Source organism: Oncorhynchus mykiss, chromosome 3 (assembly GCF_013265735.2).
Source record: "Oncorhynchus mykiss isolate Arlee chromosome 3, USDA_OmykA_1.1, whole genome shotgun sequence".
Taxonomy (NCBI): domain Eukaryota; kingdom Metazoa; phylum Chordata; class Actinopteri; order Salmoniformes; family Salmonidae; genus Oncorhynchus; species Oncorhynchus mykiss.
The window spans coordinates 61,430,272-61,552,167 of NC_048567.1; the positions used below are offsets into that span (position 1 = coordinate 61,430,272).

Sequence of the window (121,896 nt, forward strand, 5' to 3'; positions counted from 1 at the left end):
CATGAGCACGCCGGGCAAAACGTAAGTACACACTCCCCTTCTCCCAGGATGCAGGCATGCATAACAAATCAACACAACATATTGATATATGAACCTGGTGAAATTCACATAGTACTTTAACAACTGTTACATGTGCATGCAGGTGTGTATGTTTGTGTGTGTGCACATGTGGGTATGTGCCTAGCCCGTGTCTAATGTTTCACAGAAGTGCTCTGTGTTCAGCCCTCATCAATAGCCCTGTATGTCTAGCTGTGCTCTACCACATGTAGGTCTCCTGCTTATACCTCTCCTGGCTAGCTTTCTACATTATTACTACCACTGCTGAGCAGACCTGTGTTCAAATACTATTTGAAATAATTTCAAATACTTTATCTGGGATAGATTGCACTTAACTGGTGCAATGAAACCAATAGAATAGTCACAAAAGTGCAAATCCACCTATCTGGCAATTTAGGCAGAGTAGAGCAAATGCTCAAAGTATTTGAAAGATTTAAAATAGTATTTCAACCCATGTTTGCTGCTGTGCTGACATCCAGCAAGCTTATTTATTGAGGTGACTTCATGGGTAGCCTACAGTAAGAAAACCAACATAGCACTCCTTCAATCACTTTCCAGACATTGTGGTTCAAAAGCTCCTGGCTAATATTGAGTTATTGGATGATGTGGGTTGTTACTAACCAAGAGCTCCATGACTATGTTTGCGTCTCAAATGGCACCCTTTTCACCCTTTACATAGTCCACTACTTTTGACAAGAGCGCTATGGGGTGCCATTTGGGACACAGATTCCTTCTTGTCATTAGAGCGAAACATATATGGTTTAATTACTGAATATAAGCAGAAACAGAAGACGTTAGATGTTCCATAATAGTGCCATGGGAGGCTATCTTGGCTTAACACAAGTCAACTACTGAGTCAGGGAGATAACCACACCCATACAGTACTGCAGACCTGGGATCAACATACTATTTGAAATCATTCCAATACTTTGAGCGCTTACTTTAGCTTGTCTACACCGCCAAATGGGCGGGATTTGCCATTTTGGGACAATTCAACGGGTTCCATTTTGCCATGCAAGCTCAATAAAACAAAGAGCAGAAGTATTTGAAATCATTTGAAATAGCATTTGAACCCACGTCTACGGTACTGTACTGTAGCTGTGTTTAGTCATGTAAGTAGAACTAGGGTTGCAAAATTCAGGCAACTTCCACCAAATTCCCAGGTTTTCCAGAAATCCTGGCTGGGGAATTCCAGATATATTCTAGATTCGTACCTATTCCCTCCTGATTACAGGAGTCTTCCAACCGGGTTCTCTGGACAACATTGGTAATTTCGGAAAGATACCAGAACTTTGCAACCCAAGTAGAACAGTAGGTCAGTTGGTGGTTGTAAACTTCCTGGACAAAAGTAGTCAATTTGAAGAACAAAGCAACAAGTCAACAAAGTAAACGGCTGAGACATCCATTCATGACGCCCCCCTGAATCACAGTAGCTACATGAGGATTTGTTTGATCTGTGCTTCCGAGTTCTTGATTTTCCTATTTTATTTCCATTGTTGAAGTTTTATTGAAGTTTTACAATAGACATCAAGCATTGTCCATCTCAGATAACTGTTGCCCTAATGACTGAGCCATACAAGGCATGCCAAGGCAGTTTCAGATTGTCATCAGAGATCATTTGTGTAATTGCTGTGTATATGTGTGTGATTGCTGAGTTATTCCCTATCTAGACGATACGATTCCGTTTGAAAATGGGACAGCTTTTCTCATAGGAAGGAGCTGTTGTGGAGAATCTCTTTGATGTTCAGCTTGTCATTGAAATGTGTGAGTTGTCTGTGATTAGTGCAGTTTGTGTGTAGTTTGTGTGTGTCTGTGGGGGGAGGTGCGTGTGTTTGTGTGTGTGTGATTGTGCTGTTCTGACTAACGTCACAGGCACAGCGACATGCCTGGCTAGCCTAGAAAGGGACCACCATCAAGCTGTAGCAGCAACAGTCTCTTTTTTTGTCTTTGATTGTTTTACATGATTTAGTTAACAGTATTGTGACATTTTCGTTTAAACAAACTTAACTGTATGATTTGTGTTAGTGAGAACATGGTATTCTGCTGGACCAGTTCTTTATAGGTTTTGATGATGAATCAAACATGGTGTTTAATTAAGCAACTAACATTTGTGGCCTTCAGATGTGCTCTGCATATGCAGGATACTGGAGTTGTGATTCAGTGGTTTGCTATGTGCCATCTGTTTTCAGATGCAAAAATAACAGTACTATATGTATTATAGATGAATTTGCCTTCTAGACCAAAGCTGTTTCTCAATACACAACACAAATAGAGAGTTCATTGATTTGTTAGTGTGCTCTACTTTACTAGGGAGATGTCTAGCACCTTAGAATGAGCAGCAGCAGTAGCAGCAACAGCAGTAGTAGTAGCAGTAGTAGAACAGTAGTAGAGGCAGTAGTACCAGTAGCAGTAGCAGTAGCATCAGTAGCAGTAGTAGAAGAAGTAGCAGCAGAAGCAGCAGCAGCAGTAGCAGTAGTCGAAGCAGTAGTACCAGTAGCAGTAGTAGTAGCAGTAGTAGAAGAAGTAGCAGCAGCAGCAGCAGTAGCAGTAGTCGAAGCAGTAGTACCAGTAGCAGTAGTAGTAGCAGTAGTAGAAGAAGTAGCAGCAGAAGCAGCAGCAGCAGTAGTCGAAGCAGTAGTAGCAGTAGTAGTAGAAGTAGCAGTAGCAGTAGTCGAAGCAGTAGTAGCAGTAGCAGTAGTAGTAGCAGTAGTAGAAGAAGTAGCAGCAGCAGCAGCAGTAGCAGTAGTAGTAGAAGCAGTAGTAGCAGTAGCAGTAGTAGAAGTAGCAGCAGCAGTAGAAGCAGTAGTAGCAGCAGTAGCAGTAGCAGTAGTCGAAGCAGTAGTAGCAGTAGTAGTAGAAGAAGTAGCAGTAGCAGTAGTCGAAGCAGTAGTAGCAGTAGCAGTAGCAGTAGTAGAAGAAGTAGCAGCAGCAGCAGCAGCAGCAGTAGCAGTAGTAGTAGAAGCAGTAGTAGCAGTAGCAGAAGTAGCAGCAGCAGTAGAAGCAGTAGTAGCAGCAGTAGCAGTATCAGCAGTAGTAGAAGTAGCAGCAGCAGTAGCAGCAGTAGAAGAAGTAGCAGCAGAAGCAGCAGCAGCAGTAGCAGTAGTCGAAGCAGTAGTAGCAGTAGCAGTAGTAGTAGCAGTAGTAGAAGAAGTAGCAGCAGCAGCAGCAGTAGAAGAAGTAGCAGCAGAAGCAGCAGCAGCAGTAGCAGTAGTCAAAGCAGTAGTAGCAGTAGTAGTAGAAGAAGTAGCAGTAGCAGTAGTTGAAGCAGTAGTAGCAGTAGCAGTAGTAGTAGCAGTAGTAGAAGAAGTAGCAGAATCAGCAGCAGTAGCAGTAGTAGTAGAAGCAGTAGTAGCAGTAGCAGTAGTAGAAGTAGCAGCAGCAGTAGAAGCAGTAGTAGCAGCAGTAGCAGTATCAGCAGCAGTAGAAGCAGTAGCAGCAGGTTGAGCTGTGATCAAGGACACTATTGTCCAGTGTTATCCTCATCAAGAGTGAACTAGTCAGCTGAATACTAGGCCCTTTATCTGTGGTGAACTCCAGTCTCATTTCACTGAGTACTCTCTTTCTCCTCTGTTTCTCCTCAATAGCTCCATGGCGTTGTGTGGCTTGGCTTAGAAAGACAGCGGCGTCTTTAGCCATGCAAATACTAATCTTTCAGAACCTGATTGAATCATACACTGGTTTGGGTTGTAGTCTCTGGGCTGACTCTATGGGCTGACTGCAGTGCTACTCTAGTAATGGAATTTTCTCTGGCTAAAAATACTATGACACATGAACAGAAAATATTAGTGAGATGCCAAGTAGACTTGCGGTGTCAACACCTTGTTTGTCTATCAGTATAACTTCATAGCGTGAATTTAATGGAGAATCAATCAAATGTAATTGTTCCCTCTTTTCCTGTTTTTACCATCAACAGTCGATAGGTTTCCATCCAATTGGCAACAGATTTTGATGTGAATATTCTAGAATTCGCATTAAGAAATGTTTTGTATTTTCCCACCACTAACCAGGTTTCCATCTAATAATTTAATGCAGAAGAATGATCAGAATAACACCCTGGATATTTATTGGAAAGGAGCATCAAGCACATCACCATGCACTTTCACCACCCTGTGAAGTTCGTCGCAATTTATTTAATTTGTAGCCGAATACACTGCATGGTTTCCAGAGTCATAGTGGGAGGACCACACAACATATCATCGTGTAACTCAATATTTACTTCCATAGGATGGTTATTATATCAATATTTGTGCATAAAGTCATTTCCACCGCCATTTCCCACAAAAGATCCCATCATATCGAAGGAACAAATAATTTTTAGGCATTTACAAAATTATTTATATCACAGCTGTGGTGATTATTATTATTTTTATAGATATGACTTCACTCGCATAAAAAAAACAGTGTACTGTCAGCATTACTCACTGAGATAAGAAATAAGTCCTTGTAGTGGGGAAGCAGAATCATTATTTTCACTTCCCGTTTAGGAGATCATAAATAGCTTTGAAATGGTTTTCACAGATGGCATAAGATGGTATCTGAGAGGAAGAAAGAGAATGATGTGCTACCACAACAGATTACTGCTGGGCTACTGCACCCAAAGACTAATTTACATCATTCAAAGAATGAATTTTAACAAGAGTTGAACACGTCTTGTTGTGCATTTTGTATTACCAAGGCAGGAACCCCAATTCAATAAAAACCTGGTATTTTTTATACTGTAGTATCTTTACTCTGTTCAGACAACTAAGGCCTCGATGGAGGGCATTAGTATCTGGTATGTACCGTTCCAATAATTGACACATTTTGACAAGGTGCTTTATTGAATGAGCTGTGTTATGATACACATGGTAAAGCTGGCTTTCAGGGGAGTCAGGTGGAAATGCTATCATTTGTAGACTTGTTGAAAGGAGCTTCCCCAGTTGCTGTAAATAAAACGATCTCTGTAAAAATAGAGACCTTCAAAATGTGGTGATATCCACGATTCTATGTCAGGGCGGGAGTTGTTGTTGGTTATGTGAGGCCCGTCCAATGTGACAGGGTTCCGACTGCATGTTGTGTTGTGTTCTCCATGCGTTACGAGAGTTGACTCACAGAGACAGGGGGCATGGCGGCCAGGAGTAGAGAAAATAGCGAAACTGAGAGAAAGAAAAGGAACAAGGATCTGAATCAGCAAACATCTGTCGCGAGGTGATGGGTTCACCATGAATGATGACTGAAGAACACTGATACAAATCTGTTGTGACATAAAAAGGGGAAAGTGCTGTTGTTGCCAAGACAGCGGGAATATTTACTAGATATATATGTCCTGTTAACTCATTTGATCTGTGGGTTCATATCTGATGGTTGTGGCAGCATTTTACATTGATATCATTTTAAAAAGCCCTTATTGTTTGACATGGGATATATGGTACAATAACTTAAGTGAGTGTAAATAGGTGATCTGCCGGAGTGAAAGGACTTGAGGAAAGCAGAGTACTGTAAAGGCCCACACTGACCCACTTATGGGGGGGGGGTTATGGAGACTGTTCCGATGACAAAACAATCACATGCTACAGCTTCAGGACAAACTTGGGGGTGATAGTTTGAGCCAGAATGTGTATAATTGAACATTGGCACTGTTTTCTAAGCAGAAGCAAGACTAATGGGAACGCAAAGAAGTAATAAACGAAACCCCTTAGGGTCCTTTGGGACGCAGAACACTCAGGTCTGTACATTACTGGGCCCTGTGAAAATACCACTCAAAACTATCTTTTGGTATTTATTTCATTAGTCCACTGTTGATGCAGTCCCAAGATGTTTTGCATGTCAGCAATCAAGTTTTCAAGATATAGAACTTTCTAAATACAGAAAGTATCACAGTATTTGTCCCCCATTAGCTGCTGGCAAGGCAGCATCTACTCTTCCTGGGGTCCAGCAAAATGAAGTCAGTTATACATTTAAAAAAAAAACATTACAATACATTCATAGCAGATTTCACAACATATTAAGTGTGTGCCTTCAGGCCCCTACTCTACTACCACATATCTACAACACAAAACCCATGTGTGTGTGTGTTTATAGTGTGTATGTTATCGTGTGTTTGTATGCATGTGTCAGTATTATACTTTCTGTATTTGTTCCTTTATTGGTGCTTCTGGTCTACTGACAACAAGCTGGTGGTTGATCTGTGGGCTGTGAACAGTGTATGTTTATTTCACATGTTGTTGACTAAATACAGTATAAAGACAGCATATACCTACACTGCTGCTACTCTCTGTTCATTATCTATGCATAGTCACTTTAACTCTACCTACACGTACATATTACCTCAATTACCTCGACTAACTGGTTCCCCCACACATTGACTCTGTACCGGTAACCCCTGTATATAGCCTCGCTATTGTTATTTTACTGCTGCTCTTTAATTATTTGTTACTTTTTTTTTATTATATATTTTTTACTTAACCAACAATGCAATTTTAAGAAAATGAAGTGTTAAGGGCTTGCAAGTAAACATTTCACTGTATGTTTCCTTTTCACTACAATGATTTGGTTTTGACCTGCAACCAGATTCAGAGGAGTCTCAATCCTCCTCAACCCTTTATGTCACCAGCTGACACCACTGACCAAACGATTGTCTTGTCTACACCCCTGTCACAGAATGTTGACTTGAATTGGAACATCTATTTCTATGTGATGGCCATCACATAGAAATGACTGGCTGTTCTCCTGCAACCAAATGGTAGTCTAGTGTCTAGTCTACAATCTCTTTGACTTAACAAACTGAATTGGATTCCCACCCTAATACTACTTTAACGATGTCCCACTCGAACTCTAATTCTCATTAGATAATGGAGCATCTGCTCCAAAGTTCCTGATGTCTTTGAAGAGTGATGTGATGAGGAGTGGGGTCTCCTGCAGGCATTGGGCCGATCGACTAACCACAGAGAAGTGTCAACCATACTATCATTGCTAATTGGATTTCAATCTGCCTCTCAGCAATTAGCTCATTCTCAACGACACATGTTTGCTGTTCAAATCCAGAAATAGAGAGAAAGAGAGCGAGAGAGTAAGAGAGAGACGGTGAAAGAGAGGGAGAGAGAGAGGTAAGAAAAGTGGTGGAGGTTGTGAAATCATCTTTCACAAAAATAATAAAGCGTTAATGAATAATCATCAGTTGGAAGCCAATTTAATTATGTTCAAAGGCATTTTGTGAAGATGAACCGAGGTGTTAGCCTAGCTGGGATCTGTGTGTGGCTGTTCACCACCACGAGTTGCCTTACTGTCTGAATAATCACAACCTTTAACTCCTACATCATTTTCCATTAGAAACGGAGAGTAGGGAGAGGAAGGGAGGAGTGATGTCGGCGTGTATTGCCTGCTCAGTTTCTAGGTAATAGGAGGCTGCATACTGGGGGAGTGTTAATTGGGAGGTGTGAGCATGAATAGCTGGCGGGGGGGGGGGGGGGGGGGGGGGGGGGGTTAGCTATGTTTAGACTGTCTTCATTTGAACCAGAACTACACCACCATGGAGACAGCGTGAATGTGTGTGTGTGGAGTTGGAGATGGTGTGCATCTTCAATCTGTCCCCCTCTACTTTGACTGTCTTTGGTTCCTTTGTTTCAAAGAAAACTCTCCACTTCAAACTCATGCTCACCATGTAGGACTCAGGCATCTTTCAAATGAGAGATATATTATATACATTTTCAGCATCTCTCTGTCTCTACCACTGACTGACTTTCTCTCGTTGGACCCAGCTGCACCCATGGGCACTTCTCTCTTCATTTCCTGTGAGAACTTATTCTGCTCACATCCCTTATGAATAGGATGTATGCCTTATTCAGAGCTGAATATGCAAAAACAATTATAGACTGATGACTAAATATTGGAGTCCAAAAGAGAGAACCTACAGTATAATTGTCTACTGGTAGTTGTAGCTCAGGTTTGTTACTAGAAAAGCATGGGCTCTCAGTGAGCTCTTGTCACAACAGTGACATCACCACCATACAGCATGGATCAGGATGTTTTATCATTTCAATTGTTCCATTAAACTTTTACCACAGAGAACTTGTTGGCACTAAATTTGTTTAGTTTTGCCCCCCACCTTCCTCCTCCCCTGCTTCCCTCCACCTTCTCCTCTTTCATACTCCTTCCCTCCACCTTCTCCTCTTTCCTTCCTCTTCCCCTCTTTTCTTACTCCTTCCCTCCACCTTCTCCTCTTTCATACTCCTTCCCTCCACCATCTCCTCTTTCATACTCCTTCCCCCCACCTTCTCCTCTTTCATACTGCTTCCCTCCACCTTCTCCTCTTTCATACTCCTTCCCTCCACCTTCTCCTCTTTCCTTCCTCTTCCCCTCTTTTCTTACTCCTTCCCTCCACCTTCTCCTCTTTCATACTCCTTCCCTCCACCTTCTCCTCTTTCATACTGCTTCCCTCCACCTTCTCCTCTTTCATACTGCTTCCCTCCACCTTCTCCTCTTTCATACTCCTTCCCTCCACCTTCTCCTCTTTCCTTCCTCTTCCCCTCTTTTCTTACTCCTTCCCTCCACCTTCTCCTCTTTCATACTCCTTCCCTCCACCTTCTCCTCTTTCATACTGCTTCCCTCCACCTTCTCCTCTTTCATACTGCTTCCCTCCACCTTCTCCTCTTTCATACAGCTTCCCTCCACCTTCTCCTCTTTCATACTCCTTCCCTCCACCTTCTCCTCTTTCCTTCCTCTTCCCCTCTTTTCTTACTCCTTCCCTCCACCTTCTCCTCTTTCATACTGCTTCCCTCCACCTTCTCCTCTTTCATACTCCTTCCCTCCACCTTCTCCTCTTTCATACTCCTTCCCTCCACCTTCTCCTCTTTCATACTGCTTCCCTCCACCATCTCCTCTTTCATACTCCTTCCCTCCACCATCTCCTCTTTCATACTCCTTCCCCCCACCTTCTCCTCTTTCATACTGCTTCCCTCCACCTTCTCCTCTTTCATACTCCTTCCCTCCACCTTCTCCTCTTTCATACTGCTTCCCTCCACCTTCTCCTCTTTCATACAGCTTCCCTCCACCTTCTCCTCTTTCATACTCCTTCCCTCCACCTTCTCCTCTTTCCTTCCTCTTCCCCTCTTTTCTTACTCCTTCCCTCCACCTTCTCCTCTTTCATACTGCTTCCCTCCACCTTCTCCTCTTTCATACTCCTTCCCTCCACCTTCTCCTCTTTCATACTCCTTCCCTCCACCTTCTCCTCTTTCATACTGCTTCCCTCCACCATCTCCTCTTTCATACTCCTTCCCTCCACCATCTCCTCTTTCATACTCCTTCCCCCCACCTTCTCCTCTTTCATACTCCTTCCCTCCACCTTCTCCTCTTTCCTTCCTCTTCCCCTTTTTCTTTCTCCTCTTCACCTTCTCCTCTTTCCTTCTTCTCCTCCACCTTCCTCTTCCCCTTCACCTTCTCCTCTTTTCTTACTCCTTCCCTCCAACTTCTCCTCTTTCCTTCCTTTTCCCCTCTACATTCTCTTTTCTTTCTCCTCACGTTTATCTTCTCCACTTTCTTTTCTCCTCTCCTACATCTTCTTTCGTTCCTCTTCCCATCTACCTTCTCCTCTTTCCTTCCTCCTCCCCTACACCTTCTCCTCTTTCCTTCCTCCTCCCCTCCACCTTCTCTTTTCTTTCTCCTCTCCTTCTCCTCTTTCCTTCCTCTTCTCCTCTGCCTTCTCTTCTTTCTTTCTTTCCTCCTCCACTCCACCTTCTCATCTTTTCTTACTTCTCCCCTCCACCTTTTCCTCTTTCCACCCACTTCCCCTTCCCCTTTTCCTCTTTCCTTCCCCTTCCCCTTCCCTCTTTCCATCCACTTCCCCTTCCCCTTTTCCTCTTTCCATCCACTTCCCCTTCACCTTTTCCTCTTTCCATCCACTTCCCCTTCCCCTTTTCCTCTTTCCTTCCACTTCCACTTCCCCTTCCCCTTTTCCTCTTTCCATCCACTTCCCCTTCACCTTTCCTCTTTCCATCCACTTCCCCTTCACCTTTTCTCTTTCCTTCCACTTCCCCTCCACCTTCTCCTCTTTCCTTCATCTTACCCTGCATCTTCTCCACTTTCCTTCCTCTTCCCCTCCACCTTCTCCTCTTTCCTTCATCTTACCCTGCATCTTCTCCACTTTCCTTCCTCTTCCCCTCCACCTTCTCCTCTTTTATTTCCCCTCCCTCCTCTCCATCAGTTCCTATCTCCCCCTCTTCTCCTCCCCCTCCTCACCACCTCTTCTCCTCCCCATCCTCCCCCTCCTCTCCCCTCTTTCTCTACCTCTGCATGGGATTAATAGATACCATTTAAACATGGCCAAGTCACAGAAACACATTTTGCCCCAGAGAAGTTTACCATTTTTTAACAGACTACCATTCAACCAACGCAGGCGGCTTCTTTTCATTAAGGCTTTGTAATTTGGCCGCCTTCCAAATCACCCCTCTATTCTTTCAGGGGCGAGAAGTGTGTTTAGTATACTAGGGCCATCTGAGGATGAAAACACATTTACACATCTTCCTTCTGGTGCCTTGGAGAGAATCGGAAGAGAAGAGAGAGGAAAGGATAGGAGAGGAGAGGAGGGCAAGGGAGGGGAGGGGATAAGAGGAGAGGTTTTTAGGTCAGGAGGACCCAGAGTCATTTCATCACACTGAAACCACAGCATTCACTATCCGCATGGCTAATGTTTTAATCATAATAATTAATACGGCTTTGCTAATTATACACCATCACGTCATATAACAGGCGGAACTCATTATACGGACCAGGTTTCTCCTAAAGCCTGTTTTTAACAATACACCACGGACTAACTAAGGAGTTAAATACATTCAAATATTAATTCATTCAAAATGTTTCTGCAGCGAATCAGACTGTTTGCTTTCCATTTTGTATGGCTGTATTGTCACTTCTACATACACAAAGAGACTAGAGGACCCGGGATATTCCAGTAGAGTCACTGAATCATTGACTTCTCTGCCATGGTCACACAGAGTCATCTGTTGACTGCTATTGTCCCAGCTGTGTCCTGTGTTTTCCTCCCTGACTGCTTCCAGGTGGATGCACCAAGGCTCTCTGTCTGACATGGACACAGAGATACAGAACACCGAGGTCAGAGTGGACACAGATGGAGATGCAGGTCAGGAAGATGGTGGAGGGTGGGAAGACTTAAAGACGTCCATTAGCGTGGTGGGATCCTATGGAGAGATAGGCCCCCAATCAGGAGTCCAGACCCACACCGTAACCTGTCTGTCCTGTCCTGTCTCTCACTCTTGAACACTCCACCCAATCAGGAGAGATATAGGGCCAGGTTCCAAGTTAGTTAGTCCAAACCCCAAGAAGAGTAGCTGCTGCTTTAGCAACAGCTAATGTGGAGGCCAATAAAATGCTAATACTAAACCCACACTGTAACCTCTTTTTCCTGTCTTTGTTAAGATTAGCAGCAGGGGTAGAGGGATGGAAAGAAGCCTTGATGCTGTCCTTCAACAGGACAGCAGGGTCAAGAGATTGACAGCCAATAGAGAGGCAGCTTCATTTACAGTCACAAAAATTGTAGGGTTTCCATCATTAACAACTTCCCTCCTCTGCCCTAAACCAACGCCAGGATTCATTCCAATGCCGGTTAATGACCTGCGAACAGTGCTAGACTTTTAAAGGTAATTTCCCTGGCGTATGCAGACATCACACTCTCTAGAGTAATGTAGAGTGTTACTCTCTAGTACCAACTGTCTAGAGCAATGTAGAGAGTGTTCATCTCTACACTGAGTGTACAAAACATTAAGAACACCTTCCTAATATTGAGTTGCACCCCCACTTTTGCCCTCAGAACTGCCTCAATTAGTTGGGGCATGGACTCTATAAGGTGTCCAAAGCGGTCCACAGGGATGCTGGCCAATGTTGACTCTAATGCTTCCCACAGTTGTGTCAAGTTGGCTGGATGTCCTTTGGGTGGTGGACCATTCTTGATAAATACTGCACTGACTAAGATCTCCTCTGCAAAAAAATCTAAATGAATGACAGATTCATTGAGTTATCTTAGATTCATTCTGACTATTTTTAAGAAGGGTATACTGGCTACAGCGTCTCAATATGGACAAACAGTATGATTGCCTCAAAGTTATTTTAAGGGAGGATGCGAGCACACTTGTTTGGTTCGCATACAGCCGAACCAAAGCACGTGGAAGCCTATACCCTCTAGTACCAACTGCCAACCTTCAAACTCAACTCTGGACCTCCAAGCCAGTTCCACTGCATTTTGTCATTGTTCCCTTCTAATCAGGGACTGATATAGACCTGAGACACCAGGTGTGTGCAATTAATTATAAGGTAGAACAGAAAAGCAGCAGGTTCCATACTTTGTAGGGTAAGAGTTGAATACCCCTGGTCTAGAGTAGTGTTACTCTCTTGTGCCAACTGCCTATAGAAATGTTCACAATTATTTGGCTGTAAAGGCTAATCTACAATTTCCCTGGCTTTCTTCACTCCCTCAACAACCTCTAACCTTAACCTCTAACGGTCTAAACTACTTTCATGTGGTGTATGACGCAGGTTTCTAAACCTGAGATAAAGCCAGGCAAGTAGTTTTAAAGGGTTTCATCCCCTCATTACACAGGGCAGCGTCTCCCCAGACTTCAGACCTTATCTGGAGAGGAGAGGTCAGATGATGGTCACTGAGATACTAACCATCACCTGGACCCTGTTGTTCTATTACAACCCTCCTTCTACGGTACACTCTTCCACTGACTTGTTGAAGCCAACTTCCTGACAGAAAGACACTATCAAAGATTACATCTTAGTGTAACTGCTTTATAAATTAAACATAGAGGAAATGTAGGCTACATTATTATTCATCTGGATCATTTTGTATTATGTGCTACGCTGCAAATGTCATTTACACTTGTAATAGTTTCATGTTAAATTGACTGGAGAACTGCTAGCTACACACACTGTGATAGTCTACTACAAACACTGCATTTAATGCACCTACAGTATCTACCCAATTAAATCGTGTCACAGCCATGTAGTTCATTAACATGCAAATGGTGTTTTAGAAAGAGATTAGTTAATTGCAACTCATTTGCATAATTAATTAATGCTGGAATAAATAATGCTTTCACAGATTTGTACTGTGCTGTTAGGAAATAAATTATACAAGACACACAGAGTGTTCGGAGCAATCGTTCTGCATTGTGTAGAAATGAATAAGCAGGTGTGAGATGCATGGTTTCTATAGTAATAGCATACTTATTAGTGAAGCGTGAAGTAAATGTATCTCTATATATTGGCAACGCAAATGTGAGCAACTTGGGAATTGTCATAACGTGTGTTTGTGTGTGTGTGTTCACATGCTAGTATGCCTGCAAGCGTGTGTGTATGTGTCTTTTTCCCCTGCCAAGGGTTCTCTCTGAGCTCACATTATGTATTGTGAATACTAATCTACGTGGTCCTCATCACGTATGTAAGGGATGAGGTATTCACAGAACACCTCCCAGGCTGCGAACTCACTTCCCCACCACACACCCCTCCCACATTACCCCACGTCTGCATGCTCACTCTTACTTCCCCAAAATCCCTCACCACCGCTCTCCCCATCTTCTCTCTTCAGTTCTCCTCTCCACTGTAAAGCCCTCTGGCCACAGCAGCGACATCAGCTAATGAATCAGAAAAGAAGCTGGTTACCAGATGTCCTGATCTCACACAGCATAGAGGCCTGTAGTGGCATTCCATGGGTAAGAGTAAGAAAGAGAGAATGAGAGAGAGCGAGAGGAGCAAGAGAGCGAGAGAGAGCGAGAGCGAGTGGAGTGCGAGAGAGAGAGCGAGAGACGGAGAGAGCGAGAGTGGAGTGCGAGAAAGAGAGCAAGTGGAGGGAGAGAGGGAGAGAGCGAGAGAGGGAGCGAGGGAGAGAGCGAGAACAACAGACAGAACAACAAACAGCAAGCAAGAAAGAAAGCGAGAGAGAGAAAGAGAGAGAACGACACCATCTCCACTCCTCCCTTATTCAGCTGCAGCTCTGTCTGTGTCACATGTACCTCCATTGATCAGCTTAAAACCAGAATCCTGGCGCAGATGTTTGGCTGAATAACACAGAGGCAAAGAGAGAGAGAGAGAGAGAGAGAGAGAGAGAGAGAGAGAGAGAGAGAGAGAGAGAGAGAAGTTGTCATGAAGGCAAAGGGTGGCTACTTTGAATAATATAAAATATATTTTGATTTGTTTAACACTTTTTTGGTTACTACATGATTCCATATGTATAATGTATATATGTAATATGTATATATTATTATGCAATATGGATCTATATAGAGATATTCAGATCCACTAAACATTGCTACATGCTTGTCGAACACATATCGTCGCTGTCTGATGAAAACCTCATCTCCAAAACAGGAACTTTTTAGGAAATGGTCAAAATGACCACATTTTCCCATTAACAAACATACAATTATGAAACTTCAGAAGCTACTGTATCTTGAATACATTTTCTTGGTCAGTCATGAAATTAACTGACTTGTCTAGTTAAATAAAGCTTCAATAAAATATAAGTGTTCATCTCTGTGAATCATCACCAAACAGATTTGAAAAGAAATAAACATGAATTGAAATGTAGTTCCACTCAGTCAGATTGATTAAATTGGATGCTAATCCCTTAAAGAAATCTAATGTGACAGAGCAGAGAAAGATTAAAGTCAAGTGAATCAAACTTAATCTTTTACTGACTGGTTGACTCTACTAAAGGCTGAATAATGATGTTTGAGTTCAATTTTAGAAATTGCTTCTTTGTATATTCCTTTTGATACACATAACATTTTGTTCGGTGGATGGACAGATGGATGGATAAGGGTGAAAATAATGCTTTGCCATTTTCATATAAGAGTCTTTGTCCATTGTTGATGGCATCAGTCCTCTATTTCTAAATCTGCAATAAGAAGAATACACTATAGTTAACTTACTCTTACATTTTCTAATTGAGTTAATTGTACAATATGTTGGGTAATGTTGTCATAGTTGTTTTGGTGTTACACTGTGTTTTACTGTAAGCTTGGGATGGGTGTATGCTCTGCCAGAGGAATCTTCTCCTATTTAAGCGTCCATCCAGCACACTAACAGTGAACACACAGAGGAACAGTCTGTGATTGCTTGATGAACACAATGCCTATATGACACACACACACACACACAGGGACTCATGCAGGAATGCAAGAACGCATGCATACACTCACGCACCCAGACAAACAAAGCGGCCCCCACACAATCTCTACTGATGGTGATTGAGCAGGAGAGGTGACTTAATGGCACATTGAGGGATGAAATGGACAATGAAGATTCCATATGTTGTTTTTACACAGTAATTAGAATCTGTCACACACTGAGTCTCTCTCTCTCTTTCTCTCTCACTCTTCCCATCTCTCTCTCGCTCTCTCTTTCTCCCATCTCCCCCTCTCTCCTTACCTTCCTCTCCCTCTCTCTCACACATGCACACAATCTGGTAGATGTGTATGGATTATACTTCCCAGGATGGTTTCCCTCACCATCTAGCCTAGAGGCAAATCATTGGCTCCTGTTCCCTATGAAGTCTCCAGTGACATATATAACCACATTATCCAGGTCAACTCCTTTGATGGCTATCTCAGATATCTCTCCATCTCTCAGCGTCTCTCTCTCTCTCAGCGTCTCTCTCTCTCTCAGCATCTCTCTCTCTCTCAGCATCTCTCTCTCTCCCTCTCTCTCTGTCTGTCTGTCTGTCTGTCTGTCTGTCTGTCTGTCTGTCTGTCTGTCTGTCTGTCTGTCTGTCTGTCTGTCTGTCTGTCTGTCTGTCTGTCTGTCTGTCTGTCTGTCTGTCTGTCTGTCTGTCTGTCTGTCTGTCTGTCTGTCTGTCTGTCTGTCTGTCTGTCTGTCTGTCTGTCTGTCTGTCTGTCTGTCTGTCTGTCTGTCTGTCTGATAGGGCTTTCTAGATCCAGGCAATTTCCAGCTTGTGACCACATGCCTGCTGCCCTGCTTTGAACTCTAACCTTGCGGAAGGTTACAGCAGAGATACTGCAAAGAATGACAAGATAATCTTGTCTCCGCCCTAACAATGGGAGTCTTTGTCCCAAAGGCGGGAAGGTAGGAGGTCTGCTTATCGGTCTGCTTATCGCTGTATTCCCATGACAGATTTTGACAGGATTGGAACCACTTGCTTCTTCTCTTCCTCTCTGGTTACAGGTCAACTCTCTGACAGTGACCGCATCTCCACGTCTCTCCGCCCCAGCAGGACTCTTCATCCCTGGGCATCTGCAGTATAATAGGATTATATCCTTGGTGGTCCTCAACATGAGAGGGGATATCTGATGTCTTCAGTTACCTGCTGGTCACCCTGTTTACTCATGATTTACTGACTCTGAGCTGGTTTTAATTAATTGGCCTTGGGAGAAATTTTAAATAAAATAAATAAAACATAAACTGCCTAATTTATTGTGTGTGAGAGAAGAGAGACAGCCATTCATTCATTCATCTGTCACCATGGCAACCTCTGAGAGTGCTGTGATGCGTTGCACTCACAGATGTGACCAGTTTGTGTTTCATTTGATATGCAAATTTGTTTTGGATATGCACGTTTGTTGCACCATGCTTATTGTTATTCACTGCCCCAGAGACAAACAAGGCTGGTGCTTCATTGCTGATTCAATCTTGTTTATCTAGATTTGATTTATAAAAAAACACATTATGGCATATACCCAGATATATACAGTGCTTTCAGAAAGTATTCATACCCCTTGACTTATTCCACAGTTTGGTGTGTTACAGCCTGAATTCAAAATGGGTGAAATGAATAAAAAATCTAACCCATCTACACTGTCACGCCCTGATCTGTTTTACCTGTTGTTGTGATTGTCTCCCCCCTCCAGGTTTCGCCCATCTTCCCCATTATCTCCTGTGTATTTATACCTGTGTTCTCTGTTTGTCTGTTGCCAATTCGTCTTGTTTGTCAAGCTTATCAGCGTTTGTCCTGTCAGCTCCTGTCTTTTCCCAGCCTCTCTTTTTCCTCGCCCTCCTGGTTTTTGACCCTTGGCTGTCCTGATCCTGAACCAGCCCAACGACCACTCTGCCTGCCCCTGACCCTGAGCCTGGCTGCTGTCCTGTACCTTTGACCCATCTGGATTTCCGACCTCTGCCTAACCTGACCCTGAGCCTGCCTGCCGTCCTGTACCATTGACTCTGTTGCTGTAATAAACATTGTTACTTCGACACGGTCTGCATCTGGGTCTTACCTTATCTTGACAGTCCGAACTGGTCATGACTGTCCCAGCAGACCCGGGGGTCATCGCAAAGTCATCTCCTCCCAACGAGCCACCATCGGGAGTACGAGGAACTGCTTCATGGCCTTATGGAGGTGGTCCAAACGTTGGCTGAACGCCATGACCAGGCATTGGACGGTTTGCTGGAGCAATTACGCTGGTTGTCTGGGAGGCAGCATACCACGGTGGTAACCCCACAGCCCTTCAGTAACCTAGCTGCTAGCGGAGAGTTCTTGGAACCTGGAAGCACTGTTCGATATGTTCCTGCACTGCGTCTCGGAGGTCAAGGACGAGCTTACTGCTCAGGAGTTACCTCCGGCTCTCGATTCCCTCATCGCTTTGACCATTCACCTCGATGGTCAAATGGTCATTAACTGGTCTACTGGTGCCGTCATGGGCTGGAGCCCGTTCTGCCATGCCCATTGCCTGAAGTCAGCACAACCTGCCCCGGGACGTCTTCCTGGGGGCTCGGAAGGTGCCCAGGACCTCTCCGCCATTCCCGCGGAATACCAGGACCTGTTCAGCAATGGCCCGGGCAACTTCGCTTCTGCTGCACCGACCATATGACTGCGGGATTGACCTTCTCCCTAGCACCATGCCGCCCCAGGGACGTCTGTACTCTCTGTCGGGACCGGAGACCAAGGTTATGGATACCTACATTGGGGACTCCCTAGATGCTGGATTTATCTGTACCCCTTTTTCGCCCACTGGCGCAGGCTTCTTCTTCGTGGAGAAGGCCCGTGCATTGACTACTGGGGACTCAATGACAATAAGGTTAAGAACCGCTACCACTCATCTCCTGGGCTTTCGAGCCACTCCAGGGGGCCACTGTGTTTTCCAAGCTGAATCTACGGAACGCCTACCACCTGGTGCGGATACGAAAGGGGGATGGGTGGAAGACCACCTTCAACATGGCCAGTGGCCACTACGAGTATCTGGTCATGCCCTTTGGCCTCACCAACGCCCCTGCTGTGTTCCAGGCTCCACAACATGTTGAACCGGTTCGTCTTTGTCTACATTGATGACATCCTCATCTTCTCCCGCTCCTCTCAAGAACAAGTGCTCCATGTCCGGCAGGTCCTTCAACACCTTCTGGAGAATCAGCTGTTTGTGAAGATGGAGAAGTGCGAGTTCCATTGCTCCACCATCCCCTTACTGAGTTACATCATCTCTGCTGGGAGTGTCTAGATGGATCCCGGGAAAGTGATAGCAGTGATGGATTGGCCTCAGTCCCAGTCCAGGATGCAGCTGCAACGTTTCCTGTTGTTTGGAAATTTCTATAGCCGCTGTCAGCACTCACCTCGCTCAAGGTTCCGTTCACGTGGTACCCAGATGCTAACCGGGCGTTTCGGGACCTCAAACATCACTTCACGACAGCTCCCATCCTGGTTCATCCGGCCGGACGTCGGAGTGGGGGCTGTCCTATACCAGCGTTCTGCCATTGACCTCAATCTACATCCATGCGCCTTCTTCTCCCATCACCTCAATGCCACGGAAAGGCACTACGATGTGGGGAATCGGGAGCTTCTTGAGGTGAAAATGGTGTCGGAGGAATGGAGGCACTGGCTGGAGGGGGCAGAACATCCGTTCATCGTGTGGACTGACCACAAGATCCTGGAATATCTCAGCACCGCCAAGTGCCTCAACTCCAGGCAAGCCAGACGGTCCCTGCTGTTCACACGGTTAAACTTCTCCCTCTCGTACCGGCCGGGATCCAAGAATGTCAATCCGGATGCAGTCGTCAAGTTGTGTCCTCATTCGTTGTTTGTGCACAGAACAAGACTCATCGGAAAGCTCCGGCTGGTCTCCTCCAAACTTTGCCTGTCCCCCACCTTCTCACGGGTCTTCCCCCGTCTGATGGCAACATCGTCATCCTGACCGTGGTGGATTGGTTGTCCAAAGACACACTTCATTCCTCTCCCCAAACTACCCTCTGCCAAAGAGACCCAGCTCATGGTGCAGCACATCTTCCGGATCTATGGACTGCTCGTGGACATGGTCTCCGACCGGGGTCCTCAGTTCTCGTCCTTGTTCTGGAAGGCGTTCTGCACTCTCATTGGGTTGTCATCCAGCCTGTCCTGTGGATTCCAACCCCAGTCCAACGGCCAGTCGGAGCGATCCAACCAGGACCTCGTGACCACCCTGCACTGCCTGATCTCCACCAACTCCACCACCTGGATCCAGCAGCTTGTGTGGGTCGAATATGCCCGCAACACCCATCTCTGCTCTGCCACGGGCCTGTCACCTTTCGATTGTTCCCTGGGGTATCAGCCTCGCTCTTCCCTGAGCAGGAAGAGGAGGTCGGCATACCTTCTTCCCCAATGTTTGTCCTCCGCTGTCATCGTACCTGGAGGATAGCCCGGCCGGCCCTCCTCAAGACCACCGCTCTCCTCAAGGTATCAATGACAAGCGGATCGCCATCGGACCCCGGCTCCCCGATATCTTCTTAGGTAGAAGGTATGGCTCTCCACCCAGGATGCGCCTTTCCGGGTGGAGTCTCGCAAACTGTCCCCCTGGTCTGGTTAACTCTGATGAGAGTCCTGTTGGGGGAGGACACAGAGAGCTGTGGGTTGGCAGCGCACTACATTGCTGCCTGCCAGAAGATGAGGGACAGTGTCTGACAGACCAATCAACCTGCATGTCCTCTACTGTATGCTTATTGTTATTGTTCAATGTATGGTTATTTTGACCCTTGGATAGTTGTTAATGTTGTCCCCCATACCTTAACAATGACAATATAAACCACATACTTTAACAGTGACAATAGAATCCCCATACTTTAACAGTGCCAATAGAATCCCCATACTTTAACGATGACAATTGAATCCCCATACTTTATTGATTACAATAGAATCCCCATACTTTAACGATGATCGTTTCTCCATCCTAGAGGGGGAAATCAACCATTTCCAGGCCCGTAGACATGTACTAGTCTGTGGTGACCTAAATGCCAGTACTGGACAACAACCTGACACTCTCAGCACACACAGGGGACAAACACCGGAGGTGACACCATTCCCTGCCCAATATACCCCGAGACACAACTACGACAAAACAACCCCCCCAAAAAATGGTCACAACTCCTGCAGCTTTGTCACACGCTAGGTCTGTACATAGTCAATGGTAGGCTTCGAGGAGGCTCTTATGGTAGGTATACCTACAGCTCAACTCTTGGCAGTAGTACTGTAGACTACTTTATCACTGACCTTAACACAGACTCTCTCAGTTCAGTCAGCCCACTGACATCCCTGTCAGATTACTGCAAAATCACAGTCTACTTGAACAGAGCAATACTCAATCATGAGGCTTCAAAGCTGAAAGAACTGCATAATATTAATAAATGCTACCAAAAAAACAAATTGGGCAACAACAAATTCACTTCATTTTAGACAACAGTATATTTGACCTTTCAGATTCCCTATCAAATAACAAAATGTCAAGCAGACAACTTAAGAAAATGAACAACAATGACAAATGGTTTAATGAAGGATGCAACAACCTTAGAAAGAAATATAGAAATCTTTTCAACCAAAATAGAGACCCAGAAACTTGAGCCTATGCCTTCACTATGGTGAATCATTAAAACAATTGCTCAATTTAATCCACAGAATCTAACCACTTCTGGGAAAATTGGAACACACTAAACAAATAACAACACAAAGAGTTATCTATCCAAAACGGAGATGTATGGATGAACCAATTCTCCAATATGTTTGGCTCTATAACGAAGAACAAACAACAAACAGCAAAAACATATACTGTACATGATCAAATATACTTCTTAGAATCAACTTTTAAAGACAAAGGCAAAGTCTTCTCATGCTTTGTTGATTTCAAAAAAGCTTTTGACTCAATTTGGCATGAGGGTCTGCTATACAAATTGATCGAAAGTGTGGTTGGGGGGGAAAAAACACAAGACATTTTAAAATCCATATACAGTACTGTACAAAAACAACAAGGGTGCGGTTAAAATTGGCAAAACACACATTTATTTCCACAGGGCCATGGGGTGAAAAATGAATGAAGCTTGAGCCCCACCCTCTTCAACATACAGTGGGGCAAAAAAGTGTTTAGTCAGCCACCAATTGTGCAAGTTCTCCCACTTAAAAATACGAGAGGCCCGTAATTTTCATCATAGGTACACTTCAACTATGACAGACAAAATGAGAAAAAAAATCCAGAAAATAACATTGTAGGATTTTTTATGAATTTATTTGCAAATTATGGTGGAAAATAAGTATTTGGTCAGTAACAAAAGTTTATCTCAATACTTTGTTATATACCCTTTGTTGGCAATGAGAGGTCAAACGTTTTCTGTAAGTCTTCACAAGGTTTTCACACACTGTTGCTGGTATTTTGGCCCATTCCTACATGCAGATCTCCTCTAGAGCAGGGATGTTTTGGGGCTGTTGCTGGGCAACACAGACTTTCAACTCCCTGCAAAGATTTTCTATGGGGTTGAGATCTGGAGATTGGCTAGGCCACTCCAGGACCTTGAAATGCTTCTTACGAAGCCACTCCTTCGTTGCCCGGGCAGTGTGTTTGAGATCACTGTCATGCTGAAAGACCCAGCCACGTTTCATCTTCAATACCCTTGCTGATGGAAGTAGGTTTTCACTCAAAATCTCACGATACATGGCCCCATTCATTCTTTCCTTTACACGGATCAGTCGTCCTGGTCCCAGAAAAACAGCCCCAAAGCATGATGTTTCCACCCCCATGCTTCACAGTAGGTATGGTGTTCTTTGGATGCAACACAGCATTCTTTGTCCATCAAACACGAGTTGAGTTTTTACCAAAAAGTTCTATGTTGGTTTCATCTGACCATATGACATTCTCCCAATCTTCTTCTGGATCATCCAAATGCTCTCTAGCAAACTTCAGATGGGCCTGGACATGTACTGGCTTAAGCAGGGGGACACGTCTGGCATTGCAGGATTTGAGTCCCTGGCGGTGTAGTGTGTTACTGATGGTAGGCTTTGTTACTTTGGTCCCAGCTCTCTGCAGGTCATTCACTAGGTCCCCCTGTGTTGTTCTGGGATTTTTGCTCACTGTTCTTGTGATCATTTTGACCCCATGGGGTGAGATCGTGCGTGGAGCCCCAGATCGAGGGAGATTATCAGTGGTTTTGTATGTCTTCCATTTCCTAATAATTGCTCCCACAGTTGATTTCTTCAAACCAAGCTGCTTACCTATTGTATATTCAGTCTTCCCAGCCTGGTGCAGGTCTACAATTTTGTTTCTGGTGTCCTTTGACAGCTCTTTGGTCTTGGCCATAATGGAGTTTGGAGTGTGACTGTTTGAGGTTGTGGACAGGTGTCTTTTATACTGATAACAAGTTCAAACAGGTGCCATTAATACAGGTAACGAGTGGAGGACAGAGGAGCCTCTTAAAGAAGAAGTTACAGGTCTGTGAGAGCCAGAAATCTTGCTTGTTTGTAGATGACCAAATACTTTTTTTCCACCATAATTTGCAAATAAATTCACAAAAAATCATACAATGTGATTTTCTGGATTTTTTTTTTCATCATTTTGTCTGTCATAGTTGCTGTCATAGAGCTCTAACTGGTTAAGTGTACCTATGATGAAAATTACAGGCCAGAACTTGCACAATTGGTGGCTGGCTAAATACTTTTTTGCCCCACTGTATATATCAAGTAATTGGTGAGGGCATTAGAACAGCCTGCAGCACTTGGCCTCACCATACTAGAATCTGAACTGTTTGCTGATGATCTGGTGCTTCTGTCACTAACCAAGGAGGCCCTACAGCAGCACCTAGATCTTCTGCACAGTAAATCTCAGTAAGACAAAAATAATGGTGTTCCAAAAAAGGTCCAGTTGCCAGGACCTAAAAATACAAATTCCCTAGAGCACACAAAAAACAATACATACTTCGGTCTAAACATCAGCTCCACAGGTAACTTCCACAAAGCTGTGAACGATATGAGAGACAAGATAAGATGGGCCTTCTACGCCATCAAATGGAACATAACATTTGACATCCCAATTAGGATCTGGCAAAAAATACTTGAGTTATAGAACCAATTGCTATTTATGGTTGTGAGGCCTGGGGTTCCTTCACCAAATGGGGCAAACACCAAATTGAGACTCTGCATGCAGAATTCTGCAAAAACATCCTTTGTGTACAATGTAAAACATCAAATAATGCATGCAGAGCAGAATTAGGACGATACCCGCTAATGATCAAAATCCATAAAGGAGCCGTTACATTTTACAAACACCTACAAGGAAGCGATTCCCAAACTTTCCATTACAAAGCTGTCACCTACAGAGAGATGAATCTAGAGAAGAGTACCCTAAGCAAGTTGGTCCCGTGGTCTGTTCACAAACACAAACAGACACCACAGGACAGCAACACAATTAGACCCAACGAAATCATGAGAAAACTAAAATATAATAACTTGACACATTGGAAAGAATTAAACAAAAAAACAGAGCTAATTGGAATGCTATTTGGCCCTAAACAGAGAGAACACTGTGGCAGAATACCTGACCACTGTGACTGACTCAGAATAAATGTAAGATAGCTTTGACTACGTACAGACTTAGTGAGCATAGCCTTGCTACCGTAGGCAGACCTGGCTGTCAAGAGAAGACGGGCTATGTGAGAGAGAAAGAGCGAATCAGTACTCTACTCTTCTGTGGTGTGGCATCTTGGCTGTGCCTCTCTCTCTCTTTAACCCCCAGGCACTGGGCTTTGAATTTGGCAAAGATCTGATTGGCTAGGGTGAGCAGGGGGTAGGGGAGAGTGAGAGGGGGTAGAGAGGAGGTAAGAGGAGGGGTGCATCGGTGACAGGGACGCAGCTGGTAGTGGAGCGAGAGGCACCTCTCCCTCTGTGTTGGTATCTGCAGCATGTCGAGCGAACGATGTGTGAAGTACAAAAGATGAATCCCTCAGTCTCAGGAGAGCCCTGCATATGTCAAGTATATCGTCCCATTATGCCAATCCATTTATCAAGCCACTGAATGGCAATTAAAATCCCAGGATGGTGCAGGTACAGTATATGGTGCCTGGGCTGCTGGTTGGTTACAAACCTCAGTTACAGCTGAGCTTCTCTGGCTCGCTAGGCTAGACTTCACACTCACTGCTCCTCACCATACCCATGAAGGCCTCTCCCTGTGGAAGGCTTGACGGGCCGAGGTGGGGGCGTAGTAACCTTCCTAAAAGGGCAAGTACACCTCACCTCACACACACACACACATGCTTACACACAACACCCTTAGCAGTGATGCCCTGTGCAGAAACAAGGGGAGGCAGCAGTGCCCCACTTTCTCTTTCAGCCTGGTGCCTGCTGCCTGCCTGGCCCCCCAATGAAGATGTCAAGGATGAGGCTCAGCCTGGGTTGCACTGCTCCCTGCCAAATGTCCTGTTTGGCATGGAAATGAGATCAGGCTAATTTCATATCGGGATGATGGAGCTGGTGGAAGATCAGATTCAGCTGAATCACTGGACCACTGCTGAGCCAGGCAGGACTAGGAGAGAGAGAGGTCAAAGAAAAAGAGTGTGGAGGTGAAGTAGATAGAGGTAAGAGAAAGGAAAGGACATTGGACAAGAGGGCTAGGTGGACACAAAACAAATGAAACCGGGACAGGCATGTTCAGTGAGAGAGAGACAGAAAATCGCTGTAAAGTTCCATTTGAGATGACTGTTGTTTGATTTAACAACACATTTCTTATTCATGGTTGTGGTTTAGATTGTCCATGGTTGCTGTCACACACTCATGCATGCACACACACACACACATATACACATGCACACAAACACACATAAACACATACACATACACACCCATCTGCTGATGGATTCAATTAGCTACAGTGTATCTGCACCCGCTGGGACTGTTGCTAGGGGGGTTGTTTGTCCTGAGGAGAGACTGTTGCTAGGGATCTACTCATCAATTCTCCCTCTCATTTGGAATTTTGACAGCTCTCCTGCATTATTATCTGACTGATCTCATGATCGGCTTTGAATGGCTAAACATTTGCTATGGAGTCGCCCAGTTTTTGACAATGACAAGCATTTATCCACTAAGCTGGAGTCTCAATTAGGATCTCAGGATTTGTCTGATAAGAGAGGGATAATGTCACTCCAGTTGGAATAGCATCACCCTCTGTGTGTGTGTTTGTTGGTAACCTTGTTCTCTCCCCCCCCCCCTTCATCTCCCTCCTGACAATAAACATCACCTGTAAAGACCAGTGTTGTACATTGCACTTGAACCCACCCAGTCCCATCATATATTTACTGCTGGTAGTTGATCTTCATGCTAACACAGAACCAAGGTAGTGCATCTCCTGCCAATGATGCAGAACTACTGCTCCCTATACCCTCTCCTCCTGGCCAGTTGAAGAGCACCATTAGAAGTTTTGTAGTAGGTCCTGTGTAAACGGTGCATGCCTTGGCTACAGCTGGGGTCTGTCCTGAGCTGCTGCCCTGGGTACAAATCACAGGCAGCTCATTATGTCTCTCCTCTCGTGAGAGATACTAGGGCCTCTCACAACCTTGTGGGTTGAGTTCAGGGTATGTGTGTGTGTGTGCGTGTCCTGAGATACTGTACACTAGGGCCTCTGACAGCCATGTGGATGGTGCTCAGGAATGTTATGTGAGGAGAAGAGAGGAACATATTGGGGTATTCAGATAGTTTTTATTGTCTTAACTTTATCCACACAAACAGTGGGATTTCATAACTTCCTTTGATGGGAAAACTGAGTGGTTTCTAATTCAAAGTAAACACAGGGAAGATGCTTTCAATCAATGGAATGCTTCACACATGGTGGTCAGACAGATATACAACCAACCAGGCACATGGTGGTCAGACAGATATACAACCAGCCAGACACATGGTGGTCAGACAGATACAGTTGAAGTTGGAAGTTTACATACACCTTAGCCAAATACATTTAAACTCAGTTTTTCACAATTCCTGACATTTAATCAGAGTAAAAAGTATCTGTCTTAGGTCAGTTAGTATCACCACTTTATTTTAAGAATGTGAAATGTCAGAATAATAGTAGAGAGACTGATTTTTTTTAGCTTTAATTTCTTTCACCACATTCCGAGTGTGTCAGAAGTTTACATACACTCAATTAGTATTTGGTAGCATTGCCTTTAAATTGTTTAACTTGGGTCAAACGTTTTGGATAGCCTTCCACAAGCTTCCCACAATAAGTTGGGTGAATTTTGGCCCATTCCTCCTGACAGAGCTGGTGTAACTGAGTCAGGTTTGTAGGCCTCCTTGCTTGCACACACTTTTTCAGTTCTGCCAATACATTTTCCCTAATATTGAGGTCAGGGCTTTGTGATGGCCACTCCAATACCTTGACTCTGTTGTCCCTAAGCCATTTTGCCACAACTTTGGAAGTATGCTTGGGGTCATTGTCCATTTGGAAGATCCATTTGCGACCAAGCTTTAACTGATGTCTTGAGATGTTGCCTCAATAAATCCACATAATTTTCCTGCCTCATGATGCCATCTATTTTGTGAAGTAAACCAGTTCCTCCTGCAGCAAAGCACCCCCACAACATGATGCTGCCACCACCGTGCTGTTGCCCCCCCTTTTCCTCCAAACATAACGATGGTCATTATGGCCAAACAGTTCAATTTTTGTTTCATCAGACCAGAGGACATTTCTCCAAAAAGTACGATCTTTGTCCCCATGTGCAGTTGCAAACCGTAGTCTTTTTTATGTCGGTTTTTGAGCAGTGGTTTCTTCCTTGCTGAGCGGCCTATCAGGTTATGTCGATATAGGACTTGTTTTACTGTGGATGTAGATACTTTTGTACCTGTTTCCTCCAGCATCTTCACAAGGTCCTTTGCTGTTGCTCTGGGATTGATAGTAGTTTCTGGGATAATGGTGTTGATGTGAGCCATGGCCAGCCTTTCGAAGCATGTCATGGCTACATATGTGAGTGCTATGGGTCGGTAGTCATTTAGGCAGGTTACCTTAGTGTTCTTGTTAGTATTACAGACTCAGTCAGGAACAGGTTGAAAATGTCAGTGAAGACACGTGCCAGTTTACCAGCACATGCTCAGAGAACACGTCCTGGTAATCCGGCCCTGTGGCCTTGTGAAAGTTGACCTGTTTAAAGGTCTTACTCACATAAGCTGCGGAGTGTGTGATCCCACAGTCGTCCGGAACAGCTGATGCTCTCATGCATGTTTCAGTGTTACTCGCCTTGAAGCGAGCATAGAAGTAATTTAGCTCGTCTGATAGGCTAGTGTCACTGGGCAGATTGCGGCTCTGAATAATTTTGCACGCCCAATTTTTCAGTTTTTGATTTGTTAAAAAAGTTTGAAATATCCAATAAATGTCGTTCCACTTCATGATTGTGTCCCACTTGTTGTTGATTCTTCACAAAAAAATGCAGTTTTATATCTTTTTGTTTGAAGCCTGAAATGTGGCAAAAGGTCGCAAAGTTCAAGGGGGCCGAATACTTTCGCAAGGCACTGTATGTACGCATGGTCACTATGGGGATGACGTCATCGATGCACTTATTGATGAAGCCAGTGACTGATGGGGTGTACTCCTCAATGCCATCGGAAGAATCCCGGAACATATTCCAGTCTGTGCTGGCAAAACAGTCCTGTAGCTTAGCATCTGCTTCATCTGACTACTTTCTTATTGACTGAGTCACTGGTGCTTCCTGATTTAGTTACTGCTTGTATGCAGGAATCAGGAGGATAGAATTATGGTAAAATTTGCCAAATGGAGGGCGAAGGAGAGCCTTGTATGCGTCTCTGTGTGTGAAGTAAAGGTGGTCTAGAGTTTTATCCCTCTGGTTGCACATTTAACATGCTGATAGAAATTAGGTAAAACGGATTTGAGTTTCCCAGCACTAAAGTCCCCGGCCACTAGGAGCACCGCCTCTGGATGAGCGTTTCCTGTTTGCTTATGGCCGTATACAGCTCACTGAGTGTGGTCTTAGTGCCAGCATTGGTTTGTTGTGGCATATAGACAGCTATGAAAAATACAGATGAAAACTCTCTTGGTAAATAGTGTGGTCACAGCTATATTCTACCTCAGCAAAACCTTGAGACTTCCTTAGATTTTGTGCACCAGCTGTTGCTTCAAATATACATAGACCGCCCCCCTTGTCTTACCAGAATCCACTTTTCTATCCTGCCGAAAAAGCTTAAAATCCGCCAGCAAAATGTTATAATTTCGTCGTTCAACCACGACTCTGTGAAACATAAGATATTACAGTTTTTAAATGTCCCGTTGGTAGGATATACGTGACCGTAGTTTGTCTGTTTTATTATAGATTGATGTTGGCTAATAGGACCGATGGTAGATTACCCTCTCAGCGACTGATCCTTACAAGACACCTGGACATTTGTCCCCGATACCTCCGTCTCTTTCTCCTGCGAATGGCGGAGATGAGGGGCCTTGTCGGGCGTCTGAAGTAAATCCTTCCTGTCCGACTCATTGACGAAAAGGTATTCCTCCAGTACGGGGTGAGTAATTGCTGTCTTGATATCTAGAAGCTCTTTTCCGTTATAAAGACACGGTGGCAGAAACATTATGTACAAAATAAGGTACAAATAAGGTGAGGTGAAAAAACATACACAATAGCGCAATTGGTTACGGGATGGTAAAACAGCAGCCATCATTCTTGGGTAGACGGTCAGGTTACAGTGCCTTGCAAAGTATTCACCCCCCGTGGCGTTTTTCTTATTTTGTTGCATTACAACCTGTAATTTAAATTGATTTTAATTTGCAGTTCATGTAATTAACATACACAAAATAGTCCAAATTAGTGAAGTGAAGTGAAAAAAATAACTTGTTTACATTTATTTTTTGTATAATTTAAAAACAGGAAAGTGGTACGTGCATATGTATGTCACCCCCTTTGCTATGGAGTCCCTAAATAAGATCTGGTGCAACCAATTACCTTCAGAAGTCACACGATTAGTTAAATAAAGTCCACCTGTGTGCAATCTAAGTGTCACATGATCTGTATTATGATCTCAGTATATATACACATTGTTCTGAAAGGCCCCAGAGTCTAAGCAAGGGGCACCACCAAGCAAGCGGCACTATGAAAACCAAGGAGCTCTCCAAACATGTCAGGGACAAAGTTGTGGAGAAGTACAGATTAGGGTTGGGTTACAAAAAAATATCAGAAACTTTGAACATCCCACGGTGCACCATTGTATCCATTATTTTAAAAAATGGAAAGAATATGACACCACAACAAACCTGCCAAGAGAGGGCCGCCCACCGAAACTCACGGACCAGGTTAGGAGGGCATTAATCAGAGAGGCAACAAAGATACCGAAGATATCCGCTGTGGAGCTTTGCAGCTCCTTCAGGGTTATTGGAGCATCTGTCCATAGGACCACTTTAAGCCGTACACTCCACAGAGCTGGGCTTTACAGAAGAGTGGCCAGAAAAAAGCCATTGCTCATTAAAGAAAAATATAAGCAAACATGTTTGGTGTTCACCAAAAGGAATGTGGGAGACTCCCCAAACATATGGAAGAAGGTACTCTGGTCAGATGAGACAAAAATGTTGCTTTTTGGCCATCAAGAAAAATGTATGCCGCAAACCCAACACCTCTCATCACCCCAATAATCCCATCCCAGTGGAGCATGGTGGTGGCAGCATCCTGCCGTGGGGATGTTTTTCATCGGGCAGGGACTGGGAAACTGGTCAGAATTGAAGGAATGATCGAAGTCGCTAAATACAGGGATATTCTTGAGGGAAACCTGTTTCAGTCTTCCAGAGATTCGAGACTGGGACCGAGTTTCACCTTCTTAAGCATACTGCTAAAGCAAGACTCGAGTTGTTTAAGTGGAAACATTTAAGTGTTTTGGAATGGCCTAGTCAAAGCCCAGACCTCAATCCAATTGAGAACCTGTGGTATGACTTAAAATTGCTGTACATCAGCGGAACCCATCCAACTTGAAAGAGCTGGTGCAGTTTTTCCTTGAAAATGGGCAAAAATCCCAGTGGCTAGATGTGCCAAGCTTATAGAGACATACCCCAAGAGACAATGTCATTGCTGCAAAAGGTAGCTCTACAAAGTATTTACTTTGGGGGGGGGGGGGGGGTAGTTATGCACGCTCAAGTTTTTTTGTTGTCTTATTCTTGTTTGTTTCACAATAAAAATGATTTTGCATCTTCAAAGTATGTTGTGTATATCAAATGATACAAACCCCCCAAAAATCCATTTTAATTTCAGGTTGTAAGGCAACAAAATAGGAAAAATTACAAGGGGTGAATACTTTCGCAAGCCACTGTAAATGTTTAAACACAGCCATGTGTATACTGTGTTTATGAGAATCAGCATAATCCCTGAATGAGTGAACAGGAATGTATCTCTCAAGTCGCCAGGATTGTCGTATTACTACAATTAAGAAATTATAGGGGAAGCCTGGTGGCGTAGGGCTGATTCAAAGCTCTTATTTTTGTAAAAAAAAAAAAAACTTTATTTAACTAGGCAAGTCAGTTAAGAACAAATTCTTATTTTCAATGACAGCCTAGGAACAGTGGGTTAACTGACTGTTCAGGGGCAGAACGACAGATTTGTACCTTGTCAGCTCGGGGGTTTGAACTTGCAACCTTCTGGTTACTAGTCCAATGCTCTAACCACTAGGCTGTCTGTGTTGCGTGTGTTTGTGTGTGATTGTGTGTGTTTGTGTTTGTGTTCAACAACATGAAGAGTTGTTTACAGTGTTGGGATCATCTGGTGTCCACTCCACTTGTCTTGTGTCATTTGGAACCAACTCTCCATCTGACTGATCCTTGCATGGACAGTTTGTGCAATATAACTCACTCCAGCCCCCCTCCAAACCTAGAATAAGCTCAATCCACAAATCATTAGCTCATCCCTGGGCTGGGCACAAGTGAACCCAGTTAAGATGTCTCTCACTTGACGTGATCCACAAGTAGTTTCCATAAATCAACTCTCAATTACCTCTGATTATAGAATCTATACAATGGGGACTTTTCTTGTTTACATGATGATGTTTCCACTACAGAGGAGTCCTGAAGGAGAGTTGCCCAAATACTGAGAACAGAGGGATGTAGTAAGGCTTTTGTTAAGTTTATGACATCAACTGTACTCCTGAAACAGAGAATATTCAGAATATTAGCAAACGGTGATGGGGAATATGGGATGGAGAAAAAAATGCAGTCATCACACACATATACACAAATATAAACAGAGAGAGAGAGATACTTTTGACTTGTCTTTATTTACTGAAACTTTCTAATTCTTTTTATTAAAACTCACCCCCCGTTAAAAATAAAACATCAAAATATATCCTGTACTGCATACGTGTACCGTACTCACCTTTCCATCTACCACATGATACAAACCAACATCACAATACCCACTTCTACAACCGTATATCCAAAACATCTTCCCCAGCTACACCATATCTCCTGAAACATCTCCACACTTTTTATCATTCTATAGTACTCAAACTCAACCCTAAGGCGCGCAGAGACCATCCCATTAAACAATAGTAAAGGATCTGCAATCCCCCCCCACCTTTGACCCTGTTCCTCCTTGTTAGCCAAATAGCCAACTTCGCCTGAGCAACCAGAAAATTCAACAAAACACACTTGGCCTTCTCCTTAATCGAATACCTGTATCCCATTATAAACATCCCAACAGTAAAACCACCCCCAACCTCCCCACACAGACATTCCAACAGAGACATTAATGGCATTAACCTGGTGCACACACAAAACTCATGAATCGCAGTTTCTTTCATTACACAGAAAGGACACCCCTGCCCGATTCCCGGTTCAACCCGTGCCAACCAGCTGTTAGTGGCCAGGGCTCCATGAAAAACCCTCCACTGGAGGTCCCCACGATACTCTCCGCCCAACATACTGATGTGCCTTCACTCATGTTAAGCTCCTAATGTTCCTAACCTTAACGCAGAGGTTGTAGAGGGCTTTACTTCCCACCCCTTCAAACTCCCCCAGGCTCGGAGTGTTAAAATCGAATAGTCATCCAGACCCCCTTGACAGTCTCCAGTCTCTGCCGTCACCTGCAGTGGCGGAAACATTGGAGGCCCCTCCCCCTTTGGCCGCTCAAACACCCCCCTTACCGGCTCAGACAGTGCCTCCTGGACCTCCTGCAGGAATCTCTCCAGCAGCCTAAGAGACGTTATTCCTGTTTGTTGTGCCAAGACTTCCAGGGTTTTCCACCCCTCCTCTCCCAGCAGTCTCAGGTCACCCAGCTTTTGTAAACCCGCTGCCATCAGTTGACTCTGCAGGGTGGCCAGCTGAACCGATCTCAAAGGGATGGCTGGGTTGTTGAAGATAGGCTCATCCCACACCCACAGCCCAGGCTCCACACCCACTTCTCGTGAGGGCCTTAGCAGCTGCCAGGCCCTCCCCACTGCAGAGTAAAAATCTGAGAGACCTGCTGTACTCAGCCTCTCCAGCTTCATGAGGAACAGCTGCCGGTCCAACCCTAATCCGCCAGCTCTCCTCAGCAGCGCACATGCTGGTTCCCTCCAGCCAACATCCGTATGGTACAGCAGTCTCTGCACCGCCTTTAGCCGAAAAGCAGCCATCCTGCTCTCCAGTTCCACCAGGCCCTGTCCTCCTTCATGGACGGTCATGTACAACACTGCCGCCCTCAGCCAGTGATGGCCCAACCAGAAAAAGTCCACCAGCTTGCGTTGCAGGTCTGCGAGCAGACCGGCGGGGGGGGTTGAATAATCTGAGTACAGTGCTCAGCCACCAAAACAAGCCATACAGATACACGCCATGTTGTGGAGTCAACAGAAGTCAGAAATGGCATTATAAATATTCACTTACCTTTGATGATCTTCATCGGAATGCACTCCCAGGAATCCCAGTTCCTCAATAAATGTTTGTTTTGTTCGATAAAGTCCATCATTTACGTCCAAATACCTCATTCTTGTTCGCGCGTTTAGTTCACAAATCCAAATTCACAAGGCGCGAGCACTAGGTCCAGACGAAAAGTAAAAACAGTTCCATTACAGTTCGTAGAAACATGTCAAACGATGTATAGAATCAATCTTTAGGATGTTTTGATCATAAATCTTCAATAATATTCCATCCCAGACTTGTCTTTGTATTTAGAAATGAAAGGGAACGCAGCTCGCTCTCATGGCTGCGCATGTGACTTAGCTCATGGCATTATGCCAGCCCCCTTAGTCAAACAGCTCTTATTCGTCCCCCCTTCACAGTAGAAGCCTGAAAGGTTCTAAAGACTGTTGACATCTAGTGGAAGCCTTAGGAAGTGCAATCGGACCAAATTTACACTATCTTGCATAGACAATTACTTGAAAATCTACAAACATCAGATTTCCCACTTCCTGGTTGGATTTTGTCTCAGGTTTTTGCCTGCCATATGAATTCTGTTATACTCACAGACAACTTCAGAGTGTTTTCTATCCAAATCTACTAATAATATGCATATCTTAGCTTCTGGGCCTGAGTAGCAGGCAGTTTACTCTGGGCACGCTTTTCATCCGAACTTGGTTATAGCACCTCCCAGCCATAAGAAGTTAAACAGATACTCATGGTCCACTCTATCAAAAGCCTTCTCTTGATCTAAAGAGACCAGTCCAAAGTTCACATTAGAACATCTCGACAAGTCCAACATGTCCCTGATTAAGAACAAGATGTTCGTGATTGAGCGTCCCGGTACACAATATGTTTGGTCCTTATGTACTATCGAGTCCAATGGGACTTCAGTCTGTTAGAGAGGACCTTGGTGACTGTCTTGTAGTCCACACAGTAATGCCACAGGCCTCCAGTTCTTAAGTTCACAGAAGTTCCTTTTTTTGGGCAGGAGTGTCAGAGCCGCCCGACGTCAGCTCATCGGCAACTCTCCTACCCCGACGCATTCATGCAACACGCAAAAGAAGTCCTGTCCAATTATTCCCCAGATTTTTTTATATAACTCCACTGGGAGTCCATCGACCCCCGGTGTACGACCGGGGGAGAGAGCTTAGGGAGTCCTGCGAACAAGACCTGAGCACACATAGGATCACACACTTCTGCACTATACAACTCAGTATAAAACTCCACAGTCCGCTCCCGCATCTCCCCACCACAGAGGTCACCCGCCCATCAGACAGCCGTAGACAATGCATACTTTTGGCTTCACGGCTCTGTCTTTCCAAACCAAAGAAGGAGGAGCTGGGAGAATCCATCTCCTTGAGCATGGAGAACCTAGCTCTTACAAGTGCTCCCTTTGCTTTAACCTGGAAAAAAACGACCCAGGTCCCTATGTAATTCAGCTAAATTAGCCTGAAGGCCTACATTGCCTTGCCCCACCATCTCTACCTCCATCTCACTAATACAACGCTCTAGTTCCCCCAATAGTCTCCTAGCCTCTGAGGATGAGAGAGCTGTGTACTGTTGACAGAAAAGCCGAATTTGGACTTTCCCCACATCCCACCATTGACTCAGAGACTCATACTTCTCTCTTCACTGACCCCACCTTTCCCAAAAGGTCTGGAAACCTGAGCAAAAAGTGGCATCTTGTAAGAGCTTTACATTGAACTTCCAATAGCATGCCTGCCGGGGCCCTGGTGAAATAGACAGCCGAGCCATGGTTATGTGGTGATCCGAAAACCCCACCGGGAGAATGGTAGCGCCAAACAGCCAATTGCTCCGATTCCTAGACATGTAAAACCGATCAAGTCGGGCTGCACACACCATAGCCCCAAAAACCTTTGCCCATGTATACTGTCTTGTGTTAGGATGCTTAGTTCTCCAAACAACCACTAGGTCGAACTGATTAACCTCTCTAGGGTATGTGGGACGCTAGCGTCCCATCTGGCCACATCCAGTGAGGTTGCAGAGCGCCAAATTCAATTACAGAAATGCTCATTATAAAAATTCAGAAAACAAAACATATTTTACATAGGTTTAAAGATTAACTTCTTGTTAAACCAACCACAGTGTCATATTTATAAAATGTTTTTCGGCGAAAGCATACCTAGCCCAGAACATACCTAGCCCAGAACATAGCCCAGTTGACAAATTATTACAAACAGTAACCAGCCAAGCAGAAGCGTTACAAAACTCAGAAATAGAGATAAAATGAATCCCTTACCTTTGATGATCTTCATATGGTGGCAATCAGAAGACATTAATTTACTCAATAAATGTTCCTTTTGTTCGATGAAGTCTCTTTATATCCAAAAACCTCAGTTTTGTTAGCGCATTTTCTTCAGTAATCCACAGGCTCAACCTCATCTACCCCACCATCTCTAGCCTGACTAGGCCCGGCCTCATCTACACCACCATCCCTGGCATGACTAGGCCCAGCCTCATCTACACCACCATCCCTGGCATGACTAGGCCCAGTCTCATCTACACAACCATCCCGGGCATGACTAGGCCCAGCCTCTGCATCTCATTACCCCCTGCACGTTGATTTCGATTTCCCCCACTGGCGCTTGTACACTCACCATGTCTATGTGGACACACAAAGCCCTTATGCCCCAAATCCCCACACTCAAAACACCGTAGACTATCTGTGCTGGCAAACCCTGCATAGAGCCCCTCCCCATGCCTCACTTTAAAATGTACATTTAGCTGTTGCTCATCGTTATTCAGAAACATATACACTTGCCTCCGGAGCAAAATAATGTGCTTAACGGCATCTGCCTGAAAACCTGCCGACAGTACACGAAAATCGCTAGCAAACTTACCAAAACAATTCAGCTCTTTCCTGATTTGATTATCAGTAATAAACGGAGACAAATTTACAACTACCACTCTTGTCGAAGGGGTAGAGAGAGGTGAAATTGACACCAACAAAGCCCTTACAAATATTCCACTAGCAATTAGCCTACCAACCAAATTTGCTATTTTCATGAACACAACCACAGCTTTGTTCATTCTAGAAGCAGAATGTATAAATTCAGCTCCTACCTGTTCACCGACTGCGAGCAGAACCTCCTCCACCTTAACTCCATTTTCAGGAACACACCTGGATCCATGCCGTATCGACAGCATCTCCTCCACGCTAGGCTGAGAAGCCATCGCGCACACCACACCTTCCAAACCTCAGAAAACGTACTCTGTCTTCTTCCACCCTAACTTTGAAAAAAAAACTGTGGATACCGCTAAAACAAATATTGCATTAACCCTCCACCATAGAAAATAAAATTGAAAGAAAAGACCAAGAAAATAATCAAGAAAGTTAGTTAGGACAGCCCTCCACACCAAACACTCAAACTCCAAAAACACTCCCATCATGCACTGCGAGAGAGAAGGAGAGAGAGAGAGAGAGAGAGAGAGAGAGAGAGAGAGAGAGAGAGAGAGAGAGAGAGAGAGAGAGAGAGAGAGAGAGAGAGAGAGAGAGAGAGAGAAAGCTCACATTAATTCCAGATGTTTCAATTGAGAAATTACTTTCATAATTTCAGCTGAGTAATACTGGCTCATGTTGTTATTATACTACTAGCATCATTACTCCAGCCTGAATCAGTGGCAGAACGCATTCCATTCACACACCAAATAAGGACATGTGAGTTGAGCTGAAAGACACTACTTTATCTCAGTCATAAATGGGAAATGTTAAGTCTTTGAAAAGAGAGAGAACTGCTTCATTACATTTTATGTTATGATTGCCGAAATGCATTCGCTGTTCTTAGAGGTGTCATATGTGAGAGAAAACGTTGGTTGAAATCAAACTGGTAGTGGAGTGTAGAGTTAGAAAACAGCTGATTCATTGGCAGTTAAGGCAATCAGACACTAATCCATTTCATTACATTTAGACCTCTTTCATCTCTCTTTCCTTCTCTGTCCTTTATTTTCCATTTTCCTTTACTTCTCTTGGTAAAACACCACATTACAAGCCAAAGAACACACCAAATATTTTCTATTCTGTGTGTGTACTCTCTCACAAAAAACTTGTTTCAACCACCACTGTTAAACCAACCGACCAACTGTTAAGCCAACCGACCTGCTTTTAAACCAATCAACCTAATGTTAAGTCAAATCAAATTTATTTATAAAGCCCTTCTTACATCAGCTGATATCTCAAAGTGCTGTACAGAAACTAAGCCTAGAACCCCAAACAGCAAGCAATGCAGGTGTAGAAGCACGGTGGCTAGGAAAAACTCCCTAGAAAGGATTGGAAACCTAGAGAGGAACCAGGCTATGAGGTATGGCCAGTCCTCTTCTGGCTGTGCCAGGTGGAGATTATAACAGAACATGGTCAAGATGTTCAAATGTTCATAGATGACCAGCAGGGTCAAATAATAATAACCACAGTGGTTGTCGAGGGTGCAACAGATCAGCACCTCAGGAGTAAATGTCAGTTGGCTTTTCATAGCCGATCATTGAGTATCTCTACCACTCCTGCTGTCTCTAGAGAGTTGAAAACAGCATGTCTTAGACAGGTAGCACGTCAAGTGAACAGGTCAGGGTTCCATAGCCGCAGGCAGAACAGTTGAAACTGGAGCAGCAGCAGGGCCAGGTGGACTGGGGACAGCAAGAGATCATCAGGACAGGTAATCCTGAGGCATGGTCCTAGGGCTCAGGTCCTCAGAGAGAAAAAAAAGAAAGAAAGAAAGAAAGAGAGAAAGAGAGAGAGAATTAGAGAGAGCATACTTAAATGCACACAGGACACCAGATAGGACAGGAGAAATACTCCAGATATAACAGACTGACCCTAGCCCCCTGACACATAAATTACTGCAGGATACATTCTGGAGGCTGAGATAGGAGAGGTCGGGAGACACGGTGGTCCCATCCGACGATACCACCCGACAGAGCCAAACAGCCCCACACCACTAGAGGGATATCTTCAACCACCAACTTACCATCCTGAGACAAGGCTGAGTATAGCCCACAAAGATCTCCGCCACGGCACAACCCAAGGGGGGGGGGGCATCAACCCAGACAGGAAGACACGTCAGTGACTCAACCCACTCAAGTGACGCACCCCTCCTAGGGATGGCATGGAAGAGCACCAGTAAGCCAATGACTCAGCCCCTGTAATAGGGTTAGAGGCAGAGAATCACAGTGGCGAGAGGGGAACTGGCCAGGCAGAGACAGCAAGGGTGGTTCATTGCTCCAGTGCCTTTCCGTTCACCTTCACACTCCTGGGCCAGACTACACTCAATCACTGAAGAGATGAGTCTTCAAAAAAGACTTAAAGGTTGAGACCGAGTCTGCGTCTCTCACATGGGTAGGCAGACCGTTCCATAAAAATGTAGCTCTATATGAGAAAACCCTGCCTCCAGCTGTTTGCTTAGAAATTCTAGGGACAGTTAGGAGGCCTCAAGCATCTCTGTTTTGTCCGAGTTTAAAAGTAGAAGATTTGCAGCCATCCACTTCCTTATGTCTGAAACACAGGCTTCCAGCAAAGGCAATTTTGGGGTTTCACCATGTTTTATCGAAATGTACAGCTGTGTCATCCGCATAGCAGTGAAAGTTAACATTATGTTTCCGAACAAATTCACCAAGAGGGAAAATATATAGTGAAAACAATAGTGATCCTAAAACGGAACCTTGAGGAACACCGAAATGTACAGGTGATTTGTCAGAGGACAAACCGTCCACAGAGACAAACTGATATCTTTCCGTCAGATAAGATCTAAACCAGGCCAGAACTGGTCCGTGTAGACCAATTTGGGTTTCCAATCTCTCCAAAAGAATGTGGTGATTGATGGAATCAAAAGCAGCACTATGGTCTAGGAGCACGCGGACAGATGCAGAGCCTCGGTCTGACGCCATTAAAAGGTAATTTACCACCTTCACAAGTGTAGTCTCAGTGCTATGATGGGGTCTAAAACCAGACTGAAGCGTTTTGTATACATTGTTTGTTTTCAGTAAGGCAGTGAGTTGCCGCGCAACAGCTTTTTCTAAAATGTTTGAGAGGAATGGGAGATTCGATATAGGCCGATAGTTTTTTATATTTTCTGGGTCAAGGTTTGGCTTTTTCAAGAGAGGCTTTATTACTTCCACTTTTAGTGAGTTTGGTACACATCCGGTGGATAGAGAGCCGTTTATTATGTTCAACATAGGATAGACTAGCACAGGAAGCAGCTCTTTCAATAGTTTATTTGGAATAGGGATCAGTATGCAGCTTGAAGGTTTAGAGGCCCTGATTATTTTCATCATTGTGTCAAGAGATATAGTACTAAAAAACTTGAGTGTCTCCCTTGATCCTAGGTCCTGGCAGAGTTGTGCAGACTCAGGAAAACTGAGCTTTGGAGGAATAGATTTAAAGAGGAGTCCGTAATTTGCTTTCTAATAATCATGATATTTTCCTCAAAGAAGTTAATGAATTTTTCACTGCTGAAGTGAAGGCATCCTCTCTTGGGGAATGCTGCTTTTTTAGTTAGCTTTGCGACAGTATCAAAAATACATTTTGGATTGTTCTTATTTCCTCAATTAAGTTGGAAAAATAGGATGATCGAGCAGCAGTGAGGGCTCTTCGATACTGCACGGTACTGTCTTTCCAAGCTAGTCAGAATACTTCCAGTTTGGTGTGGCGCCATTTCCATTCCAATTTTCTGGAAGCTTGCTTCAGAGCTCGGGTATTTTCTGTAAACCAGCTAGTTTCTTATGACAAATGTTTTTTGTTTTTAGGGGTGCAACTACATCTAGGATATTGCACAAGGTTAAATTGAGTTCTTCAGTTAGGTGGTTAACTTCTTATGGTATAGGGGACGCTTGCGTCCCACTCTGCCAAAAGCCAGGGAAAATGCCGCGCGGCAAATTCAAATAAATTATATAAAAATCAAACTTTCATTAACAGTAAACAAAGAGGGTAGCATATTTCAACCCTGCAGGCGCTACACAAAATGCAGAAAGTAAATATAAAACATGCCTTACCTTTGACGAGCTTCTTTTGTTGGCACTCCAATATGTCCCATAAACATCACAATTGGTCCTTTTGTTCCATTAATTCCGTCCATATATATCCAAAATGTCAATTTATTTGGCGCGTTTGATCCAGAAAAAAGCAGCTTCCAAATTGTGCAACGTCACTACAAAATATTTCAAAAGTTGCCTGTAAACTTTGCCAAAACATTTTAAACTACTTTTGCAATACAACTCAAGGTATTTTTAAATGTTAATAATCGATCAAATTGAAGACGGGTCTATCTGTGTTCAATACAGGAAGACAACAAACCAAGCTACTTTTCAAGTCTTGCGCAACTCTCAACAGTGTTAGGCAGTTCCTAGATGGCCGTACTTCTTCATTGCACAAATTAATAACCTCAACCAAATTCCAAAGACTGGTGACATCCAGTGGAAGCGATAGGAACGGAAGACAAGTTCCTAAGAAATACCATTTCCCAATGAGAACTCACTGAACAGACAGAGACCTCAAAAAAAAAATCTGAACGGTTGGTCCTCTGGGTTTTGCCTGCTACATAAACAGTTTTCTATCCAAATCTACTAATAATATGCATATCTTATATTCTTGGCATGAGTAGCAGGCAGCTATTTATCCAAAAGTGAAAATGCTGCCCCCTATACCTTAAGAAGTTAACTGGTTTTTGTTCTCTGACGTCCTTGGATAGGCGGAGGGTGTCTGAAAGGGCATCTAGGAATCTTTGTGTTGTCCAAGAATTTATAGCATGACTTTTGATGATCTGCGGTTGCGGACTTTTCCATGTGAATATTAAAGTCACCAAAAATGTGAATATTATCTGCCATGACTACAAGGTCCGATAGGAATTCAGGGAACTCAGTGAGGAACGCTGTATATAGCCCAGGAGGCCTGTAAACAGTAGCTATAGGCTGCGTAGATTTCATGACTAGAAGCTCAAAAGACAAAAACGTCTGTTTTTTTTTTTGTAAATTGAAATTGGCTATCACAAATGTTAGCAACACCTCCGCCTTAGCGGATTGTGCGGCGGACATGGTCACTAGTGTAACCAGGAGGTGAGGCCTCATTTAACACAGTAAATTCATCAGGCTTAAGCCATGTTTCAGTCAAGCCAATCACATCAAGATTACGATCAGTAATTAGTTCATTGACTATAACTGCCTTGGAAGTGAGGGATCTAACATTAAGTAGCTCTATTTTGAGATGTGAGGTATCACAATCTCTTTCAATAATGGTAGGAATTGAGGAGGTCTTTATTCCAATGAGATTGCTAAGGCGAACACCGCCATGTTTAGTTTTGCCCAACCCAGGTCGAGGCAGACACTGTCTCAATGGGGATAGCTGAGCTGACTACACTGACTGCTGGTGGCAGATTCCACTAAGCTGGCAGACTGTCTAACAGCCTGCTGCCTGGCCTGTTCCCTATCTCATTGAGGAGCTAGGGAGTTAGAGCCCTGTCTATGTTTGTAGATAAGATGAGAGCACCCCTCCAGCTAGGATGGAGTCACTCCTCAACAGACCAGGCTTGGTCCTGTTTGTGGGTGAGTCCCAGAAAGATGGCCAATTATCTGCAAATTCTATCTTTTGGGAGGGGCAGAAAACAGTTTTCAACCAGCGATTGAGTTGTGAGACTCTGCTGGGGGCCAGAGACAATTACTCGATGCCAACACAACTTTCTAGCTGATTTACACGCTGAAGCTATGTTGCGCTTGGTGACCTCTGACTGTTTCATTGTTGGTGCCGACGTGGATAACAATACCCCTATACTCTCTACACTCACCAGTTTTATCTTTAGCCAGCACCATATTTATAGGGGTGCAACTGGACCATACAGCTTTATCTTGGCCAGGTCGCAGTTGTAAATGAGAACTTGTTCTCAACTGGCCTACCTGGTTAAATAAAGGTGAAATAAAATAAAAAAAATAAAAAAAATATTCAGATTAGCCCCCTGCTAAACAGTGTATGATCGCTGGATGATTTGTTTTTAAGTCTAATACTGTGGGTAATGGAGTCACCGATGACTAGGGTTTTCAATTTGTCAGAGCTAATGGTGGGAGGCTTCAGCGTCTCAGACCCCGTAACGAGAGGAGTAGAGGACAGAGACGGCTCGGCCTCTGACTCCGACTCGCTGCTTAATGGGGAGAACTGGTTAAACGTTTCTGTCGGCTGAATGAGCGACACCGGTTGAGCATTCCTACAGAATTTCCCTCCAGAAGCCATGAGAAAGTTGTCCGGCTGCAGGGACTGTGCGAGGGGATTTATACTACTATCTGTACTTACTGGTGGCACAGACGCTGTTTCATCCTTTCCTACACTGAAATTACCTTTGCCTAACGATTGTGTCTGAAGCTGGGCTTACAGCACAGCTATCCTCGCCGTAAGGCGATTGTTCTCCTGTATATTATGATGACAGCAACTGCAATTAGAAGGCCTCATGTTAATGTTACTACTTCTTCTGCTGGTGGAGGTCCTCACGAATCACGTCCAGATAAAGCGTCCGGAGTGACAAAGTTGAATGAAAAAAAGTAGAGCGAGGGAAAAACTAAAAATATAAACGTTAATTAAAAAGTTAAAACCTTAAAATTGTCAGGTAGCAAAGTAAGGTTAGCAACAAAACGCACAACAGCACATAAACAAGTCTGCAAGTTGTGAGTAGAAATGACGTATCAAGCATCTTGGAGTAGGATTGCTGTTGATTGTTAAACCGACCTACTGCTAATCCAACCAACCTACTGCTAATCAAACTGACCTACTGTTAAGACAAACGACCTACTGCTTAACCAAGTGGACTTTGCCCAAACTCTCCATCCAGCCCTCCACCAACAATAACTGAGCAGGCAATTAGCCCAGCAGACTACCGGCAAGACCAACACTAGCTCTGCATGCACACACACACACACACACACACGCATGCCTGTGCACGTATGGAGATGCTAAACATGTTTATGTTAATTAACAGTCAACTACTGTGAGACGGGTAGTCTTTTGCATGAAAATAACCTGCTGACAAAATGTCATGACCACGACAGCCCTACGGTAGGCACACACACACACACACACACACAAACACACACTCACACACATAGATGCACATGCATGCACGCAAACACACAAACAAGGAGGGAGAAAATACCTGACAGATGCTAAATTCTTACCAAATTACACAGCAGGTCATTAACTTAAATTCACATCATGTTCTGGACAGACCAATATGGGAAATACTGTTGACAGACCAGACAGACATTCCTCCTGGTCTTGCCCTGCAGGATAACATTCCCAGTTTCCCTCCAGACACTGACACTCAATCATGGTCCATATTTGCTCTGTAAAATAACATTTCAATTTGACTAATTCCATTTGTTCTTAATTAACTTTATTGCTAGTACGATAAAAAATGTATATGTTTTGTATTAGTTACTTTTTCAATTCCTTCCCCTATTACAAAAAGCTAATTATACTTTAGTATTATGCTGGCATGAATGTATTGTAGACCAGCCAGTGCTGCCACATAGCCAACAATCAATTTCAGCAGCATCTATAGTACCTTCAGAAAGTATTCACACCTCTTGACTTTTTCCCCCTTTTGTTGTGTAAAATCGTTTAAATTGAGATGTTGTGTCACTGGCCTACACACAATACCCCATAATGTGGAATTATGTTTTTGAAATGTTTACAAATTAAATGAAAATGAAAAGCTGAAATGTCTTGATTCAATCAATATTCAACCCCTTTGTTATGTCAAACCTAATTAAGTTCAGGAGTAAAAATGTATTTATCAAGTCACATAATAAGTTGCATGTACTCACTCTGTGTGCAATAATTGTGTTTAAAATTATTTTTGAATGATTACCTCATCTCTGTACCCCACGCTGTAAGGTCCTTCAGTCGAGCAATGAATGTCCAACACAGATTGAACCACAAAACCAGGGTGGTTTTCAAATGCATCGCAACTAAAGACACCTATTGGTAGATGGGTAAAAATAATAATACATAAACATTGAACACCCCTTTGAGCATGGTGAAGTTGTTAATTACACTTTGTATGGTGTATCATACACCCAGTCACTACAAAGATACAGGCGTCCTTCTTAACTCAGTTGCCGGAGAGGAAGAAAACTGCTCAGGAATTTCACCATGAGGCCGATGATGACTTTAAAACCAGTGGTGGAAAAAGTACACCATTTTCACACTGGAGTAAAAGTAAAGAAACCTTAATAAAAATATGACAGAAGTGAAAGGGAATGTCACCCAGTAAAATATTATTTGAGTAAAAGTCTAAAAGTATTTGGTTTTAAATATATTTAAGTAGCAAAATTAAATGTAAAAGTATAAATCATTCTTAATTCCTTATATTAAGCAAACCAGACAGCATACTTTTCTTGTTTGTTATATACTGATAGCCAGGGGCATGCTCCAACACTCAGACATAATTTACAAACGAACCATGTGTTTAGTGAGTCGCCAGATCAGAGGCAGTAGGGATGACCAGGGATGATCTCTTGATAAGTATGTGAATTAGACCACTTCACACTAATGTTTAAAATAGTTACAGAGTTTAATGGCTGTGAAAGGAGAAAACAGTGTACTGTAGTTACCCCACGATACTAACCTAATTGACAGAGTGAAAAGAAGGAAGGCAGTAGGGATGACCAGGGATGATATCTTGATAAGTGTGTGAATTAGACAATGTTCCTGTCCTGCTAAGCATTCAAAATGTAACGAGTACTTTTGGGTGTCAGGGAAAATGTATGGAGTAAAAAGTACAACATTTTCTTTAGGAATGTTGTGAAGTAAAAGTAACAGTTATCAAAAATATAAATTGTCAAGTAAAGTGCAGATACCCCAAAAAACGACTTAAGTAGTACATTCAATAATTTTTTACTTAAGTACTTCACACCACTGTTTAAAACTGTTGCAGAGTTTAATGGCTGTGAAAGGAAAAAACAGTGTAGTTACTCCACCACACTATCTTAATTGACAGAGCAAAATGCAGGAGGCCTGTACAGAATAAAAATATTCCAAAATAAAAAAAAATGGCAAAGCAATTAACTTTTTGTCCCGATTATAAACTGTTGTGTTTGAAGCAAATCAAATACAGCAAATTACTGAATACCACTCTCCATATTTTCAAGCATGGTGGTGGTTGCATCATGTTATGGGTATGCTTGTAATCGTTAAATACTGGGGAGCTTTTATGATAAAAAAAAAAAACAGAACGGAGCTGAGCACAGGCAAAATCCTAGAGGCAAACCTGGTTCAGGCTGTAACACAACAAAATGTGGAATAAGTCAAAGTGTGTGTGTGTGGCTTTGATTAAAATAAAAATGTATTCCTCACGTGCACAGGATCCAGAGGATACATATCTCTCCCAGTTGTAATGGTGTGGATAGAAGGTTTCAGGGTGTGTTGGGGGGTTGGGCTCTATGTTTGATGAATTTGGGGGGCAGCATGCAAGCCATCCACCAGAGGTTTAACTCACTTTGTGAAGTTTCACGTGACGGAATTTAGTCATGAGCCTAACGATGTGAGGTTGCGCACAGGCAGAACGACCGACGCATGAAGAAGCGCAACAGGAGTTGAGCGCGCCCAGTCTCTATTCAACTCTATCCAAATACAATTCTAAAGTTGGTATTGGGATGTACGACTCTTCTCTGTTTCCGTGGATTTGAATAAACGACGTTTTTATTTTATTTTGTTTTCATCTGCCTTCACTTGTAATCTCTTCGTGTTGGAAAAGTTGGTATTTGTTTTACAAAAATGGAGCGAAAAACGCCGGGCAATCTTTCTTGCTGTTGGAGCTTTCTTCTCGCGTACTTCTGGTGCTGTAATCTCACCGAGTGTTACAATTTGGATGTAGACCACCCGATTAGTTTCAGTGGACCAAATGGATCTTTATTTGGATATTCTGTATTGTTACACAAGAACCAGAAAAACACATGGTAAGTGAATCAAACATTGTGGGAGGCTATTTTTTAAACCTCTATTCATACTGTAGAACACCATAACTGAATAGGCTACACACATTTAGGCTATTAGTTGTTGAAGAATGAACAAAATGGGTATTCAGCTCCAAAATGTGTGAAAACTGTTAATTAGGGATTCTATAAACACAAGTAACCTTTGAGACAACAAAACACCAGAAACTGCACATTACGAGTATCCATGTTGCCCTTTTTTGTTTTTCAGTGTGAAGGATATGTTTGTTCGATATCCCACAGCTGGGGTATTGATGTGTATAAAACTGTAACGTTAGGGGTATAAATTCCATATTGCCTGTTATAGGTTATTAGTCGGAGCTCCAGTTGCGAATTCATCTTCCTACCCAGCCGTAAAAAAACCAGGAGCAATTTATAAGTGCAGCATCTCGGACAAGAGAGAATGTCAACAAATATCAACAGGTTTGTAATATCGACTTTACCAAGAAAAAAATCTGTGTTGCTTCCAAGTTATTTGACCAAGGTGGTTTTGGGGATTTGTGCACTGACATTGACCCATTTCCATTGGATTATATGAAAGCACCCTGGTCAAATAACTAGAACCACTTCATGTTTAACATGGATGCCCCACAGATTGTTTTCGAAGGGTTTATAAGGCATTGTTAAAGGTCATTGCCACCTCTCAATTCACGTTCTCTCTCTCACTCGTTGGTATGTGTGCTTGCATGTGTGTGTGTCTGTACTACAGGTGTGGACAGTTGTGGGAAGACATGCTTCTCTGAGAGTGACAACCAGTGGCTCGGAGTCAGCCTGTCCAGACAGCCTCGTGATGGCCATGTATTGGTATGTTAAGTCAATCAATAAATCAATCAAATGTATTTATAAAGCCCTTTTTTATATCAGCAGGTGTCATAAAGTTCTTTACAGTGATGGTCATGTATTGGCTATGTAGATTAGTCCCAGTAGGGGTAAACAAATGTTACAATCCCTTCTCAGATGGTCAGTATTGGTGTAAATTCCAGTGATACACAGTGTTTGTGCCCATTCCGAGACCGAAATCAAATAATGAGATGGGTACATCTTGTATTGGTGAACTTTGTTTAAGGCCAGGCACCACACCCTCATTGGGTATTTATTTCCCTTAATCATATCACAATCAACTTTTGGCAGTTGAATGTAGGCACAAATATAATACTTTTTTTGTATTAAAACATTGATTAAATATTTTATTAAAATATGCAATCGAGGCAACATCTAAATATGCACATATTTGCATATTGCGGTTAAATAACCAACATGTATCTAGGATACAAAAATGTACAACATATCAACAATTCCCTCTGAGCAAGTCTGGAGAATATGTCTAAGGATAACCAAACACAATTTGATGAATGCAGATGCTTCTGAAGCTGAACATTTTTTGTTGGCTTGTAAGAAGAATCTGACTTTCGGGAAATGGCAGTTGAAGACAAGTACACTGAATTTAGACTAACGCCAAACAGCAAACGCCTATTTAGACCCAATCACCATCTCTTCAAAGTAAATGATTAAGTATAGGCCAGTTTGTAACAATCTCTATGAAATGGGCTTTTAGTGCAATTCAATGTAGTCAGCTTTGAAATGATTGATGTATGTCCATTTTAAAGTCGTTCAAATTCATTAAAATGTTGATGACAGCAGTATGATAAACTTAAGAAAATATATAGTACCAGTCAAAAGTTTGGACACACCTACTCATTCCAGGGTTTTTCTTAAGTTTTCTATTTTCTACATTGAAGAATAATAGTGAAGACATCAAAACTTTGAAACAACACATTTAACACCAAAAAAAGTGTTAAACAAATCAACATATATTTTATATTTGAGATTCAAAGTGGCTACCATTTGCCTCGAGGACAGCTTTGCATGCTCTTGGCATTCTCTCAACCAGCTTCATGAGGTAGTCACCTGGAATGCATTTCAATTAACAGATGTGCATTATTGAAAGTTAATTTGTGGAATTTCTTTCCTTCTTAATACGAGCCAATTAGTTGTGTTGTGACAAGGTAGAGGTGGTAGACAGAAGACAGCCCTATTTGGTAAAGAACCAAGTCCATATTATTGCAAGAACAGCTCAAAAAAAATAAGAGAATAGATAGTCCATTATTACTTTGACATTTTCTTCAATTGCAGTCACAAAAAAATATCAAGCGCTATGATGAAACAGGCTCTCATGAGGACCGCCTGTCTTACCTATGCTACAGAGTTCATTAGAGTTATCAGCCTCAGAAATTGTAGCACGAGTAAATGCTTCACAGAGTTCAAGTAACAGACACATCTCAACATCAACTGTTCGTAGGAGACTGTGTGCATGGTCGATTGGTGCAAAGAAACCACTACTAAAGAACACCAATTATAAGAAGACACTTGCTTGAACCAAGAAACACGAGCAATGGACATGAGACCGGTGGAAATCTGTCCTTTGGTCTGATGAGTCCAAATGTGAGATTTTTGGTTCCAACCGCTGTGTCTTTGTGAGATGCAGAGTTGGTGAATGGATGATCTCTGCATATGTGGTTCCCACCATGAAGCATGGAGGAGGAAGTGTGATGGTGTGGTGACACTGTCAGTGATGTATTTAGAATTCAAGGCATACTTATCCAGCATGACTACCACAGCATTCTGCAGCGATACGCAATTCCATCTGGTTTGTGCTTAGTGGGACTATCATTTGTTTTTCAACAGGACAATGACCCAACACACCTCCAGGCTGTGTAAGGGCTATTTGACCAAGAAGGAGAGTGATGTAGTGCTGCATCAGATGACCTGGCTTCCACAATCAGCCGATCTCAACCCAATTGAGATGATTTGGGATGAGCTGGACCGCAGAGTGAAGGAAATGCCACCAACAAGTGCTCAGCATATGTGGGAACTCCTTCAAGACTGTTGGAAAAGCATTCCAGGTGAAACTGGTTGAGAGAATGCCAAGTGTGTGCAAATATGTCATCAAGGCAAAGGGTGGCTACTTTGAAGAATCTAAAATCTAAAATATATTTTGATTTGTTTAACACTTTTTTGGTTACTACATGATACCATATGTGTTATTTCATGGTGTTGATGTGTTTACTATTATTCTACAATGTAGAAAATAGTAAAACATTATGAAAAATCCTTGAATGAGTAGATGTGTTCAAACTTTTGACTGGTACTGTATTTTTTCATGACGCTTTTTATTTTTTTAATGTTTATTTTTTTTAAATACTCATATTAATGGACCAAAGTGCCAAAAAAATCTCAGAATAGGTAGATGCAACATTTTTATTTCAGCCTGTAGTGCCTGGTCTTAAACAAGAAACAAGACTTGCATCCTTTGCAACCCTACCAGACATATCAAATGATCCCATATTACACTGATGTTCCTATTTTGAAGACCCACATCATTTACATATTTTGTGTTTAGCCTATAGCCTGTTGTCATTTAACGTTATTTTGTAAACTTGCTGCTGCGCAGTGCTCTCCTCATTATGTCACTTGTTAGAATAAACACAAATGTACATATTTTGTGTGTAGACTATTCCATTGTTGTTACATTCCTCCTCTCAAATAGTTGCATTTCCTCCAACAACATCTGTGTTGCTTCTCCTTCCACAGGCATGTGGGCATCGTTGGAAGAACGTGTTCTATTCCAGGAAAGAAAACCAGAACAAGCTGCCTCATGGTGTCTGTTACAGATACGAGGCTGACCTCAAACAGTCTCAACCACTCATCCCATGCTACAAAGGTACACTGTTTTGCATTTACAGGATATCTGATTCTTATTCATTAATGCATACCGTAGCAAAACGTTTTGCAACAGAAAAATGGAAATGTGGGTTATAAATCACATAAATCAGTCAATAACCGAGGCCGAGTATCCATATGTTTTTGTTCTCGCCATGTCTAACTCCAAGGCCACACCTGTAAGCAACCTGCACTGAGTCTGAGAGCTTGTTGACAGTAAGCTTGCTTTATTGGCCAAAATGAAAATGCATCTGCCACTCTTTCTCCAGATCACCAACGGAAGTTTGGTGAGGACTATGGATCATGCCAAGCAGGGATATCCAACTTTCTGACTGAGGTATCAGTTCCTCTACATATTCTATTTAAACCTATATTTTATGCATATGCTAGTAATGCACGTGTTCACATACACATGCACATGTACATGTACATGTACACATACACAAGTCACAAACTTGAAATGCACACAACCCATGAAACTGGGAACATTCCCAGAACATTAGTTAAGATTCTCTTTAAGTTCTAGTTCCGTTTTTTTTGCTCTAAGATTAAGATGATAACATCCCCAAAACATTCAAACATTCTTCAGAAAATGTTTTAAATTAAATATTGGGATGTTTTCCTAACATTCACTAAAATGTTGTGCACAACATCTGAAACAACCACCACAGGACATTCCCCAAATGTTCTCATTAGGTTTCCAGGTAATGTAATAACACAATAGTTTTTGTGTTATGAGAACAAACATTTGCCACAACGTAAAGAAGGTTCTGCGAACTTTCACAGAACCAATTTTGGTTTACTGGGAAATCACAAACATAAAACAAAAACTGAACAATACTCTGATGTATGTGTTGTGTTATTTTTCTTCAGGACTTGATAATTATGGGAGCCCCAGGGACATCGTACTGGACTGGATCTGTCCTGGTCTACAACACCTCCAGCAGGGTCCTGTCTGCCTATGTGGATGACAGCAGCACTGTCCTCTATGGCAGTTACCTGGGTATGTTAATTATAATATGGTTGGAGACGATCAGAAAGACTTGTCTGGTTGTCACATGTCTCATAAAGACACTCAGTTGTTTCTAAGTTGGTGAAGTGTAATGTAAGGGAATACAGAGAGGAAGCATGCTTTTGTCTGTGTGTGTGTGTGCGTGTGTGTGTGTGTGTGGGGGGGGGGGGGGTTGCTCAACATTTGCTCAATTGTAGTTACTGCAAATCATCATGCCAGTTACATCTGGCTCATTTCTCTTATCTATTATATCAACCAGTGCCATCTGGTTCTACAGTACCTGTTCAGTTGGGTATTCTAAAGATGTACTAAGGTTTACAAATGTTTTATCAAGGTTATACTAATGTTGCACTGACATTGTATTAACGTTGTGATACGTTTCCATTGCCGGGCTACTCTGGTAGTCTGATTCTTTGGTTATATTGTGATCCTTCTTTTCCTCACCAGGCTACTCGGTTGGGGCCGGCCACTTCCTCCACCCTGACTCCACAGAGATTGTTGGCGGTGCGCCCCAGCACGGGCAGACTGGTAAGGTAAGAGTTAATTTCATTCCTTTTTTTTCTTTCACCCCCATCATATCCCTATCACCCCGCCACCCGCCTGTAGAAAGAAGCACAGAACCAACACTTATATGTGGCTTGCTTCTTATGACCTGACAAGCTAAAGGCGGTAAGTACAATACAGTGTGTGTTTGAATCACTAACCAGGGTGATGCTAAATATATGATGCATTGGGCATTCCTCATGTTACTGGTGAAATGTATGTGCTATTGAAAAATACATGTGGGTTTCGCTCTGGTTGCCCTGTTGCAGGAGAACTTTCCTGCAATGCAGGACATTTTAAACTTGTCGGAAGGCTTTCATTTAGATATGCTTTAAGGATCTTGTCGTCAATACATTCGATTTACATTTAACTCATTTAGCAGACACAGACTATGTCCCAAAGGGCACTCTTTTCCCTATTAAGTGCACTACTTTTGACAAGGGCCCATAAGGTAATGTAAATTAATCTCTCTGCAGAAAGTGGGGAATAATTTTGTCTTTTGGCAATTCTGTGCACATTTTATGGAGGAATATTTTATTTTTTGAAGACTGTAAAAGTTGCTAGTTCTTAATGGCCTCACCAAATACATGTCCCACAGGAATGTCAAGATGACAGATGGGAGATATTTTTTCAGTAGAAAGCAATCAGATTAATGCATTGTTGGTTAAGGGCTTGTAAGTAAGCATTTCACTGTAAGGTCTACCTACACCTGTTGTATTTGGTGCATGTGACAAATAAAATGTGATTTGATTTGAGATCATGTCTGTATGGGTATTGTGATATAATCTAAGTAGTTTATGCATTTTACCATTCATCCGTAGTTGGCTTTAATTTTTGATGTGACCAGGTCGTTTCTGTCCTCTTCTCCAGGCCTACCTATTCAGAGCTGAAGAAAACATGCTGAAGATAATCAGTGAAGTCAAGGGCAGCAAGGTGGGAATTAGTAGCCAGATATCTTTACGGCCAGGTCCCCTGACACAGATCAAGCCTAGTCTTGTACTAAGAATCTCCATTGAGCATGCTCTTTAGTCTAGGACTGGGTATAAGCTTTGTCTGGGAAACCGGAAATGAATGTCTTGATTTTGATGCAGAACTCGATCATACCTCCTCACTGCAAAATCACTTGACAACTGCTGGCTTCATAAATAAATGTGATTGATTTGATCGACTGTATTGACTTGAAACCTGTTTTCCTATACTGTAGCTCGGCTCGTATTTTGGTGCCAGTGTGTGTGCTGTGGACCTGAATGGAGATGGCCTGTCTGATCTACTGGTAGGATCTCCCATGTACAGCACAGTGAGAGAGGAAGGACAAGTCCATGTCTACATAAACCAAGGAGCCGTAAGTACTGGGATCTTTCCCAATCCGTTTTTCCTTCAATTCAATACAACTTTATGTTTGTCCCCTCAGGGGCAATTAAGATAGGCTTGTCACTTACAAGTATCATAATCAACACCCTCCACATAAAGAAAATACAGTATACGACAGACAATCTTGATTTCCCTGATTCCTCTTCTTGCCTTCTCAAAACTCATTGGAGGAGAAGGTCAGGAGGGAGGGACATTGGATTTTCTCTTCCAATGTGGCTTGAGAAGGAGGTGAGGAGTGAGGATGCGAGGATTCGAGGAAAAACAAATTGAGTGAGATGCAACCTGTCTTTCACCACTATCGTAAAAATAACTTATTGTGCAGTTATTGTGTGTCTAGCTATGTGAGTTTTGCAAATAGCCTTGGATCTAATGTAATTTGATGGTCCATTACCTATTGAAATTTTACTCTAAACTTTGTGAAGCTGTTATATGGAACACTGTCCCTGAAGATACAATATTTGTTAAAACAGAACAACATCAATAGAGACTTCCTACCTCACATCACATCTCACACACATACTGTTATCTTCACAACGTAACTCTGTAGTTCTTAAATATGATAGTAGTTAAGCATCTCATACAATACTGGCGTTGTGCACTGTTATAACAAAAACCTTTCAAAACCAATGATGGTATCACTTAACATTAAGTTGCTCTTATACCTATGTAGTAACATCTAAACTAACTATTCAGCTTTCAGAACAATGAGATAACTTTATAGAAATGAATATGCTCGAGTAAAGAGATTTTTCTTTTATTGCCATTTCCTATAAAAAGAAGAGGCTGGAGTTACTATATTACTGTACTCTCTTCTACACTGGCAGATGATATAAAACAACACAGCATGATGATAGCAGGACCTGAGGACTGTTTCTATGACTGATGAGTTTGTATTACGGAAAGCTAAACCAGCGGATATCTGCTACATTTATAGTGTACTACTAAGGACCAGGCAACTCTGCATGACATGAGTAACTTTACGTAATTACCAACCTAATGACTACAATTACATGGAGCTTAGCTAGCTACTTCCCCCACATATCTCCATCAGCAAATGACCGTTTTTTTCTTCCCGGATCAACTTTACAAGCCATTACCCTGGGCAGAGGAGAGAAGGAATATTAAGACTGTAAATGAATGTGTTTTAAGGCTAATATGAAGGAAGCAGAGTTTCAGTTGGTGGGAAGCAACTCGTATGCTGCCAGATTTGGGGAGACCATAACTGATCTGGGAGATATTGATGATGATGGCTTTGCTGGTGAGTGTTATGCATATTTTTTTGCAAAGATATAAAGCAATTCTGGTCTTTAAAGTTATAATGATTTGTCACAGTACAGCAAAACTATGATGACAAAATCAGCTACCCTAGCGAATGTGCCAATGTTCTGCATAGTTTTTGGTAAAAACTTTTTTTTACAAATAAAGTTAAATTGAACTTGGTGATATATTCCAAGTAGGTACTGTCCCAATTGTTGCACAATAAAATATCTGCATATTTCAGTTGAATGCAATGTAGCCTGATCCACCATCCGGACCACTGCGCTCTCATTTAGTTTCAATGTAAGCTCGCAAGATCAGGATGGTTGATCAAGGCTATGAGCAATTGGCAGCTCTAAAACGAACAGAAAGTGAGCTATGCCAGTCAGAAGGAGCTACACTAAAGTCTGTGGTGATATTGGGTAACTGGGTACGAAGATACACACCATAAACCAGCCCCACTCAACACAGAGGAAATACCACCAACCAACCACATCCCCTACAGCTGATCACAGGGCCCCAGCACACTTCTAACTGCCACTTACACCAGCCTAACTGCCAGTTCCTCAACACACACACACACACACACACACACACACACACACACACACACACACACACACACACACACACACACACACACACACACACACACACACACACACACACACACACACACACACACACACACACACACAGCTACAGCCACAGCCACACCCACACCAGGGTTGTGGTCAATTCCATTTAAATTCTTGTCAATTCAGGATGTACTCTAGAATTCCAATTCTCTTCAATGCTTTTCAATAAGGAAAATCTGGAATTGGAATTTGGTTTACTTTCTGAATTGGGGCGGCAGGTACCCTAGTGGTTAGAGAATTGGACTACTAAACGAAAGGTTTCAAGATCGAATCCCCGAGCTGACAAGGTAAAAAATCTGTTGCTCTCCCCTAAAAGAGGCAGTTAACCCACTGTCCCTAGGCCGTCATTGAAAATAAGAATTTGTTCTTAACTGACTTGCCTAGTTAAATAAAGGTTAGAAAAAAAGAGCACCCTAATTCCTATATAGTGCACTAATTAACTACATTACCCTACGGGCCCTGATCAAAAGTAGTGCACAAAATAGGGAATATGGTGCCATTTGGGACGCATCCTAAGTTAACCACTGACTGACTGTAAATGTGTTCCAGATGTGGCAGTGGGGGCTCCGCAGGAAGAAGAGCTGCGTGGGGCTATATATATCTACAATGGGAGGAAAACAGGGATCTCTCAGACCTTCTCTCAAGTATGTATTCAGCTATGGCTATGTCCCTTCCAGCTGCTGTTTGTCCGCAGACTTCAGGGACAGGAGATTACTGGAAGGAAAGAAGAGAGTGAAGGGAAGAGGGGTCAGGGTGTCCCTCCTATGACCAACGATCAGGGACAATAGATTGAAGGGAGGGAGGGAGATAGGACGTGAGGATCAAATGTGCCTTTATTTCTCTCTTTGCTCTCAGACAGTCGGAAGAGAGTTCCTGACTCTGAATTGCTACGATTTCCTTAAACTGTTTGGTCTCCTGCTTTTCTCTGTCTGAGCATGTGAGACAGTTTACATGAAGCAGTTACATTTAAATGAGCTTTTAGTTATGGAATACCATAGAGATAAAGCAATGTATATGTAAATAAATGTATCTCAATGTGGAATACAACCTCTTGGAGAAAATATAGTTACTGTATATCCAAATACAGATCAATTACCTTACTTGAATCTCAAAGCTCCGTACTAGAAAAAAAGCTGAAATATGTACTGTACAGCTTACATCTGGTAGTCATAGACAGCTCTCTTGGTTTGGGAGACAAAATGAAGTGTATGAAGTGTGTGAAGTACAGAGGGTTAAACTGTAACAATAATCCAGCTGTTCTTGTTCCATCATCAGAGGATCACTGGCTCTGTTCTGGGTAATGAGTTAAAGATGTTCGGCCAGTCTGTGTCAGGAGGCATCGATGTTGATGAAAACGGTTACCAAGGTAACTATCCCTTTCTTGACTGTCAACCTTGACTGTCAACCTTTCCCTCCAGTACAATGTTTGAGTCTGTCTCGGTTTCTCTACTGCTGACTAGAACAGAAAACACGGAAATGTCCTGTTATTATGTCACACATGCTGTGCCTTAAATTAGTAAGATCGTCAAAACATGGCAGTGGTGGGAACAGAACTGAGAACTGAGGACAGGGGACGGGAAAATATGTGTGCACGTGGGTGAGTGTGTGTGTGTGTGTGTGTTGGCTGCTACCCAGGGAAAACCAAATTGGGCAGTGGGAATATCCTGGGGTTTAAATTAGGGTCACTACTGATGGTTGTCTGCTTACTCTCTGCTTCTCATCTTCGCATCTTCCACTAGTGATACACTGTGAACTAAACAGGATATATGGTAGACTGACAGAGAGAGAGAGATGTAGACAGTTAGTCATCTCTTAGCTAGTCATCTCTTAGAACTGGTACATTGTAAAGTATTGTGTACTGTCTTGTCAATAAAACATTTCATTCGTTTTTTTCATGTGTTATTTGTTTTAATTGTTGTTTTATAGATTGATTTGTAACGCAAGTGTTAAATACTTATCTAAAAACAAAACGCATCAGTTTATTGCCACACTGTAAAATAAATCCTGTTGTTTTTATGGTAATTTACTGGCAGACAGTTAGTTACCTGTAAGTTACTGTAGGAAAAAAGTACAGTATGTTACAATAACTTCCAAAGGAACATTGGTTTAACAGTACATTGCTGTAAAGTTTAAAGGAGTTTTGGTTACAGTAGGGTAAACTGTGTGAATACATTTTGTCTGCAGGCAGATGTGGATTGAATGAACCAACGAATGACCGAATGACTGACTGAATGAACAAATGAATGAATCAACAAATGAATGAATTAAAAACATTCCACTGATGTCTTATGAGTGCTTCTAAACTGAGTAACAAACTGGTTTAGAGCTTTAACAAGTCTAGAGAGCCTTGCAGCCAGATAGGCCTATAGCAGGAAATTGCATGTTCAAGATAATGACAGCTATCTATCTGCATCTCTCTAAACTACAGATGTAGCAGTAGGGGCCTTCCTCTCAGACTCAGCTGTTGTTCTGAGGTAAGAACTGTGTTACATATCACATTACATCCACTAGATAACTAATCTCTGAAACTAGAATTACTGCATTCATGTCAGAGATGTCGGGTAGAGGTTAAGCTTTCAATGAACATTGGTGAACATTTTATCTTACATTTCATTATTTTACTTTCTGAATATTACCTCAGTGAAAGTGGCTTGGCCCATGTATTTGACCTGTATAGTTCCCTGGCCATTTTTACCATTTGTAATATCTTTTGGTTTGTAGATTTGTTTGTCTTCTGGCCCATATACTGTAGCTTCCATATTCTAATGCAAATGTACAATTGTATTTGTTTTGACCCAGAGTGTCGATGTGTTGTTTTCATGTTGTTGACATGTTGTCGTCTCCCTGTGCCAGGACTCGTCCAGTAATAGTGGTAGAAGCCTTCATGCCCCTGCCTGTCAGTGTAGACCGCTATGTAGCACTGTGTTCTGACAACGGTCTTCCTGCTGTCTGCATCAATGCTACAGTCTGCTTCAGGGTCCATGCTCGACACTTCACCTCTTCAATAGGTGAGCAGACCCTCTACCCGTGCCCCTGGCTCCCTCATAGCCCTGCACTGTGAAAACAACCTGTCTGTTTGCATTGTGTTAATCATTACATTAGTGAAGGTTATGTGTGCAGGGGCACTTACAAACAAAAGACAGTTTTGGTTCTGGTGTGTGTACTTAATAGTAGAGGTCGACCAATTATGAATTTCAACGCCGATACCGATTATTGGAGGACCAAAAAGCCGATACCGATTAATCGGCCGATTTGTATTTATTTATTTGGAATAATGACAATTACAACAATACTGAATGAACACGTATTTTAACTTAATATAATACATCAATAAAATCAATTTAGCCTCAAGTAAATAATGAAACATGTTCAATTTGGTTTAAATAATGCAAAAACAAAGTGTTGGAGAAGAAAGTAAAAGTGCAATATGTGCTATGTAAGAAAGCTAACGAACATGAGAACATGTTCTCAGAACATGAGAACATATGAAAGCTGGTGGTTCCTTTTAACGTGAGACTTCAATATTCCCAGGTAAGAAGTTTTAGGTTGTAGTTATTATAGGAATTATAGGACTGTTTCCCTCTATACCATTTGTATTTCATTAACCTTTGACTATTGGATGTTCTCATAGGCACTTTAGTATTGCCAGTGTAACAGTACAGCTTACGTCCCTCTCCTCGCTCCTCCCTGGGCTCGAACAAGCAACACAATGACAACAGCCACCATCGAAGCAGCGTTACCCATGCAGAGCAAGGGGAACAACTACTAGAAGGCTCAGAGCGAGTGACGTTTGAAACTCTATTAGAGCACACAACTAGCTAGCCATTTCACTTCGGTTACACAAGCCTCATCTCGGGAGTTGACAGGCTTGAAGTCATAAACAGCGCAATGCTTGACGCACAACGAAGAGCTGCTGGCAAAATGCACGAAAGTGCTGTTTGAATGAATGTTTACGGGCCTGCTTCTGCCTACCACCGCTCAGTCAGATACTTAGATACTTGTATGCTTGTATGCTCAGTCAGATTATATGCAACACAGGACATGCTAGATAATATCTAGTAATAACACCAACCATGTGTAGTTAACTAGTGATTATGATTGATTGTTTTTTATAAGATAAGTTTAATGCTAGCTAGCAACTTACCTTGGCTTACTGCATTCGCGTAACAGGCAGTCTCCTTGTGGAGTGCAACGAGAGAGAGGCAGGTCGTTATTGCGTTGGAATAGTTAACTGTATGTTGCAGGATTGGATCCCCGAGCTGACAAGGTGAAAATCTGTCGTTCTGCCCCTAAAAGAGGCAGTTAACCCACCGTTCCTAGGCCGTCATTGAAAATAAGAACGTGTTCTTAACTGATTTGCCTAGTTAAATAAAGGTATAAAAAATATGTAGGAAATTGGTATTTTTTTACCAATTTCCGATTGTTATGAAAACTTGAAATCGTCCCTAATTAATCGGCCATTCCGATTAATCGGTCGACCTCTACTTAATAGTGACCAAAAACTAATTTTTCAAACATGCTATAGTAATGTGAGCATTCCTATACTACTAGTATGTATGTGGAAAATGGTATAATGCACAAAGTCTAGTATAGAAAATAGTTATGAAAGCCCCTGACCTGGACTAGTTGACAGAAAACACTGTTGTGTCGGAGACAGACTTTTTCCTTATCACTGTCAGTCCTTCCATCTTATCACTAGTCCCTGAGGCGTGGGGCAGTTGGTTAGTTTGTTAACCCTGCCTTATCAATGGTTATCTCTGCAGAGCATTCCTGTGGTGAAAGTGTCTGTTAGAGCCTGTAAGGCTCTGGCACTGCCCTGTCCTGATAGATACAATGATGTTGTCCATCTAGGGTACCAGGTTTTTAACTGCCTATGTTCCTCAACATTATCTTTTTGGTGGGATTTTAAATGGTGAATTACAGAAAGGATTTAAGTCATTCAAAGTTATCTGGTATCGCTGTGAAACATCACTGTCCTTTGATGGTAAACAAAAATGTGTCTTGCGAAATAAAACACAAGTTAATATTATCCTCATTAAAAATATGTTTCCTCCATCTATAGTACATTTATGATTAGGGCTGGGTCTGGGGTTGTGTTTGGGGCTGAGAAAGAGGCTGCGTCTGGGGCTGAGGCTGGAGCTAGGCCTTGGGCTGGTAGTAAGGCTGGGTTGCAGGCTGGGGTTGAGGCTGGGAGCCTGGGCTGGGATTGATGCTGTGGCTGAGCCTGGGGTTGTGGCTGGGTCTGCGGTTGAGGTTGGAGCTGGGGCTGAGCCTGGTGTTGAGGCTGGAGTTGAGGTTGTGGCTGGGTCTGCGGTTGAGGCTGGGGCTGAGCCTGGGGTTGAGGCTTGGTCTAGGTCTGTATGTCTGGGTCTGGGGTTGAGGCTGGGGTTGAGGCTTGGATCTAGATCTGTATGTCTGGGTCTGGGACTGGGGTTGAGGCTTGGTCTAGGTCTGTATATCTGGGATTGAGGCTGGGTCTAAGTCTGTATGTCTGGGGTTAAGGTTGGGTCTAGGGTTGAGGCTGGTTCTAGGTCTGTATGTCTGGGGTTGAGCCTGGGTCTAGGTATGTATGTCTGGGGTTGAGGCTGGGTCTAGGGTTGAGGCTGGGTCTATGTCTGTATGTCTGGGATTGAGACTGGGTCTAGGTCTGTATGTCTGGGGGTTGAGGATGGGTTTAGGTCTGTATGTCTGAGATTGAGACTGGGTTTAGGTCTGTATGTCTGGGATTGAGACTGGGTTTAGGTCTGCATGTCTGGGATTGAGACTGGGTTTAGGTCTGTATGTCTGGGATTGAGACTGGGTCTAGGTCTGTATGTCTGGGGGTTGAGGTTGGGTTTAGGTCTGTATGTCTGGGGCCCTGGTTCATGTCAACTCTGGGTGCTCTCTGAAACAAAATATTGTTACCTCAATGCTTCCCTCTCTCACCCTCCTTTCCACCCTCTCTCCCTCCCGCTCTCACTCACTCTCACCCATAGTGCTCCAGTATAATCTGACAGCAGACACGCAGCACAAGGAGTCCTTCCCCTCACGTTTCCATTTCCACGGAAACGGGACGTCCAACGCTACAACAGGGCGGGTCAAGACCAGACACGACCAGCTGACCTGCGTCCCCCACCAGGCCTTCATAAGGGTGAGTAAGAGTTCAGGGGTAAGGGGTCGGATGTGAGGGTCAGCAGCTGTAACCACTGAGAACTGTTGTCAGGTATGCAATGGCTTCAGGTAAGTTTAGAACCCCAGCCCAGACACTATAATCACTAACTCAGAGTCAGTTATTGTAAGAACCTATGCGTGGCCTCAAGTCAGTTTAGGCTGTGGTGTCAATTATTAAAATATCAGCCAGGCATCAAAGAACTGACTTCAGGTCAGGTCAGCATGCTTTTTTTTTATTTTTTGTATTTTTATTAACCCCCCCCTTTGGAGGACAAATATATTTTTGTTTTTTTACTGCTTTTCTGCTTCATATACATACATTTTTACATTTTAAATATACATTTTACATATACATTTTAAATACGCATTTTACATATACATTTTAAATACGCATTTTACATACTTTTATATAAAGCAGTCAAATAACAATAAAATAATAGTACATTTCCAAACATAAGCTCTACAATTCCAACCCTCACCCACCTATCACCATTGACCACCCTTGTTTGGTTTCCATGTGCCATATATTTTTAAATTGTGCTGTGATGTTGTTTTACCTTTCTAATCGTATAGTATCCACAGATTATGAGCTAAAGATGAAAACCTTTCCTACTAGTATTATTATATTATTTAGTAACTGACTATGGCTTTCCAATTCGCCCGACAATGCTATTTGTAAGGTTAATTTTAAGAGCATGTTGTGATTTTTTTAACCATTCATGAACCTGTGACCGGAAACAAGCTACATAGGGGAAATACCAGAATAAATGATCTATTGATTCTGTCTCTTCGCAGCAAAATCTACAGAGCTGAGATTGCTGTATGCCCCATATATATAGCATTCTGTTGGTGGCAAAAATATAATCATTTTAATTGGAAAACTCTAAGTGTTGAATGAAGTGTAGTTTTTTGTACCAGTTCATAAACCATGTGTCGTGGAATTGGTACATTACAAATCTCTTCCCATTTATTTTGCAACCTGGCGCAGCTGTCAACGTTTTTGTCCTCAAATGAAACTGGTATATTTTTCTATTTATGCTAGTTCCTTTCAGCCAATTTGTGTCTTTAATATATGGCAGGCAAACAAGTTCCCTGCTTCTCCCTTTTCCCCTTGCCTCCTCCATTTTTGTGGTAATGCTGCAATCAGTTGGTTGTACATTTGGATTGAGCAGATATTCACATATATTTTCGATAGCTGCATATGTGACAACTCCTCCGTTTCTATTCATAATATCATTAATAAATATAATAAATGTTTTTTAAAAAAAATTCCATAAAGAATGTTTTATTTATTGATCAGTATATTTGAGTTTAACTATAACGTTTGTTGTAATATTTGTTCTATCTTTTCTGGAGGATATATCTGAAATTGTAACCAACTTTGTATGGCTTGTTTAAGAAAGGGCGATACTTTAAACACATTTTATTTTCAATTAGGAGGAAATGAGAAGTTGTAATCTGTATAAAGGTAAAAAGGCCATTTTTGACCAACGGATGAGCCTTTCTTAATAATCTACTGGAGAACCATTTTGGATTTAAATATAATTTATGTATGAGTGATGCTTTTAGTGAGAGGTTTAGAGCTTTAATATTTAATCATTTTAGCCCCCCACACTCATATTCATTATATAAATAAGCACATTTAATTTTGTTTTACCATTTAATTTAGTCTTAACTTAGCATTCCAAGTCAAATGTAATCTTTTTTGCTCATATGATTTATAAAATGAGTCATCTGGAGTAGGCAGTGCCATTAGTAAGTAAGTAAACTGTGATAGGACCAAAGGGTTAATCAATGTGATTTTTCCATAAATAGACAAGTATTTCCCTCTCCATGGTTGCAGAATCTTATCTATTTTTGCTAACTGTCCATTGAAATTGATTGTGGTAAGTTCATTTATATTTTTTGAGATGTGAATACCAAGTATGTCTACTTCACCATCCGCCCATTTTATTAGTAAACTACAGGGGAGTGTAAACACTGTATTTTTTAAACATCCAATACGTAATATGGTACAGCTGTCATAATGAGGTTTTAATCCATAGAAAAGTGATCAAGATCTTCAATGAGACTGTGCAGGGACCAGATTGTGGACTTCGGCATACATTGACACTTGTTTTTATCCCCTGGGTTTCTAACCCCTTGATTATCTTTTTGGTATCGCTGTGAAACATCACTGTCCTTTGATAGTAAACGAAAATGTGTCTTGCAAAATAAAACACAAGTCAATCTTATCCTCATTAAAAATATTATCTCCAATATATCGTCCATGTAAAAAACCTGTCTGATCAGGATGAACAATATCTGGTAAAACCTTTTTTATTCTATGTGCTATGCATTTTGCTAGGACTTCTGGTCAGGACAGCATGCTACTGATAGAGATCAAAGCATTATGAGTCAGTAGAGTCGAGGGACATCGGGCATTGTCTGATGGCCATAGACCTGTTTTACCTTTCGGTCGATGAATCATCTGCGTGTTTGTTATCTGCATGGACCATAATTTGGGTGGCAACTGCGTCAGCAACCAATGACCCATTCAGTTTATGTCTGATAAAGGGGTCTAATAAGGACAGTAGGTGACGTTGGGAAGTCCAGAACAACGTATCACGTTACATAGGAAGGAGCATAGTGAACTGGATAAAAATATAGCGGGACTGGGAGGAAAGGAAAGGAGGGGAGGAGTGGTTAATACTCAAGTGTTTGGAAGAGCCCCTCTGGACTCTGTCTCTCTTTCTCTCCTTTCTTTCTCTTTCTGCCGCTCCCCTTTGTCTCTTTGTCTCATGCTTTGTCTCTCTCTCTCCCCGTATATACAGTAAATCTCTCTCTCTCTCTCTCTCTCTCTCTCTCTCTCTCTCTCTCTCTCTCTCTCTCTCTCTCTCACACTCTCTCTCTCCCCGTATATACAGTAAATCTTTCTCTCTCTCTCTATCTCTCTCTCTCTCTCTCTCTCTCTCTCTCTCTCTCTCTCTCTCTCTCTCGCCATCTAAGCTAGCTCATGGTTTAACCCATGCACTTATGAACAGCTAAAGATGGAGTTATTGGAGACCATAAACCAGACTCATTATCTGTCAGAGGAAATCCCAATCTTGGTGTGACTGTGTGCGTTTGTACATTTGATGTATTTTTTTGAAGTGTGATTAATGGGTAATGGCAGTAATGAATGTTATTAACAGAGGTGACAGTACAGCAGTAAAGGGGACTGGTAGGGGAATGTGAGTGACTGATGTGACGTGGGGCTAAATGTCTTTTGGTCGCCCATTTCTGTATCAATCTCAACTCCCTCATACTGTATGCACTTTGAAAAAGTTTGAAATACTGTAATTCATGTGTACAGTCGTGGCCAAAAGTTTGGAAGATTACACAAATATTAATTTCCACAAAGTTTGCTGCTTCAGTGTCTTTAGATATTTTTGACAGATATTACTATGGAATACTGAAGTATAATTACAAGCATTTCATAAGTGTCAAAGGCTTTTATTTACAATTACATGAAGTTGATGCAAAGAGTCAATATTTCCAGTGGTTTTGTTTGTTCACCCGCCTCTTGAGAATTGACCACAAGTTCTCATTGAGATTAAGGTCTGGGGAGTTTCCTGGCCATGGACCCAAAATATCGACGTTTTGTTCGAGCCACTAAGTTATCACTTTTGCCTTATGGCAAGGTGCTCCATCATGCTGGAAAAGGCATTGTTTGTCACCAAACTGTTCCTGGATGGTTGGGAGAAGTTGCTCTACGAGGATGTGTTGGTACCATTCTTTATTCATGGCTGTGTTCTTAGGCAAAATTGTGAGTGAGTACACTCCCTTGGCTGAGAAGCAACCCCATACATGAATGGTCTCAGGATGCTTTACTTTTGGCATGACACAGGACTGATGGTAGCACTCACCTTGTCTTCTCCGAAGAAGCTTTTTTCCGGATGCCCCAAACAATCAGAAAGGGGATTCATCAGAGAAAATGACTTTACCCCATTCCTCAGCAGTCCTATCCCTGTACCTTTTGCAGAATATCAGTCTGTCCCTGATGTTTTTCCTGGAGAGAAGTGGCTTCTTTGCTGCCCTTTTTGACACCAGGCCATCCTCCAAAAGTCTTTGCCTCACTGTGCTTGCAGATGGACTCACACCTGCCTGCTGCCATTCTAGAGCAAGCTCTGTACTGGTGGTGCCCCGATCCCGCAGCTGAATCAACTTTAGGAGACGGTCCTGGCGCTTGCTGGGCCTTCTTGGGCGCCCTGAAGCCTTCTTCACAACAATTGAACCGCTCTCCTTGAAGTTCTTGATGATCCGATAAATGGTTGATTTAGGTGCAATCTTACTGGCAGCAATATCCTTGCCTGTGAAGCCCTTTTTGTGCAAAGCAATGATGACGGCACGTGTTTCCTTGCAGGTAATGAAGCACAGGTTTATAGCTGCTATGTGTGCTCACTGAAAAAATAAGAGAGGGTGGAACATAGGAATCATTCAAGAGTCTCGCTCTATAGATACCATTCTTTATTTTACAAAGTTATGTATTCAATCATTCAGTCATAGAAACGTATAGCAGTCCTTTTTTGGTATCATAGCATTACAACTTAGTCAGAACACTTTTAGCAACAATTTAGCAAAAGATAAAATAGATATCTTTGTCTTAAAAAAAATAACTGTCAGAATTAGGAGATTACTGTAGTGCCCTATCCCCCTTTAAGCTAAAGGCAGGTGTCTGAGCTGGAGGAGAGGCTCTTCGGGACATCTGCTGTGGCCACAAGCCAACTCTTTTAGTGGGACAGACAGCACAGGACACTGTAACATTGTGCCAGAGCACAGGCAGACCCCCACAACAACCTACCCCAGAACATCCATTAGCGAGGTCAAGCAAGAAGCTCCCCACTTCTCAAGGTTGTATGTAAACTGATCCTTTAATTTTCTCTTTCTATTTACGGCTTGTAGAAAGATGTCCGAGATATCTTCACACCCATCCATTTTGAGGTTTCGTACACCCTCAAAGAGCACACTGTCCATAACGGAGGATCCACTTTCCCTGCTCTGAAACCCATACTGCAGCAGAGAGGGGGGCACGGTAACCTGGTGGCCAATAAGGTGAGTCTCATAGGGCCAGTTTCCCAGACACAGATTAAGGCCTAGATTCAATCAGATCAAACGTTAACCGGCGATAGCGGACACCCGCATAGCTGATGTTTTAGCGGTGTCTCTGGTGAAACTGAGTTGGAGCTGTCAAATCAGTGAGCAGATGCAGATCATTGCAACAAAGCCACACCCATTCCACTCACATTAGAAGTTCAGATTGAGAAAGTGAATGAATGAGAAATAATGACACTCAAATTGAAAATCATTAAACAAAATAAATATTGAGGATTTATATCAGCCTTATCGAGGTGTAGATTACGACTCACATTCCAGTGTTCGAATTTGTAAACAAGGCTGCATAAGATTTCTCTTAATTCAAATCCATGCAGCCAATGTAAAAACTATAATTTTGATGTCATGGATAGTCAGTCCTGGTATCCATAGCTCTGTCTATGAATTTGAAAGTGGTTACATTTCTCCGTCTGTCAGAGTTTCAACAAAACCGAGGCGGGGTGACCGTCTTGTTATTGTTTCAATGAAAGGATTCTAGCTTTAAGAATCTTGCTCAATGGAGAATCTACATTGAAAGTGCTCTTTAGCCCAGGTACTAGGCTGTGTCCGGGAAACTAGCTCTACAGTTCTCCACTCATATTGATGCATGGTATGGTAGAGGATTCCAGAGGTGGGACCAAGGCATTGTTTTACAAGTCACAAGTAAGACTCAAGTCTTAGCACTCAAGTCCCAAATCAAGTCTCAAGTCAAGACAGACAAGTCTCAAGTCAAGACAGGCATGTCTCAAGTCCTAAACTTTGAGTTTCGAGTTCTAAACAAGTCCTAATGTGCTCTTCACCAAATGTAATACCATTTCATATTTCTAACAAGAGTAATAGTTAGTATATTACATTTACGCAAATCATGAATGCCAAATAAACTTTATATTTCCAAGGAAATACGTGGGTAGCCATGAGAAAGACACCCCCCCCCCCTCCCCAATAGTGATCAGCTATTGAGGATCGATATGGGGGCGCAGTCGGCGATGTAGGCTTGTACACAATCGCCCAACCTTAACACACACACACACACACACACCCACCTCCACACACTCTCTCTGTGTGGTTACAGTAGGCTAATGTATTTCAATGGTTTTCAGAACACCAGTAACATCAGTCAGGATTTAGGCTACCAACTGCCTAGCCAGTTGTAGCTCAATCTTGGGTGCAAGGATCACGTTCCCGCACTGACTGACTGTGTGGAGGCTCATTGATTTAACGTTACATTAGCCTACATGATACACCAGTAAAGTTATAAATGATATAGCTGTCGGCTCTATTAGCCTACATGATACACCAGTAAAGTTATAAATGATATAACTGTCGGCTATATTGGCCTCGACTTACCGCTCTTTGTGCAGCTTCTAATATAGAACAAAGATGGAAATTGTTGCGCCTCCGTCTGTCATTTTCTTCCCATGTTTTACATGTTGCAATCCGTTTTTTGTAGTCTTCATATCCCAAAATAATAATTTTGTTTATCATCTTTCCAAGGGCTCCATCTGAATTCACCCCCCGACGTTCCTCTGCATAGCCACACGCAACTTTTTCTCAGCTGGTACAATTTAATTGGCTGCTGTCCGATTCAAACTTTAATCCGTTAAATGAAGAGTTGATGCGCTGCACACTTTTTTTAATAGCATCATTTTTTAGATTTGGGCTTGGGGAGGGTATCAAGTCAGGTCAGGGTAAAAGGCCCAAGTTCAAGTTGTCACGAGTCATTGGTGTTAAAGTCAAAGTCGAGTTGCAAGTCATCATATTTGTGACTCGAGTCTGACTCCTCCAAGTCATATGACTCGAGTCCACACGTCTGGAGGATTCATAACTGTACGGATGGCCCCATCATCTTACACTTTATTTGCACCTTTCCTATCCATAGACAGAGTTTGCTCGGTACTGTTCATTGGCCAACTGCTCAACCAATCTACAGGTCTCTGCTCAACTGGTGTTACCACAGTAAGTACAGTAGCATTTCATCATGTTCAATTACAATATGTTTTCTTTTTCTCACAACCTTTTGTCTTGAAGCTTTGACTTTCTATTTCTCATCTCTGCTGTCGACAAACCTGAGCTCTTGAAAGGTTCATTTTACAAATGAAATATACAGCATTTAAAACAAACAGTATTTCTGGAGGGAAAACAACCTTCATGGGACCAAGATCAAGTGTTGTCAGTAGAGCCTCCATTACACCAATATGGTCACACTTAAATGCTTAACCGCCAAGCTAATACATGATCTGATTATTCATGAGGTGTGTGTGTGTGTGTGTGTGTGTGTGTGTGTGTGTGTGTGGGTGTGTGTGTGTGTGTGTGTGTGTTGGTGTGGGTGTGTGGGTGTGTGTGGGTGTGTGGGTGTGTGCAGGCTTGTGAGGCCCGCAGTGCTGGTGTCAAGGAAACCACCCCCTTATACTGTAGGTCCTGGTCAAAAGTAATGCACTATGTAGTGTATATTGTGCCATTTGGGATGCAGCCCTAGTCTCAGTGCCAGCTCAGTTCAGTTCCCCTCCCTAAGGTGTAATTACTAATTCCCTAAAAGCCAGGAAACCAGCACGTCCCAGATGGCACCCTATTCCCTACAGTATGTAGTGCACTACTTTTGACCAGGACCCATAGAGCCATTTGGGACATGTTGTTTCTCTCTGTTGTTTCTATCTTGTTACTATTTCTGTTTCTGTTTAGTCTGTTGGTCTCCTCTGAAACCATGAAGCTGGCACTTTAAAAAAAGTTATATGACTCAAGTCTAATGAAGTATGAAATTATATGTTTTGTTGTATGACTAAAGTCAATTGAAGTAAGGCAATAATTGCCTACACGAGAGGGTATGATTAATTCTGGTTTTAGCACAGATGTTTGCTAGTCACAGGTATAAGGAAAGAGACTTTCAGTTTTATACTTATGCAATAAGGACCGAGGAGGTGTGGTATATGACCAATATACAACGACTAGGGGCTGTTCATATGCACAATGGAATGCACAGTGCCTGGAAACAGCCATTAGCCGTGGTATATTGGCTATATACCACAATCCTCCAAGGTGCCTTATTGCTATTATAAACTGGTTACCAATGTAATATACCACGGCGTTCAGCCAATCAGCATTCAGGGCTCAAACCACCCAGTTTATAATAAGACTGTTATTATTGCAGGAGACACAACAACATGCCGTACTTTGCACTTGGCAATGGGAAGACCATCATGTTGAACACAACCCTGGTGAACACGGGAGATGATGCATTCCTCCCCAGACTCCAGCTCCGATTCCCCAGTAACCTGCACTACATCAAAGTGCTTGATGCAGTAAGTGTTTGACTGATGTATGTTTTGATTACCCAAAGTTATTCAAATTCTCACATGATCACCAATGTAATTTAGATGTTGTTGCATGGACAGTTCAAGAAACACACACAACTCTGTGAGAAAGCAGAAGAATCTGTGCCCTCTTGGATTGCAATAAGTAACTCACACAATCCCATCATCTATCTGTTATTGTTTTCAGGAGGAGAAGTTTGTGAGCTGTGACATTTCAGAGGAGAACAAGACAATAGTAGGAGTGGATTGCAGTGTGGGAAACCTATACCTCAGCTCTGGGGCCAAGGTTGGCTTCACACTCAACCTGACTCCAACATTTCTCCAACCTTACTCTAACCTTACACCAAAGTTACTCCATTAAACTGGATCTGAGTGTTCTCACTACTTGTTGGAAACACCATCAGCTGAAGACTAATTTGAACTAATTACTCAGACCAATTTATTTAGTTAGGTGCCAATGTTCCTGCTGTGTCTTATTTTCCACAACTAATGCTGTTGTCTTGCTTGGTAACTAATGAGACTTTCCATCATTTATGCAGGTCAATATCAGTTTTCTGTTGGATGTGAACCAGAGTAGTAGTGTTGGTGACGTTAGCATCTCCATCAACGCTAGTGGGTAAGTACAGACCCAACTTTGTTGAATGACAGTGTTATCGAGTACAATGTTTCGACCCAAAGGTCTTTGTCAGTATCTTTCTTTCATGATTTTTGTAAGTAACTGGATGTGCTTACAGTACTTCTGACCTAAGATCCGATCCCCTAACCCCCGAACACATTTTCTCTCCGAAATACATGAAATAATCAAATCACAGGAGGCCGGTGGCACCCATATTAGAGAGGACAGGCTCATAGAAATGGCTGGAACTGAATAAAAATAGAATGGTATCGAACTCATCAAATGTATGTTTTCCATGTGTTTGATACCATTCCATTTACTCCATTCAAGCCATTATAATGAGCTGTCCTCCCCTCAGCAACCTACTGTGAATCGAATGACATGTTTTTGAAACTGACGTCTTGCTACAACGTCGGTGACGTCTTGCTGCTGACCAGCCTTATTAAACCGAACAGGCAAACGGAGAATTGTAAAACAGCCCAGTGAGACACAGTGAGATATGATGTAGTCTATGTGTTTGTTCGGTTGTTAGGGGAACAGGAAACACAAAGTCTCAGTTAGCTGAATCATTCAAATCAGAGGGTGCTGCAGGTTCCCTCTTTTGGGTTCTGTCCCATAATTGTTTGATTGTGTGGTTAAGAAATTCTCCTTGCGGGCTGTGTTTTGTTTTTTGGGTAAATAATGGCTTTGGAATGTTTGGCCATTCCAGAACACTCTAGAACACTCCATGTTTGAACTTAACTGGAGTTTTGTTCAAAGACTATAAATGTGATGTTTCTGTCTTCCTTCATACATTGGGGTGGCAGGTATCCTAGTGGTTAGAGCATTGGGCCAGTAACCGAAAGATTGCTGGATCCAATTCCCGAGCTGACAAAGTAAAAACCTGTCATTCTGCCCCTGAACAACTGCGTTAGAGCTGTCAAATCCACAAGCAGCTCCCAGTATTATACCTAAAGCAGACATTGCCCTTGGCTGCACGGAGTTGCATTAAGAGAAATCCCATGCAGCCTTGAAGTTTGAATTCTGGAATGTGAGATATAATATACATCTCAATTAGGCTCGTCATTATTGCTATATAGCCTATACTTTCCCGGTCTGAACGCCAGTGGGGCGGGTGTGACTTCATGACAATGATCAATTAGGCAATTAGACATTCAACTACACTTACAAGGTATGTACAGTATAGTATCACCGATTTGATAGCTCCAACGCAGTTCCACCTCCGACATCGCCAAAACATCATCAATGGGGGTGATGGCGATCGCCGGTTAACGCTTGATCTGATTGAATCTAGGTGTCATGTAATGCTCCTCACTGTGAGCAATACTAGGAATTTGAAGTTCTGCAAAGTCTTATGTTTTAGAAATTCTTTGGTTTTGAGTCCTTTAACAGTATAATGGCATGAGCTATGTTATTAGGCCTGCATCACTATAAAATGTAATCAAAATAGATTTTTTTTTTTTAATCTTACATTGTGTATTTTCCAGGGACAATTATGAAAACGAGGATCTTCTGCATGACAACTCTGCCACTCTGATGTTACCACTGAGATATGGAGTACATGTCAACATTCATGGGTAAGACACCGATTTACAGCAGTGGTAGGCAAAGCGGATGGTCCGGAACGTAATTATAATCATTTGTACACACCAAACTGACCACAACTAAGCCAAAAAAGAGATTAAATTTGAAAATAACAATCGTTTAATTACTTCATTACATTGACACACAATCAAATATCTATTTTTTGGTGGGAATACTTAGGAACAGATTTCCTAAATTAAACTTTTTTTTGCTGAATTCCTGGTGATTTTGCAGTGTTTTTGACCCCCAAAAATTTTGCAAAAAAATGTGGGGTACCAAAACAAAGGCTGAACGCCTTTTGTCGACCCCTGATTTTACAGTAACAAAGACAGTTCCTTCCTCAGCATTGGCAGTATATATTTAAATACATCTTATTGCACTTCATAAGATAATCACTGCTCTCCCTTGCAGGTTTATGACTCCAACATCCTTTGTATTTGGTGACCAGGCACCTATTCCAGTTGATTGCTACACAGAGACATTCAACTACACTTACAAGGTATGCACAGTATAGTACACACTTATGAGAGACTGATAGACTCACTACAGCTTAGTTGTAGCTTTCAAATGAATTAATGAGTTTATACTGACCTGTGTACTTTCCTCCACTTGATAGGTTGTCAATATTGGTCCAAGCAAATCTCTCAACACGATAGTGGAGATTGATATTCCCAAGATCCTGTCACCATATCCATACAGATTACTCCACGTCACAGACTTCCATGTATGTTTGGGAATATTCGTAACTTGTCACTGGTCTATTTTTAAACGTTCATCTAGATTATTGTTATATTATTAGATTTTTTTCTGCTATTAAACTTTTCTATTATTCTACTTAATATGTGCATGTTTGCATTGTGATATAGGCATACATGAATGAATGTTTAACTTGTTTTCTTTTCCATCTGTCAGACGTCTCTTGGAGAATGCTCCATTCGAAACGACTCCATTGCGGTGGAGGATGCCTGTGAGGTGCCACAATCCTCTTTCATCAAAGAACTGGTCTTCTTCTTCTCCAAAAACAGCAAACGCAAAATGGTAAATATCACCCCCTACCTCCTCCTCCCTTCTAATATATAGTTATCTATACCACTCATTTTGTTGTGCCCTTTGTCCTTATTTCAGCATTAACATTTTATTGCTGATTGTTGTATGTTTGCATATTTCATGCCATTTTTTATTGTAAGAGCTTTTGGATGTGTTAGATTTCCAATGTATCCATTACACATGGCAAATAAAATATAAACTTGAACTTGAACCTTTCTCTCCATAGTTCTGTGCCTATGGTGATGACCTGTGCCTGACTCTGGAGTGTAGACTAGGAGATATGGACATTGGGAAAGAAGCCACCATTCACATGGAAGTGAAGTTGAATCCCACCGTTCTACAGCTCTCACCTGTAAACACTTAACTTATGTTACACGTGCCCTTGCACCTCTCATTACATGGCCAAAGTCTCAGTCTCATAAATGTACCGGTGTGTGTATAGTGTGTGTACGGGATGGTCTGTGCCCCTCCCCCTTTCTAGTCATTCTATTTCTATTGTCTACTCAAATTGATTTCCTTCCTCTCTTCTTAGGGACGTCATGGAGTGATGCTGATGGAGAGTACTGGCATCATCACATCACCAAGGGAGGACCCTCAAACCATCATCCTACAGAAGATCCCTATCGCTCAGGTAAAAAGTTAATCTCATACAGCAGTCGAATGGAGAATACACTTATTACGACTTACATACTATGTCCCTTTTCCACAATTGAGGTCACTCAAGTCCATGTCCTGGTAGAGTAAGGAGGTGTCAGGATAGCTCTGTAACCTCGAGTACCTCTGTTGAGTTTCAAACTGTATAAACACTGGTATCCATAGGACAGCGCCGGTAATGACAGCCCTATGTAAAAAACCTGGTATGCTGTTGCACGTCATAGAAATATTATACGAGTTCTGTAATAGTGTTGTATTTCATTCCTTGTCTCAGGTTGTGTTGGAGGCCCACTTCAGCCAGAAGCCTCAGGCAGCAGTGGAGGTGTTTATCATTGTAGTGAGTCTAGTGGTGGGACTCCTGATCCTGGCCCTGCTCATCTTCGCCCTCTGGAAGGTCAGTACTACTCCCTTATATCACACACAAGACAGGATGCAAACACACTACAAAGTGCAAACCAATCACAGTCTTCTTCTCCTGCTTCCTTTTCTTAAAATGCATAATTTGAAGTACTAGATGTATAGATGGTAGCTGTATATCAATGTATGGACTGTAATCTGAACCTGAACCCTGTTCTCTTTCCTTCTCAGATTGGTTTCTTTAAAAGGCAGTTTAAGAAGGAGGATGAGATCAGGAGGGATAGCTGGGACTATGTACCAAAACATTTGACTAAGACTGAGAGTAGATCCTAAGATTGAGATCAAGACAGAGTGACTGTGTCCTAATACAGAATGGTTCTATACTACAACATGAACTAAGAGGCACATTTTTACTGAAATCATCCAAACCCAAGGGAAAGAACTGCTGGACCATTCAAATTGTGATGGCTCAGAATGACAAGGAAAGAAAAAATGTCATTTCCCTAAAACATGCAAGAGGAAAAGGCTGACGAAGTGTAAGTTTAAAATGTGTTGTCAGCGGGACAACTATATTACACTTTATCTCAGGGTCTGGTGCAGTGAGACTATAAAACATTGGAGTGTTTACATTGACTGTATGTTAGAACGTGTAATGTACATTAGAACATGGACTATGTACATTAGAACATGTCATGTACATTAGAACATGGACTATGTACATTAGAACATGTAATGTACATTAGAACATGTAATGTACATTAGAACATGGACTATGTACATTAGAACATGGACTATGTACATTAGAACATGGACTATGTACAGTAGAACATGTCATGTACATTAGAACATGGACCATGTACATTAGAACCTGGACTATGTACATTAGAACATGTCGTGTACATTATAACATGTCATGTACATTAGCACATGCCATGTACATTAGGACATGGACTATGTACATTAGAACATGCCATGTACATTAGGACATGGACTATGTACATTAGAACATGGACTATGTACATTATAACATGGTCTATGTACATTAGAACATGGACTATGTACATTAGAACATGGACTATGTACATTAGAACATGTCATGTACATTAGAACATGTCATGTACATTAGAACATGGACTATGTACATTAGAACATGTCATGTACATTAGAACATGGACTATGTACATTAGAACATGTCATGTACATTAGAACATGTCATGTACATTAGAACATGGACCATGTACATTAGAACATGGACTATGTACATTAGAACATGTCATGTACATTAGAACATGGACAAGGTACATTAGAACATGGACTATGTACATTAGAACATTAGAACAACAGAACTTGATAAATAAGCACAAACCGAAACAAGAAGGTACTATCTGTACCTGTCCATTAATTGAGGACTGCTCATTTTCCATTGCAAAACATTTTGACACGGTGTGCCCTAATGAACATGGCCCAAGTCTCACAGACCTGACTACTTGGATTCGGTCGAGGTACGAAACATTTATGAATGCACTGCTGAAGCTTTTCTTTATGCATAGGAACTTCATCTGTATACACTCAGGGGCCAGTTTATTAGGTACAACACCTTGTTCACGAAAATGGTTCACTCCTACAGACAGTGAGTCACGTGGCTTGCTATATACAGTGGGGCAAAAAAGTATTTAGTCAGCCACCAATTGTGCAAGTTCTCACACTTAAAAAGATGAGAGAGGCCAGTAATTTTCATCATAGGTACACTTCAACTATGACAGACAAAATGAGAAAATAAATCCAGAAGATCACATTGTAGGATTTTTTTATGAATTTATTTGCAAATTATGGTGGAAAATAAGTATTTGGTCACCTACAAACAAGCAAGATTTCTGGCTCTCACAGACCTGTAACTTCTTCTTTAAGAGGCTCCTCTGTCCTCCACTCGTTACCTGTATTAATGGCACCTGTTTGAACTTGTTATCAGTATAAAATACACCTGTCCACAACCTCAAACAGTCACACTCCAAACTCCACTATGGCCAAGACCAAAGAGCTGTCAAAGGACACCAGAAACCAAATTGTAGACCTGCACCAGGCTGGGAAGACTGAATCTGCAATAAGTACGCAGCTTGGTTTGAAGAAATCAACTGTGGGAGCAATTATTAGGAAATGGAAGACATACAAGACCACTGATAATCTCCCTCGATCTGGGGCTCCACGCAAGATCTCACCCCGTGGGGTCAAAATGATCACAAGAACGGTGAGCAAAAATCCCAGAACCACATGTGGGGACCTAGTGAATGACCTGCAGAGAGCTGGGACCAAAGTAACAAAGCCTACCATCAGTAACACACTACGCCGCCAGGGACTCAAATCCTGCAGTGCCAGACGTGTCCCCCTGCTTAAGCCAGTACATGTCCAGGCCCGTCTGAAGTTTGCTAGAGAGCATTTGGATGATCCAGAGGAAGATTGGGAGAATGTCATATGGTCAGATGAAACCAAAATATAACTTTTTGGTAAAACCTCAACTCGTCGTGTTTGGAGGACAAAGAATGCTGAGTTGCATCCAAAGAACACCATACCTACTGTGAAGCATGGGGGTGGAAACATCATGCTTTGGGGCTGTTTTTCTGCAAAGAGACCAGGACGACTGATCCGTGTAAAGGAAAGAATGAATGGGGCCATGTATCGTGAGATTTTGAGTGAAAACCTCCTTCCATCAGCAAGGGCATTGAAGATGAAACGTGGCTGGGTCTTTCAGCATGACAGTGATCCCAAACACACCGCCCGGGCAACGAAGGAGTGGCTTCGTAAGAAGCATTTCAAGGTCCTGAGTGGCCTAGCCAGTCTCCAGATCTCAACCCCATAGAAAATCTTTGGAGGGAGTTGAAAGTCCGTGTTGCCCCAAAACATCACTGCTCTAGAGGAGATCTGCATGGAGGAATGGGCCAAAATATCAGCAACAGTGTGTGAAAACCTTGTGAAGACTTACAGAAAACGTTTGACCTCTGTCATTGCCAACAAAGGGTATATAACAAAGTATTGAGATAAACTTTTGTTATTGACCAAATACTTATTTTCCACCATAATTTGCAAATAAATTCATAAAAAATCCTACAATGTGATTTTCTGGATTTTATCTTTCTCATTTTGTCTGTCATAGTTGAAGTGTACTACCTATGATGAAAATTACAGGCCTCTCTCATCTTTTTAAGTGGGAGAACTTGCACAATTGGTGGCTGACTAAATACTTTTTTGCCCCACTGTAAAGTCGGCAGACCGGCATCAAGGCATTCAGTTACTCTTCGATTGAACATTAGAATGCGCAAAATGAGTGACCTAAGCGACTTTGAGCATGGCATGATCGTTGGTGCCAGGCGCGCCAGTTCCAGTATCTCAGAAACGGACGGAATCCTGGGCTTTTCACGCACAACAGAGTCTAGGATTTAATGAGAATGATGAGACAAACAAAAAACATCCAGTCAGCAGCAGTCCTGTGGACAAAACAGCTCGTTGATGAGAGGTCGAAGGAGAATAGCAAGAATCGTGCAAGCTAAGAGGTGGGCCACAAACAAGCAAATAATGACGCAGTACAACAGCATCTCAGAACATTGTCATGGATGGGCTATTGCAGCAGACGACCGCACCGGGTTCCACTCCTATCAGCTAAAAACAAGAACAAGTGGCTCCAGTGGGCACGCGATCACCAACACTGGACAACTGATGAGTGGAAAAACATTGCCTGGTCCGACGAATCCCGGTTCCTGTTACATCATGCTGATTGCAGAGTCAGGATTTGGCAGAAGCAGCATGAATCCATTGCCTCCTCCTGCCTTGTGTCAACGGTACAGGCTGGTGGCAGTGGTGTAATGGTGATGGAAATGTTTTCCTGGCACACTTTAGGTCCCTTGATACCAATTGAGCAACCTTTCCATGCCCCAAAGAATTCAGGTTTGTCTGGAGGCAAAGTGAGGTCCGACCCGGTACTAGATGGGTGTAACTAATAACCTGGCCGTTGAGTGTATATTGATATATACACATCTATATGTCAAATCTATATCATCAATAGATGTGTATATATATAGAAGTGGATGGGACAGAGGTTTAAGCTTATTTATGTAGTATAGAACTGAAGACAACAGAAGGATGAGGAGAACAGTGTAGTGTCATCTGTGAAAAAAGGGGGCTGTTGTTGGGTGTCACTCAACTCACTGAATGACACATGAATGACACACTCCTCAAGGGGACAGCACCCTGTGTGTGTGTGTGTGTGTGTGTGTGTGTGTGTGTGTGTGTGTGTGTGTGTGTGTGTGTGTGTGTGTGTGTGTGTGTGTGTGTGTGTGTGTCTGTGACCCTCTAGAGCAGGTGTATTCAACTCTACGAGGTCCAGAGCCTGCTGGTTATCTGTTCTACCTGATAATGAATTGCACCCACCTGATGTCCCAGGTCTAAATCAGTCCCTGATTAGAGGGGAACAACAAAGTGTGTGTGTGTGTGTGAGCAACTCATACCAGTCAGGTCGTTCAAGATTGACGTCGAAATTGGACATTTATCTATGTCCAGAGGATGTCAAGAAATGCCTTTTTATAATTGTTTTACCCTATCCCAAACATTAACCCTTACCTAACCATTTGGAAGGAGTGCCTAAACTGAATGTTTGAACCCTATCCCAAACCTTAACCATTACCTTAACCATTCGGACCATAACTTCAAAGTTTGACGTTTGGAGACATGGAACGATACAGAGCAGCTGGAGCAACAAAACACTTTGAAATGTGATGTTTGGAGCAACTTTGAAATGTGATTTTTGGAGCGACTTTGAAATTGATGTTGGAGTAACTTTGAAATTGGATGTTATGAGCAACTTCTAAATTTGACGTTTGCAGAACAGATGAACATCTGATTCTGCAGTGAGACTGTGAGAGCTCGTTGCTCGTACACCATGCCAGCAGAAGTTTTCAATGCAGTCAGAAAAAAACAATGTAAAAGCTGGTTCTTCAGTGACTCAGAAATGTTCCTCAAGGCATAGCAGACATGCCAGGCCTTAAATGAAACACACGGAACACTGACCTTCCCATTTTTTCATTTTCATCCCTTTGGATTCTCTGTTGGAATCTTTGGAATCAGTGGATTGTGTTCTTACTGTAGCTGTAAGGGATTGGAACATTCAGGTTTAGGAGATGTGGTATGCCTTGATGATGATGATGATGATGATGATGATGATGTTTTGTTGTTGAAAGAGGATTAGTAACATGTTTTTACTGCTTGTATTTTAAGGTTCAGGACAGTTAATTCAGGGAGTCAACCTTTCCTGACCAAGTTGTCAGTTATGACAAAAATAAAGGGGGCACATTCCAATTTGAATTTCAATCAAATGAAATTATAATTTTATTTTTAATAAATAAGTGTGTGGCGTGTAAAAATGAACTTTTTATATTTAATGTGTCTGTCTGTCATTGGTTATTTGATGTCTAACATTCACAGTGTCGTACAGTAGTCATGCCTGTCGGTAACATTCAGTGGCAGTGAAACCTGAGGTTCTGCATTATAGATAAACTCTACATGGAGACCGTTTTAGGTTGTGTCTATAGACTCCTCTCTTGTAGACTGTTTTAACTGTAGACAGTCTGTAAACTGAAGACTGTTTCTTCTAGAGTACAGTAGGAAATCCTGTTTGTTACATTCAGTGGTAGTGTAGGTTGATATGTGTAAAGACTCCTCCACCCTTTAGACAGTTTTAAATGGTATCGATTCCACTCTACAGACAGTGTTAAATGCAGCTGCACTTGATGTGTGCCTCCTCTGCCTCCTCGATGTCCACTCCAAACAGGGTCAGGAGTTGAGGATGTACCCTGCTGGTGAAACAAACAGGGTCGGGAGTTGGGGATCTATCCTGGTGGTGAAACAAACAGGGTCGGGAGTTGGGGATCTATCCTAGTGGTGAAACAAATAAGATCGGGAGTTGGGGATCTATCCTGGTGGTGAAACAAACAGGGTCGGGAGTTGGGGATCTATCCTGGTGGTGAAACAAACAGGGTCGGGAGGTGGGGATCTATCCTGGCGGTGAAACAAACAGGGTCAAGAGTTGAGGCTCTACCCTGCTGGTGAAACAAACAGGGTCGGGAGTTGGGGATCTATCCTGGTGGTGAAACAAACAGGGTCGGGAGTTGGGGATCTATCCTGCTGGTGAAACAAATAAATCAGTTAAAGAGGTTTTAAATGTCCCATATCTAACAGACAAATTAACAGTACTGCTAAATACATGATCAAAAAGACGGTGAAATTATACTGACCATGACCTCTAAGAACTCTCTTTGTGGGGTGTCAATTAAACCCAGATTAATATGACCATTAGATTACAGGTAGGGCTATACATAGTGAGCAGCGTTAGGTCACTGCTTTGGTAACATGTTATTTGAGACAGGGGTTGTATCCAGGTTGAAGGTCTATCTGACAGGTGCTATGGGGCTTTAGACCAGCTGAAGGATAGATTTGTACCTTATATATCGGCCAGTGTTCACACAGCGTCTCAGAGTAGGACTGCTGATTTAGGATCACTTTCAGGATCAGCACTTCTACTCAGAGAGGCTTTATTAATTCAACCCCTAGGTCATTTCTGATTGAGCCGACATATGCAGCGATTACCGTCAATACAGTCTCTGCGAACACGGGAACATTATATTTAAATTTCAACCGTGCTACATCTCTGAACTTCAGCAATACAGATTGAATCCAGCCACTAACATATGAGGTTTATCAGTGCAGGTGCTGTGGTGCTTTGGGCCAAGTCAAGAACAAGAGCTGAACCTGATGAGTAGCTCTGAGGGCACCTCCCGTAGGTCTCCGTTTACGTTCCAAGGCTAGGTCCCCTCTGAGGAGATTATGGGTGTGTTCTTAGATTCACACTCTCCGTTGTCCTCGCAGACATCGTCAGACCAGCTCCTCTGAGAGCGGGGGCGAAGCCTCACAGCTCGCACCATGTGTGTCTCTACGAAGGAGAAACTGAACTGGGAGGAAGAGGAGCAGGAGGAGGAGATTACTTTATTGTCCAGTTGTACACAAGGAGGATCCAAGACCCCTCCCTAGGACCTCCAATAAGCTTTGAGAGGGAGGTGAGGAATAGAGGATGGAAGGGCTGAGGAAACAATACCATCGTCTCAGTCATTTCTAACTATAACCACTAGGGGGCAATGATGATGCACAGGGTGAATACATGTCCCCAACAACACAATTCCCTAAACAGCAATCACGCTGTTATATGACCCTGGTCACCAAGGTTACATCCGGTCTTGGACAAAAGTTTAAACCAGTTAAGCCAGTGGAAACATGAAAGTAGTTCATATGAATGACACAGCCTATCTTTTGTCGATGAATGATACAGGGAGTACATGGAGTACAGTTGTGTCTACATTTCCTACCACAACTCATATTGTTTGGCTTATGTATTCTGACTCCCCATCAGGTTTGTGGGATGTAAATATGTTTTTCATTAGTTGGCCTTCAGACTCAGTTTCCCAGAAATCGTTCAATAGAAGTCAGACAATAAATAGTCTGGTTCATTTGTTTGTCTGAGTCATCATTTTATCATTTACACATCCTGCTTGTTTTCATGGAAAATGGCCCAACAACACAAACATTAGTCAGATCTGCTCAGACGGAAGGACAGACAGAAAGAAGGATGGACGGACGGACAGTATGGTTATGAAGTCCCCTCAAACTATTTGTTTACCCTGAACATTATGAAACCTGTTCTATTGAAACTCACAAAAAAACAAAATGTCTCTTTTCAGGTACAGTAGACTCCCACACACTGTGAGTGATCCCTGCCTACCCAGCCACACAGTAGCATCCCCCTGTATACAGCCAACTGTATATTTAGAATGTAGGTTAACAAACAGGCTTAGATTAGATTGTGTTGGATGGAAAACAGGACAGGTGGGCTGCTGGGCTCTTAAATGGACTAATCTGTATTAGCCTGAAAAGTGTTTTAGGGAAATTTGACAGTCAGTGATTAATTTGACTTGACAGTATGCTAATTCCGCTTAAGCTCACAGGGCGGCAAACTCCATTAGTGACAGCGGGATTTCCTCTCTCTCTCTCTCTCTCTCTCTCTCTCTCTCTCTCTCTCTCTCTCTCTCTCTCTCTCTCTCTCTCTCTCTCTCTCTGTGTGTTTGTGTGTGTGTGTTTACATGTGTGTGTTTACATGTGTATTTAATGTTTTCGTGTGTTTCTGTGTGTGTTTTCATGTGTGTGTGTGTGTGTGTGTTTACATGTGTTTACTGACTGACTCACTGAATGACACATGCCACTCCTCAAGGGGAGTGTGTGTGTGTGTGTGTGTGTGTGTGTGTGTGTGTGTGTGTGTGTGTGTGTGTGTGTGTGTGTGTGTGTGTGTGTGTGTGTGTGTGTGTGTGTGTGTGTGGAAGGAAGGTCTGCCCTGGTGACCTCACCTGGTTGTTTACACTGTTGTATCTCTTCAGGTGTTTGATGAACTCTGACCTGGAAGTGTTTCCTGCTGCGATCAAGGCCATGCTACCATTGTTCAATCTTACACACACACACACACACACACACAACACACACACAGAGAGAGAGGGGGAGAGAGAGAGAGAAATCGGTTCATATGTACAGTATACTACATCACTGTGGCCATTTCAATCCAAGCAGGTTGATTAAGCAACACATCCTATATTTTCCGTGATTTGTACCATGAAGAGGAATAGATAATGTCAGGAACAGAACAGACAGCAGTATACATTAGTTCCAACTTCATTAGTACTACATGATGTGTTTATTGTAAATGTGTCTACATCAACCATGCTATATTTACAAATACTCCTACTGTTCCTGTCTTGTGTAGTTAAGGTTGATGATGCTATAATACGCAGTGTGGTTCCACTGCACTGTGTGAGGCCTGTTGCTCTACTACATGCTCTATCATTACTGTGGCCAGATTCACACTGGGCCTGTGTCCAAAATGAAACCCTATTCCCCATATAAATCACTATATAGTAGTGCACTATATAGGGAATAGGATGCCATTTGGGACACAGGCTGAGCCACCTAGGAGGCCTGGTCCTACAGTGCACACATATGCTCTTGTCTTTAAGTCCTCCCTCTCTGACGCCCCCTTTAATAAGCTTTGCCATTCTCTTTAATTAAGTTCTGTCACTCCCTTAAATCAGAGTCGTTATGCGCTCAGTAGTCCAGTTAGAAGCCTTTGACCTCGGTAGTCTGATCCAAACACTGATCCCAATCTCATTGGATTACCTGGAACTGGCTAGTATGTCCCATGTATGGTACCGACCCCCCACCGGGAGTGGCCTCCTCACCCTACCTGGGGGATAACTGGCCGGGCATGGAGGCTGGACTTGGGAAGGTTGAACACCAGACAAGCTGCAGCGTTCTGGATAAATTGCAGGGGTTTGATGACACAAGCAGGAAGCCCAGCCAACAGCGAGTTGCAGTAGTCCAGACGGAAGTCGACAAGTGCCTGGATTAGGATCTGCGCCGTTTCCTGTGTGAGTTAAGGTTGTACTCTACGGATGTTGTAGAGCATGACCCTGCAGAAGCGAGTCACTGCTTTGATGTTTGCAGAGAACGACAGGGTGTTGTCCAGGGTCACGTCAAGGTGCTTTGCTCTCTGAGAGGGGGACACCGTGGAGTTGTCAACCGTGATGGAGAGGTCTTGGAGTGGGCAGGCCTTCCCTGCATAACAAGGCACGGCATGGCAGCTCGGTAAACCCATGCCATTATCACTGGTCCAGGACGTAGTTCATGCACATTGCTCAATGCTCAGTCAACCACACGCATATATACATTACTAGGCACAGATACATGCTCGCATACACTCACGCACATGCAGGCATGGATTCAGGTTTGTATGCATGTATTGTACTCACATATGCAGGAGGTGATTGTGTTAAGAGAGACCCACATACCTGGTGTTAGGGGCCAGGCCCCTGGGGGCCATGGAGCAGAGACAGGGGATGGCCATGATGCTGACATTGAGGAACAGACCCTGGTTGGTCATCCACAACTCTTGCTCTTCTAGAGAAGACGGGGTTTCAGTGACGGACAGTGTCACACTATAAAAGATAAGATATAGAAAAGTTCACATTGATAAAACATCATCCATGACAAACACACCTATGTCGTTGTCATCTTTCAAGGACTCATTTCTAAAAATATATATATATTTTCAGATGCATAATTTTGACTTTTGTCTTTCTTTGTGAGATTCTCCCCCCACATATTTAGTTGGTTGTTCTTCTACATAGAAGGTATTTTGGTTCCCTTCCAACGATCTACTAAGCCTGCAGAGGCCTGTTTCAAATCAAATTCACACAGGTAATTACTATCAAACTTGGACTACAGATTTTATAATCAGACAGACTTCTGTCACTTACTTTACTAGATCCAGCATTTCAGTCTGGACTTTCTTCACTGGAAGATAGGACAATTCACAGTCTTCAGGTCTGTAATCAGACATACCAAGATAGAGAGGGAGAGGAAGATGAAGAGAGTAGACTTTAGATGGCTGGATTGGAGAAGAGGAGGGATGGTTCTCTAGAGACAGATTCATGTGTGATAAAGAGACTATTCAAAAGGAAACCCTGGCAGGCAAGTCTCTTTCCCTGGAGGCTTAGTCCAGAATTGACGGGTATTGTGTGTGTGTGTGTGCGTCTGTGTGTGTGTGTCTGTGTGTGTCTCTGTGTGTGTGTGTGTGTGTGTGTGTGTGTGTGTGTGTGTGTGTGTATGTGTGTGTGTGTGTGTGTGTGTGTGTGTGTGTGTCTGTGTGTCTGTGTGTCTGTGAACCTCTAGAGCAGGTGCATTCAACTCTTACCCTACGAGGTCCAGAGCCTGCTAGTTATCTGTTCTACCTGATAATGAATTGCACCCACCTGATGTCCCAGGTCTAAATCAGTCCCTGATTAGAGGGGAACAACAAAGTGTGTGTGTGTGTGTGTGTGTGTGTGTGTGTGTGTGTGTGTGTGTGTGTGTGTGTGTGTGTGTGTGTGTGTGTGTGTGTGTGTGTGTGTGTGTGTCTGTGTCTGTGTCTGTGTCTGTGTCTGTGTGTCTGTGACCCTCTAGAGCAGGTGTATTCAACTCTTACCCTACGAGGTCCAGAGCCTGCTGGTTATCTGTTCTACCTGATAATGAATTGCACCCACCTGATGTCCCAGGTCTAAATCAGTCCCTGATTAGAGGGGAACAATAGAAAATGCTGTGGAACTGGCTTCGAGGTCCAGAGTTGAGTTTTAGGGCTCTATTGAGAGACTTACTTGAGGTTTGCTAGCGTTTTGATCACAGTGAACTCCCGTTTCTGCCCAGCTGGTATCCATTGATGCCTTTCCGCCAGGGCCAGCGTCCACCTCCCCGAAACCGAACATGGCATAGAAGCCGAAATGCAAGAGGCGACCAAGAGAACTGAAACTACACACATCTACCTCCTATAGTAACACAGACAGGAGACAAAGAGAGGGAAGAGAGAAGAAGAATAGATATGACTGATATCGATTAATGTACTGTATAAAGTTGGCACCCTGGTGCTGCAGCTTGAATGACATCCTTCTACTCGGTGACGGGTTCTCTGGCAGAGATTGAGATGTAACTAGTACGTGTATGGCATTCTTTCACTTCAGTTGTAGGCCTACATTTAGTCCAGCACACAAAATGGGAAATTATTAATCTCTGGTTTATAACTTACAATATATCAGACTATGCCATGGTCATTGCCATTTCTCTTGTGGCAATATAGGCTTATGATGGTACAGACACAGGTTCCATCCTATTGGCCTATACACATTCCTGACCTCTTTCTGTCTCGCCCATATAATATATGGCTCCTGACCTCATAACTCATGAATATTCATGAAGGTCTAAAACATCCTGCCAGTTGGCCTTATTCACATGCATAAATATGACTTAATTAGAAAACCAACAAGCCCTATATCGGCCCGTCGTAAATAAGCATCGCCATTCCTTGTTCGTATCAAGTGTTCTGTGTTCTTGTTTACATTATTTTGCTTATAACCCAAACATTTTGTCTGTCAATTAACTGTCATCCACGATGAAATCGGGGAGGGGACTGTGGATCTGTGCATCTGTTCTCATCCGTGCATTCGTTCATACGTTCGTTAGTCACACGCAATGAACATCTGATCAAATGGCTACCCAGACTATTTGCATTTCCCCCCCCTATTTTACACCTCTGCTACTCTCTGTTATTATCTATGCATAGTCACTGTAATAACTCTACCTACATGTACATATTACCTCAATTACCTCGACTAACCGGTGACCCCACACATTGACTCTGTACCGGTACCCTCTGTATATAGTCTCGCTATTGTTATTTTACTGCTGCTCTTTAACTACTTGTTACTTTTATTTCTTATTCTTATTCATATTTTTTAAACTGCATTGTTGGTTAGGGGCTTGTAAGTAAGCATTTCACTGTAAGCTGTTGTATTTGGCGCATGCGACTAATAAATTTGATTTGATATCTCAGACAGCTCTGGTTCGATTTTAATGAAACTTAGGTGAATGATGCCTCTTGCCATAGAGATCCGGCATTTACAACATTACACTGATTGGCCAGATGGTGGCACTATAACAAGATAAAAAATGCTACATTTGACCGAAAGTCATGAAATGTGTTACCTCTCCTCACAAGGAAGAAATTGGCCTCAGGGACCCATGAGGTCCACCATGATGGATTTTCCGCCATTTAGTATTTTGTGAAAAACGCTACTGTTCTAACACCGAATGACCGATCTACAGGAAACTTGATATGTGACATCTATGGACATCAATCAGCGCAATATTTTCCAGACTAGTAACTAAAACAGCATGTCCGCTATTGACCAATAAACATTCACGTGGATTTGGTCTGGAACATAAGTGCATATAAGTCAGTAAAGGATATTTGTATTGTAACGACCCTGGGAAATCGACCCTGCCGCACGAGCATGCTTTTACGGCACAGTCGATAGCGTGCCGTACCTCGGGCTCGAAGGTTGAGGGTTCGAGACCTGCTCCCTGCTGTTTCATTACAGTATTATAACACAATTTGGTACACATGTTGCAAACACTGTCAAGGCTCACATATGCACAAACATTCATATCGACCACATGGTGGTGCTATAACGGGCACATGCTAAGAGACATGAGTCTAGCGAACCCACACGATATCTCCGACACCACTGGCCGGATTTTAACAAAACTAGGTTGAATGATGCGTCTTGCCATAGAGAGCCAGCATTTACAAAATGACATTGATTGGCCCAAGGGGGGCGCTATAGTAATCAACTCTACATATGTTAGTCACACGCAATATCTCAGACACCACTGGCCCGATTTTGATTAAACTTGGTGAATGATGCATCTAGCCATAGAAATTCATAACTTACAATATTACACTGAAAAGCCCAAGGGGGGCGCTGCATCATTTTTGATCATGGTTAGTGATGCACTCAGCAGCCATAGGAGACAGAACTTAATTACCAAGCTGTCACCAAGCTTTGTCTCTGGCAAAACTAATTGGATAGGTCGTGTGGAGGGCTCTGTCTTTTATCTTTCGCTTATTTCTTTCTTATTTCTATTTTCCCATCGCTGTTGTCACCCACGATGAAATTGGAAGGGGGCTGTGGATCTGTCTCTGTCCGTACATTTGTTCATTAGTTGCACGCAATATCTCCAACTCCACTGGCCCGATTTTGACGAAACTTGGGTGAATGATGCATCTTGCCAAATAGATCCGGCAGTTACAAAATTACACTGATAGGCCAAACTAAAATTCAAAACTTTGATCAAGCATATATCCTGTCTCGTTTGAGCTTGAAATGTTGTCACTCATTGGCCCAAGGGGGTGCTCCATCATTAGTGTGGGACAACAGGTTTACTGTTGCCTTGTTTCTAATCAGGTGAGATTTGAAATTCAGACATGTCAAAATGAGATTCAGACATGTCAAAACTTCAGAAATGTTGTTTGTTTGCATTTTAATTTTCATCATTTAATTATCTGATTCTCCTCCATATTGGTTATTCAGAATAAAGTGTGAATGCTATTATGTGTAGAAGAATCTGAACACAATTCCAATCATCTATCACCATAATCGCTGACAGAACTGGACTGACTGAACTGCATGTTCTATTGCTGTTGCTAGAAGTCCCTCCTAGTTCAGTGTTGGAACTATGTATTACAGAACCGTATGGCCTGTAATGTAAGACAAAGAGGATTTAATGAAGAGTAGGGTTATCTCGTGTAGTTGAGGTCAACGTTTGTTTAATAATAACAGTTTATTGTAGCATGCGTGATTGTTTCAATAGGATTACACTTTGTATTGTACACAAAATGTTCTGCATCAAATCAAATTGTATTGGTCACATACACATGTTTAGCAGATGTTATTGCGAGTGTAGCGAAATGCTTGTGCTTCAATGGTGGCCATTTTGAAGCTTATGGGGACAGCAGACTGGGATAGGGAGAGATTGAATATGTCCGTAAACACACCAGCCAGCTGGTCTGCGCATGCTCTGAGGACGTGGCTCGGGATGCCGCCTGGGCCGGTTGCATTTGGAGGGTTAACACATTTAAATGTCTTACTCACATAGGCCAAGGAGAAGGAGAGACCACAGTCCTGGAAGCAAGACGTCAGTGTCCGCGTCATGGCTGGTTTTCTTTTTGTAGTCCGTGATTGTCTGTTGACCCTGTCACATCCGTCTCACGTCTGAGCCATTGAATTGCAACTCTACTTTGTCAAAAAACTGACATTTTGCTTAATTGATTGCCTTGCGGAGGGAATGACTACTCTGTTTGTATGCTGCCATATTGCCAGTCGTCTTGCCATGGTTAAATGCAATGGTACACGCTTTCAGTTTTGCGCGAATGCTGCCTTCAATCGACGGTTTCTAGTTCGGGTAGGTTTTACACTTCCTTAAAAACTCACTCACCGAATCAGCGTATACGTCAATATTATTCTCTGAGGCTACCCGGAACATATTCCAGTCCGCGTGATCAAAACAATCGTTGATTCCGATTGGTCAGACCAGCGTGGAATAGTCCTTAGCACGGGTACTTCTTGTTTGAGTTTCTTCCTATAGGAGTTAGAGTAACAATGGCCCAATGTTTTTCCAGCGCGAGTGCTACAGTCGATATGCTGATAGAATTTAGGAAGCCTTTTCCTCAAATTGGCTTTGTTAAAATCCCCAGCTACAATAAATGCATCCTCAGGATGTATGTTTTCCAGTTTGCATAAAGTCCAGTAAGGTTCAGTGAAGTTCCTTGAGGGCCGTTGTGGTATCGCTCATTGGATGTGACAGGGCTTGCCAACTATTACAGACTACAAAGGGAAGCCCAGCCCAAGAGCTGCACAGTGACATGAGCCTACCAGATGAGCTAAATTACTTCAAAGCTCGCTTCGAGGCAAGTAACACTGAAACATGCATGAGAGAATCAGCTGTTCCAGACGACAGTGTGATCACGCTCTCCGCAGCCAATGTTAATAAGACCTTTAAACAGGTCAACATTCACAAGGCCACAGTGCCAGACGGATTACCAGGACATGAACCCCGAACACGCTCTGACCAACTGGCAAGTGTCTTCCCTGACATTTTCAACCTCTCCCTGTCTGAATCTGTAATATGAACATGTTTCAAGCAGACCACCATAGTCCCTGTCCCCAAGAACACTAAGGTAACATGCTTAAATGACTACTAACCCATAGCACTCACGTCCGTAGCCATGGAGTTCTTTGAAAGGCTGGTCATGGCTCACATCAACACCATTATCCCATAAACCAGAGATCCACTTCAATTTGCATACCGCCTTAACAGATCCAAAGGTGACGCAATCTCTATTGCACTCCACACTGCCCTTTCCCACCTAGACAAAAATAACACCTATGTGAGAATGCTATTCATTGACTACAGCTCAGCATTCAACACACCCTCAAAGCTCATCACTAAGCTAAGGACCCTGGGACAAAACACCTCCCTCTGCCACTGGATCATGGACTTCCTGACGGGCCGCCCCAGGTGGTAAGGGTAGGTAACAACACATCCACCACACTGATCCTCAACACGGGGGCCCCTCAGGGGTGCGTGCTCAGTCCCCTCTTGTACTCCGTGTTCACTCATGACTGCACGGCCAAGCACAACTCCAACACCGTCATAAAGTTTGCAGATGACACAACAGTGGTAGCCCTGATCACCGACAATGACAAGACAGCCTATAGGGAGGAGGTTCGAGGCCTGGCCATGTGGTGCCAGGACAGAAACCTCTCCCTCAAGACAAAGGAGATGATTGTGGACCAAAGACGCCCCCATTCTCATCGACGAGACTGTAATGGAGCAGGTTGAGAGCTTCAAGTTTCTTGGTGTCCACATCACCAACAAACTAACATGGTCCAAGCACACCAAGACAGTCGTGAAGAGAGCACGACAAAACCTATTCCCCCTCACAAGACTGAAAAGATTTGACATGGGTCCTCAGATCCTCAAAAGGTTCTACAGCTGCATCATCGAGAGCATCCTGACTGGTTGCATCACTGCCTGGAATGCCGACTGCCCAGCCTCCAACCACAAGGCACTACAGAGGGTAGTGCGTATGGCAAGTACATCGGCCCAGCCCTTCCTGCCATCCAGAAGCTCTATACCAGGCGGTGTCAGAGGAAGGCAATAAAAATTGCCAAAGACTCCAGCAACCCTATCCATAGAATGTTCTCTCTGCTACCGCATGGCAAGCGGTACCGGAGCGCTAAAGTCTAGGTTCAAGAGGCTTCTAAACAGCTTCTACCCCCAAGCCATAAGACTCCCAAACATCTAAACAAATGGCTACCCAGACTATTTGCATTTCCCCCCCCCATCCTCTTTTACACTGCTGCTACTCTCTGTTATTATCTATGCAACAGTCACTTTAATAACTCTACCTACAGTTGAAGTCGGAAGTTTACATACACCTTAGCCAAATACATTTAAACTCAGTTTTTCACAATTCCTGACATTAAATCCCAGTAAAAATTGAACTGTCTTAGGTCAGTTAGGATCACCACTTTATTTAAAAAATGTGAAATGTCAGAATAATAGTATAGAGAATGATTTCTTTCAGCTTTTATTTCTTTCATCACATTCCCAGTGGGTCAGAAGTTTACATACACTCAATTAGTATTTGGTAGCATTGCCTTTAAATTGGTTAACTTGGGTCAAACATTTCAGGTAGCCTTCAACAAGCGTCCCACAATAAGTTGGGGGAACATTTGCCCATTCCTCCTGACAGAGCCGGTGTAACTGAGTCAGGTTTGTAGGCCTCCTTGCTCGCTCACGCCTTTTCAGTTCTGCCCACAAATTTTCTATGGGATTGAGGTCAGGGCTTTGTGATGGCCACTCCAATGCCTTGACTTTGTTGTCCTTTGGAAGTATTCTTCGGGTCATTGTCCTTTTGGAATAGCCATTTGCGACCAAGCTTTAACTTCCTGACTGATGTCTTGAGATGTTGCTTCAATATATCCACATCATTTTCTTTCCTCATTAAGCCATCTATTTTGTGAAGTGCACCAGTCCCTCCTGCAGCAATGCACCCCACAACATGATGCTGCTTGACGTTTGGGATGGTGTTCTTCGGCTTGCAAGCCTACCCCTTTTTCCTCCAAAAATAACGATGGTCATTATGGCCAAACAGTTCTATTTTTGTTTCATCAGACCAGAGGACATTTCTCCAAAAAGTATGATCTTTGGCCCCCATGTGCAGTTGCAAACCGTAGTCTGGCTTTTTTATGGCGGTTTTGGAGCAGAGGCTTCTTCCTTGCTGAGCGGCCTTTCAGGTTATGTCGATATAGGACTTGTTTTACTGTGTATAAAGATAATTTTGTACCTGTTTCCTCCAGCATCTTCACAAGGTCATTTGCTGTTGTTCTGGGATTGATTTGCACCTTTCGCACCAAAGTATGTTAATCTCTAGGAGACAGAACCTGTCTCTTTCCTGAGCGGTATGACGGCTGCGTAGTCCCATGGTGTTTATACTTGGTACTATTGTTTGTACAGATGAACGTGGTACCTTCAGGCATTTGGAAAAAGCTCCCAAGGACGAACCAAACCTTTTTTTCTCAGGATGTCAAGCAAAAAGGCACTGAGGTTGAAGGTAGGCCTTGAAATTATATGCATATTATTAGTCTATTTGGATAGAAAACACTCTAAAGTTTCTATAACTGTTTGATGATGTCTGTGAGTATAACGTAACTCATATGGCAGGCGAAAACCTGAAAAAACTCCAACCAGGAAGTGGGAAATCTGAGGTTTGTAGTTATTCAACGCTTGGCCTATCGAAACACAGTGTCTATGGGGTCAAATTGCACTTCCTAAGGCTTCCACTAGATGTCAACAGTCTTTAGAACCTTGTTTGAGGCTTCTACTGTGAAGTGGGGGTCAGTGGTCTGGCAGAGTGCCACGAGCTCGTGATGCTCATTCACGTGAGAGTTAGCTCGCATTCCATTGCATTTCTGAAGGCAAAGGTATTCTCCGGTTGGAACATTATTGAAGATTTATGATAAAAACATCCTAAAGATTGATTTTATACATCGTTTGACATGTTTATACGGACTGTAATGGAACTTTTGGGCTTTTTGTCTGCACCTAGTGCTCGTGGGTCATGAAGTTGGATTACTGGGCTGAACGTGCTAACAACAAGGGGGACAACTTTGGACATAAATTATGAACTTTATCGAACAAATCAAACATTTATTGTGGAACTGGGATTCCTGGGAGTACATTCTGATGAAGACCATCAAAGGTAAGTGAATATTTATAATGCTATTTCTGACTTCTGTTGACTCCAACACGGCGGATATCTCTTTGGCTTGTTTTGTCGTCTGAGCGCCGTACTCAGATTATTGCATGGATTGCTTTTTCCGTAAAGTTTTTTGAACTCTGACACAGCGGTTGCACTAAGTAGAACTCTATCATTAATTCTGTGAATAACACTTGTATCTTTTATCAATGTTTATTATGAGTATTTCTGTAAATTGATGTGGCTCTCTGCAAAATCACCGGATGTTTTGGAAGCAAAATATTACTGAACGTAACACGCCAATGTAAACTGAGATTTTTGGATATAAATATGCACTTTATCGAACAAAACATACATGTATTGTGTAACATGATGTCCTCTGAGTGTCATCGGATGAAGATCATTAAATGTTAGTGATTAATTTTATCTCTATTTCTGCTTTTTGTGACTCGTCTCTTTGGCTTGGAAAAATGGCTGTGAGTGTTTTTGTGACTTGGCTCTGACCTAACATAATCATATGTTGTGCTTTCGCTGTAAAGTCTATTTGAAATCGGACACGATGGGTCGATTAACAAGAAGTTTGTCTTTCATTTGGTGTATTGCACTCGTTAATGTGTGAAAGTTCCATTTTTCTAAAAAATATTTTTGAATTTTGCGCGCTGCCTTTTCAGCGGAATGTTGTCTTGGGGTGCCGCTAGCGGAACCCCTAGCCATAAGAAGTTTAAAGGCACATTCAACTTAGTGTATGTAAACTTCTGACCCACTGGAATTGTGATACAGTGAAATATATGTGAAATAATCTGTCTGTAAACAATTGTTGGAAAAATTACTTGTGTCATGCACAAAGTAGATTTCATGACAGACTTGCCAAAACTATAGTTTGTTAACAAGAAATTTGTGGAGTTGTTGAAAAACAAGTTTTAATGACTCCAACCGAAGTGTATGTAAACTTCCGACTTGTACAAACTGTACATGTACATATTACCTCAATTACCTCGACTAACCGGTGCCCCCGCATATTGACTCTGTACAGGTATCCCCTGAATATAGCCTCGCTATTGTTATTTTACTGCTGCGCTTTAATTATTTGTTACTTGTATTTATTTTTCTTTTCTTTTTTGTAAGGTATTTTATATATATATATATATATATATATATATATATATATATATATATATATATATATATATATATATATATATTAACTGCATTGTTGGTTAGGGCTTGTAAATAAGTATTTCACTGTAAGGAATACCTGTTATATTCGGAACGTGAGAAGTACAATTTGATTTGATTTGATAAACATGGCTGTGAAAATAACCGAATAGAATTATTTTGGGAAATAATACGGTCGGCATTTGATTGTGAGGAATTCTAGGTCAGGTGAACAAAAGGACTTGAGTTCCTGTATATTGTTACAATTACACGATGAGTCGTTAATCATGAAACATTACACCCCTGCCCTTCTTCTTCCCATAGAGACATTTATTGCTGTCAGTGCGATGCACTGAGAATTCAGTTGGCTATACCGACTCCGACAGCATATCCCCAGAGAGTTATGTTTCCGTGAAACCGAGTATGTTACAATCCCTGATGTCTCTCTGGAAACCAACCCTTGCCCTGATTTTGTCAACTTTGTTATCTAGGGATGGACATTAGCGAGTAATATACTTGGAAGCGGTGGGGGTGTGCGCTCCTCCGAAGTTTGACTAGAAGACCGCTCTGACTCCCTCTCCTCCGGCGGCGTTGTTTTGGGTCGGCCTCTGGAATCAGTTCAAATGCCCTGGTGGTGCGGACAAAGGATCCACTTTGGGAAAGTCGTATTCCTGGTCGTAGTGCTGGTAAGTTAACGTTGCTCTGATATCCAATAGTTCAACCCGTCTGTATGTAATTACACTTAAGATTTTCTGGGCTAACAAAGTAAGAAAAAATACATCAAAAAACAATTTACTGCAATGTTTCCTAAGGACTTGAGTTCCTGTATATTGTAACAATTACACAATGAGTCGTTAATTGTGAAACATACACCCCTGCCCTTCTTCTTCCCATAGAGACATTTATTGCTGTCAGTGCGATGCACTGAGAATTCAGGTGGCTATACCGACTCCGAAAAGCATATCCCCAGAGAGTTATGTTTCCGTGAAACCGAGTATGTTACAATCCCTTATGTCTCTCTGGAAAGCAACCCTTTCCCGGATTTTGTCAACTTTGTTATCTAGGGATGGACATTAGCGAGTAATATACTTGGAAGCGGTGGGGGTGTGCGCTCCTCCGAAGTTTGACTAGAAGACCGCTCTGACTCCCTCTCCTCCGGCGGCGTTGTTTTGGGTCGGCCTCTGGAATCAATTCAAATGCCCTGGTGGTGCGGACAAAGGATCCGCTTCGGGAAAGTCGTATTCCTGGTCGTAGTGCTGGTAAGTTAACGTTGCTCTGATATCCAATAGTTCAACCCGTCTGTATGTAATTACACTTAAGATTTTCTGGGCTAACAAAGTAAGAAGAAATACATCAAAAAACTATTTACTGCAATGTTTCCTAAGGACTAGAAGCGAGGCAGCCCTCTCTGTCAACGCCATCGCAGAGTTGCTATTTTTTCATAATATTTATAACTGATTTTACTAAACATTATACTGCATTTATAACACGGATACAGCTAATGCAATAAACATATTGTTTGAATGTCCACAAAAAGAGGGCATTCTATCTACAAAGTATATTTTGTGTGGCATGTTTTCCAGTAAACCCTGGTACTGTCTCTTATCTCTTCACAGCCCAATCCTCTTGTCTATCAGGCTAAGTCGGGAGAAGCTCACACAGCACCGCCAACACAAAAGATCAGACAATTCACTACCAGGAACTTCACCTCCTCCTCAGACAGACAGACAGACTGACAGACGTATGGTAAGGTTTGTATTCTCCGAACACCAGAACCAAATAACACCTGCCCAAGCCAGCTATTAGAATTGTTAACATTTATGTTAAGAGTATGTCACAAGAGACTCAGCGAGTGTGAGAAAGCCCTATCTATACCGTGAGAAAAAACAGAGAACGTGTGAGGGACAGGATGACAGCCCTTCCCCCTTGTTCTCCAGGGACTGTTCATTCTTCCAGGGGGCCTGTTAACCAGATCTAGTAGTCAGAAGACAATACCAGCAGCTCTGCTCAGGGCCTCCCACATCCCACAATTGCAGCGATGGAGCTAATTAAGAACCAGATTGCGCCAACCACTAGTTCCTCACCAACCATTCTATTGTGGCGAAGGAGGACCATATAATACTGAAACCCATACCTTATGTGAGGATCGCACACACACGCAGACACACAACTTGGTGGAATTGTAAAGTAAATATGCATACCATTTACATATTAATCCACTCAGTGTATATTTGAGCTGTATTAGATCCCTGTTCCATTGCTCAAGGTCTCTGTGTTACGAAGCAGCTCAATTATCAATAGCATTGTAGTGATGTCTACATCTTAAATGGGATAATACTGGAGAACATGAGAACGTACCCATGATGATGTGCATTGCAGTGGTAACAAGGTGCCATATGCCATAGACAGAACGAACACGTCACCGTGTCAGTGGAGCCTGGAGAAAAAGAGATGCAGAACAACATCAGTGGAATGCCATACACATGATATTGTCGTCAAACAATAAGTAGTTCTCAAAGGGGAAATGTCTATACCATCCAGGTATTTCTGCTATTTGCATTCACTAATTATCCTATCAATTATCCTATTTACCAAACCTATGACTGAGCTTAATTATTGCAGAAGTAAGCCATCTGAATGTAGCAAGCTATCACAATTCGCAATGATACAAAAGACAAGAAAGCCTATGCAAACACAATGTATCTTACTATTTGTAGACGAGGTAGCTAGGGTTAATAATTAATTAATTCAACTTAATATTGTCTGGTGCCAATTAGGCTGAGTTTACCTTGCTGGCGGTGGTGGACAGGATAGAACAGGTGTCAGTGTGTTTGTACTGATTATAGACAGAGACAAACACACAGAACGGAGAGAGAGAGAGAGTGGGAGAGGGTGAGAGAGAGAGAGAGAGAGAGAGAGAGAGAGAGAGGAAGAGAGAGTGAGATTTACTGTATATACGGGGAGAGAGAGAGACAAAGCATGAGACAAAGAGACAAAGGGGAGCGACAGAAAGAGAAAGAAAGGAGAGAAAGAGAGACAGATTTACTGTATATACAGAGAGAAAGAGAGAAAGAAAGCGAGAGAATGAAAAAGTGAGCGAAAGAAAGATATGGAGAGAGAGATAGCAGAGAGATAGCAGAGAGAGAAAGAGAGCGCAGGTTGTCTCTGTCACTAGGTGAGTAGGCATTTCCTTTCAAGCTGCTATCTGCCATGTTGTTTGCTCAGATTAACAGGATATGAGAACTGATGTCTGTAAAGAAGTGCATTACAGACAGATAGGACAGGCTGGGTGGGTGGGTGGGTGAGTGGCTAGGTGAGTGAGTGAGTGAGTGAGTGAGTGAGTGAGTGAGTGAGTGAGTGAGTGAGTGAGTGAGTGAGTGAGTGAGTGAGTGAGTGAGTGAGTGAGTGAGTGAGTGGCGGTAGAGGCCTGGACAGCACAGAGCACAGAACACAGGGGTGATGCTCAGACAGCTTGGCTACCGATAGATATTATATAGTGCTGACCTCTGACCTTCCAATCCACTGCTACTATTACACTGTTACTGTAACAAAGTTGTTCCCAATGATACGATTTATTTTAAAGTGATCTAGATCTTCATTTCTACAATTATTCATTCAATGTATTGATTGGACTAAGACATTTCAAAATGTTTAGATGCTTAGGCATTGTAATGGCATATTATGCAAATTAACTAATAATTTTCATAGTGTGATTCATCTCTTCTTTACTCCATTGCATGGAATGCTTTTGTCTCTTATAATCCAATATATCTACAGCGCAGATAAATACCACATGAGATTTCCCTAATACTACAAAGGAACTAGTGTAGATAATAATGTAGTATTTTCCATCATCAGTTTTGTTTACATCTATTGTTCCTAACCATTGTTGTGTGTGGTGCTCATATTATCAACAGCGATTGTAATTCTATAATTCACCCTCGTTAATTTCCCCTTCCCAAAAGGCACACGCACTGCCTCATACATACATACAACATGACGGATGAAGAGAGCTAACATGCAGGAGGAGGGGAGGAAGAGAGACAGAGAAGGAAAAGAGAGAGAGAGAGAGAGAGAAAGAGAGATTGTGTGTGTGTGTGTGTGTGTGTGTGTGTGTGTGTGTGTGTGTGTGTGTGTGTGTGTGTGTGTGTATGTGTGTGAGAGTGTGTGTGTGAGAGAGAGAGAGAGAGAGAGAGAGAGAGAGACCCTAAACAGAGAGTACACAGTGGCAGATTACCTGACCACTATGACTAACCCAAACTTAAGGAAAGCTTTAATTATGTACAGACTCAGTGAGCATAGCCTTGCTACTGAGAAAGGCAACCGTAGGCAGATCTGTCTCTCAAAAGAAGACAGGCTATGTGCACAGTGGCCACAAAATGAGGTGGAGCTGCACTTCCTAACCTGCTGCCAAATGTATAACTATATAGACACATACACCCTTTTCTACTTTAACTATTTGCACATAATATGACATTTAAAATGTCTTTATACTAATGGAACTTTTGTGAATGTAATATTTACTGTTCATTTGTCTACTTCACTTGCTTTGGCAATGTTAACATATGTTCCCATGCCAATAAAGCCCTTAAATTGAATTGAATTGAGAGAGAAAAATAGAAAAAAGGAGAGAGAGAGAGAGAGAGAGAGAGAGGGAGGAAAAAAATGTCCTTGGAAGTGTGTGAGGCACTTCTGCAGAACAATTAACTTAATTTAGCAGACAGCATGAATATTCATAATCTCATTAATGTCTCCCCGCCCCTATCCGGGCCGGCAGATGAATTGGATGCAATGACTCGCTAGTCTAGTCAAGCATGACAGAGAGTGAGAGTGAGAGAGAGAGAGAGAGAGAGAGAGAGAGAGAGAGAGAGAGAGAGAGAGAGAGAGGGGGGGGGGGAGAGGGATAGGTAGAGAGAGAGGGAGAGAAAGAGAGGAGAGAGAAAGAGAGAGAGAGAGAGAGAGATAGAGAGAGAGCGAGAGAGAGAGAGAGAGAGAGAGAGAGAGATGGGAGACTTACGAGAGACTAAGAAACTAACGGCACCAACATTGGAATTTCAAAGAAATTAACAGTTAAACAAGTCAAATTAATTAGAATTCCGGAGCGTCTATGCTATACATACAAAACAGCTGTATAAAAAAAATATATAATAATGTTTTCTTGTCACATACACCAAATTGGTGCAGTGTATAATAGGCTAGTATATAGAAATGATAGCTTGATTAGCATGCACAACGCATTAAGTAGCCCATATTTTTAAGATACAAAAATGTATTTGTAGTCCTCTTTGTAAAAAACGAACAATTTATTATTTTATTTTTTATAAATGTAAAGTGAAATTAGTTGTTTTACAGCAGCATACCCCAACTGGTGGCTCGCAGGTGATTTTATTTGGCCACTGAGTTTTTTTGTTTGCAAAAAATAAATACATTTATTTTTTATTTTTATAATTGCTTTTATTATTGGACATAATATACTGTCACACCACCAGCAAATCAGCTCCAAGTAATTTTAATTTTGGAAATATGTTCCAAAGTATTCCAACGCGTAATACAGTGGGGGGGCCTGTAATTTAAAAAGATGAGAGAGGCCTGTAATTTTCATCATAGGTACACTTCAACTATGACAGACAAAATTAGAAAAGAAAATCCAGAAAATCACATTGTAGGATTTTTAATGAATTTATTTGCAAATTATGGTGGAAAATAAGTATTTTATGTTAGGGCTTTTTGCGGGCAAATTGCAGTGTACAAATGATTTGTAATTATGTTCCGGCCCCCTGACCATCCACTCAAGAAAATAAATCATCCCGCGGCTGAATCTAGTTGATGATAAGTCATAGTAGTACAGCCCTAATGTAGCAAATTAGGGTTAACTTCTTGACGCACCCATCCCTTTAGCGGGATCATTTTCATCAATACCCGCTGAATTGCAGAGCGCAAAATTCAAATTAAATTACTAAAAATATTTCATTTTCCTGAAATCACAAGTGCAATATAGCAAAACACAGTTTAGCTTGTTGTTAATCCACCTGGCGTGTCAGATTTCAATACAGCTTTTCGGCAAAAACATAACAAGCGTTTATGTAAGAACATCTCTTTCAGTAGACAAAATACTACAAACACTAGCAGCCAAGTAGATTGGTCACGAAAGTCAGAAAAGCAATAGATTCAATCGCTTACCTTTGATGATCTTCGGATGTTTGCACTCACGAGACTCCCAGTTACATAATAAATGTTCCTTTTGTTCCATAAAGATTATTTTTATATCCAAAATACCTCCATTTGTTTGGCGTGTTATGTTCAGAAATCCACAGGCTCGAGCGGTCACAACATCGCAGATGAAAATTCCAAATAGTATCCGCAATGTCCACAGAAATATGTCATACTGTGTTTTTCATAATATGTCAAATACTTTCTCGCTCATTTTTCAAAATAAAAGCCTGAAACTATGTCTAAAGACTGTTGACACGTTGAGGAAGCCATAGGAAAGGGAATCTGGTTGATATCACTTTAAATGGAGGCAAGGCATCCAATGGAACAGAGAGCTTTCAGGAAAAACAGCACTTCCGGGTTTGATTTTCCTTAGGTTTTCACCTACAATATCAGTTCTGTTATAATCACAGACAATATTTTTACAGTTTTGGAAACTTTAGAGTGTTTTCTATCCTAATCTGACAATTATATGCATATTCTAGTTTCTGGGCCTGAGAAATAGGCAGTTTCAAATGGGTATGTTTGTTAGCCAAAAACGAAAATCCTGCCCCCTACACTCAAGAAGTTAAGAGCCTTGCTCAAGGACACATCTACAGATTTTTCTCTTTGCCGGCTGAGGTTTTCAAAACAGAAACCTTTCGGTTACTGGCCCAATGCTTTAACCGCTAGACTGCCGCCCTTAACTCAATTTTTAAATCTCAGCAGACAAATAAATTAATTAAATGAAAAAACTGTAAGATATATAATAAATATGGATATTGTTGAGACTATGAATATAATGGTTTACTTTGACAGTACCCTAATTCCAACTATTTTCTAAATTCAAATGGTGTAATTTTGATAAACTGTGGAGTTTATTTATTATTTCCTTCAACAAAGGAGACATGATAGCATCCCTCCTTCAGCCTCAGGAGTGACATAGTCATGGTACAGTGGTGCCTATCGCTCCTCTCTCTCCTGTTTGTGACAAGAAACTGTTCACAAATACTCCCGTGGGAACACCCACTAATGAAGAGAAACAGTGACCTCTGAGCGACCAATTTGCAGTGAGTGCAGAGTGGCTGCTAACAACAGCACTCCATTTTACCACCCACCACCACAGCCTAGAACGGCACATGAAGGTCAAACTGTTGGCACAAAAAGCCGGACTGGCCCACGGCAGCGTTGTTGATACCCTCACTGCCGGCTGTGGTGTGTAGGGTCACTCATGATACGTGAGTGTGTGTGTGTATGTGTGGCTATGGGGGTTTATTCCACAATTGGAGTGATGAGCTCTCTATACTACAAGCTCTCACAGTCTCACATCAGAATTAGATGTTCATCCATGTTTCTTAAATGTCAAATTTCAAAGTTGTTGCAAACATCAAATTTCGAAGTGTTTAAAGTTGCAATATGTAACTTTTTGGGTGAACCGACCAAACTCACGTAGAAATGTGAGTTATAGATCTATCATTCTCATTGAAAGCAAGTGTAAGAAGCGGTAGATCTATTTTATGTGCGCTATTTTAATGTTTTATTTTTTGCCTCTTTTACTTTCGATTTTGTACACCAACTTCAAACAGCTGAAAATACAATATTTGGGGTTATGAAAAATATATTTCACAGCGGTTTAGATGGTACAATGATTCTCTACACTATACTTGCTTGTTTTGTCATATAAAGTGGCTTCAGAAAGTATTCACACCCCTTGACTTTTTCCACATTTTGTGGTGTTACAGCCTGAATTTAAAATAGATAAAATTGAGATTTATTTTGTCCCCGACCTACACACAACCCCCCTTATTGTCAACGTGGAAATATGTTTTTCCAAATGTTTCCAAATGAATTGCAAAATAAAAGCTGAAATGTCTTGAGTCAATGAGTACTCAACGCGTTTGTTAGGACATGCCTAAAAAAGTTCAGGAATAAGAATTTGCTTTAGAAGTCACATAATACGTTGCATGGACTCTGTGTGCAATAATAATGTTTAACATGATTTACAATTACCTGTACATTTACACATGCCAATTACCTGTAAGGTCCCTCAGTCGAGCAGTGAATTTCAAACACAGATTCAACCACAAAGACCAGGGAGGTATTCCAATGCCTAGCAAATAAGGGCACCTAGTGGTGTAAAAAAACAAATATTATTGGCCGAGTTACAGTTTTGACTTAAATCTGCTTGAAAATCTATGGTAAGACCTGACAACGGTTGTCTAGCAATGATCAACAACCAACTTGACAAAGCTTGAAGAATTCTGAAAAGATTGATGGGCAAATGTTACACAATCCAGGTGTGGAAGCTCTTAGACTTACTGTTACGGGTGTGTACTGGAGGCGAAGTCAGGTGCAGGAGAGCAGAGTGGAGATAACAGGCACACTTTTTATTCCAAACGAAAGCACATAAGTACATAAACGTGCCCAAAACAGGGAACATAAACAAAAGTCGATCACCCCCCCCCCCCCCCCCCACACACACACTCGGGGATGACCCAGAGGGTGAGGCACAGGGCGATCCGGCCGGGGACGGTGAAACTCCCGCAGCAGTTCGGGGTCCAAAACATCCGCAACCGGGACCCAGCACCTCTCCTCCCACTCCACGAGGTACTGAAGGGCCGCTGCCCGATGCCTCGAATCCAGCATGGAAAGAACGGAGTACGCTGGGGCCCCCTCGATGTCCAGAGGAGGCGGAGGAACCTCCCACACCTCAGATTCCTGGAGCGGACCAGCCACCACCGGACTGAGGAGAGACACATGGAACGAGGGGTTAATACGGTAATCAGAGGGAAGCTGTAATCTGTAACACACCTCCTCAGGACTTTGAATGGACCCACAAACCGCGGACCCAGCTTCCGGTAGGGCAGGCGAAGGGGCAGGTTTCGGGTCGGGAGCCAGACCCGGTCCCCCCGAACACCGGGGTCTCACTTCGGTGACGGCCCGCGATGGCCTTTTGGCGCAGTGCGGCTCACTGGAGGTGAACATGGGCAGCCTCCCATGTGTCTTCCGCGTGCCGGAACCAGTCGTCCACCACAGCCTTGGTCTGACCCTGATGACACGACGCCAGAACCGGCTGGTACCCCAATACACACTGAAAGGGGGAGAGGTTAGTGGAGGAGTAGCGAGTTATACGTCATCTCGGCCCACGGCACAAACGCCTCCCACTCTCCCGGCCGGTCCCGGCAATAGGACCGCAGAAACCTTCCCACATCCTGGTTGACTCTCTCTACCTGCCCGTTACTCTCAGGGTGAAAACCTGAGGTAAGGCTGATCGAGACACCCAGACGTTCCATGAACGCCTTCCAGACTCTCGACGTGAACTGGGGACCCCGATCAGACACTATATCCTCAGGCACCCCGTAGTGCCGGAAGACGTGAGTAAACAGGGCGGGAGGGCCGTAAGAAGCGCGGGCAGAGGGAGGAGATGACAGGACTTAGAGAAACGATCCACAACGACCAGGATCGTTGTGAAAGAGGAAGATCTGTTAAAAAATCCATTGACAGGTGTGACCAAGGTCGTTGTGGAACAGGTAAGGGGTATAGCTTACCTCTGGGCAGGTGTCTCGGAGCCTTACACTGGGCACACACCGAGCAGGAGGAAACATAAACCCTCACGTCTTTAGCCAAGGTGGGCCACCAGTACTTCCCAGTCAGACAGCACACCGTCCGACCGATCCCCGGATGACCAGAGGAGGGTGACGTGTGGACCCAATAGATCAACTGGTCACGGACAGCAGACGGAGCGTACATACGGCCGACGGGACACTGGAGGGGAGCGGGTTTATCATTGGGTTTACTTGATAGCTACCTACACAAATAGCTAGCTAGAACAAAGTGTTAATAAGATATTCATTTAAAAAGATTGCAACGCCTGCTCAATGTCCGCTTCCAGCTCCCACATGACCGGCGCTACCAGGCAAGAGGCTGGGACTATGGTAGTCTGATCCATGAGCCGCTCCTCTGTGTCATACAGCCGGGACAGTGAGTCTGCCTTCATATTCTGGGAACCTGGTCTGTAGGACAGGGTAAACACAAAACGGGTAAAGGACATGGCCCACTTTGCCTGAAGTGGATTCAGTCTCCTCGCTCCCCGGATGTACTCCAGGTTGCGGTGGTCAGTCCAGATGAGGAAAGGGTGTTTAGCCCCCTCAAGCCAATGTCTCCACGCCTTCAACGCTTTAACTACAGTCAACAGCTCCCGGTCCCCCACATCATAGTTACGCTCCGCCTGGCTGAGCTTCTGTGTGAAGAAAGCACAGGGGCAGAGTTCTGGTGACATACCCGGGCGATGTGAGAGCACGGCTCCTATCCCAGCCGCGGATGCATCCACCTCCACTATTAACGCCAAAGAGGGATCCGGATGGGCCAGCACGGGAGCTGAAGTAAACAGAGCTCTTAGCTGCCCAAAAGCCCTGTCCGCCTCAGCCGACCACTGCAACCGTACAGGACCCCCCTTGAGCAGTGAGGTAATGGAAGCAGCCACCTGGCCAAAACTCTGGATAAATCTCCGGTAGTAATTGGAAAACCCTAAAAATCGCTGCACCTCCTTTACCGGGGTGGGAGTCGGCCAATTACGCACGGCTGCAATGCGGTCACTCTCCATCTCCACACCTGATGTGGAAATGCGATAATCTAGGAAGGAGACAGCCTGCTGAAAGAACAGGCATTTCTCGGCCTTGACGTACAGGTCAAGCTCCAATAGTCGTCCAAGTACCCTGCGCACCAGGGACACATGCTCGGCGTGTGTAGCGGAGTATATCAGAATGTCATCGATATAAACCACTACAACCTGCCCATGCAGGTCCCTGAAAATCTTGTCGACAAAGGATTGGAAAACTGATGGAGCATTCATTAACCCGTACGGCATGACGAGGTACTCATAATGCCCTGAGTTGGTACTAAACGCTGTCTTCCACTCGTCTCCCTCCCGGATACGCACCAGGTTATGCTCACTCCTGAGATCCAGTTTCTTGAAGAAGTGCGCCCCATGCATTGACTCAATCGCCGTGGCAATAAGAGGTAGCGGGTAACTGTACCTCACCGTGATTTGATTGAGACCCCTATAGTCAATGCACGGGCGCAGACCTCCATCCTTCTTCTTCACAAAAAATGTACTTGAGTAGGCGTGTGAAGAGGAAGACCGAATGTACCCCTGACGCAGGGATTCAGAGACATATGTCTCCATAGCCATCGTCTCCGCTTGCGACAGGGGATACACGTGACTCCTGGGAAGCGCAGCGTCTGCCAGGAGCTGTATCGCGCAATCCCCCCATCGATGAGGTGGTAATTGAGTCGCCTTTTTTTTTTTACAGAAGGCGAGAGCCAAATCGGCATATTCTGCGGGATACGCATGACGGAGACCTGGTCTGGACTTTCCACCGTGGTAGCATCAATGGAAACCCCTACACACCTCCCCGAGCACTCTCGCGACCACCCCATTTGAGCCCTCTGTTGCCAGGAAATGGTGGGATTAGGATGAGCCAACCAGGGAAGGCCTAGTACCACGGGAAACGCAGGACAATCAATGAAGAAGAGACTGATTTTCTCCTCGTGACCCCCCTGCATCTCCATGACCAGGGAGATGGTGGCCTTTCTGATTAGCCCGGACCCTAATGGTCAAATATCCAGAGCGTGAACAGGGAAAGTTCTAACTACAGGAATGATGGGGATCCCTAAACTAAGGGCTAACGCTCTGTTGATAAAATTCCCCGCCTTATGCTGGGAATGAGGGGAAAACTCAGGGAAACAAACATGTACAAACAGATGGTCAACAGAGGACTCTGGATGAGTGTGGTGCAGACTTACCTGGGGTGACGCCAGAGTGCCCTGCCTGTTGCCTCGACTCCCAGAGGGACCGACACGTCACCGACTGGCCACAGATGGTGCACGTGATGGCCCCTCCTCCAGCCTCCCTACGAGCAGCCCCTCCCAACTCCATGGGCACTGGAGTGGGGGTGCAGTAAGATGGAACCGACAGAGCCCTTTCTGGACATCCGCGGGTGACCAGCAGGTTATCCAACCGGATGGACAAATCCACCAGTTGGTCAAAGGAGATGGTGGCATCCCTGCAGGCCAGCTCACGTCGATGAGGGCCCTGTTGTTCCAGCCTGCTCCAGTGGACAAGGTCCGGAATTCCAGGGCGAACTCCTGGGCACTCCTCGTCCCCTGCCTCAACTGGAAGAGCCGTTCCCCAGCCGCTCTACCTTCGGGCGGATGGTCGAAGACGGCCGGGTGAACTCCTTGAAGGTCCAATGCCGCGTCTCCTTCTCCCCACACGGCGTTTGCCCACTCCAGAGCTCTCCCCACGAGGCATGAGACGAGGGGCGGACACTTTCTCCCTTCCTGAGGGAGCTGGGTGAACAGTGGCCAGGTAGAGGTCCAGTTGTAACAGGAATCCCTGGCACTGTGCTGCCATCCCATCATACTCCCTGGGAAGGGAGAGACGCATCCCACTGGGACTGGCTCCGGACGGGATGGGTAGAGGTAACGCCGGTTGCGTTGGTCGAGGCACTGGAGAGACTTCCTGTCTCTCCCAGAGGTCCATGGTCTGGACAACGCAATCCATCATGGCACCAAGATGATGTAACATTGCAGAATGTTCCTGGATGCGCTCCTCGACTCCTCTAACCGGGATACCTGCTCCTGCTGACTCCATGGTTGGTGTGAAATTCTGTACTGGAGGCAAAGTCAGGTGCAGGAGAGCAGTGTAGATAACAGGCACACTTTATATTTCAGTCCAAACGAAAGCACATAAGTTCATAAACGTGACCAAAACACGGAACATAAACAAAAGTCTGGCGCGTGACAATACCCACATAACATAAAACAATTTCACACAACGACATGGAGGGGAACAGAGGACTAAATGCATTCAGTGTGATTATGGAATTAAAACCAGGTGTGTATGGAACAAGACAAAACAAATGGAAATATGAAAAATTGAGCGGCAATGGCTAGAAAGCCTGTGACGTCGATCGCCGAACACCGCCCGAACAAGGAGAGTGACACTTACCCAGAAAGACTCACAACTGTAATCGTTGCCAAAGGTGCTTCTACAAAATATTGACTTGGGGTGTGAATACTTGTGACATATTTCTGTAATACATTTTCAATACATTTGCAAAAAATGTTAAAAACAGGTTTTCACTTTTTCATTATGGGGTATTGTGGGTTGATGGGTGAGGAAAAAATATATTTTATCAATTTTGAATTCAGGCTGTAACACAACTAAATGTGTAATAAGTCAAGGGGTACGACTAGTTTCTTAGGTTTTGGATAGGCTTGCAACCAAAATATCAAAAACAACTTTATATCGCTGGATTCGAACATGCAACCTTTGGAATCAGATGCTTATACCATCTATAACACCATAGGAAAACCAAAACCCTAGTGGCCGGTTTCCACGTCATCTCCCGACGTCCTCAAACATGGATAGATGACGAATACTGACTTGTATCACGGGGTGACCTGCCTGCTCTATAACCATCATCTACTGCATGAGGCAGTAGAATGTCTGAGCCACATGCATGTTCAATGGTTGATGGAACTTTCACAATTTTAAAGTGGAATAGAATGCTGTATAATTGTGGTTCCGTCTCAAATACAAGGCATTTAGCTCCCAGTGCAATCAAACCAAATTGCAATTCAACCAAGTAAAAAATGATACACTTGCTTGAACGACCAGTTTGTTTTCAATTGAGAAGTAAATAACTCCCTCTATGGAAATGTCATTGAATCCCTGAGCTGACATGGTAAACATCTGTCATTCTGCCCCTGAACAAGGCAGTTAACCCACTGTTCCTAGGCCGTCATTGTAAATAACAATTTGTTCTTAACTGACTTGCCTAGTTCAAAAAATATGTTTTGATTGGCTAAGAAATCACTTTGCTCTATTAACACAATTTCACAATGCTCAAATTTGAGAAGCCTCTGCTATGCTTCAAGAAAACCTTTATGGATTGATGGTGTGTAATAGCATACAAGCTAAAACCATTCAAACCAATATGGGGTTCTATTAGCGGATGTACACTTCATAAACTACATGGTCATCTCATCACCCGGAGATGAGCTGTTCTAAATATTGGGTGAGGATTGAGAACAGCTGCAGAACAGAGAGGTCAAGCCATCCTTGCTCCTCACCTGCTGGAGTGCGTGTGTGCTTGCGCATGTGCGTGTGTGTGTACGTGTTTGTTGTTGTGTGTGTGAGCTGCCACCCTTGCTCTTCACCTGCTGGTATTAGCCCTAGAGGAAGTGGTGCTTGGACAGGCGTGAACATGGAGTCTGTGTCCCTGCCTGACTCCATCTGGGCCTGCAGCAACAAACCATGGGCCATCTCGGCCACCGAGCCGTCCCCACCGAAAGCCACAACCCTGGAGAAAACACACATGTATGAGATACAGCACACGCGTAAATCGGCCACGAATTGTCGATGCTGACACACACCACTCTGAAGGATAAAATACAACGTTAAACACACACACAGAGCATGAAACAGTGAACTTCAATGCAGCTCAGGGTAAATGCCTGAGTAAGGGTTTCCTCCTCTAAGCCTACCTCACTGAGGTAAACATGACATACTGACATAGCAAGATAAATCAATCATATTAAACACCTGACTAAACAGAGAACATGTCTGTAATACAGGTCAGGGCCAGACAGACAGGTGCATACACATGCAAGAACGCACACACACACACAGATACAGACATGCACACACACGCACACGCACACACACACACACACACACACACACACAAACACTCTCTACATTCATCACTATTACAGCGCTGGTTGACCTAGACCTGTTTATTATATAAGTCGAATCCATTTCAATTAATTGAAATGATAATTCCCATTAAATGTATTGAATAGTCAGATTATGTCATGGATGCAGCATTTTCCAGGAATGTGTTCAAATCTGTAAGCCTGAGCCTATTTAGCTCCTATAAGCACATTACTAATACATCAGTACATCAGTACATCAGTACATCAGTACACTGATGAAAGCTTATTACAGTTCATTTCAGAAATGCTTTTGAACAAGACCTTATATTACCATTCCTAAAAAGATTAGTTTAGCCTCCAATCCATGGCTAGTTGTAATTAAAGGGTGATTATATTGTGTAAAATTGTATTAGAGTATTTTATTGGCCCCTCCCATTGGATGACATGCCTGTTACTAAGGTTTTGATATTGAGCTGTAGTTTACCTAGCAGTGGTAACAAAACAAAGCAATGTGTGCATAAATGTCAGCACTAAATGTGGTCAAAATTCTAGGATTCCTTGAATTGATTATTAGATTCAGTGTTTATTTGTTTCACTCACTGAAAACATGATTAATCAGCAGCAAGGAATTTGTCTGTCATATGCTGAGCTGATGAGGCCCACCTCACAGTGTATGACAGACTCAGGTTATGTACAGGTTATATAGCTGAGGCATTAGATAGGAGCCAGGCTTTGACCTCAAGTTCTCCCCCAAGCAGGAAGGCAGTAATAAAATCTGTAAAAGGCAGTAAAGCTCCGGTTAATACAATGTTTTAATTTGAGGAGCTGATAATTAACACTAATGTGAGATCTGGAAATAATTACACACATCGCAACAGCCTACAGTAGTGTCTGACATTCCTATTGTGTTACACACACCACGATTCCATGGTTGTGTTCCAAATGGCACCCTATTCCGTTTATAGTGCACCACTTTCAACCAGAGCCTTACGGGCCCTGGTCAAAATTGTGAACTTTAAAGAAAATAGTGTGCCATTTGGGTCACAACCCATGTAACAGGGACTGAGGCTGTCACGCTGTCACACCCTGCATGACTTCCTGGAAAAACAGTAGTAAAAAATATACATTTTTCCTTAAAAGCAGAGATTAATGAGTTATGATGTATTAATGAAGACATACGTGATTAGCGTTTTATGCCTTCGCACCACTTCTCAGTCTTCTGGGGTTAATTAAGCTGGTGTTGACAAGACAAAGAGGAGATGATCTAGAATCAGACCATTGCAAAGGACCCTGAATCTAGAAAACCTCATCCTCTATGGGGAATATACCGTACGTCTTCCACACAGTCTGTGAAAGCTTCCTATATAGCTAGACACAATTCCTTTCTAACCAAAGTTTTAAAAAGCTCCATAGAGACGGACATCTAATAACTTACAAATGTTGTATGAAATAAGCCTTGTGTGAATCCTGTACAATCAGGTTCTGACTCTGATTGAAGTGCATGTTATGAACCCTGTCTCTGAATAATTTGAGGGATATTGCTAATCAATTAGACATTACATGACACTTGTATTGGTAATACCACAGCTTCCCTGCTTAAAGATGATACTGTACCGCAAACAACCGAACAAGGCTATGTTGGGTTAAGTAGCTTAGCTTGAATCTTCAGGGACTTACCCAGTAATTTTTCCATGCAAACAGAATATTTAATTTTGATAAGAGGAGCATAACATATGTCTGACTCTTAACGTCAACCATAAATCCAAACATTAAAACCTACAGTACACAATACACATTTGTTCTTATCATGTAAGAAATATTGAGATATTCATTGAGATATTGGTTGTGTATATGTGTTGTAATGTGTCTAATATATGTGGGCCACAGTAATGAGGTTGTGAGAGCAGGACAGAAGGATCATGAGCTCAGCTTTTCCACCAGTCACTCTTCACACCTGCTCCATCTGTCCCTCATATCAGACCTGCCTAGCAGAGCATGAGCCAGACATCCCTCCGTCTTTCCGTTCTCCCTCTCCTGCTTACCTCCCATCCCTGTCTACCTCCCACCCCTACATCTTCTTCCTGCCTCTACCTCCCTCCTCCTCCTCCTCCTCCTTCCCCACCCTGCCCTCTACCCTTCTCTCCCCTACCCCTCCTAAGGGTTCGGTTGTGGTGTAGACTAGTCTGTGCTGATCTGCTGAGCGACACCAGTGCAGCAATCCTGGTTTAACAGGAGTTTGGAGCTACCTAAAAGGATCTAATTGTGACTATAATGCAGACACATGGGAGCTATGGTGTGGCAGTGTGGTGTAAAAACACACTCCCACACATGCACATACACAGACAGGGAGAGAACGCACACACACACACGCACACGCACCAGCAGTCTGCTGGATGGGAGGTACTTCATCACTGCTTCCAGAACAAGTAATTAAAGTGCCACCTGCCGTGCCCACACTGGAGAGGACACACACCCACACACTCCTTTAAAGGAGACTGCCTCGGCTGGGTCGACTTGGTCCCCTGGCACACTGTTCTAATCATAGTATTATCACTAATTTTTTAAAACCTGGACTCTCCCTTCCCTCACCGTCTTTCTCTCTCCTCTCTCTCTCCTTTCCTCTCTTGCTCTCCTTCTCTCTCTCTCTCTCTCTCTCCTCTCTCTCTCGTTTATATTGCTCTCCTTCTCTCTCTCTCTCCTTTCCTCTCTTGCTCTCCTCTCTCTCTCTCTCCTTCTCTTTCTCTAACTCTGCTTTTTTATTACAGCTACTGTAAATGCCACCTTAAGAGTATGAACAAAACAGACCGTACCACAGACATGGGATTACTTCCTCATCTGACTTTGACTCTGTGCCATCATCCATCCCCATCCCTCCATCCCCATCCCTCCACCCTCATCCCTCCATCCTCATCCCTCCATCCCCATCCCTCCACCCTCATCAATCCTCCCTCACATCACAGCCCAGTATAATACCTTGTATTAATTGGAATCTCACCATGCTGATTACTCAACTCCATATCAATGTGGTGTTTTTGTTTACCTGCCTAACCCCTGAATAGAAAAAATGAATAAAGTGATTGGTTTTATTAATTTCCTTAGATGAGATTAGATGTATCATTCTGCTGCAGCTGCATTCCCGTACTGGGAACACCTGCTCAGATCAGTGTATTGGTTGGTTTTCTTTCTGTCTGATATTTTATGGAGAGGATTTATATGGACCATCTAACAGATAGTGTGGCAAGCAAACCTGTCCATCATATTCATCCAATTAGATTCTGCACAGAATGAATAGTGTGCCCCGTTTCTTTCAGTGACTGTGAAGAGAGAAATACAAGAGAACATAAATAAATGTGTTAATGAATGAAATATGAAATCAGAGGGCTGGGCTGGCACAAAAACATGGCTTTTAGTATCCCTATCCAATGTTAATTTGGCACATGGCTGCTGAACATATGGGGGTGGTGGTAAAGTACAATTTATACTTGCATGCGGTTTGCATTTTGTATGAAGAAAAGAGAAGCAATGCAAAGAGGCTGCCTCCAGAGTGTTAATGCTTCTCTCACTTATGCAAAACAAGGTCAGTAATGCCACTGCTCATGTTCATTATTTTGTTATAACGTGTAGTTGGTGTGGATATTTTAAATATTTTGCAACACTGATGTTCATTATTTTGTAATAACGTGTAGTTGGGGTGTTATTCTAAATCCTAAATCTGTTTTTTTCAGGCAGAAAGAGGTCAAACTTTCCGGGGGGAAGGACATCCGAGGGACACAGTGAGACTACTATGATGTACAACAGCACTGGAGCGAGTTGATACATTGCCAATTTGGGATGTGGGCATATCCACAGTGGGGGTGTGGGGGAGACAGGAAGGATAGCGGGTGGCACGCAAGGGAGAGGAGCACCCGTATCCCCACCCAGTTCTCCAGAGACTAGGTAGCTGTCACTCTGCATCGCTGTCCTTAACACACACACACAGATACAATCACCCCCCACCTCATCCCCCACCCGACACACACACCCACAAAGGAAGATGCCAAGGAATATGGGGGAACGTGGTTCTATACCACAGATGGCGTTACATGGCCTTGCCCCATTTAGCAGTTCTGGGGCACCTCCTCTCCGTCGGAGCAGGTTAGTCCCAGCTGTACCCACCCATCACACACACACCCTTGTACACACACACACAACCATCACAGGCTCCTCCATGACGGATGTGACACTTGCAGATGAGGATTTGTTGTGTGAGAATGTGTATCATATTGGTTGGGCCAGTAACCGAAAGGTTGCTGGATCGAATCCCCGAGCGGACAAGGTAAAGATCTGTTGTTCTGCCCCTGAACAAGGCAGTTAACCCACTGTTAATTAAATAAAGGTTACATTTTTTTAAATTCATTTTAAGAACCACATGGATGTTCCATTCCTGGTCTATGTCTCTGGTACCAATGCCTACCATTGCAGTTGTTTTGTTTCATGGAAATGTTAGGTGGACATTTACGCTGAATGTACAAAACACCCAGGTGAACGCTATGAACCCTTATTGATGTCACTTGTTAAATCCACCTCAATCAGTGTAGATGAAGGGGAGGAGACTGGTTAAAGACGGAATTTTCAGCCTTGAGACAATTGAGACATGGATTGTGTATGTGTGCCATTCAGAGGGTGAATGGACAAGACAAAATATTTAAGTGCATTTGAACGGGGTATGTTAGTAGGTGCCAGGCACACAGGTTTCTGTTAAGAACTGCAACGCTGCTGGGTTTTTCATGCTTAACAGTTTCCTGTGTGTATCAAGAGCAGTCCCCCACCCAAAGGACATCTAGCTAACTTGACACAATTGTGGGAAGCATTGGAGTCAACATGGGCCAGCATCCCTGTGGAACGCTTTCGACACCTTGTAGAGTCCATGCCCTGACAAATTGAGGCAGTTCTGAGGGCATAAAAGGTTGGGGGGGGGGAGGTGCAACTCAACATTAGGAAGGTGTTCTTAATGTTTTGTACACTCAGTGTACAGCAAAAACAGGGGCTTGAACATATCCTGCTATCCGGAAAGAAATACACTATAGCCAAAAATGATCTGCAGGAATGTTTCTTCCCTGGTACCAGTTGTGTTGTCATATCAAGATGATGTTGATGTATGTTGTGGACATACAGTAAAAACAGTGACTATGCAGAGATGCTTTTTTATCCAGAAGAAATGGCCCATGTACATACATTCACATAAACTCTATGATTTGTCATGCATTAGATATTCTATGCAACTGTTATTCTAAATATTACAACTATATGCTTACAAAAACATGTTTTTTCTCTGTTTCTACCTAACTGTCATTATATTGTCCAAATAACATTATCATTCACTTGTTAAAGTACATTTGTCACCATCACAACTCATTGAAGTAATAACATCATCAATAACAGAAATTATAACATCATCAAACCCAGTTGGTCCCAACTGCCACTGCAGTGTTTTGCAGAGTCCAGAACAGCTCCCAGCTTCCAGCCGGGGCCCGAATGAGATATTTAATTTATATTAGGTAAAGTATGTTTTAATGGCTCCTCGTCGACCACTCATCCCCTACCCTCCCCACGGGGAGAACACAGTCTCAGGAAAGAAGGGCCGCATCCCAAATGGGACCCTATTGCCTGCATAGTGCACTACTTTTGACCAGAGTTCTATGAACCCTATGGGCCCTGGTCAAAAGTATTGCACTGTATAGTGAATATTGTGCAATTTGGGACACAACCAGATTCTATTACAGTTGGCATTTAGAAGTCAGTTGGCTTTTAGAAGTCTCTGGAATCAGATAGTAGCATTCATTAGAGTACACACACACACACACACACACACACACACACACACACACACACACACACACACACACACACACACACACACACACACACACACACACACACACACACAAGCATGTACACACTTACACAAGCACTTACACAGACAGGAGGAGGAGGAGGAAAGGAGTAGGGGGAGGGGGAGGAGGAGTGGGAACAGGAAGAGGAGGTGAGGAAGAGGGGGGAGGAGGAACAGGAGGAGGAGGAGAGGAGGAGGGGGAGGAGAAGGAGGAACAGTAGGAGAAGGAGGGGGAGGAGGAACAGGAGGAAGAGGAGAGAGGGAGGGGAGGAGGAGGAGGAGGAAAGAGGAATGGGGAGGAACAGGAGGAGGAGGAGGGGGAGGAGCAGGGGGAGAGGAGGAGATGAGGATGAGGAGAGGGTAAAGAGAGGGAGGAGAGGGGGAGGAGGAGATGGGGAGGAGATGAACAGATGGGCCTAGCCCCTCCCATGGGTCAGGTTACTCAGTAAGGAGAGGAGTCACTGCTCCTGTTATTAAGTGTGAGACGCACTTTAGACTCAACAGAGTAGTACAGCTGCTGCTATACGCACACGCACACGCACACGCACACACTCTCATGGGACACTTACTGGTGACATCAGCCTTGATGTCTGCTAGCTGAAACAGTGGTGCAACATAGTCTCTGCAGATCTGATAGGCCTCTTTCTTATGGCTGGTAGGGTTCACAAACACCTTCAGGGATTTGGGCCTGTTCTGGAAACCTGCAAGAAGACAAGGGGATAATCAATCAATCAAATGTATTTGTAAAGCTATTTTATAGCACAAAGTCCTGGTGTAGACACCAAAAAGAGACAGCAAAAACAGAAGCAGAGGACAACAGAATTAAAAAAGGCAAACAAACAGGTACATTTCTGCTTCACTGGGATTTCCAGTCCAGGTCAAGCACATCTGTTAGTCAGTAAAAGCAGGCATCCCTACCAGGCATGGTCAGTTTTATCACTGTGTATTGAGCTTTTGTCTGAGGCACTTGCTATAAAATCAGCTGAACAAAGAGTGAGTTGAGTCCGCTCTAAGGTCAGTAGGTTTGAAGCTCTCGCTTACACAACCTGAACTGCAGCTAGAGAGTCTGAGCTGAGGGAGATAGGGGGGAGTCATGACTCTCTGTCTAACTCTCTCCCCTTCCCTCAACGCTCGCCCTCTCTCCCCCCTGACCTCTCCCACTCTTCACCCTGCCCTCTCTCTCTATTCCCCCTGCCCTCTCCCTCACTTCACTCTGCCCTCTCTCTCTATTCCCCCTGCCCTCTCCCTCACTTCCCCCTGCCATCTCCCTCTCTTCACCCTGCCCTCTCTCTCTCTTCCCTCTGCCCTCTCTCTCTCTCTGAGCTCCCCCCGCCCTCTCTTTGTCTGTTGTCCACCCTGCCCTCCACTAAGCACCCAGCCTCTGAGCTACTGAGCTTCCACACTGGATCAGAACTAGGCAGAATTAGGGAGTGTTCCTTCCTGGCTTTCCTGGAGCCTGGTGGAGACCCAGGAATCGATGTGGAGAGGCAGCATGCTGAACCTCTCATCCCCATCATTGTCTCCATTATCCCCCTCATTACTCTAATCCACTGGCTCCCTGGTGGTTGGTCCCTGAAGTTCCTGACCTCGACACGCTAATGAGCCCTATGCCCCCTGAGCCCCAGCCTGAGCCTGAGCCTCAGCCTGCCAGCCCTGGTTCTGCTCTGACAGAGCCCCACTCTGAGCCCGGACCCCCGGCCCTCTGCCAGCCACCCAGCTATCCATTCTGACAATTCATTGTGATCTCTTGGGTTTCAGGGGCATCCAGGGTCACATGTTCAAAAGGAAGGGAACGAGCAACGATCAAGGAGGATGTGCCCGCAATGCCGTCGGGGGTACGCCAAATAAAAATGTGATTCACATTAAAAATAATAATAATAATAATAATAATAATAATTTCGTTTTTGCTTCGGATGTTGGAGTGTGGGCCATCCTGTCCCAGCGATCTGCACCGGGCCAAAAGCTTTATCCCTGTGCTTTCCTGTCCCATCGTCTCAATCCTGCAGAGAGGAACTACAATGTAGGCAACCAAGAACTCCTGGCGGGTTAAGATGGCGTTGGAAGAGTGGAGGCACTGGCTGGAAGGAGCAGAACAGCCATTATTGGTCTGGACCAACAATAAAAACTTGGAATATCTCTGTACAGCCAAGCGCCTCAACTCCAGGCAGGCCCGGTGGGCCCTCCTGTTTACCAGCTTCAACTTAACCGTTTCCTATCACCCAGGGTTACAAAATGTGGAACCTGACACTCTCTCCCGGCTATACAGTTCCTCTGCCACACCCTCGACTTCCGAAACTATTCTCTCTACCTCATGCCTTGCTGCCACTGTGGATTGGGGTATTGAGAACCTGGTTCGTGAGGCGCAATGCTCCTAGCCTGGACTTGAAGGGGGCCCAGCTAACCAGCTGTTTGTCCCTAACCCAGCCCCAGTCCCAGGTCCTGGAATGGCTCATTCCTCCAGGCTTACCTGTCATCCAGGGTTCCGTCGTACACTAGCTTTCCTCCGACAACGTTTCTGGTGGCCCACCATGGTTCCTGACGTCTCTGCCTTCGTCGCCGCATGCACAGTGTGTGCTCAGAACAAGACTCCATGGCAAGCTCCTTCTGGCCTCCTTCAGCCTCTACCGGTCCCTCATCGTCCCTGGTCTCATATATCTCTGGACTTTGTCACTGAGGCTCCATCCGTCTGATGGCAACACTGTCATTCTGATGGTTGTTGATCAGTTCTCCAAGGCCACCCATTTCATCCCTCTCCCTAAACTACCTTCAACCAAGGAGACGTCCCAGCTCATGGTGCAGCATGTCTTCCAGATCCATGGATTCAATCGGGGTTCTCGTCTCAGTTCTGGAAGGCAATCTGTACCCGTATTGGGTCATCGGGCAGTCTGTCATCCGGATTCCATCCCCAAACTAACGGTCAGTCAGAGCGAGCCAACCAAGACCTGGAAACCACCCTGAGATGCCTGGTCTCAACCAATCCACTACCTGGAGCCGACAACTGGTTTGGGTGGAGTATACCAGGAACACCCTTCCTTGTTCGGCCACGGGTCTCCCTCCATTCGAGTGCTCCATGGGGTATCAGCCTCCACTCTTCCCGGAACAAGAACAGGAGGTCAGCATACCCTCGGCCCAGATGTTTGTCCCCCGCTGTCAACATACCCGGAGAAGCGCCAGGGCGGCTATTCGCAAGACCAACTCCAGGTATCGTCGACTAGTGGACCGTCGTCAGACCCCAGGTCCCGCTACCTCATTGGGCAGTGGGTATGGCTGTCCACACGGGATCTGCCCCTTCAGGTAGAGTCCCGCAAACTGTTCCCTCATTTCATTGGCCCTATTCCAATCTCCAAAGTCCTGAGTTCCACTGCTGTCTGTCTTGTGTTACCCCGTACCCCCCTCCCCGTGTCATTGATGGCCATCCGGCCTACACGGTAAAACGTCTCCTGGGTGTTCGACCACGGGGCAGGGGTTTCCAGTACCTGGTTGACTGGGAGGGTTATGACCCGGAGGAGAGGTGCTGGGTTCCCGCTAGAGACATCCTGGATCCAGCCCTCATCACTTTAGCAGTATGCTTAGGGTCATTGTCCTGCTGGAAGGTGAACCTCCGTTCCAGTCTCAAATCTCTGGAAGATTGATCCCGGTTTCCCTCAAGAATTTCCCTGTATTTAGTGCCATCCATCATTCCTCCAATTCTGACCTGTTTCCCAGACCCTGTCGATGACAAACATCCCCACAGCATGATGCTGCCACCACCATGCTTCACTGTGGGGATGGTGTTCTCGGGGTGATGGGGGGTGTTGGGTTTGCGGTAGATATGTGGTAGTGGTGGAGTATGGGCCTGAGAGCACACAGTGTGTTGTGAAATTTGTGAATGTATTGTAATGTTTTTAAAATTGTATAAACTGCCTTAATTTTGCTGGAACCCAGGAAGAGTAGCTGCTGATTTGGCAGCAGCTAATGGGGATTTTTAATTAATACAAATACAAAATTAACCTGTGGTGAGTTATTCACAATTTTCGATTAACAAATAAGGTTTTATATGTAAGATTACAACCCCACGATACAACCCCATGAGCCGGGTTGTGGCAAAAACTCACACTCATTCTTCTGTTTAATAAATGTATTGTATAGTGTGTGTGTGTGGCAGGCTTACAATGATGACAAAAAACAACATTTGAGAGTGCGCTGACCCTGGTGCTAGAGGGGGTAAGCAGCTGGAGGTTGAATGTTTGAAGGGGTACGGGACTATAAAACGTTTGGGAACCACTGCTCTAGAGGATAGACAGATGAGGCTGGAGAGCAGGATCACATCTCCAGCCTTACTGGGCCTTCCTGCCCTGCACTCCACTTCTCTCTACCCTCCCCCTATGACCTCCAGGCCCACTATACCACTCCTGTCTCTCTATCCTCTCCCACTCCTACTGGGCTCGGAGGCCCTGATACTGGGAGCAGGTGCAGGAAGGATGCTGTCACTGCTGACTGAGTTGGGGCTGTGGCTGGGGCTCAGGAGGACCAGAGTAGGCCAGGGGGTTGGATCAGGAGGCTCAGCCCAGGAGGCTCAGGAGGGTTAGGAGGCCAGGGGAAGGCTAGGGGGACTGGGAGGAGGAACAGGGGAAGTTAAGGAGGCTAAGAGGGGGCCATGGGAGTTTCTCATCATCCCCCAGCTAACTTCACACAGCCCCCAGTCTCACAGAGGGGAGGGGACAACAGACACACACTAAGCCACACTTTGTCCGACTCAGACAGATACACAAAACACTCTGCTTTTCATATCATATCGAAAGAGACACTTTGAGCCATATATCGGTCTTACAGCTAGGTCTATTGATTAGGTATTGTCAACACGAACACTAGATTGTGCATTATAGCTGTTAATTTTAAGTAAACACCATGTAGTGGAGTATAGCATTATAGTAACATTTTATTATTAGGTACAGTATCTAAGTAACTAATGCATTACACTGTACGTAGCCATAGGAAACTGGAACCCTATGACTGTAAATCTTGTTGGCCTTCTCCTTTCTAAAACAACATGAAACCAACATGAGTCTCCATACAATCCAGAATATTATGTTTCAGTCCAGTCGTCAGCAGAGCTTTCCTACAGGCTTCAGACTACACAGAGGATTATGTACCATAGCAACACGGCAGGCTGGGTAGCCAGGCTGGTGAGGGATCTCTCTCTTCAATCAGGGTTTAACTAAGTCCTCTCTCTCCCCGCTAGGAAATGTTTACCATCAACACTGGATAACTCATGTACACGCACAGTGTACACACAACAGAAAAATGTATTTATTGGGTCACTTCAGTACACCATAAAATACACCAACAGGTACATTTACCACCTAGTTCCTGCCAGATGAATGAGGCTTGCAAGCTATGTTTCTCAATTGTTCGTTTAGCATCCTCAGAATCAGCCTTAAAAATATAAAGTGTTTCTGAGTTCATTAACTTACATGTTGCTAACATGACATGGAAAACTGGTAAATCGTGGGAGCTTGGGTGACATAACCAATGATGGTGCTACATTGACTGAATATTGACAAGATACTGTATGTGCAATTAGAGAGTGATGTTGTCCATGTTGTGGACTTGTGGAAAACAACATGAGATCATCAAGTTTGTATCCGATGATGATGTCTTCGGTCTCTGACTCATGGGTTTAATGCTGTGTTACCTCTGAGGACCATAAGGCTAGCCTAATGTCACCCAACATGCACACACACACATACACACACACACACACACACACACACACACACACACACATGAATGTCGGCCAACACAGTGACTACATCTGTCTCTGACCACCACTAAGTGCAGACAGAAAGAACCAGGAGGAGAGGACGTGTGGCTCCTGTGGCTGTGGTCGAGATTCAGTCACCAGAGCATCTGTTTAGACCTGCTAAGGGCTTCTCTCTACCCCTGGAGACAGCCACAAGTCACAAGGGACTACTTTTCCCATAATCACCAGTAAATTACCTGGAGCTGAGGTCAGGTTTCTCAGTGATTCCTATTGGAAAACAAAGCTTCTGTCCTACCGGAAGACTAAGAGTCCCCTCTGGTGGGCTAACGATCACAACTGGGATATGATGGGAAATATGGTAAAGTCCCAAATGGCACCCTATCACCTATATATCACACTCCTTTTGAGATGGTCCCATAGGACCCTTGTCAAAAGTAGTGTACTTTATAGGGAAGAGGGAGCCATTTGGAGGTAACCTATGGCTATTATAGCTGAGGCCAATTACTCAGCCTCAGCCCTGGTATACCAATGTTGTGTTGTCCCTGTTCTTTTTCATTTGGCTGTGAGCTGCTAATCTCCCATTTAATGAGTTCAAAAACACTGGGAGGGTGAGTGTTCACGAGGCAGAGAGAGAGAGAGAGATGTAATGCACATATGCAGCTCAGTGATTGCTTCAATGACAATACTCGGACACAGACAGGCTTTCAGGAGAGCACAGAATATTTGCTAATCCTTTAGGAACAGATGTCTTATTTTTTCCCTGCTGAAAATCCATGGCTGACTGATTCACTGGCTGGCTGCCTGGCTGGTGAGGGGGCCATGATCCTCCTGGCTGAGCCCAGGCTGGGGAATCTGAGTTTGGGGAAGGTCAGGGCCTCGTGGGGCCTCTAAGGGGCTGGATCCTGGATGATCTGGAAGGCCCAGGAGAGGCAGGGAATTAAGACGGCATACAGGATATGGAGAACTAGCCTGGTTCTTAGATCTGTTTGTGCTGTCTTGTCAACTCCTATGGTAATTGTCAAGACACAGGCCACATGACAATGACCATAGGAGTTGGCCAAACAGCACAAACAGATCTGGGACCAGGCTAACTTAGAACTGAGTCGTGTAGGCTGGACTCGTCTTGTCCCCATATTGTCCCCATCTTGTGCTACTTCTCCTGGGCGTATGGCATACGGGTGGCGAACCCAACACCCCAGACCTTTCTTCAGATCCTCAGATGCCCTGCCAAACAGGAGCATCTGGCGCTGTGTCAGGAGCTGGCATTAGAACGCATTAGCGGTGGGGGAGCCCCCAGCCCAGTCCCTGCATGAAACCCCACCGAGTCCTTCCCCACCCGGCCATCTCCAGATTTACCCCCTCAAGCAGGGGGATCACCGTGCTGAGGCTCTGGATCTGACGCCAACACACACACACATCCCTTCCTCCATATGTGCTCTGCCCCCAACCAAACCCAATCCTCCCTCCGTGCTGGATAAATTGACTAGATATTTGGGATTATTTAGGCTGTATGTGTCCAGTCCACAGAGAGTTGTAGATGTAGGCTGATTACAAAAATACACCACAATTCTTCTGGATTTATTCACAGTACTTTAACAAATGAATATAAATTGTGAATTTAATAACTGTTGTGAATATAACAACTGTGTTGTGACTATAATAACTGTGTTGTGACTATAATAATTGTTGTGAATATAACAACTGTGTTGTGAATATAATTACTGTATTGTGAATATAACAACTGTGTTGTGAATATAATAGCTGTGTTGTGACTATAATAACTGTGTTGTGACTATAATAACTGTTGTGAATATAACAACTGTGTTGTGAATATAATAACTGTGTTGTGAATATAACAACTGTGTTGTAAATATAATAACTGTGTTGTTGTAACGGATTTCCTCCTCTTCGTCTGAGGAGGAGTAAGGATCGGACCAAAACGCAGCGTGGTAAGTGTCCATATGCATTTATT

At 43.3% G+C, this 121,896-nt stretch overlaps 1 protein-coding gene and 1 pseudogene across 1 annotated transcript; one reads left to right on the forward strand and one right to left on the reverse strand.

Annotated features, from left to right (window-relative positions):
- The first annotated feature begins 45,604 nt into the window (after positions 1-45,604).
- On the forward strand, positions 45,605-75,157 carry LOC110520316 (integrin alpha-4). The gene is made up of 28 exons (XM_036974824.1): positions 45,605-46,064; positions 46,408-46,523; positions 46,810-46,904; positions 49,692-49,821; positions 50,090-50,157; positions 50,694-50,823; positions 51,280-51,365; positions 52,246-52,308; positions 52,580-52,717; positions 53,896-54,004; positions 55,191-55,285; positions 55,917-56,007; positions 57,070-57,115; positions 57,495-57,649; positions 60,617-60,771; positions 65,715-65,864; positions 67,783-67,859; positions 69,049-69,199; positions 69,399-69,497; positions 69,751-69,827; positions 71,315-71,404; positions 71,823-71,910; positions 72,028-72,135; positions 72,324-72,449; positions 72,685-72,810; positions 72,991-73,089; positions 73,387-73,506; positions 73,701-75,157. Exons 1-28 carry the CDS (start codon positions 45,883-45,885, stop codon positions 73,800-73,802), a joined length of 3,072 nt encoding a protein of 1,023 aa, XP_036830719.1. The 5' UTR covers positions 45,605-45,882; the 3' UTR covers positions 73,803-75,157.
- Positions 75,158-76,702: 1,545 nt separating this feature from the next.
- Positions 76,703-117,981, reverse strand: LOC110520318 (annotated as a pseudogene).
- Between the last annotated feature and the right edge of the window lie 3,915 nt (positions 117,982-121,896).

What these genes read in the sequence shown, in the direction of transcription:
- LOC110520316 (XM_036974824.1), top strand. Translation starts at nt 45,883, where the DNA reads ATGGAGCGAAAAACGCCGGGCAATCTTTCTTGCTGTTGGAGCTTTCTT. An exon ending in AGCACGGGCAGACTGGTAAG is followed by an intron (nt 51,366 to 52,245) that starts GTAAGAGTTAAT and finishes CCTCTTCTCCAG; the next exon opens with GCCTACCTATTCAGAGCTGA. An exon ending in ACCTCAGCTCTGGGGCCAAG is followed by an intron (nt 69,498 to 69,750) that starts GTTGGCTTCACA and finishes TCATTTATGCAG; the next exon opens with GTCAATATCAGTTTTCTGTT.